Source organism: Cyrtonyx montezumae, unplaced genomic scaffold (genome assembly GCF_038088225.1).
Source record: "Cyrtonyx montezumae isolate F1298 unplaced genomic scaffold, pur_monq_1.0 scaffold_8, whole genome shotgun sequence".
Lineage (NCBI taxonomy): Eukaryota > Metazoa > Chordata > Aves > Galliformes > Odontophoridae > Cyrtonyx > Cyrtonyx montezumae.
In genome coordinates, this window is record NW_027072089.1 from 93,036,856 (window position 1) to 93,181,034 (window position 144,179).

The 144,179-nt window shown below is 41.3% G+C and overlaps 2 protein-coding genes across 4 annotated transcripts; one reads left to right on the forward strand and one right to left on the reverse strand.

Moving 5' to 3' along the window:
- Nucleotides 1-300: 300 nt before the first annotated feature.
- On the forward strand, nt 301-32,313 carry LANCL2 (LanC like glutathione S-transferase 2). The gene is made up of 9 exons (XM_065753044.1): nt 301-698; nt 10,589-10,706; nt 13,710-13,917; nt 16,715-16,862; nt 17,775-17,921; nt 21,377-21,559; nt 23,611-23,787; nt 30,201-30,273; nt 31,553-32,313. The coding sequence occupies exons 1-9, from the start codon at nt 513-515 to the stop codon at nt 31,666-31,668; spliced, it is 1,356 nt and encodes a 451-aa protein (XP_065609116.1). The 5' UTR covers nt 301-512; the 3' UTR covers nt 31,669-32,313.
- An 8,415-nt stretch (nt 32,314-40,728) lies between these two features.
- On the reverse strand, nt 40,729-99,750 carry VOPP1 (VOPP1 WW domain binding protein). 3 transcript variants are annotated; one of them, XM_065753067.1, is made up of 5 exons: nt 99,435-99,750; nt 61,367-61,425; nt 46,582-46,650; nt 44,272-44,408; nt 40,729-41,175 (listed from the first exon to the last, which is right to left on the reverse strand). In XM_065753067.1, the coding sequence occupies exons 1-5, from the start codon at nt 99,483-99,485 to the stop codon at nt 40,994-40,996; spliced, it is 498 nt and encodes a 165-aa protein (XP_065609139.1). In that variant the 5' UTR covers nt 99,486-99,750; the 3' UTR covers nt 40,729-40,993. The 3 variants fall into 3 exon arrangements, with proteins under 3 accessions (XP_065609139.1, XP_065609138.1, XP_065609140.1); XM_065753066.1 differs by having other exon boundaries at nt 46,573-46,650; nt 99,435-99,749; XM_065753068.1 differs by having other exon boundaries at nt 46,611-46,650; nt 99,435-99,461.
- Nucleotides 99,751-144,179: the final 44,429 nt, after the last annotated feature.

Consider the following 144,179-nt stretch of genomic DNA (forward strand, 5'->3'; position numbering starts at 1 on the left):
CTCTGACATGAGCCGGGCCGTGGCTCGGCCTCGCCGCGAGGGGACGGGCGGGAGGAGTCGGCGGGAGCCCCGCTTCGCCGGCGGCAGCAATCCGACGGCCTGACAGCCCGGCGGAGGAGGATGCGGAGCTCGGGCGGGCTCCGCAGCGGTGCCCTGCGGGCCGGCGGGATGCTTCTCCCCGCGGGGGGGCCCGGCCGCGACCCCGGCCGCGCTGTGCCCCTGTGGCTGTGATGTCGCTCCCTCACCCCGGCTGACGGGGAGGCGAGGCGGTGCCCGCGGTGTTTGCCGCGCGAAGCCGAGCCGCTGCTGCTCGGGGACGGCGGCGGCTTCTCCGCCCCGCGGTGGCCCCGATGTGTCAGCGGCCGCGCCTCGCTCCCCTGCCAATGCCTCGGAGCCGCCGCGGGGCCGCTGACTCCGCGTAGCGCTCGCGTTGCTGCAGTTCGCCGCTCCGCGAGGCGGAGCGTGTCCCCTCCGGCTCGCCGTGCAGGGAGGCGGGCTGGGGGCCGGCTGAGATGGGAGAGAGCATGTCCAAGAGGCTGAAGCTGCAGCTGGGCGGCGAGGCGGAGATGGAGGAGCGGGCTTTCGCCAACCCCTACCCCGACTACCAGCCCCAGGGAGCCAGCGCGGCGGAGGCCCAGCGGGATCGGGCTCTGCCGCCGGCGGAAGAAGACCCGCTCCCCTTCGGTGCGGACGGGAAGGTGAGTCCCGGCATGGGGCCTGCTGAGCGCCGCGGCCTGGATGTGGGGTGGGCTGGGCGCCGTGCTCGCCTCGCTGCCACGTGTGGGCGCGGGGCCCGCAGGCACCGCCCGCGGTCCGTACGAGTTTGGCTTGCTACGTACGCGGAGCTCTCCGTGCCAGCTCCCAGCGTCCCGGCAGTGCCCCAGTCGCTCCGTCCTGAGGAAGGACGGGCTTCCCACAGGTTGTCGGCACAGACGCTCGCGCTTTAGGTGTCGCTGGGACATTCCTTTCAGTGGTGACTCTGAGGCATGTGTTGACGTTCTCGAAAACGCTTTATTTTGGGTGGCCTGCAGGAGGTCTCTGTGGTAACTCTGAGGACAGTAATCCTGCTCTGCTTGCCTTTTGGACACTGCAGGCTGCTCTTCCACATGCGCTTCATGCACACAGTACAAAAGCTGCTCTCGCCTTTTTCACACAAGTTGGGGAAGGAAAGCCAGAATGCGGCTGTCCTGTCCGCATAGTCCCTGAGCAGCCTGTGCAGCATCATCATCTTTCCAGTGAAGATGCTGCATGGTGACACTGCTAGAAGTACAAATGCAAGAGGTGTGAAAGTAACTTTTCCTCACTCTGTGCTTGGGTGAAGAGCAGTGCTCTTGAACAGCACAAAACTTAGCAGGACGCATACTAGCTCTTGATCAGGGTGAGGCAGTTACAGTTTCTACTAGTTGTTGGGATGAGAGTGAATGAAGTTGTGTGTGTGCACGGAAAGGATCGCTTTTGGGGGTTGGTTTCTTACTGTTACAGCTCATCATAGTGGTCAAAAGCAGATCTTGGTGCTTGAAGAGGTTTAAAAAGCAAAGGTAGATTTGCTAGTAAAATTTACTTGTTTTTATAGAAATCCCAGATAGTATGCTCAGCGTTAATTAAAAACTAATTCCTTTTTCCTTTTTAATTTTTTCTCCAGGAAGCAACTGAGGTTTCTTTTCTGTCTGGCTTAGAATATTAAAAATAATCTATCCAAGTGTGGTGAGTCGGAGTTTAAAGACAGAGAGGGGGCTTTGCAATGTTCAAAAGCATGGAGCTCCTCTGGAAAAAAAAAAAAAAAAAGGAACTGTAGCTACAGCAACTTTCAGCAGGCCTATCTGGAGTTTTTTCAGCTCTGTGTTTTGCTGGAGAGGGCAGATTTGTGCCTACATTTTGTTTCTGCATCTGCAGTATCTTGAATAATGATTCTATGTATCTCTGGGTTAGAACACAGCTGGGAATATGTTTGTGTGTATTTATATGTTGGCAACATTTGCATGTTATCAATCCTTATGCTGTACCGCACTGACTTTCTTGAGACTTTCTGAAGAGTATTTAGAAGTGCTCGTTTTGTTTTGCTTTGATTTTGATGTGTTTTTTTTTTCCTGTTTATTTTTGTTTGTTTTCATGTTTGTTGCATTGAGCAGGCACTGGTTTCTGTCAGAGAAATATCAGCCTGCCCAAAGCCCCTGTGTGGGTGAAAGGAGGAGCCTACACAGGCTGGGGAGACTTACGGTTCTGCGAATTGATTTGTACACTAACATAAGTTTCTTAAAAATGAAATTGGTCTGTGCATTGTCTATTTTTTTTCTTGCCATCTGCTGCTGCTGTGTGCAATGGTGAGAATTGAGTGACTCACATAATATGTCAGCGAGAAGGTTCTGCCGTTGTCATGGAAGGCAATGCATTATTAATCCCTCCGTTGGATTTCATAAGCTGCTGTGGTTGCCATCTAAAACTCATCTATCTGATAACAGGGCCAGAAGCTCTTCAAGACATTGTCTAGAATGTGAGACAACTGGGGCAACGTGCTGCATGTGGAAGTGTGTGTCTGTGTGTAAATGCATAAGGTATGCATAAAGAAGTTAGGGAGTACGGGAGGAAGAGAAGAGCAAACAGGATTTTGGCCTGCTGATTTACTTTCTTAAAAATAGCAGCAGTAAAAAAAATTACTATTTTACTTAAATATGTATATATCCCATAGCCCCTTTCATTTTTGTGTGAACACCGTAGAGATGCTTTTGCCTGGAGATGTACCTATTGATGTCATCTTGGAGTGGCCCAAATGTTTTCTGACTGGAAATGTAAATAGCTAGGGGCAGGGAAATAAGTAGATAGCTACAAACTAAGAGCAAAGAATATAAACTAAGAGCAAAGAATATTTTGTATTTCATGGAGAAAAATGGTTTGTCTGTTTAGTTTAATTTAATGTATAATTTGTTTTAGTTGCTTTTTTGGGGAAAGTATTTGAAAATATTTGAAAAGCAGATGTTTTGGTATTTTCCTCTGCATCATAGAGAGTTCTAGCTATAAGCTCTGCTGGTCTTAACTGTGGCTTTAGTAGTGTATGGGCCCCTGCAGGTTGGGAACCAAAGTGTAACTCTTGAGCAGTACCATGCCTTGCTTTTCCTTTCCACCTGAAGCAGAGCAGAAGCATCCTTTAGCTGCAGTTGGTGTCAGGACTTGTTGACCTTATGTTACCCATTAGCTGCAGTTTGGGGGTGGAGAATGGGAAGATGTGTGCAGGGGTTGCCAGCAGTCCTGGCTTAGAAGCAGTTTACCAAAAGAGTCCCAGCAGAAGGCTTGAGAGCTTTTACAGGCTTGCTGAGGAGGGGCAGGGTGTGGGGAGCTGGCTGGTGTGGAATGCCAGAGACTTGTTGGAGGATGAGTCTGTCCTGAGTCCTTGAGTGAGCTACAAATATCAGCTTCAGGTTACTCTGAGCCGCCTTGGCTCTGAGGAGGATCCTTGGAGGAGCTAGGTATCCTTTGGGAGCCAGCTTCCCTCTGTCTGCAGGCTCTTATCTGATCCTTCAGGGAAGGTGGAAGCAAACCTGTATGTGGGCAACCTGGTGCAGATTTGGTGCAAGTAAATTAAAATCACCCCTGACATCAAGACTATCACATCTCTGTTCTCAGTTGAAAATTATCTGTGTTTGTTGTGCTGTCACAGGAGAGGCCTTTGACAGCAGTTGACATTTAATAAAATTTAGTGATAGATCACTAGGAAGCCCAAAGAGGAACTTCTTTTTTTAGGCCTTTTCTCTCTTGAAAAACCTGTTTTTTTGGTGACTTGTCAAAATGCTTAACATTAGTAAAAAGATTGTGTGTTTTGGCAGATGGGTACAATGCACTTAATTAGGCTTTGAGGTGAGCTCCTTGCAGGGAACCTGTTTTAAAACTCCCTGTGCTTTCTGGGAGTAGTTATCACTTCACAAGGATAAAGAATGTTGTATGTCGTTCTGGCAATTGTATGGCTTTTCAGTCTTTTTCCTCTAGTGCAATAAGCAGGGAGAAAAAAAGCCTAAAGTTCCTTGCCATTGACTCACTCTTGATCCCCCTCGCTGCGTTTCTTCCTGTGTTGGTTGGGTTTTCTCACTTGGAATTTTGTTGGTTGTACTGGGAGCAGCAAGGCCTTCCCTGTTGTGGGACCGACTCTGAAACTGCTTGCACTAATGGGGATCACACCTCTTGTGCAGTGAAGGCCAAATTGAACCTCTAGTGCCAATAAATGTTTCTTCCCACCTTTTAGCCTGAGTTGTGGGATTTGACCAAGTTGTGGCATCTGCATTTCTTCAGATGGCCACTTTTTTGGTCATTTTCTGGTGCTCCATGCCAGGTGTGTGATATCTTAATAGGTTTCTGACTACAAAAAATAATGTTCTTGTTGGAAGAAAAGTTTAATGTATAATTTTTGCAAGTCTTGGTCAAAAGTCAGCCTGAGAATTGTTTTTATTGTACTTTATGGTGCATTACTAGCTCAGGATAGTGTTCAGAATCTGAGAAGAGAAGCTACTGCTTCTTTCACATGAGGCACATCAAATACCATTTAACACTTTTCTGATGCTTTTTGAAGGCCTTTCCTGTTATTCAGGACAGGCTTTCATGTTTTAACTAGCTTTTTAAACCTGTTTGGCTTTACCCAACCAGTTCTGAATAAGTTGGTTTTTTTTTTGTTTTTTTTTTTTTTAAGATTAAAACTAAAGCTCTGATCAAATTTTCTGTTTCTGAAATATCTGTTCTGTCTTAGCCAGTTTCTAGTTTAATCTTGCAGGCCTATTTGTTAACGAGATATTTTCTGACTAATCATGTGAGCTAGTAAATAATAGGTAGTCACGTTTTTTGTGAAAATAAATGAAACTGTAATATATGCAGTAATTTAGTCTGACTACAGAGCATTTATGTACTGTCAAGTTCTCGATGTGGAAGTGCTTGCTCTCTGTGCAACAAAATAGTTTAGAAAGTGCCGGGAGAAAGTTTTAGCTTTTTTTTACAGATTGTGGACCACCTGAAAATGTTCCAGCTAAGGTAGAGGATTCTATGTAGTGAGTAAATTTAAATCCCACTCGCAGTTCTTTCTGATCTTCTTGCTTATGAAGAAGTAGCACATTGGTGTTAGGCTACCTGGACTAACAGTATTGTTAGTAGTACTCTTTTACTTTATCTCCCTCCATTTCTGAGAACATGGGACAGTGTTCCTCAGCATCTATCAGTCATGTTAAATCATGTTTATTTTTGCTCTCAATAAACAGAAGCTTTTTTATGATTTTTATGAAAAAAAACCTTTTTTTTCCCCCAGTCTGTCACCAGTGAGATAAGTAGCTTATTTTACATGCAGATGCATTAGATACCGTCTCATTTCTGTCATCCTTCATTTGTTGTGTAACATGAATGGACTGCTGGTTTTCACTCTCCTCTCTGAGGTAGGGTGATATGTGCTTTTAAAGCTTATTCCAGTGTTGGCATTTGTAGTATTTCACTTATGGCTAATAGCTCTTTCTTCCTACTAGCCCACCACCCTCTTTTTTGTTTTCCCCTCTTTTTATTATTGCTATCACTTTTATAGAACTAGAGAAGACACTGAAAAATAGGGCAACATGTTCCACAGACAGCAGTGCTTCAAATCATTTGGTTTTGCAGAAATGGAAGGGTATAAGTGAGCAGTAGCAGTCTGTTTAGCTGTTGATTGGGCTGAGTTATGAGAAGTCATTATCTGATATTTTCAGAAGTGAAAAAAGTTACTATTGGAGACAAGTGTTTTGATTTGGGTAAAAACAAAGTTTATGCCCCAAAAGGTTAGTTAGTTACCAGCTTAGCCCTCTAGATTCTGCACTTGGGCTATTACAGCCATTGTTTCTGCTCTGCTGTTGCAGGAGCTCTGTGGAGGTGAGCACAAGATCTCATCCCACTTCAGTAAACCTGTGTTGCAGTCATGGAATGTGAAACCTTGCTGCCTTACTGTCACTGGCAAAGTTCTCACTGATTTCACAAATGCCAGGATTTCACGTTTCAGTGTTGTACTGCCTTTTTCTTTTTTTCTTCTGCTTTCCCTTGCAGTGTCTGTCATGTCTCTTGATATGAAAATTAGAAAGTGGGAGATCAGTGAGTGGATGGTGAGGTGGATTGACAACTGGCTGACTGGCAAAGCTCAGAGGGTTGTCATCAGCGATGCAGTCTGGTTGGAGGCCTGTAACTAGCAGTGTTCCCCAGGCATCAGAGCTGGGCCTAGTCTGATTAAACATCTTAATCAATGACCTGGATGAAGGAATAGAGTCCACCCTCAGCAGGTTTGCTGATGATACAAAGCTAGGAGGAGTGGCTGATGTGCCAGAAGGCTGTGCTGCCATTCAGCAAGACCTGGACTGACTGGAGAGTTGGGCAGGGAGGAACCTGATGAGGTTTGACAAGAGCGAGTGTAGAGTCTTGCAAAAAAAAAAAATAAATAAAATAGGGAAAAATAACACATGCACTGGCACAGGTTAGAAGATGCTGGAGAAGAGTTATGTGGAGAAGGACCTGGGTGTTCTGGTGGACAACAGGTTGGCCATGAGCCAGCAGCATGCCCTTGTGGCCAGGAAGGCCAGTGGCATCCTAGGGTGCATTGAAAGGAGTGTGGCCGACAGGTCGAGGGAGATGATCCTCCTCCCTCTCTACTCTGCCCTGGTGAGGCCACATTTAGAATACTGTGTCCAGTTCTGGGCTCCCCAGTTCAGAAAAGTTTGAGATCTCCTCAGAGGAGTCCAGTGGAGAGCCACAAAGATGATTAAAGGCCTGGGGCATTTCACTTATGAGGAAAGGTTGAGTAACCTGGGTCTGTTCAGCTTGGGAAAAAGAAGAATGAAAGGGGATCTGATAAATGTTTTTAAGTATCTTAAGGGAGGTGGGAGGCAAGTGGATGAGGCCGGACTATTTTCAGTGGTGTGTAGTGATAGGACAAGGAATAATGGCATACAACTTGATCATAGGACTTTCCTTAATAACATGCAGAAGAACCCCTTTATGGTAAGGATGACAGAGCCCTGGAACAGATTGCCAGGAGAGGATGTGGAGTTTCCTTCTGTGGAAGGAGATATAATCTGGGCAGCTACCTGTGCAACTTATTGTAGGGTACTTGCTTTATCAGGGGGGTTGGGCTTGACGATCTCTTGAGGTCACTTCCAACCCCTGTGATTCTGTGCAAGTTGACTTTTGAATGAATCTCCTCTGTGGTGCCAGCATGAGCTTTATTTTCTTCTTCATGAAGTACTCTTTGCCTAAAAGAAAACCCAGCACCATATTGTCTCTTGTTCTACATGTCACCAACATTGAAGTCACTTCTTTCTGAAATGCCTCTTCTCCTTAATCCATTCTGAGCTGATATGAAATAGAGGAGTTTTGCATGTTTGGCAGGTACCATTCTGCATGTCACCACCTCTTTGCTGCTTCTGCATATTCAGTTGCTTCCTTTTTCAGCCCTGCTTTTCTCCAAAAGAACTGATAATGATAGAAAAGGATTAACAGAAAGACAGTTGTTTTGAAAACAGATGGTGGCAAGAAAGACTGAGATGCTGGCAGCTATTCAGGAAGCCTTGCTCAGTTCTCCATTGTCTCACCATCAGGCTACACAGGTTACTTACTGCTTAGATGCATCATGATGCAATTAGATGCTTTGAAAAGTACTCCATTATCTAAATGTCTTTGAAAAAATCCCATGAAATAACTCATCCTGTGGCTTTCAAATCAGAATGTTAATTCTATCCACAATAGGAGTGCCATGGGTTCTCACAGTTGCTTTGTCAGACTTACAAAAGCACTGTGGTATGCTTATGCAAATCATTTGAAACATAAGGAATGCAAATACACATACCTTATTTTAGTACTTGGAAGATTTCTAAGCTACATGCTTTACTTTTCTTCCTGGAATCATATACAAATCATATATATTGCAACTGCATGTTCCCTCATGAGTCATTGGTGCTTGTTTGTTGTAAAGCTACAGCTATGCAGCTGAATATGCTTGTATTGGAGAGGTCATTCAATAAGAATTGGTGTTACAGTAATGTCAGTTCAAGTGATAATTTTTTTAGGAGATTGTTATTTGTATCAAGATGTATTGGTGATGTTCTTCCTTCAGCAGCGGGGGAGTAACTCAGGAGTTGCATTCCTGGAGAGTAACATTTCTTCTTGAGAGATATTCTTCAGCTCCTGTTATCAATGAGTCTGTTGTGAACTAGGAGTAAATGTGATACTGGTTGACAAAGGGCAGGTATCCTCATTTTTGTTTTTCACAACAAGAATGAGAATAGTGAATCACAAAGGGCAGAACGGGAAGAATGCCAGCTGGAATCATCCTCACAAAATGAATATGATTCTGAAAGTCAGCCTATGCTTAATACAAGTTGAGGTGCTTTATGCGTAGTTGTAATGCTTCCATAAGATTCCTCGAAGGTTTATAAACCTTAACCTTTCAACATTATTTTTGTAATTAATTTATTCTGTTGTATGTAAGCATTTCTTATTAGCTCATAGTGGAATCCTATCAATTGAACAGTAGCAGTGCTCTGTTGTTAAAGCAAGAACAAAAAAGAAAGTGGTGGAGGAGTATGTAGCTGGGAAAAACTGCTGCCCTTAGCGTATTCACGCTGGCATAAGCTTGGGATTAGCTTTGTTTGAATTGATAAATCATTATAACCATAACGAGAAAAAAAAATCCTTATGGTTTTGCTTTTCCTAGCACTGGTAAATGAGTTACAGTTCACATTCTGGACAGAGAGAAATAGCAGCCTGAGGTAAATTACTTCTGTAGAACTGGGGGTTCAAAAGAGAACCCAGATGTCCTCATATCTTAATCCTTTCCTCCTGTTTCCAAGTAATTTGATCTGGTGTTTGATTAAAAAATAACTCATTTTGGTAACAGCAGGTGAATTGCCAGAACAAGAAGGTAACCAGCTTACTTGTGATGTGCAGGAGGTGAATAAACAGAGTGTAAAACCTTTGTTCACTCTTGTCAGATAAACGGAACTGTGCCTGGATGCATCAGCTCATGCTGCTATACCATATGCCTAAGTTTTGGCACAGCTGGGTTTGGAAGGAGAGAAGCCCTGCCCTTTGGAGAGGTTTGTGTTGTGTTAAGGCTTCACTGGACTGGCTGAAAGGGTTGAGGGGTGTTTTTTTGTATCCATAGTATGGTTTCCTAACAAAAAGATGCTTAATACCATATCAAGACCAAAAGGCAGATGCCAGCTGCTTACTGTATTTTGTTCTACTTTTTGAGTTACAGGAGAATATGCTAAAGAGCCATCTTGCTGTTCCTAGGATGGACTGGAGTGGTATTTGTGTAACATGTGGTGTAATGGCACAATTTCCCTATCCGTATCTCACTATTATAAAATGGGTTTGAACTGTTGACCCTAGACATTTCTGAGTGTGTCAGAGGAGTTGTGTGATTCTTGCTATCTTTCTACTTTCTTTATTGAATGGATGTCAAGAGGACAGGCAGAAAGAACAGGGGCTGTTCATCCTGGAGAGGAGAAAGCTTCAGGGAGACCTGATAGAGGCCTTTCAGTATCTAAAGGGGGGCCATAAGAAAGAAGGGGATGGACTCTTCTTGCTGTTCCCTCCTGGATAACTAAAACAGGGACGACAAGTGACACGTGCTTGGGTGTTTCTGTAGATGGTGGAAAATGATCATTCAGGAAATATTTGTTGGTGCTGTGAAATTAGCATGCATCATTATCTGACAGATAGCGATAGATATAGATAGACAGATAGAGTGATGTAGTTATCTGAGACTGACAAAGCTTTTCTTGTAGCCCAAGTAGGGAAGATGTTTTTTATTTCTCTTTTTCAGGTTCTCTATAAACCAATCCTATGATGGGAATTTGTGGATACACTTTTCCATGGATGTTAATAGGGCAACAAATTTTTAATGCATTGTCCCATGCATTATGTTTAATGAGAGAGAAATGGTGGCAAGGATAAAGCATTCTGTGTAGTATTTCATATATAGTATCTGTAAACTTTCCTTGCTTGAAAGTAAAAGCAAGCAATGGATAAAATCAAGGGTTTGTTTCTTCAGCTTTCTGCCAAAGGGTAAAGGTATGAGCTGAAGCTGCCAAGCTGCTTTTATCTTATCTTCTTTGTGCCTAGGTTATTTTTTCAGATAGCATAGTTTCCTGCATTTAACTACGTCGTCGCATGATAAAGCATGCCAATCCTAATGGTGTTTGGTGAGAGAGCAGGAAGTGAGAGGAAGGGCATTTTATGGTTCTTAGATGACTTGCCTTTTGTGCGGTGGTCACAGGCCAAGCAATCAAACAGACTGTTACATTTAAAAAGGAAATATGAATACATTATGAATTATGTGATTAATAATATCATTTAAGATGATGGTTTGATTTTGACTCAGTAGTCTCAAATATGAGCATATGCTTTCCTTTTGTTATTTCTTTGACACTGCTGATTACTGCATATAATATTTATTCTGAACTATTTTTTGTTTGTTTGGCAGGGGTTTTCTTTGTTTGTTTGTTTGTTTTGGTATGTGTTTGATTTACCAAACAAAAAAGTGGAGCGCCTGGCTTCTAGGATTCTTTCCTATTCTGGCTCACTCCCTTTCTCCTGCTCTCAGGTCAGTGCTCAGTTCACAAAACGGATCCAGACAAAAATCAAGGACCTTCTGCAGCAAATGGAGGAAGGGCTGAAGACAGCAGATCCCCACGACTGCTCTGCTTATACTGGCTGGACTGGTGAGAGAGCTAGACTGTGAATAATGCATGTTTGTTACATGGTGTGAGTTTTTTCACAGAAGGACCTCATAGAGATAGTAGAAGAACTCTGACACAGTCATTTGTATGAGTTGTTTTCTTTTAACTTGTCAGCAGTGACTTCCGTTGGCTTCAGTGGACCAACAGTCTCATTATAGAGAGTTAATAGGTTTTTGCATATTGAGATCTTTTTCTTGCAAAATGAGTGTGTTTTTAAGGTTACTTCTTTTTTTTAATTACCTGTCTTTTTTTTTTTTAAGATTTTATTAGAATTTATCATTTTCACCTTTTTACTTTTCTACTTAGAGGTTGTTAGCTGGTCTGATGGTAATAGCATCTTCTAGTCGTTGAGGTGGTGCTCTGAGTACAGAAGCCTTAGTATATATGGTTATGGGTAGTTTGGCTCTGCTGTTCTGTCTGTACAGAAATGTTAAAATGAGCATGTGGGGAGGGGTGGAATGGAGGCAAGGCTGCAAAAAAGTGATTTATATGAAGATAAATAAACGTGTACAAGTGCTGTTTATCCCTAGACACGATTCTTCTTTTACTTTGCTGAACTGATGCTGTCCAAATGAGAATGAGCCCTGCTGACCCTTCAGGCAGAGCCTTCAAACCTGACACAACCACTGCTCTTCAGGCTGCCAAAACACTTTTCTGTCTTGGCCTCTTAAGTGCCACTTTGCAATTACAATGGCATATTGTATTCCTTCTCTTTCTAGCTTACACTTCAGACATGCTTACACACAGACATTCTGTGCTTTTAGCAGAGCCATGTTTGAAATGTGCCATGAGGAGATCTGTTCTGTTATCTTTGTGTCAGGGAGGGGGAAGCAGCCTGGAAAAGCTGTCCAGGCTTTTAATTTTGACAGTGGAAATATAAAATTTCTTCACTTTCTTGATATTTCAGCACAGATGGTACTGTGGGTGGGAACGTTTTAGACAATTCATATGTAAATAATAGATGTGTTTCAAGGTCTAAGGAGGGGGCTGCTAAGTGAGTGCAGAAGATCTCAAGTAGCCAAGAAGGCCATTGCTATCCTGGAGTGCATGAAGAAGAGCATGGCCAGCAGGTCAGGGGAGGTTATCATCCCCCTGTACTCTGCCTTAGTGAAGCCTCATCTGGGATACTGGGTCCAGGTCTTAGCTCCTCTGTTCAAGCAAGGCAGTGAATCATGAGAACTACTGGAGACCATCAGAGGGCCATGGAGATGATTAGGGACCTGAAGCATCTCCCTTTTGAGGAAAGGCTGAGGGATCTGGAACTGTTCAGCCCAGAGGAGAGAAGACTGAGGAAGCATATTATGAATGCTTACAAATATCTAAAGGGGGAATCAAGTAGATGAAGCCAGACTCTTTCCAGTAGTGCCTAGCAACGGGACAAAGAGCAGCAGGCACAAACTGGAACATAGGAAGTTCCATCTGAATGTGAGGATTTTTTTTTTTTTTTTTGGTAATGTGAGGGTAACCGTGCATTAGAACTGCCCAGAGAAGTTGGGAGTTTCTTTGTCTGGAGATACTTAAAACCTGCTTGAATGCTTTCCTGTGCAGCCTACTGCAGGGAACCTGTTTTAGCAGGGGGTTGGATGAGATTATCTCCAGAGGTACCTTCGAGCATCAATGGTTCTGTGACTCTAACACCATGACTGACAGCAGACATGGCTCACTTTTAACCTGCTCAGTAATATGCTGAAACTAACACAGCCATCATTACCTGAACAAGTAACACAGAGAATGAGAATATTTTTTCTATTTTTTTTCTATTGAGAATTTTTTTTCAATCCCGTAAAAAGATTTCCAATTACATCTACTTCAAGCTATAAAATCCTTTCAGTGCTTCTGTAGAATTGCCTCAACAAAAAAACTAAAATGATCTGGATTTTGACAAACTTAATGAAAGTACTTTCTCCTCAAGCTTACTTCTTGCAGCATTTTGTTAGTGTGTGAAAATCAGAAGGTAAAAGTCAGTGCTGAAAAGAACTGCCCTGCTTGTTATGTACCAAGTCTAGACAAATCTTAGTGGAGGTGAGCTGTCCTGAGTGTTGGCTTGTACTTTGGAAGCATCTTCAAAATCTTGAAGTGCTTATTCTTGTCATATAACAATATTAAAACCCGTGCTAGAGTCCATACAAGTATTTTTGTACATGACGGATGTCTTGGAGGATTTTGCATAAGAAAGGGTTGGATAAACTGGACCTCATGACTAGTTTCCAATCACATCCTTGTTGAAATCCAATTTTCTGCACATTTGGTGCAATCTGTGAAAGAATTGCAGAAATCCTGGTCAGGCTAGCAGCTTCAGAGACAGTGTTTTCCTGCTGTTGCTTTGATGAAGGTGAAAGTAAATAGGCCACAATCTCCTGTGCCACTGAGTTGACCTAACCATGCTTTGCAGCAGCCTTCTTGGAGCCATCTGTAAATGCCTTTTCAAGGCTGACCCAGAGAAAATCTGAGCATGTACCACTGCTCTTATGGTACCATTCTTGTACTCCTCAAAATGCCTCTCTGTGGAGCTAAGTGGGCGTTGTTTGTTCTCCACTTCATTTGTGGTGCAGAAGAATCTCTTACATGCTCAGAAAGAGGAGTTTGAGTTGCAGCATGTTCAGAAGTTGTTTCTTGTATGTCACAGATAGGTATTGAGTGTGCTTGGTTGTAGGTATACCTAAGATTTTGCCCTAAGATTTTGAGTCTTAAGTGATTTCTTCTTCAAGTTTTAGTACTTGTGTCATGAATTTTCTTAATTCTGTGCAAATTGTGGATCTACTGTTGAGCTTCAATAATAAATTTAGATGTTTGTCGTAATCCAAAGGGAAATGTAATTAAGGCAGATTGATGTGTTCCTCTTGTATAAGCTAGGACCCTTAGCTGATATGTTTTGATTGACCAAATATCTCTTCGTGTTTGATTTAGTGGTTCAGTGGCACTGAAGATGGTAACGTGATGTACTCCAAAGGGAAAAATAATTTCTCTTTCATGTGTTTTTTCCAGGCATTGCCCTCTTGTATCTCCAACTGTACCGTGTCACAAAAAACCAAAGCCATTTGCAGCGATCTCTTGATTATGTGAAGAGAATCCTTCGCAATCTGAATGGCAGAAGAGTTACTTTTCTCTGTGGCGATGCTGGGCCACTGGCAGTGGGTGCAGTGGTTTATCACAAGCTGAAAAATGACAGTGAATCTAAAGAATGTGTTGCTAGGTAAGTGATTGATGGTGGGAAAAGCCATACCTTTCTTTTGTAGAGTTCAGTAAGATTAGCAAGTGCTGTTGTGGAGGACAGGATTTAAAATGTGGAAGTACTTTCTCTGCTGATTTATTTTCAGTAGAATTCAGGATAGACTTTCAGCATTATTAAATCTGGCTTATACATATTTAGTGGGTTGTTGGGTCTCCTGAGTTGCTGTAAGGACAGCATGTCTTGGACATATCTGTAGTGCATGCACATCTTCATTTTTGTTACAGTATGGGGACATTTAATAGCAGTTAGGCACCTTTCACTGGCAGAATGTAGTGCTTCTGCAGTATGTGATGCTTCCTGTAAAGCATGGGTCTTAATTATAGACATATGACAGAGCACGTGCACTTCAGAGAAGCACCCAGGCAGAAACGTGGTGTATTGGATTGATATGTAACAAATATTTAGTAAAGAGGAAGTAATTGCTGAACTGTCTGGGACAAGAGCTCTGGTTAGGTCAGAGGACATGAAGGGTAACATGAAAAAGTCCCCCTCTCCAAAGTAGTCTAAACATAACAAACATCTCTAGAAATCCCATTTCATTGCAGAGCTTCCTTAGAGACCTGGCTTTCCATTTGCTGGTATGAAGTTGACTTGTCATATCAAGGACTGGAAGCACTGAAGCCCTGGGGGATTTGTTTTCAGCACTAGCAATATATCTGTTAGCAGTTTTGCAGCGTGTCTTGCCCAGTCAGAATTTGCATAGTAGCTTCACGTCATTCATTTCTGACTGAACGTATAATCCATCTTCTTCTAATCTAGAATCCTAGTCTGAATAATATCAGTTGCTATTCTTGAATGAATATTTAAGTTTTTAAGTGAATGAAAGGTTTGTTCTTTGCTTTTAGAACTGGCAGTTAGCTTGGGCACGTAATTTTAGGTGCAGCCAGGAAAGCAGTGTTGCTGTTAGGCATGGAGTAAAGCAAAATGAGATTAGCAATAAATCTTTTAGTCTCACCTGTGTTTGGGGCCTAGATGGAGGTTAGTTTGATAATTTGCTCCTTTTTTTCCTTCCCCCCCCCCCTTTGTTTATTTTGTTTTCAAATGAAAGGGCTGCTCTTCCATTTTATTATGTTGACCCACAACATGAGAATCAGATGTTGATGGTATGGCAGCAGCAGATGTACCTTCCTGCCAATATTCTATTACATTTTGTTGCTGTGTGACAGATGCTCACACAGGATCATAAAGAACACTGTGCAAGTTTATTAAGATCCACTGAACAACAGTAGCTTGAAAGTGACAATTTATTGAATTGCATCATGGCCAGTGATAAGACATGGTGTCATCACTACAAGCTGGAATTGAAGTAGTAGCTCATGGAGTGATGACATAGGAATCCCCCATCAAATAAGTTGTTTAAGATGCAACTCTTTAGTGGCTAAAATGATGTGTTCTTTTTTTTGGGGATAGAAAAGGGGTGATCCTTATGGATTTCCAGGAGCCTGGGCAGGCCATCGACTCTTGACTGTTGTGTTGTAATGCTGACTAAGCTAAAGGCTGAACTTCTAGAGTCAGCCCAAGGAGGACAGCTTTTGCCTTGCAACATTATAATACCAGACTTCATACCAGTTTGAAGAGAAGGTGGTATGTTGCTGGTCTTGGCTGGGCTGTCCAACCCACTCACTGCATAGTCTGAATGTGGCGCCTTCTGATGTCCATTTGTTTGGGCTGATGAAAGAGGAGCCCTGTGGGCAGTGCTTTCCTAGAAACAATGTCATCAGAACAGTTGTGAAGCAGTTGGTTGTCTGCTGGTGAGGATTTTTACAAGCATGGCATGTAGGCCCTTGTTCGTCACTGGCAAAAATGCATAGCTTGTGGTGACAGTGTTGAAAAATAGTGTTTACTAGCTGAGAATTTGCTCTACCTATATGTTATTGTGCTCTTTGTGTGTGTTGTAGTTTCCATGGAAATCAGTATGAGGCGTTACTTTTGGAGTGACCTACATGTATTCAGGACATCAGCAGTGAGAGTTACATTATGGATGTCAAACTAAATATCTGATTGAACTTATAACTTTTTACCTTATAGCTGTCTAGTTATAGCATGACTTGAATAATAAAACCTAACAGTGGCCATTATAAAAGAAAGTAATTTAACTGTGAGTCCAAAGAGTGGTTCCAAGAAAGGAGTAATAATATAAAGCTCTTTTTTGTGAGTAGCTTTTCACAGATATTAAGAAGTGACAGTGTATACAAGCTATTGAGGTCAGTGTTTTCTCTCCAGCACGTTAACGCTAACATTTCTGCCAAGTAATAGCTGTTAAGGATATATGGGAATAGATTTTCCTCTTAATCCAGGTTGTTCTTCCTCCTCCCCAAATTTAAAACATGACTATATCCGTGCTTTCATCTAATCACTAGTTTTAATCAGAGAAAAATAGGAACAGACAGAGAAGGAATGGGCAGGTTAACAATTTCTCTGCTTCTCAGTTTGAAAGCAGACTGGTAGAGTGATAGCAGGAATGCTCTGTGGAGCATTTGAGAGTGGCAGTGGCCAGCCTAAGGTGTTTTTCCACTACTACAGGCAAGCAAAACACTTCTGCATAATAGCAACACCCTTCCTAAACTGAGATGAAAAATGTGTTTTTAGGGAAGGGAAATGCACACATGTATTGCTCATGTGCCAGCTGAGCTGGGGAAAACTAAAGGAGATTAAGTACTCTTAAATGCTTCTGGTTTGATGGCTTATGAAAGGCATAGCCCCATGTGGTGACTAGAGAAGATGCTTTCTCTCACTCTACCATTCTTGTCCAATGCAGGCTGTTACAGCTCCAAAGGACAGTCGTAAGCACAGATGCTGAACTTCCAGATGAGGTGCTGTATGGCAGAGCTGGTTACCTGTATGCTTTGCTGTACCTGAATACAGAAATTGGTCCAGACACAGTCTCACAGTCTGTTATCAAAGAGGTAGGATGTTTTATTTTTTCTCCCTCCAGTTCCACAGTATATGGTGAAAGAAGATGATGATAGTACCTTCAAATGGGATACAGGCACTACAGAGCAATAATAGGTAATAAAGAAGGAAAATTGGCTCATCCCTTCCAATAACCAGTGATGGCTCAAGAGGAGTGTGATCTGTATCTGGAGGGATACTATTCCTTCGCCTGTTAACCCTTAAATGAGAGTGAGGATCCTGGCTCCACTCCTTCTGGTCACTCAGACCTATTGTTTGCACCCGAGCTCCTTGGGTTAGCCATACCTTCTCAACTGGAGGTCAACCATTGGTTCAGGACATGACCTGGCAATTCCACTGCACACAGTATTTGTGCAATTGAACTGGAATCTCTCCTGTGTGTAATTCAAGGTACTAGGAGCAAGAGGCTGGAGCAGAGAGAAATGTACAACTAACAAACTCAGTCTGATCCTTCCTTCTGTTGTGTATTACCCCTTTCCATGCTGCCAAGCTGGGAATGAAGCAGTAGCTAATGTGGGTCTGCAGGTAGCCATGGAAATGGATCTACTGCAAAACTGGGCTTGGAGCACTTGAGGGTGAGAAATCATTATGGAAAACCTTAAGAAAGAAGTGTGAAAGTGTTACAAGTGAAAAGAAGGAGAATTCAGTGGGGAATGTGCATGTCTTCTTCATGTACCAGAACCAGAGAAAGCAGGCCTGTAAAAAACATTTGAAAAGTTTTAAAGATTCAGTTTCTCTTATAAATCCAAGTGATTCCGTCATTCAGGCAGGAACTTCCTTTTTACCTCAATCTAAAGAGATATCATGGTCATATTGTTTATTGTGGCTTATTTTCAGTGTGATTCTAGTCATGACAAAACTTTCTGGAAGCAAATGAGATGGAAGGGATTTGTTTTCTTTCTTAGGTAATAGATGCCATTATTGAATCAGGGAAAAACTTCTCGAAGGAGGAACGTAAAACAGAACGTTGTCCTCTGTTGTATCAGTGGCACAGGAAGCAGTATGTTGGAGCAGCTCATGGTGTGGCTGGGATCTATTACATGCTTATGCAGGTAAGAGTGTCTTCCGTGGGCTGGGATGAAATACCAGTGATGTCTTGTTTTGCATCAGAAGATCTCCATTTCAGGTTTCATGCATGCACAATACAATGTTGTGGTGGGTCAGGGACTCAGAATTAGGAGTCAGACCCTGCAGCAAAGAACAGTGCTAACAAAGGCCTCAGTAGCAGAGAAAAACTGCTGTCAGCATCAGGGCTTCTTTAACGCTCCTGTTGTACCTCCAGCTGAGAGGCTCGTTTTTTTTCCAGCTTACTCCAGGATGTCAGCATTGTGTTGTGCTTGCGTGGCCATGATGTACATGCTTGCCCCAGAGTTCACCGTGCATTTGTGAATATGTGTGGGTAGCAGTTCAGAGTATCAGTGTTATGAAGTTTCCTGTCCTCGAGAGTCAGGTGCTCACCCTCATGTTTATTCTTTCTGATGCTTGCAGTTAGACTAGCTAAATATTCACTTAACTCAGTATCCATCACTCTTCATTTTCCATTTTTACTATTTTTCAGTGAATGTATCACTGCCTCCTTCATGTCCTTTTTTTCTTGTGATTTACTCTTTTCCCCTACTGTCTTGAAGCTTTAGGAAAACTGTCCTTAATCATATATTCAGTATGGTATTATTAATTTATATTCTTCCTTTTCCATCTCTCTTTGCCCTCCAAAAAATCTGTTGTTTCTGACCCTTGCTCATCTTTGTGTTTTTCTGAGATTCCTCTTTTCTATATACTTGTATACCATACTTAAATACCTTCCTCCCCTTGCTCTTATATCCTCAAATAAGATAGTAATGTTTTTCAAAACAGATGTGTATATCTATTCTTGTTACACAATCTAGAAGTAGAGCCTTGTGTTTCATTAGATAAGGTGTCCATAAAGCTGCAAAATCTGTATTGTACCATTTTATGGTTTTGAAAGGTGCTGCCAGTCTGTGCATCATCATAAATGGTAAGTTTCTTATTGGCTTATGAGAAATAACTTTCCTTCAGGCAAATGGAAGGAATGTACATGCCCACCTCACGGCCTAAAGATCTGTACACCTGCTCTTGGCAAAAGTGACTGAGGTAGCATTAGCTGTTGCTACTGCACAGCCATTCTGCATTTGCAAAAGATGCTGTGACTTTTCCCCATCTGTTTCAGATTAGCTCTCACCATTTCTACCATTAGCTCATGCTGACTGACATGGAAGTGGCTGATGCTCTGCTACCTGGGGTATTAACCTCACTACAGCTGTTTTGTACAGAGAACATCTAACTGATGCCTTAGAATGCTCTAATTTACTGTGTCCTTGTCTTCACTTCCTGCTGTCCTTTACAAGGTGGTCCACCCTTTCCAGCTACCTCATTTTACCTGACTTCCATTTTTTTGATTTTCTGAGAAAATTCATTCCTTTAAAGAAGTCTCTTTCAAGATTCCATCCTTCATTTGCTATTCAAGTTTCATACCACAAATGCAGTGCATTTTTGTTTAAGCTCTACTCGTCTACATGGTAAATTCTCTTCCTTTACACATAATTGCTGCTTTTAAGAATTACCACGAAGCCATTGTTTATGCAGCATTAGATTACTGTCTTTTCACTGTACGTTAAACATTGTGTGTCATACAGAGTTGAGTCATCTGCTGCAGAAGGTGACATACCAAAGTCCATCTTTACCCCTAATCCCTCCTGCTCTGTATGAGGAAAATTTTCATGAATTTTTTGCTGAAAATACAGACAATGTTTTGTTGGGTGGTTGCCTTGTAACAGAGTCAGCATCCAATGTAGCACCTGAGATATGATTACTGCTTCTTTGTAACACATTCATGATGGAATGAGTATTGGATCTGCTTACAGACAACTAGTGGGAGAGTAAGGACTCAGCAGTGTTAAATAACTCATCCAGGAGACAGAGCGGGTTGTTCTGACATGCTAGCTAAAAAATCTCCAGCACTTCACTAATGCTGAGACAAAAAATGTCTGTTTGGGTATCTGTCCTCTTGGCTAGATAATGAAGACACATATCAGTAGGTGACTTTTTTTTTACTGTTGACAGTTAGGTGCTGGGAACCTCAGCAGTTCGGGAGAAGGAACTTGCTTGTGCTTAAATCTTCATAGAAGCATATGGTGAGAAGGAGCATATGTAAAGAGCTGTGTTCTTCTCAGATTTACCTCCAGTGGGCAGTCACAAGCTCACTTAAGCCCCAGACTGTGCTTGCCATGTACAGCTCAAAACTGAATAGTATTTATTGTTGGTCCTTGTCTTTACCTTCTGCTTCAGGATTTCAATATGAAATCAGAATCCTGAAACAGATTCCATGAGATTTTCTGTACTTTGAAGGTTCACATCTGGGCTTATTAACTCCAAGGTGTTCATGAGTATCCAGGTGTACTTGCACTCAGAGAAGTATAGAAGAGGAATTTGCACTAGTGATCTGGTGGGCAGAAGTCCATCATAGCTTTCTTAACTGAGGTGAAGTAGAGGTTATTATTTCAGGTTACGGAAAATATAGATACCCAAAATCATGTACCTGTAGGACAGTGAATGGTAGCAGCATTCCTACCCCTTGAATGTGAATGTGCTGGTAGGAAACAAACTGTAAGGCATAATCAGCGAAGATAAGTAATTTATAACCCCCCCCAAAAAAGCCAACTTACTAGCTTCTGTGGACTCTACAGTTGTTCCACTAGTTCTGGAATTCATTAAATCATGTAGGCTGTGTAGAAATCTATTTTTACAGCTTTGTTATGAAAATATTGTGAAGTAGGCTGGTAGAGAAAGAAATATCAACTAAGAACAACTACAGACCCAGCAGATACTCAGGAAGTGCACAGTTTGATGGATACATTTGCCTTTTATGAAGAATGTGAACTAAGTGGAAGAAATAAGAAAGAAAAATTCAGAAGAATAATCTAAGGATGACCGTGTAGAACAAAGATATTTAGTTGTTTTGAGAAGTAGCTGTTGCTTCTGACACGAGTATTGCAGTTTTATAATCCATAGCTTCATGAACCTTTGTCAGGTTTATTATGCTGCTACTTCTGCTCTTCTTCATTTATTGGGAAATAGGATAGGTTTGCCCACATCAGTTATTTTTAAAATGTGTTAACCAGTGTGTTTTAAGTAGGTATTATAAGCAATTAATCTATAAAACTTTCTCCTGTAAGCACTCTCTCTATATTAAGGTATAAACGAAGGCCTGTGCATCTTGGAGCTGCATTCTGTTCTCAATTCTTCTGTAGTCTTTCTGTGTCACCTTGAGTAAGACAGGTAACAACTTGGAGTCCCAGTTTCTTTATATTTGTGGTAACACACTCCTCATAAGGGTATTGTGGGCAGACACTAATTAAATGTGTGAAATGGCTGAAAGTATTTTGGATCAAGGGTGTATACGTAGAGTACTTGAAAATAGGGCACATAATTGTTAATAACCAATTTATTATTACTTTGATTTTGTTTTTTCTCTCTGTGTTGCCTTTAGCCAATTGCAAATGTCGATCAGGAGACCCTGACAGAGCTGGTGAAGCCAAGTATTGACTATGTGCGTCATAAAAAATTCAGGTCTGGAAATTATCCATCATCACTGAGCAATGAGACTGACAGATTGGTTCACTGGTGCCATGGTGCCCCTGGAGTCATCCACATGCTCATGCAAGCTTATAAGGTGAATCATTCTGTGTTAATATAAATCTATATTTTTACAGGAAGACCTGTACGTAGCGCTGTTAGATTCTAAATCTTATGTTTTAAGACTTTCTAGATCTAGGCTTTCAAACTAGAACTCTGGGCTAGGCTCCTAAATATCTCAAAATACTATGTAAGAATGTTTGTAAAGAAGTAATAAGTAAAATTGCTTCTCAAGGTATTAGTTGTTAATAGACTTAGGACATCGTAGTTAAGGAGTTTGATGTCTGAATCCTGATTTCTGTGCACACTGACCTAAATTATGTTAATCTTCATCCCAACCATTTTAAGAATTATGTTGGTTTTCAAAAATCTGCGTAGGTTCATGGGTCTTGCTAAAGAACGTCTTTCTAAATTACACCATTGTTTTGTTCCAGCACTTGAGAACTTAATGTCAGAATGAAGATCCCAGGCCCTTTCTAGGGCATAAATATATCATGAGCCTGCTACTTGCTCCTTTCCATCCTTAGCTAGATTGGCTATCTTACTGGTATTGTGCACTTCTGATTTGCATGACATTTGAAAGCATGCCATTTAATTAAATTTATGCAAACTGATTTCTGCACTTGACAGCCCTCCTTGGTTGGGCTCTGAGAGACCAGATAAAAAGCAGGTTTTGTTTATGGAATAATTACTTGTGTTGCACCTGTGAAATGTGAATTGTAAATCTCTTACAGCACTGCTAAATGCAGCAGCAGTCACATTTGCTTTTTCTGTGGATTGGACTGTGGTAGGAGACTGGCTTACCACTGCAGACTTCTTTATTTTTTTAAAACTTCTTTCCCAATTGATGCTTTCCCTAGCAAAAAAAATGTATTCCAAGAGATGAGAGGGATAGAAACAAATTCTCTGTTTAGCAGTCTCCTTCTGTCCTCCTTTTATGTGACAAAGTATATGATGCTTTTTTTTTCCCCTCTTTAATCTGCTTTTTGAAGAAGTGGTAAGAATTGGAGTATGTTGTGCTGGCTGTGCTTTCACATCAAGCACTGGGACTTCTGATAACAGGCAGCAACATTTGTCCTGGAAATCAAATGCTGTTGCCAGACCTTCATTTGAAATGTTACAACTGAGTAGCTGGCAGACCCTGATCAGAAAGGGAGACCTTCTTTATCAAGGTTATGGATTTAATAGAAATATTAACATTCAGGATTCTTACCTTATTAAATAGCGTCTTTGCAGAGGATACCATCTGCAAAAAAAAAATCTACAGTAATGCATAAATTATTGTTCTTTCTTTGTCTTGTTGATCTATTGTGTGACTCAGGCACAGGGGAACAGAGTGTTACTTAGGTGGGAGTCTGTGGTGCTATTCAGCTAGGCTAATTGCTATTTCTTTTTCTGCTCCCTTGATGCATTCAAAATGTGCTTCAGTTGTACCCAAAATGTGCTTCAGTATATTTGATAAATCTGATTCTTTGCCCAAACTGGCTATTGCCTCTGAGTATTTCCAGTGCAAATGCAAATAAAGGTAATGGAGAGTTCCTAGTTCTACCTGAGATAGAGAGCCTTGTTCTGTGCAAAGAGATGCTATTCTCTTGCATTTTTTGACATGGAATTGAAAGGAGGCAGTGAATAACCAGCAAGAATTACTCAGAAGGATGAGAACCTAAACCTTTAGGATGAAATCTGATGGCTAGTACTCTGTTGCTTTTTTTTTTGTTTGGGTTTTTTTTTCTTAGGCAAGAATTATGTTTCTCTATTTCAAATTAAATGATACAGTGATTTGGGAATGGAGGGGAGAAGCAAGAAAGGATCATGTCCCCTTCAAATTGATTATAGCGTGTGGATCCAAGGGACGTGAACTTGAGGGTTTTTTCTTTGGGATCTTCATTTCAGATACAAAGAGTTAAAAACTTTTATTTTTCCATACTGAGAAAGGAGAAGCAACTTACAAGAAGGGTGAGTCTGTGATGGATAGAGTCTTAAAACTCAAACTGTATATGGAAAAAGTCCACCCCTATAGCAAAGTCTCCAGGGCCAGCATTCTTTTGTTTTTGTTAATACTGCAATTTATGTGGTTTTGTTCCACAGACTTTTAAGGAGGATAAGTACTTGAAAGATGCTATGGAGTGTAGTGATGTCATCTGGCAAAGAGGTTTATTGAGAAAAGGCTATGGGATCTGCCATGGTACTGCTGGCAATGGCTATTCCTTCTTGTCTCTCTACAACCTAACTCAGGACAAAAAGTACCTCTACCGAGCTTGCAAGGTGAGTTCTTGCATCCCCAAAAAATTACTGTTCCTCTTCATTCATTTCATGGAGTTTTCCTTTCATGTGTATGTGGTAGAGTAAATAGAGTTGATCACTAAGCTGCTGAGTGCTACCTCTGAACCTAACTTGGTGGGATAAGAGCATACCGTCACATATTCCTCTTAATCAATGCCTTGACTAGACAACTTCAGCTCTGGTTGTGTGGACACTTACATCTTAATGTGTAGACTATTTGAAAAAAAAACCAAAAAAACAAAACCAGCACATATGTTCACTTTGCTGTGGTGTAAATGTCTGAAAATTAGCTTGCCTGAACAATAACAGATTAATGTTATATGGTGCTAATTATTCCATTGAGAGATCTACTGTCATCCTCAGCTCCTCAAGCAAAGCTGTTTGTAGTCTTTTGTAATTATTTGTTTTCAGACTAGTGTCTGGGGCTTCTAGAGCTCTGAACTGCAGTTATTAAACTGCTCATTTAGATTTTTTTCATTAATACAAATTGTAGAGGAAGACGTGCTCAGAATTTTTCTGCCAGTAGCATCTTGGTTCTGCTGTCATCTCTGAGTATGCTAGCAATTTTCGAAGGAGAAATCTTTCTTTGCCCCTACTTCTTGATCTCAAAAGAGCTTTTTGCTTTGTTTTCTACTTAATTCACTGATACTGAGTTTTATGTGGCATATATAACTATTTAATTGAGGTTTGTTTAAAGGTAGTACAATGGGAGATTTGATGAGTGCTTCTTTTAGATGAGCCGCATTGAAAGCTATTGCACTCATCTCTACTGTCAGCCTGTCCACCACTAGCAGAGCTTCAAAAAGTTGGTGTTTGTGTCACCTTATTTTTGTCTATGCATCCAGCTATGAAGTCACCTGTATGCATAAATGCATCCTAGAAAATGCAGTAAACCCCTAATGCTGCCATGGTAAATATGTGACATTCTTTGTAGGCTCATCCACTGCTGAAGTGTGAGCTACACTACTGAGCATGCATTGCTTTTAGCACAGCTCTCAGTCTCTACCTGTCATTGTGCACTTCTGTATGTTTTTAAGGGGCTCTGCACAGTGCTGGCAATTCCTGTTGCACTGCATTTCTTGACCAGGGGAGCCCTGTAGTTCTATAGAAAGAGGAAAGCAATACTCATTTCAGAGCCAAAGAAGGAGATTTGATTACATACTTGAAATTCCTTTGGGGAATGAAGACAGTGAGCCAAAGCCTGTTTGTTTGCTGTAGGTGCCTATCGTAGTCAAGTCTGGCAGTGTATTTGGAGACATTTGTTATAAATGCTGTAGTATTCAGTCGGGCCCTATAAGGCTCTTCGCCCTGCATGAGATGTTGTGAAATGGGCATAGGAGACTTGAATTTCTCAAAAAAAAAAAAAAAAAAAAAAGGCTTTGTCTTGAATGCTCCTGGAGTCTTTTATTTTTGAGATAGAGCATGCAGGGAAGCAAACATGCAGCTATTGTGATACCTAAAAGTAGCAACTGTGAGGACTAGATGACTCCCCTCCCAGGGGTGTTTGTTGACACAAAAACATGAGACCTAGGGGAAGGAAGTCCCTGTTTACCCCTCAGAAGTTGACAAACTGTTAAACAAATGAAGGGATTTAAAGGCAATTGCTCACAGAGATTTGAACCCCACTTCTGCACATCTTTTGTCCAGCATTATCAAAGGACTCCCAGGATGCTGTACTGCTTCTAGCTAGCCTGCCTATGAGAAGAAAGGGCATCCTGGGCTCCAGAGAGCATCCAAGTCCTGTGATGGTGATTAAACCACGGCATGCTGGGTTTTTGGATTTTGTTTGGGGTTGTGGTGGTTTGGAGCAAGAATATACTAGATAGCAAGCTGGCTGAGCTCATCACCACAGCATACTGTCATCACTGCTGTTCTGCTGAGTGACAGAGAGCCTGAGAACACTATCAGTTTGGGAAGCAGTGGGGGAAAATCTCACATTTGTCCCAGAGGCTTGTGGGAGGGTTTCTCTAGGAAGGTAGTGTGTCTCAAAGCCCAGACAAAATGCCTTTATACACGCATGCAGAATGGGAAATAAGCAGGAAGAGTTGGAAACTGTGATGCATATGAAGAACTAAAATCTTATTGCTATCACAGAAACATAGTGGGATGATTTCGCGTAACTGTAATACCATATTTGAGGGCTATATGCTTTTAGAAGGGATAGGCAAGGTAGGGGTGGGGGAGTTAATGTGTATATTAAGAAGTGGATAGACTATGAGGAGCTCCCTCTGCAAACAGGAACAGGTTGAGAGCCTGTGGGTTAAGACCTAGGGATGAGAGCAGTAAAGGACAGCTGACAGTTGGGATTTACTACAGGCCATCTGATCAAGGGAAGCTTGTTGACGGGGTCTCCTTGCTTCAGCTGCAAGAAGTGTTGCACTCACTTGCTCTATGGTGGGGTTTCAACCACCCAGATATCTGCAGGGAAAGCAGCACAACAAGCTGCAGGCAATCCAGTAGACTCCTTAAGTCCATCGACCATAACTTTGTGATTCAGGTATTGGACAGACCAACCAAAAGTGAGGTATTACTGGACCTGGTATGCACCAACACAGAAGAGATCATTAAAGAGGTTAAGATCGGAGACAGTTTGAGCTGCTGTGGCCGTGCCCTGATCGAGTTTGTGATCTTGAGGAATGTGAGTCTGGCAAAGAGTGGAGTCAGGACCCTGAACTTTGGGAGAGCAGACTATAGGCTGTTTAAGGAATTGTTGGACAAGATCTCCTAGGAAGCTGTCCTTAGAGACAAAGGAACAAGGAGACAAGTGGAACAAGGCTGGCCAATCTTTAAGGATGCCTTTCTCAGAGCGTAAGAGCTCTCTATCCCTTAGAATAAGAATGCAGGCAGAGGAGGCTGAAAACCAGATGGCTTGGCAAGGAACAGCTGGTCATATCTGTGAAGAATACAGGGATGCTGTCCAGACATGCAGAGATGAGACTAGGAAGGCCAAGGCACAGGTGGAAGTAAATTTGGTGAGGGATGTTAGAACAAGTAGGGTTTCTTTAGTTATGTTGATCAGAAGAGATAGGCCAACGAGAGTACCTCCTCTAATAAATGAGAAAGGAGAACTGGCTACAATAGACTTGGAGAAGTCTGAGGTATTCAATGAGTACTTCGCCTCAGTCTTCACTGGCAGCAGGATTCTCATATTTCTCACATCTCTGAAGCTTGCCTGAACTTTTTGTGTGGGAACTGGAAGAGCAAACTCCCCTGCCACTGTGAGGGCAATGCAAGTCCAAGACCATCTCATGAGACTGAATGTGTACAAATCTGTGGGGCTGTATGACATGCACCTCAGGGTCCTAAAGTAGGTGGCTGATGTGGTTGCCAAGCCTATCTTCATCGTATTTGGGAAGTCCTGGCTGCATCACTCCCATCTTTAAGAAAGGGTGGGAGAAACCGGGGAACTACAGGCTGATGAGCCTCACCTCTGCCTGAGAAGGTCATGGAACAGATCTTTCTAGAAGATGTGTTAAGGCACATGAAGGACGAGACAGCCAGCATGGCTTCACCAAGGGAAGGTTGTGCTTGACCAGTCTGGTGGCCTTCTGAGATACAGAATGGCCATCATCATCAATGGCCAAAGGGAAGGCAACTGATGTCAGAGGTCTTGCAGAAGTCCAGGTAGCTGACATCATCCCCCACCACATCCTTATCTCTAGATTGGAGAGATATGGATTTGAAGAGTGGACTATTTGGTGGGTAAAGAATTGGCTGAAAGGTTGCAGCCAGAGGGTTGTGGTCAGTGGCTGTATGTCCAGGTCGAGGCTGGTGATGAGCAAGTGTTCCTCAGGGGTCTGTTGTGAGATTGATGTTCTTTAACATCTTTAATGATGATATAGACGATGAGATCAAGTGCATCCTCAGCAAGTTTGCAAGTGATGCCAGGCTGAGTGGTGCAGTTGATGTGGCAGAGGGAAGGGATGCAATCCAAAGGATTCTGGATAAACTTGAAAGATGAGCTCACGTGAATCTAATGGGGTTCAACAAAGTAAAGTGCAAGGTTTTGCACTTAGGTCGGGGCAATCCTGGATATGTTTACAGGCTGGGAGAATAATTTCTTGAGAGTACCCTGTCAAGTGGAACTTAGGGGTCCTGGTAGATGAAAAACTTCACAGCAGTGTGCACTTGTGGCCTGTAAAGCCACCTGTATCGCGGTCTGCAGAGTGAAAGATTGTCCCTCTCTACTCTGCCCTCATGAGGGCCCATCTGAGTATTGCATCCAGGTCTAGAGTCTCTAGAACCGGAAAGATTTCGAGATTTTGGAAGAGGGTCTTGAGGAGGGCCATGAAGAAGATACGGGGATGGAGCACCTCTCATGAAGTCAGGCTGAAGAAGCTGGAATTGTTCAGCCTGAGAAAGAGAGGGCTGCAGGTGGACTTCATTACAGCCTTCTAATAAAGAGAGATTATAAACAGGAGGAAAATCAACTTTTTGTATCGGTAGATAATGATAGTGCAAAGGGGGATGATTTTAAACTAAAGGAAGATTTAGATTAGATGTCAGTGAATTTTTTCAGTGAGAGTGTGGTGAGATGCTGGAACACACCACCCAGAGACGCTGTGGTTGCCCTGTCTCAGGAGGAGTTCAAGGTCAGGTTGGATGGGGCCCTGGGCAACTTGATCTAGTACTTGATCTAGTGATTGGCAGCCTTACCTGTGGCAGAAAGGTTGGAACTTGATGATCCTTGAGGTATCTTCCAACTCAAGCCATTCTATGATTTTATGATTCTATGATGATTTCTTTTGTTGGGGTTCTGGGTGGGTTTTTTTTGTTGGTTTTTTTTTTTTCTTTTTGTTGTTTTATTTGGTGTTTGGATGGTTTTTTTTAGATTCAGGACAGAACTTCTGAATGGCTCTTTCTTGACAACAAGTTTTTTCAGCTTATATGTGAAATAATGGCAGATGTCTTCCTGCTAGAAGAGATTTCTTTTTCTCTGGTTTAACGAAGACATCAATATGGCTTAAAGGAACTGTGAGTTGTACTGAAGCTAGGAACTTCTAAACAGTGATTGTACTTAGGAGAGCATTTTCTTTATTTCTTTTGAAGTTCATAGACTGGAAATAATAATAAGGGCTTGTATGCCGTAAGATATGAACGTTGCAAGAATTGATCACAATTTAGAAACATGCCATGAACGTGTTCTGTCCTCACATAGAAGAGAAGATTACACAGTAATTGAACTGTAGTTTGGAGATCTATGCCTGTGACAGGCCCAAAACTCATTAATCATTTCTTAATAACAGCATGGACCACAGTGTTTGTCTTTGTGAGTTTATTGCTGGATTTCCTCAAGACATTCTCACGTGCACACACACACACTTGTACCAAGTGAAAGAATCCATCCTCCAGTAAGTACTTAATGAGAATAGTGTGGGTGGGAGGGTGGTGCTGGAACGGAGTGAAAAACCACACTTTAATTTTCCTCTTAAACAATCTGATGGGTCTGGGAGCCCATTCACATGCCACATAACTCCAACTCTAGTGCCTGGGCACCCTCTAGTGATTAGGACAAGCTGCTTGCTATAGCAGGTTGCAGAAATCACAGGGGAAGAAAGGAGAGCTCTCACTGCTTTGCAGAAATGTTGTACTCTTATGACTGTATTTTGGATAGGAAGTGGTTTGCATCCAAGTCCAGAAATGCCAGGGGAACATGTGGGCCCCATGCATGCTCTGAGTAGCCATAAGCATTTCAAAGGAGGAATGGAGTGTTGCTATTAAATTGATACAGATGTGGTTTTTAATGTGCGTCTAGTGTAGCTACTGCAGCAGAGTTAATCAAACACAAGAAAGACACTTGTTTCCAAAAGGTATTCCATTTTCTGCAACAGAACATTGTTGACCATGATTTTTAAACTGTATTTATAATGATTTTTTCCTAAGACTTGGGGAGAGAAAATAGATAAAGCTAAGGAGTGGCAGCTGGAGATTTAGTACTCTTAAGTCAGTGCATGGAAATGGCAGAAAAAATGCAGTTAAGAACTCTTCAAGTCCTTAGCAGCTGCTAAGTTATGCACTGAGACAGATAAGAACTGATGCTATATTAGAAGATTTCTGTCCTAGAGATTGTTCACATCAGATCATGCAGCATTTCTTCATTGATGCGTTGCACAGTTGATTTAAAAAACAACAGAGTTAAGTACAGCCCACCTAATTATGCTGTTGCAGAATTAAAACTCCCACTGTGGAGATACATGTCCTAAAGAATAATTGCAGCCTTGTCACAGTTGAAGTGGGATTAATTAGTCTTGGACAGTAATTCCTGTGTTGTGTTTCTGCTTACGCTATTTTACATTAGTACCTATTAAAATGTCTTCCCATGCGGATCTTCAAACTTGCATTTAGCAATCTTAAATCTAAATCGAATCAATAAATATATTTTATGTCTCCCACAGTTTGCTGAGTGGTGTTTGGAATATGGTGCACATGGATGCCGTATTCCTGACCGCCCTTACTCTCTTTTTGAAGGTAATGTGATTGTATTGCAAATAGTATTGTATTGTACAGGATAGAAAGGCTACCTTGCAGTTTTGGGACATGCTTGAGATTTCATAAATTCTTTCCTAGAGCTTTATATGTTTTCTTTATTTGTAGTTTGTTTTATACACCCTGTCTCATCATAAGTTGTAAAACACAGTAGCAAGGAATTGCAGATAAAGTAGGATATAAAACAGTGCTGCTGTTCTGAGAGCAACGAGCCTAATGTGCCACCTATCACAAGTAAGTGAAATTACAGCAGATGAAGCAAGGTGGTTTTTTTTTGTTGTTTGTTTGTTTGTTTTTTAAGTAAATCAGCCCAAGGCTTAAACCCAAGAAAGCAGTATCTGTATTCAACCTTTACAAATACAGTTATTGTGCTAATGTTTATGGGGAAAAAAGTACAGGCATTCTTATCCCTGGAAGATCCCCTGTAGGCATTTGAAGAAAGAAGAAGCAGACAGACAGTATGTAGTAGAAGAGCTTTGAAACTTGTTGATGTGGAGTAATGCCAACAATAGTCAGGGTAATTTCTGCTTCAGTGCTGACACACATTATATTTCATTTTTAACGTGATTTTTAAAAGATCTGTGTGTCAAATTCTTGAAGTTGTCCATTTCAGCATATATGTGCATATATGAACACTTCCATGGGGAGGTGCACATGGTTCTTATGGAATTGTTTTACTCAATTCTATCAAATGCCTGTATCTAAGAAAAAAATGCTGTGTTTCTATGTGCCCAGCTGCTGATACTGTAGGAATTTTGCCTGATCATAAAAGTGAGCTTTTATCTGTATGCAGTTCTTCTAATAGAGTGGCCCTGTGGTTGTCTCCCTGTGAGTTTTATGAGATGATGGTGATATTAGTGCTTCTTGATGCCCCCATTATGAGTAATGAATGATGGAGTATATCACAAGAGTAATAAAATTGCACCTTTGCGTTTTAACTAGTGAAGTGACCAATGAGAGCTGCTTAAGTTGTGAGAGATTGTCCAAATTGGGATTTACTTTTTCTTAATCAAAGTAGCATTGAGATTGTGCCCCTAAAAAGACAGCAGCAGAGAGCCCTTTTTTTTGCCTTCAATCTTTTCAAGTGGAACTTAGTTTCCTAGGCAAATACAGATAAACTTGCCTTTCTAGAAGCCGTATGTTTACCAGCTCAAACAGGGCTTTGCAAAGTGCTAGATTCAAACATATGCAATTGCCTTTGTTGTCAACGGTGGTATTTTAATGTCCAAGACACACAAAAATCTGTTTCCTTTCATTTTAGGCATGGCTGGAGCTATTCACTTCCTCTCAGATATCTCAGTGCCAGAGACTTCCCGGTTTCCAGCATTTGAACTTGGACCTCAGAGGAGGGAAGACAAAGTGGAACAGGACAGCTAAAGGGTTCTTCAGAAAGTAAACACATGCCAAAAGAGATGAGACTGTTTGGTGCCTCCGATACAGAACAAACGTAACCCTAAGCTGATGGATGGATAAACCGTTTTTCACTTCCCCTGCCCCAAGAGACATGAAGTCCTTAGAGCATGAATTGAGAGAAGCCACACTTAAGTTCTGTTAAAGTGACTCCTTCACATGCAGGACGAGAGAAGTCCTCTTGAACTTTCTCTCTTTCACTGTATTTGCCTTCTTCAGGTCTTTGACATGCTCTGCATGTTTATCGGTGTTGTCTGTTGAATCAAGTCTTCTGTTGTTAGCTAAGAGCTGTTCTCTGTGTGAAGCTCTGTCCTGTATCTTCATGCATGACCTGTAACAACAGTGTTGCTTTCTGCAGTGTGGTTAGCCTGAGAGCTCCACTTTATGCCAGAGAGTTCACTGTAAGACAGCACTCAGCTTCACTAGTGAGCTGACAATGTCAGAAGGAGATGGAAAACATGTTTTACGTTCATTGATTTCTACATCTTTCTCCACAGTCCCTAGAAGCTGAGGTGTTGGAGATCAGCCTTGTTTGATGAAGTGGTATGAGGCCGCCTCAGTTTTCAGGAATGTATCAGGTTGGATGTGGCCTGTCTTTTCTGCTGCTGCTGTTTTAGGGACGTTTGTTTGTTTGTTTGTTTGTTTGTTTGTTTGTTTGTTTTTTAAAGAGAGGCTGCCTGTGCCTGGTTTGTGTGCTATTAGGAGATCTCGCTCATCCCCACCTCTGCATGTTAGGAGCTTGTCAAATTGCAGGCACAGTCACCTGAACTAACCTTCCTCTGCTGCAACAAGAGAGAAGAGACAGTATAACTGTTTCTCCAGTCTTGTTCATGGATTTGTCATAAATATCTCTTCAGCAGCACATAGTGTACAGGTAAGGGTGAAATCAGAACTGTTTCTCGTGCTGGTAACTCAGTGTGACTGTTACTTCTGAACCAAGGAGGTGGATTGTTCCAGGCCCTTCTCTCCCCCTCCCAACCCCATTACATTTATCCCATGCTGTGTGACAGGAGTGATAAATACCAGCTGCTTGTGGAGGCTGCAGAAGATCAATGAGCAATATGTATGCCATTGCTAAAAGCTGTAATTGAAGTTCATTTTGTCTTGAAATCAAGACAGAAAAAGGCTTTTCCCCTTAGTTTTTGACTGGGCTGTTAGTGCTTTGCTTCCCCCACTGTCCAGTGGAGTTGTGATGTATTGAGTCTTCTCTCAGCTGGCAAAGTATTAGTGAGTTCTGTGTCCACGTGCTCATATAGGTCTTTTTGTTTGGGTGAAGTGGAACATACTGTTAAGTACGTACACTTAACAACACACTCATGTTTTCCAGATAAATAAGTATGTCTTCTGTTTGAGAAGGGTAAAAGTAGCATTCTTCTCACTTGCTCGAGTTCTGCTGTCATCCTCACCTTTCCTGCAGACCATGCTGTGTTCTGTCATCTCAGGTGCTTATTTTAATTTGGAACCTTACATCAGGTGAAAGTGTGACAGATGGCTGGCACTTTGACATTTCAGGTGCCTATTGGGATATCTGTGACCAGGGCAGCCACTGAGCCCTGGTGTTTGTGGTCAGGCTTGGAAATGCATGTCTGTACCTATATAAAACAGGTAGCTGGTGACTTCGCTGAACATCACAGTGTCTGTCGCCAAATCCTTCGGGGTGCTAATGCTTTCTGGATTCAGTTCTGCTAGGCAGTAGCAGCAGTGCTAGTGCTGAGAGAGCTTAATGTCTGCTGATTAGTCAAGTAAGACGCGGGTGCAGTGGGAGAGACCTTTACACACCCCCAGCAAAGACTAGAAGATCTGCTGGGGGCACAGGGCCCAGATGCATCTGTGCAGCCAGGCAAGAGGGAGGATTCTCTAAGGCTTCTAAGGCGGCAGGAAGGAGGGCACTGCATGGCAAACAGCTGTGGTAAAGTGACCCTGATCACAGAGGCAGAAAGCAGTGGGACCAGTGAGGAACGGGGAGCTGATCACAGGAGGCAAATGCACAGAATGTACCAGCTCAAGTGAAATGTTTTGCTGTAGCATACATGCTGAGGCCTAGCTCTGTCTTTCTTCCATCACTGTGTGGTTTACTGCCTGTAATCCAGGGAGGAAACAAGCTCAGAGTGAAGTCTGACAGAAAGCCTAACAAAAGAAGACCTGGAGGTAGAATGCCCTGATCCTCTGTTCCATGCCCAGTCCTCCTGTCCCTTCTTTCTCCTTTGCTTACTCTACAGCTGTAAAGTGCATGAGGTGGGTTAACTGGGCAGGTGCATTCCTCTGGCAGGTCTGCAGGAGCAGCTCCTGCAAATGCAGCACAGAAACCACCCACCTTCCCAGCAGATCCAGGCTCATCTTTCACTGACCGCCAAGCTGGGGGCGACATGGAATGGTTTCCATTCAGCTGTTGGGAGCCTTCTTGGCTGCTGTACTTGGGATGGCACCTGCCGAAGATGATGCTAGAGCCCAGGGAGAATTAAAATTACTGGTTAGTTTAGAAAATGCAGGTGCCTACACGTGTAGAACTGCTAACAGCGAGTAGAGATCAGAGGGTGCATGATTGCCACGGTCAGTAGTGAGCACACCCACTGTGTGCTCTTTCTGCCCTGCAGCTGGCCTCCCGTGGGGTGTCACACAGTGCCAGGTTCTCTGCAGAGTTATCTTGGAATTGAGCAGGACTGGAAATGTCATACATCACAGAAAGAGTACTGTGTTCCTCACATGGTTCTCATTGCAGCTCCTCCTTTCTGTTTGTTACACCTGATGATATCCAGGCAGTAGTTACAAAGGGTATTGTGGGAAGGGGTGGAAAAAATGCATTTTACCAAGACACCATTTTCAGAAATCTCATCAAACTAAAATGTGGAAAATGTCTCAGTATTCCCTGTTTTGCTTTGTCCATGTGTAGTAGTCCATCTGTTGCAAAAAGCCGTAGTGTTAATAATGGAGATGTTCTTTGGGCAGAAAAAGAGGAAAAAATGCTGATGTGTTGTTCTTTGGCTTTATTAGTAAAGATCAAGCTATGTGGTGGTGATCTGTGTGCAGTTCTTTCATGTGTTGTACGACTTCCTTCCCTCCCACAGTGGTCACTGGGAGTAGTTCTGCAGGATGAAATGGGCCAAAGTATGGGCAGATCTCTTCTTAACCTTCACTTTTTTTTTTCTTTACTCAGTGCCTGAGCTTAGAAGTTCGGTTTCCCCTTTGGTCAGGTCCTGTGGGGCAGTTTGCGGCTCAGACTGTACTTAGGACTGTGTGGTTTTTAAGAACAAATACATGAAACTTTTCTGTCGTGCTGACATCAGCTCTCCGGCTTTTAAGAAAGCTTGAGGTTTTCTCTTAGCAAGGACTTAACAGAATTAATCCAAGTATTCTGCAAGCAGGGGGCAGTAGTTCTATTTCACAAAGGCAATTCATGGCCCTCTGCTACTGACAGCAACTGCTGCTTCTTGGCCCCCATCCCCTTTTTTAATAGCCTCTAGGTACAGACCTGAAGACAATCTAAAAACATTTTCCTTCCTCTTACAGCAGCTGTTGCCAGGTAAATGTGGTGGGACTTCTCTAATTCATGGCCACCAAAGTGCTGTTGGCAGGCAGGAAGGATTGAGGTGAGGGCAGAGGCAGGAGGGCTGCCTGCTGCTGCAGAGGCAGAGCAGTGCTGCCTGAGCACTGTGCTGGTGAGGTGTTCAGCACAGCAGTCCGTTTCTCCTGGTGGCTTTGCTCACTTCTTTCCTATTTGTTTTGTGTTGATTTACAGGGGCAGGAGCTCCATCTGCATTCAGTAGAGCAGCTGCACTCCCTGTGTGGGGAGCATCAGTGACCTGTGGAGGAGCAGCACTGGCTGAGCACAAATGTAAACACAGTGGTGGCCATTAGGTGATCTAGGGCTGGACAGTGAGAGCTAAATGGAGAAACACACACCCATCTTTGTGCCTTCCCTCACCCTTTGAAGCCAAAATAATGTGCAGGTGCAGCCAAAGAGCTATCTTTGTTTCCTCTGCTTTCTCTGCAGAGCCATGTCTCTTACTGTGCACACCCCACAGCACTGTTTGGCACTTGCTACATAGAAATTGCTTGGTGCTGCATCACCCCCTGCACAAAGATCTTCCCCTAAGGCAGCTAACTGCCCAGTTAGAGGGCATCAGAGAGTGCAACTCCCACTGCCTCAGTGCTGTCAAACGGTCCTGGCCAGTTTTCTTACCCACTGAATCAGCAGTGATGTGTTAGAAACACAAAATGTCAGACAGATCCACTGTTGGATCAGGTGTCTGCCAGTAAGTGGCTGCTTGGGTATACATGTATAGAACTAAGCCATATGCTTGCTTGATTTTACTAAGGAAGAAACAGCAATACCTCTCGCTCCTCTGCACCACATCGAGTGCAGCTTGTTGTAAAAATGGAGCCCCAGCCCTTCACTTTCCTTCACTTTCACAGCAGTGTAAACAATCAGAAAGCTTAAGAGAAAAGAAGAGGACAATGCTCTCCAGCACAAAGAGGCCTGTCCCTGCATTATCTTTTCTGAAGTGCTAATGAAGCACAGGAGCAGCTGCAATGCAGGGGCTGGGGGAGCCCCCAACAGAAATGGAGGGTTGGTCCCATCCTCGTCAACCCAGCTCCCGTTTCCAGCAGCTTGCTATTTCTAGGACACAGGGGAGCAGTCACATTATGTCCAGTGTGGAATTTGTCCCTCTGTTAGCAGCGGTGGGCACAGAATTGGCAGTGCGGGGAGAGAGGAGAACCAAGAGTGCACATACAAAACACACAAAAACATTTTGTTATGTTTAACCACTTGCTCATCAGGAAAGTAACGTGATGGAAAGTGCTCAAAGGCTGACCCTCATGCACCTTTCCTAACAGCTGACAAGTAAAAAGCACGTAGCACTGCTCACCAGTTCTATGAAGCATATTCCCAAACTGAAATGTTACATCTGTGATGCTCCTTCCTCATGCTTTTATTATCATCTAATCATGTGAGAGACTTCTAGTGTCAGGAAAATGAACACCATGTGGAGATAACAATCCATGTTCTAACACTTTTTCTTCAACTTCCTATAATTCTCGTATTCTAAAGGGAAGTAAAAATGTCCCCTATCTTTTTTCAATGGTTCCACTTCACTGACTTAATATTTTAAAGGGAATATTTATATTTTCTTCATTTATCATCAGTGCTGTCAGAAAAATAAATTCAAAGCTGTTTGAAGAGGAAGAAATCAAAACTCCTACTTTATTTTTCATAGAATTACAGAATGGTTCATGTTGGAAGTGACCATATAGTTCTAACTCCCCTGTGCAAGACAGGTTAGCCAACTGCTGAATCAGGCACCAGATCAGCTGCCCAGGATCCCATCCAACCTGGCACTCAGCACCTCCAGGGATGGGGCATCCACAACTTCTCTGGGCAGGCTGTTCCTTTTAAGAATGTACTTCTTAAAAGACAATAGCAGGATTCTGAAAGAATGTCTTTCTCCATTATAAAGATGTGAGTTTCAGCAGGAAATTCAGCAGGATTCTGAATAACACTGACAAGCTGCTAACGTGGGATATGTGTTCAGACCTACCTGGGCATACTTTAAAGAAAAAGATGGGAATAAGGGAAAAATTCACATGGAATCTGTGGCATTTCAACCCTTCTACGCTTTCTTTCATTGAACTCACTGCAAAAAAGAAGTATTTAAACTCTTTATTAATGCCAGCTAATGGAAATGGCTCAACTAAAAACTAAAGCTATGTCAGAACTACAGGATTGGGCTTCCAAGGGTCTCTTCTTCCCTCAGAATGTTTGTGCTCTAGCACAGGATTTACTTAATGTAATTTACTCTGTTTTAGAACAGTGGTATAATGTAATCAGTGTATTTAAGTATGCTATAAACACATCGTACATACAACGTACTTTATCCTCTTGTTGCATTAACTCCTTGTAGAAAATTAGGTACAATCTGATTTCAGGCAATTCAGCATTTTGTGGGTTTTTTTTTCCAACTGGGCTCTTACAGGGTCCAGTTAACATCACCTGGATTAGAGATGGGTGCAGACAGAGCTCTGATGTGCTAAAGAATTTGCTGAAAACCCAGGTGTTAACGGTGGATGCCAGAATAAACAAGAGCCAGCATCATGCTCTCCTCATGAATAAGGCAGACTGTGTGCTTGGCTTCTTGGTGCTGGTGAGTCTGCCCCCGGCTTTCTGTGTCCCTGCTTGGGGCCTCCCATTTCAGAATGGCTGCTGAGAAACTGGTGTGGATTCAGCAGAGAGCTGCCAGGTTAACAGCACATAGGGAGAAGGAGGGAGCTGGGCTGGTTTCGCCCAGCAAAGAGAAGGATGAGGGGAAGCTTCATAGCATCCACAGCTGCTGGTGGGAAACTAATCAACAGCAATGCACAGTGGTGTAAAATGGGATAGCCCAAGCCTATACCAAGCAAACTTTTTATTTTATTTTTTAAACAAAAAGAGAGGGCAACAAAACCTTTAAACCAGTGGGATGTTTGACCTTGTTAAACTAACACATGGTGTTAGTACTGGTTCGATGGCAGTGGCTGCCGTTCTTAGTGAGTTCTCAAGATGTTCATTAGAGATTTTTGATGAAATTTTACTTTTCCTGTGCTTCATCCTTGAAAACATTTGCCAAGAAATGTACATACTGCTAAAAGCAATGACATGAAATAGAGCGTGACTGTGAAGCAAAGGGTATTTCTCTCTGGTCAGAGAGGGTTTATAAAGGTCTGCTAAAGAGATGCAGTCAGATAGTTGAGTTGAATATCTGATTGTATCCACACATTCCATTTGAAAATTTGCAGATATTGTATTTATGTCAACAGAAAGTGGAGTCACAACAGCAGCAAAATGGCATGGGGCAGGGGCTGACTGCAGGGCGAGCTAGGCCATGCCACAGGTGGGATGTGCCTCATTTAAGGTTTGCTCTGGCAAGGAACTCAGTTCTTGAGTGCAGAGGGGCCTTGTGTATGCCTGTCCAATGTCCTCTGTCATGAGGCACTTGGTACACTAAGCAACCCAAAACAGAACTCAAGCTATCTGTACATCTATCTTTGGCTAAAGATTGGACCAAGAAATGACCAGGAAGATACTCAAGAAATTAGCAAACCCCCATCCAGGGAGCAACACCCACATGCACGTGTCCACCACTCAGCCCATCTCTCTGGCCAGGCAGCTCTGATGAGGAATATGGGGTTTGTGGCATTGCTCCCGCCCTAGTCCAAGTAACACAGTTTCACAACTTATCACTGATGTGCTGTGGTTCTACGAGAAACACTTTTGCCATGTGATGTAGAGGCTTCCACCAGTTACTCTCATGAAAGTTAAAAAAACCCACCAAAGAACAGTGATTGTCCTGGTGATGCAGAGCACAACCCAGCACCTGGAACCTCAACTGAAGACAAAATAAGTGAGGCCAGGTCTGTGGCCATGTCTAAGAAACTGCATTTGATCATCCTTCAGGAAGAACCGTGATGACTGTGTACCCAGAGGCACAAGCTCATGCTGCCACTTATGCCCTGCTGCAGTCCCACAGGAGGAAGGCAAGCTGAGCCCAGCAGCCGTTTGCAGCCTTCATTACAGCAGCCCCAGGCTTCACCAACCAGCCTCAGGATAGGCACACTGCCTGCCAAGCCCTCAGCACACCCAGGGCTCTCCTCGCTCAAAGCGCTGCTCACATCAGCACAGGCTATGAGGAAAAGATGAGGGAGCTGGGTTTATTCAGTCTGGAGAAGGCTCTTGGGAGACCTGGTTGCAGCCTTACAGTAATGAAAGGGAGCTTATATACAGGAGGAATATGACTTTCCAAATGAGCCAAACAGTGAATGAACAAGAGGAAGTGGTTTTAAACTAAAAGAGGGGAGATTTAGATTAGATGTTAGGAGGAAGTTTTTTACTCAGAGGGTGGTGAGGCATTGGCACAGGTTGCCCAGAGATACACCATCTCTGGAAGTATTCAAGGCCAGGTTGGATGGGATCCTGAGCTACATGATTTAGTGGCTAGCAACCCTGTCCATGGCAGAGGGGGTTGGAAGTGGGTGGTCTTTAAGGTCCCTTCCAATTCAAACCATTCTGTGATTCTATAAAAAAAACTAAACAAAACAAAAACCTGCCCAAGTTTTACGAGCAATAAAAGCCTGAGACTGTAGAAAGACCAGTAAATCCCATCCTCCAGTCCACCAACCTAGCTTTGAAAAACATGAACACTTGAATTCCTTCATACTTGACTAAATTCAGAGGACACCTCCTTCCTTCCTCAGTATTTTATTTTATTCTTATTTTTTGCACATCAGGTTAAGGAACTGCTCTTAAGCACAAGTTCCGAAGAGTTACTCATTTGTGGTAGAGAGGAGAAGCATTTCACAAATGTATCACCCCCAACAGCTAAACTTTGTACTCTTTGTGGCAGCACAAAAAGGAGTGAACTTGGAAATGTGCTTCCATTCCCTCTTAGTGTAACTGTTCTCTAACTTATTGAAGAAAACTACGTGTTTCAGTATTTCTAACCATTTACTCTGGAGGCACAAGCACAAGTAGTTCTGAGGTTATAGCACTTCCCTCTCATCACCCATATTTAGGTCATCAGGCATTCCATTCAGTCTCACCTTTGGCAAAACAAGTGTAGCCAGGATGTAGCTCACAGAGGCAGAGTCCAGGTGCTGCCCAAGAAACATTCAGTTCCTGGTCCTTCACATTCAAACACACCATTTAAAGCACTGAATTCCTGTTCTTAGGGTCCTTGGCTTGCATGACCCAGCAAACATCAGTGCCCCAGACACTCAGCGACTTCTATCACAGAGCCTCTATGGTGTGCATCAGAACTGAGTTTTAGAAGAAAACCATAAGCAAAAAAGAGAGTGGTTACCATTTCTGGTAAAAGATTGCCCTACCTTTTCTACATTTACCCTCTTTCTCTGTAATTTTCCCTAAGTGAAGGCATTTTTTCCATTTTAGGAGAATGTAGATCAATCTGGGGTTACGCAAAGAACTGCTACCAGTTGTCTGCCACAACATAACTATAAACATGGGTAAAAAAAACAATAAATAAAGAGAAAGACATACAGGTTTTAAATATAGGTTTCCATTAAAAGCATTACAAAGACAACTTATTTCATTTTAAAGACAAAGAAAAAATCCACTTCTACTGCCAAAAAGAAAAAAAAATCACCCCTTTGCAAGTAAAATTACTGGGAAAAGGTACAGGGTAGGGAGGGTGAGAGGACATGGAAAGCTAGCAAGTGTTCGAAGGAGCAGATGCCCACCATCCTGGTTGTTTTGCAATGGCACCTTCTTCTCCCAGAGTCAGGTCAGAGAGCCACAGAGTCCTCATGTGGAGGATTTCACCACCTGCTCATACGGAGGAGGGGGTGTGTTGCAGTAGGAAGGTGGAGGAGGGTAAACTGGGTTTCCTTGTGGGGAATTGGGCTGGACATGGAAAGCCATCGCCATGGGATTCATCACAGGTCCACCTGGGTCTGTGTAGTATGGCACTCCAGGTTGTTGTGACCCTGAAACAACAGGAAAGAAAAGGCATCAACAATGGCAGCAGCGGGTAGAAATCACATTCTTCCAGGGCTGGAGAGACAGTGTGCCTGTGCTCTGCACATTCAGAGAAGTCTTCTCCAAGTGTTCACTAGGGTAAGGACAGGGAGCCACGTTCCTCCCATCCCAATGCAGGACTACCTTTACTTACTGAGATTTCCCCAAAATATTTCAGTTTTGTGTGCTGTGGAAATAACAGTGAAACAAAGGGCACCACTATCCCAACCAAACACCAGTTGAAAGGGAGGCCTGCTCTATTCTCTGTACAGAAGAGCAGAAAGGACAGGCTTGAAATCCCAGGTGGACAAAGGGGTTTCCACTGCAGCTTCTGACTCCGGTGGAAAGTCTTCTGAGACAAAGAGGGCTTCAGAGTGTTCTGTACCATACTATATTGTCCTGTGCATCAGAATACATCCCAAACAGAACACTTCCCTTTAAGGAGGAATTTGGCTACAGAGTAAACAAAGCAAACATCTAAGTTGAAGCCAATTATTGCTGGCTAACAAAATGGGGGGAGACTGTTCAGCACAGATTAAATGTATGAAACAATACTGGAGCCTGCAGGGACATGGAATGGAAACATACAATTGGACATAAATTTCCTTAATCGTGGCATGGGAGGAATAACAGACAGTGCTGCCATGAGGAGCAACAACAGTAATAATAATAAATAAGTCTGGACTGAAAAGAAATAAATATGACTGAGCAACAGGTTTTCTTCTTTTTGTGACAGTCTCTTTCCCACCATGAAACAGCCTCTAACTGATTTCCAAGTCAATCATTCATTTCCATCACTGACTCATTATTACCACAGAAGGAATTTAGGCATCTCAAAGCTTCTGGTGTCCTCTAGTACTTCAAGCACTCAAGAAGGATCTACATACTGCACCCAAAAGCACACCTGTACAAGATTCAGATCAGAGGGACTGAGCTGTAGCACAATGCATATGGATGCAAAATCATCACAGAGCTAGAGGTGTATGGCTCAGGAGTCGTGTTTGGACACACATGAGCAAAAAGGATGGAAAGCAGATCAGGATCGAGGCTATTTTTTTCTTAACAACAGCATTTTTTCGTTTTGGCTACGTGAGCACAGAGGACTGCTCAATGGCTGTTCCTCCTCAGAACACAGAAACTCAAAAGGGAAGCCATGAACTCTATAACCACTACTTCATAAACCCTTACAGTAGCAGCTCACAACTAAGAGATCGGAAAAGGCAGGACAGAAAACAAGAAACAGGAGGGAGACCAACTTTTTACAAGGGCAAATAGTATAGGACAAGGGGGAATGTTTTTAAACTAAAATAAGGGGAATTTAAGTTTGATCTTAGGAGGAAGTTTTTTACTTGGAGGGTGGTGAGGCACTGGAACATGTTGCCTGGAGAAGCTGTGGATGCCCCATCCGTGGAGGTGTTCAAGGCCAGGTTGGATGGGGTCCAGAGCAGACTGATCTAGAGGCTGGCAACCATACACAGCAGGGGGGTTGGAAGTGAGTGGTCTTTAAAGTCCCTTCCAATCTAAACCATTCTGTGATTCCATGATCATGGAAAACACCTGGGATTGCTGAGATACTGACAAAACGTTCAGCTAAACAAACAGAAGCATCACTGGTAGGCTCAGCTCGGAGGCCAAAGCTTTTAGAAATGGTAATAACAGTTTGGAAATAGGTGGAACACACAGCTTACCAAAGGACTTGTGCCTATTTTTATAATTGCCCACAAGTTTTGCTCCATGAGGTGTTATGAAAAACTAAAACCATGCTCTAAAATCTGATTCACCAATTTACCAACCTAGTCAATGTTCACACAATCTTGGAGCTATTTTTCAGGCTTAAAAATATCCTTTAGTTTAGTTTGGATGTACCCCATCCCTCCACCGTTGAAAAATACTCTCTGGAGAAATGTGTGGAAAGGAAAAACACAAAAGCTGAATGGATGCTGCAGGATCCTTGGGATTAAAAAAAAAACGTAGGATTTTTTTTTTTTAAAAGGGTAAGTAGAGTCATAGTTTGAGTCATTTTATTCACTTAGACCTGTGTCTATGAGCACACACTTAAGAATGTCCTCTTAAGAAAACAGCATTCCACAAACAGCATTCCAAAGTCTGTACACTGTACACAGGTGTCCAACTGCAGGCACGATGGAGGAGAGAGCCCTAATGCTCCATCTCTGCAGCATGCTTGTCATGGCTTGCTGGAATACTTTTTATGACAGTTTTCTGTTGAGGTTGTCTAGTATGGCATGGAGATGTAATGGTTAAGTCTGAGGCATTTTCAGGGAGATCTCTTCAATGTATTTATACTTACAAGGCAGTACAAAACTAAAACAAGTTACCAGTTCCTAAAAACTTGTCAGAAAAGGTAGTTACCCTCTGGCTTCAGCTCTCTCTAACCTGTCTTGTGACAAAATGACAGCCCAGGAGAAGAAATGTCACTGTATTGCCAGAGTAAGCCATCACTACGAGGATCCTCCAGATGCTCAGCCACAATGGACTAGCAATCAGGCTAACAAAGGGAGAAGGGCAACTTTTCCACAGAAAAACCAGCACAGAACATGAAAGACAAATAAAAAAATTTTGCAAAAAGTCTTGCAATTTTGCTTGTCCATGGAAGAACAATGTTTGGCTTTCCTTCATCTCTGTCAAATTTGATAATGATACTTAAAGCTCTTTTTTTTTTTTTTCAAATTCCTCATGTGGAGGAGATATCACTGTTGATTTTGGGTACCTGTCATTTCATCTACGCTGCAAAGTGAGCATTTGCTGTCCCTCTTCCGTTCACAGGTACGCTGCTGTAAAGATACTAGGAACCACAACAGAAGAGAACTTCTGCTATGCTGGGTCTCAAATATACTGTTAGGTACTGCAGCTAAACAGCATCATTAGGAAGGCAGAGCTTCATTCATCACAGGCGGTAACTGAGTGATTCAGCACAGGGCAATTCCTAGGCAAAATCCACCTGTTCTCAAAAAACAAATACTTTTCCCCCAAAAAAACCCACCTTTTTGCAATACCTCAGCAAACTTAAGAAATTAGTGATACTTGCTTAATGAACATTTTCCGACCTGATGCAGTGTTGACTGGTTGTCTGGTGTAAGACACATTAAAAGTAGGTTCTTCTACAAGTGGAGGAGGGTACATCCGTCTTCGGATAAAGAAACCAGCTCCACAACAGAACAAAACTCCCATCATCAAAAGGAACCTAGGCAAAGAGAAGAAGGAGGTCAAAACCCAGCTGCATTCAGGTGGCTCTCAGACTGAGACTGTTCAACAACAGATACCATCTGTCAGCCAACAACCAATGACTTTTATCAGGGTTTCTTAAATCAGAGAATCTTGGAATCATTTAGGTTGGGTAGGTTGCCTATGTCATTTGAGATAGCCATATCTTGAAGTACTTATGGACACATTGTGGACATTTCTTGTGATTTGTATTATTTCTGGTATATAAAACAAAAATCAGAAAATGAAGTGCCCTTGAACTTTTGGAAAGTTCAGATTCTTATCTGACCTTTGCCACTGGATTGTGAAACTGAAATGCCAGGCCCATACAATTTCAAGCTGCATATCCTAGACCCAAGTCTAGCTCTTAATGCATCTAGGCTAGTCAGTAGATTTTAGGGGTACTGGTTGTACAAAGAGGTAGGCTTATTCTGCTCATAGAAGTAGACTCTAGATGTGGGTGAGGCACTGGAACAGGCTGCCCAGAAATGTGGTGGAAGCCGTGTCCCTGTTCACTGCAGGGAAGCTGGATTAGATGACCTGAAATGGTCACTTCCAACTCTAGGGACTGTATGATTCTGTGTTCTTAAATGAGGAAAACTAATTTTGACTCCCATGGGAAATATGACAGCTGACATTTGAGCTCAAGCAGAAGCATTCAACAGTGAAAACGACAGAATCACAGAATTGTTACATTTGCTTTGGACTTCCTAGGCAAGATATATGTTTTTAAGGAAAAGGACATTATTTTGCTCCAATTCTTCTCAGCTTCTTTTCCAACCTGACTAAACCTTCCTCATCATTGCCCTGCTCAGGTGCCCTGGCACATGCAGCAAGAGCACATCAAGAGATCTTGTTTTCAAAAGTGCTTTTGAATGGTGACTTTCTCTGTATTTCTTTTCAGTACTCATCAGACACGGTAGTGACTGATGCAAGCTCCAGTAAACCTAAATGATTTTTATGACTAAAATTGCCATATAATTTCCTTTCTTCTCAAGACCATATTCTGGGAGGCTCTGATAACCGTGCACTTTTGGAAGGGTTGGAGGCAAGAAGAGGATTTTATTATTCTTTTTTTCTGCTTAAGTTGGCAAGAGCTCTCCCAGGTGCCTGAGAGGAACCATGGCACTGAACAACATTAAGACACATTTTATGCCCTGGATTTTGTTCTTCTTTGTACAGTGGACACGAGCAGAATGAGGTTCCGTTTCCCTGAACCAAATTTAATACATTCCTTTTTGGCAGTGTTCCAGGAAAGGATTTTTTCTGAACAGGAAAACAGATTTATGGTGGTACTCTACCGATACAGATGCAGAACTCCTCAGTTATATCCACAAAGATTGTACATTGGAATCCCACAGTCAGCTTTGGGAAATCTCTGTATCATATCAGGCTTCTGTTTTCCAGTGGTTACTCATTTCCATTTTTAAGGCTTCTTTTTTTTTTTTTTTCAAGCGGTCTTCAAATTCTACACAAAAATGCCTAAAATCAGGTTTTCTAGGAGAGCTTTTGCTTTCTCTCTACTGTAATGAGAAGGTTTTATTCAGGTGCTTTTTAAAATTCCTCTCTAAAAGAATTTACCTTATTTTTTCATTATGCATATAAAAGTGATTAGTTTAAGCTTTATCCAGATTACTGAGCTGCTGGTTTTACAAGCTCAAGTTTTTCTACCTTATTCTCCCTTGTTGTCATCACCAGTGAAATCCTCATTTTAACTGAAGCTTCAGTTCACAAAGCAAGACTGTCTTGAATCCTGTATAAATGTACAACCCTCCTTAAGCAATCTTCTTAAAATAAATAAAATAAATTTAGTGCCCAAAAAAATGGACGAACGCTGCCATCTGGTAGTAGCTGGGATGGACAGAAGGACAAATGTGAGACCACTGCCTGTGCAGGCCAGCAGGATGCAGAAATGGGAAAGGCCAACCTGAAATGAGTAACCTCTTTTTCCAGTGTTCTCTCACTACTTATCAGATAAATACTTATTTTTTACTGTTTAAGATGTTACAAAATCATGGGGATTTTATTACTGCATACTTGCGTACTTCAATCACTAGTCTGGTGATATCCTGATTCTAGTCCTACTAACAAGACACGAACAGGATGCTGGAAACATTGAAATCTGGAATTTATTTGCAGCCTACCAAAAATACCATAGTCGCTGGATAGAGAGGGCTCTTACACAGCATCTCGAACCACAGCAGTCCTCATAGGAGCGACATCTGCACGAGAATAGAGAGAGAAGGTGGTTGTTGTTCACAGTAGAATAATAGGGAAGGGAATATAAACTCAACATTTCCAACAAATTCAGCTGTTTAAAATTGACACTACAGAGTCCAAATGTGCACAGGAGTCTATGACACAGATGCTGCTAGCCCAGCACCAGAGGCTTTATTTACAACCCTGCCCTGAGCCAGGGAGGCAAAATCTGCAGATGCTGCCTGCTGGCACAGAGCACAGCTGTGCTCTTCCTAAGGACAGGCACCACTGCTTATTTAGGGCTGTGAAAGCATCTAACTCCAGCTTTATCTACTCTGACACACACAAACTGCACCCTGTCAATGTCCCTGCAGTTGCTCCTGGTCTCAGAACAAGAAAGAATCAGATTCAGCTATCACTCTTCACTTAAACCTGAACTATGGTCCTTGCCCCTCAATTTTCATACACTCACTTGCTGAGACTGTCACCCCATGTCAGATCCCACAGCTACCACCAGGAACAAAGTCAAACAGAACTGAGTAGAAGCAAATGGTGTTTGACCAACTGGATAAGGTTATGATTCATGCATACACAATCATGGCCATGGCTCAGAAGCTTTATACCTGTTATTGAAATTGCCTTTCCATATGCTTCTTTAAAGCCGACTCAAAATGATTAAATTTAGCATTTAATTACATGTAACAGGACAAACTACAAGGACAAGCGCTGCAGACATCAAACATGAACCATTTGGGGTTTTATTCACTGCCACAGACAAGAGTTGCAAGGTCAAAACTGCCAGATCCATTCTCCACAGAGTGGCAGCTTCCCAGCACAGAAAACAGCAAGTGCAGAAAAACTTAAGTGCACCATTATGGACAATTTTAAAGGCAATTTTTGCTTTCCAGAAGTAGCAGCAGACAGCATCTGCCAGCAACCCCCATTACTTCAGTAGGCTTTCCTGCAACACTGCATTGGGAAACAATATTTCATGCGGAATGGAACATCTTTAATAACATTGTAGCACCCATCTTATAGCAAGCACAAGGTACAGCTTAATTCTGACCAAAGCCAGCAGGTGGGTTAACTGCAACCTCTGAACAACTACAGAAAGTGCCGTTTCCACTCCAAGGAAACACACTACATGCGCAGCAGTACAAAGGACAGAGGTAACCCAGAAGCCATGGTATGTGACAAACTTTGGTGAAAATATTCAGGCCAGCAAATCATGCACAAAAAGGAAAGAGGTGGGTATCACAACTAGACCAATCTTTTCAACAGTGTTTACTTCTGTATGTTTTGTATGGTAATTAACCATCTGGCTTCAGATAAGTTTCTTAACCAGATAATTGTGCTCCCATGTTTGTAAGCAAAACTACAAAAAATAAAAAATAAAAATTCAATCAGCTAATTGTATGGATAATTACATGTTTACATGCTCAATTAATGTGCCTCCACTCACAATATCCATCAAGCCACACAGGCTTCAGCGTTCAGTGGGGGCAGGGGAAGGTACACTATGGACACATAATCACCATTTTGCAAGTGAAAGAAGCATGCACTCTTCCAATGACCAGCAGACAGGATTTATTGTAGTAAGCCCAAGGATCGGATACTCTGATCAGCATGGCAAGGTCTGCTTGTGTACTCAGACATACCACCTGGGATGTGAGCACAGCTAGCTGCCAAAGCCAGAAGAGAAAATAACGACTTTGCTGAACCTGAACACTCTGCAGTCTCCAACATCTCTTCTTTAAAGCTTGCCTGGATCCTAACAGCTTCTGATACTCAAAAATATCAGATATCACAGAACCACCAACAAGACTTAACGAGTCAGCAAAGTCAGTAACTTTGAGTCCTATCAGAACCAAGAAATCAAGCACTGCTCCACACTTCCCCCCAAGTGGATCAACTCAAGAGGAGCTTTCAAGACCAGTCTTAAATACGCTAACAGGACCAGGCTGCTTACCAAATTGCCACGCTGATGCAGCATGGGTCAGAAAAGCAAAAAGGAAATAAGAAGTTGTAAATCCAGCAGGAAGGAGCTGGAGGCCTATTCTGTGGGCTAAGCGTGCTAAGCGTGTAAATAAATGATGTATCTTCCCTGATACTTACCTAGCTTATTTTGCATCTTTTTTTTCTGGAGCAAGAAGGGATGGGAAGAGGCTATTTTAAAATCTGTAATTATGGTCATTCCAACAACCAAAATTAAAAAAAGCATATGTATGACTCAGTGTAGCACCTGACTTTTTTTTTTTTTTTTTTTAAACTCTACAGTATCTAGGTTGCAAGTCAGCACCATTTTTGAAGTCTTGGTGCCTCAGCTTATCTTCCTGCAACAGAAAAGTACCAGCTGTAAGACAGAAATGTTCAACAGCTGAACGTTTACAAATCTCTTGAGTCCATTGAATGGCCACCAAGAAGTTTTGTCTTCTACAAAGATGACTGCGCTTTCAAATGGCTGAAAATGAGATAGAAAAGACTGAAGAGTCTCTCCCTGCAGCTATGTTTAGAGGAACTCCATTTTACTATAGCCAATAGGCTTTGCTTGGTGACTCAGCCACGTCTGAGCATTGCACCTCCTGGGTTGATCTCTGAAGATCATCACAACTCAAGGGAAATCTCTTCGAAATCTGACATATAACACTTCTACTTTTTACCCATAAAACCAAACAAATGCTTGATTTTTTTATTTATTTGTTTTTTTTAAAGAAAACGTGTAGGAGTCTGGAATCAAGGGTGATAGCATGATCCCAGTGTGCTGGCTGTAGTATTTGCCACTACTTGAGAGCAGCTGCCCAAACAGACTGAAGAACAAATGGCCATTTGCTGATACTGCTGTTATGGTACTGCTTGAGAGCTCTGCTTGTCTTTTGTTCTAGATTCAATGTGCTATGAAAGGAACAACACAGATCCTGCCAAAACTGATCCTAAATTACAGCAAAGCTAATTTACTTATAAAAGACATTATTATTTGCAGACAAAAGAAGACAATAAAATCAATTTATTAATAGAGCAACATATATGCTTAAGCATTAATGATCTTCTGATGTTCTATCTCTTACTGCCCGACAGCAAATCCCAGCAAAATTAAGACCCCAGCTCAGAAAAAAAACAATGAAGCATGCACATCTATATTTATGGAATTGATACGCTTGCTCTTTACATGATTATCTTTGTGCCTTGGCTCTTCTTAACAGGGAAGAGCTGGTTGTGCGCAGTGCTGGTGTGTCTTCCACCCAGCAGTCCTGACAGTACCCTTACCCAGAGCCTTCAAACATCTGTCTGCCTCACGTTCAGGAATAATCTTGGGCAGTTTTGGGTTTTGTCTTGGATCAATCAACTTGGACTGGTCTGAGCTCATCTCCTACAGAAGACTACTCTAAAGCCAGTTCCCTTCTTTCACACATGAACAATGATCCCAAGATATGCCTTTTCCTAGGACAGTGCTTGTGTCAGGACCATGCTGACATGAACATCAGATTTAGACCTGAAGGAAGAGGAATGAGGATCAAAAGAAAATGTACAGAAAAACTGAAAGAGGGGAAACATTTTTTCTATCAAATTTATTTCACCATCAATAACTCATTTAAGGCTGGGGGGGTGGCTCTGCCATTTTGCTGGGGGCGAGGAGGGGATGTGTTGCTGAGTGTGTTGCTGATGTGTTGCTCATTGTCAGAGGAACGTGTTACAAGCCTCCTCAGAAGGAATAAGCTTTCTGCTGTAGTAGAAGGATCTGTGGGCACTTGAAGGGGAATGGGATAAGTAATATGTCTTGTAGGGCAGGTCAGAAAATGAGGTCTGAGCCCTGAGGTGGTTAGCGCAATAATGGGAGAGAATGCCATTCTGGATGTAATACAAAGCCTTACACCTGAATAATTTTTTTCTTTTTCCCCTGCTCTGTGTTCTCAGCAAGCATCATTGCATCTCATTGTAACAACAAAACAAGGGGCAACAGGCAGAAAGGGGAACGCACGGGAGTTCCATACAAACACTGTCAGAGTGACAGAGCACTGGAACAGGCTGCCTAGAGAAGAGGGGGAGGAGGTGGGAGTTTCCTTCTCTGAAGATAGTTAAGACCTATCTGGATTGCCTACCTGTGTGTCTTACTGCAGGGAACCTGCTTTGGGGGGTGGGGGTGGACTTGATGACCTCTTAGAGGTCCCTTCCAGCCCCTGCAATTCTGTAATTCTCCGCATGCAAGAGGTGAAAAAGCAGCTTTGAAAACAAAGCCACTGCCTGTACTTCCACACAAGAAAGACCTAGGTTAGTGACTGAAGATATGGGGAAGACCACCAGGCAAGGAGCTTAACATTACAAGTAGAGTGGAGAATCTCAAGGAATCCATTTTTTGCCCACTGAACATGAAAACTCTTGAGTATGCTCCTGGAAACACAGAGTCCAATTCAAGTGTCTCAGATATCCAATTCAGTTACTCTTTAGCATCTCTTAACAGAAAGATGTTTCAGCACAAACACCACATCCCACCATTGGTATTCATTTAAATGCTTAAAGATACAACACATGCAAAGTTTCCGGCTGATGGAGCAAAGTGATGGGCAACATCTGCAAGAACAGTCCCTTGTGTAAAATGTGGGTCTGATTTTGGCTTATAATTACATAAATATATAACGAATATAACTGCTTCATAGATTAATGCAGCTGTGACCATGGTAGAACACTGTACTTGAGAGTTAAAATGCTGCTCCTGGTAACCAGGAGAGCACTTGAGGCATAGTTAGCCAGATTCTTCATACATCATCCAGCTTTTAACTACTTCAGAAAATGTAGGGGAAGAAGAGAGCCAAAAGGAAGCAAGGGCCTTTCCTGTTTTGTTTTTTTTTTCCTCCTAAGAGTAGAAACAACAGAAACAGACTGGTTTTTTGCTCAAGACTTTATTTCTGTCTCCTTTGACAGAATTAGAATTTCCACAATGAGACAAGATACTTAACCCCTGGCTCTTATACAAATATGAAAAATAAGAGCAAGCAGCAGCTGAAGAATGGATTATTTCTCATTTACTCTTTAGGTGAAGGGTTTATGAGCACTGCATTAATTCTAGAATACAGTTAAACCTTGCCTGCTTCTGATTGGATGAGCTGCTCCTATCACACCAACCATCCCACAAACCTTATAACCTGTGGCTTACTGTATCCTCAGCTCACTCTTTTCAGACCCCAAGGGGAAAGCCTCTGCAAAGGAATTCTCTTTGCTGACTGCAAAGGTAGCAAGTCTCCTGTTTTTCCAGCCTGCAGTTGTATATCCGTTTGATATACAACACCTCAAACGGCCTTTTTTTCTTTTTATAACATAGGCTGCAGGCCTTTCTTCAGCAGAACAAAGCAGAGGAACACCTGATTTAAGGTTCTAAAAAAAGGAAGACATGGATATGTCAGTATCATGACAGTTCTTAATTTTCTGGAGAAGGAAGTATGATTTTTTCCTACCAGCAGGAATGAAGGCTTCTAATTATTCATCAAGCCCGCTGTTAAACACAGCATTAGTTCTTTGTATTGCAAAGTGCTCCCAATGGTCAAGCATCTCTAATTCATCTAATTCCTTATCTGCTCTGGAAGAATCAACAGCCTGCTGGTAGGGGGCAATGGGCGTCCAAGAATTTGCTATCTGCCTAAATTGAACAAACTTGTTGTGGTTTTGTGGTTTTGATGCCGGTAATCCACATCAGAACATCATGCAGCAGTTAAGGAGTTAATGCTGTGGGAGCAGCAGAGGGGCGGAGGTCCGCACCGGATGCCAGGCGGCGCTCTGCCTGGGCCCGTTCCTCTGGGCTGCCATGGAGGTTCATCATGTGTGCTTCCCCTGCAATTCCTCCTTAACGTAAGCTCACAGCTTTTGGTTTGGAAACTTCATTTCTCTCTCAATTGTTTAATTTTATTATATTTAGTAAAGTTACAGTTCCTTCTCAGATCGTGTCGTTTTTTCTTTGTAGACCCATCTATTCCCGCTGTTTCCTTCCCCCCCGCCCCGGAGCGCACGGCTCTGCTTGGGCCACTGACGGTGGCCACTGACAGTGCAGTTTATTTTTTTTTTCTTCTCCTTTCCCCTTCTCTCTCCCTTCTCAGTTTCCCTTGGGTCACTGTCATGGATAACACCGTGACACTTGTGTACAACACATCTTTTTCTCCATCAGACTTCCATAGGACCAAACACAGAAAAGGACATGGGTACTAATGACCAATAGTTAGGTACCGTCATGTCTTTCAAAATTTTCATTCCAGGTCTCCCATTGAAGAAAAGGATAGAAACATCAAGGTGACTGCAGGGTTGAGCGATCCTTGATGCAGTTCACTGGAGCTCAAGCCACCTACAAGCCTTCCCCTCCCACTTACAGGAAGACAGAAGAAATTACTTCTCAGCTTTGCACTAGGGTTCTTAACTGGGGCATGGAAGAGTTCACATTTTGATGAATATTTCAAGGCAAATGGCTCCATCTGGAAAAGCTGAGGCTCACTCATGATAAGCCGCAACTGTGGAAGTAGGAGTAGGACTGCATTTTGTGCTCCACCTTGAGCAGTGGAGAGCCTCATTTCAGTGTCCATATCTGCTAGAGAAGTACATCAAAAAGCGACTTCCCTTTCTGTCCTTCCTTCCTCTTTTTCAGACTAAACTGCCCAGCCCTCATCTCTGAGAGATCAGACTTCAGATCTTAAATAAGGTCAGTCACCTGCTTGACTGCCTGTTAAGGCTGAGCTATAAAACTCCTTTCCCTTCCTCAGGAGCCATTCTTACTGAGTTGGTTGTTGGTGTGCTAGTCAGAATCTCTCCAGGCTGTACACAGGACAAATGATCCATCAAAGAAAATTCATCTGTGTGGAAAGGCTTCCAGCAGCTGGGTGATTATGATGCTCATGACTGGAACATCAACATCCATCAACACTGAGAGAATCTAGCCCCTTATCTGAAGCAAGGAACACATGCCTTGAAGGGCATAGGTCTATTGAAGTGAGCTGTGATGTTCTGTGCCATTACTGTTTAAGATTACACAGAAATGAGTAAAGGTGGGGGGGGGTGTCTGTTGCCTTTATATACTGATGGTCTGATAATTACTGTCTTCTTCCTTTAATATCACACACTTTCATTCTGGAGCAGAAGTTACATAAGCAAACAGGCCCTTTCTCTAGCTGTTCACTTGAACATGATATCCCTGTCCCAAATCCAGGTCCCTGTTTCCATACTCTACCAGCCATTCAAGATGCCTGAAATCATAGAAAACTGCAATGGTGGTCCCATCTTCCTTCCCATGCTGGTTTTAAATCAAATAGAGTGATAAATCAACAGCTAGCTTACTGCCCTAAGCACACACCTGCTGACATTTCATGCAGCTTAACTGCAATTGGAAAGAAGAGTGTATCATCAGGAAAGCTAACTCAATTAAAAGCAGTAAACATAGAAGGATGCGGAGCACAGAAAGTAACTCCCACAGTGCAGCATGCCCCATATCTGAACTGTGGGTTTTTCCCTGTTCTCCTGTACACATTTTGACAGACGAGCTGCTTCTTAAGCACTTGGATCAACAGTGAGAGAGGAAATCTTTTCTACTGCTTTTATCTGGAACATTTTTCAGGTTCTTGGTAACATAAAAATATTGTTACAGACTTTTGCAACCAAACAAATAAGGACTTGCATTCTAAACCCAAATGAATATGACTGTGTGACAAACACGTCAAAATTTAATCAGCAAAGGAAGAGAAAACTGTGGAAATACACAACAGACTTATTTCAAAAGCCACACGAAAAAATCAGCATTCTTATCCATAATAAGAAAAAGATTTGATTGCTCCTAAACACTGCAGAACATGTGCTTGCTGATATTCTTCATGTTCAAAACATTTCTTTTTTTTTAGATTTATATTAAAGTTCTTTTACTAATTCCAAAAGGAAAATTAAACAGTATTTAACATAAATATGTACAGTTGCAGCTGTCTGTTGTATGCAGTAAGCTATTTTCTATGGCAGAAACATTTAAGCATAAAAATACTGCATTTATGTCTACCCACATTTTTAGCATTAATTCATGTCCTGCATCAGATAAGAAGCAGAAGAGATTACAAGATGACACTCCTCTATGCTGCTTCTGTCTTTCTCATCACTGGTAGCATTTTCTTCCAAAGGAAGGTTCCATGTGTTTTTTTTTGAAGATCTTTCATGTAGAAGCCCACCACTAATCCTCCAAAACATACTCACACAGGAAACTCATGACTAAGCCCTAGTGTAACGAGTCAGCGCTCTGGAGGTGGAACAAAAACTACAAAGAGAACAGGTAAGGAGGAGTTTAGAAAACATCAAATTCACAAATAGGAATGACGTTAGGAAAGCCAAAGCTCACTTACAACTGATACCTGCAAGGGACACTGAAGGGCAGCAAACAGAGCTTCCACCCCTACTCTAGCACTGGAAGAAGAGGCTGAAAGGAAACTGAGACCCTCTGCTGTGTAGGCTGAGTGATTTAGTGACAGCAGAAACATATAAGGCTTAAGTACTCAATGCACTCTTTAACTCACTGCTCATTAGCAACAACTCCCAAGCCTCTGCTTACAGATAGTGTTGTAGAAGGCAATTAATTACCAGAAGCTGACGATGATCATGTCACAGATTACTTCCATAGACATACCAGTCCATAGGACTAGAGGAGTTTCACCCAATGATACAGAGTGTTGGCCAACATCATTTGGCATCTCCAAAAAGTGACAGACGCTGGAAAAATGCAGATTTTTTCCCATTTTCAAACTAGGTCAAAAAGATAATCTGGAGATCAATACGCCAATCGTATTTGTGTCAGCTGCTAGCAAAAATTGAAAAAAATCAAAGACTGAGTTGTCCTGAGACATTTATGGGCATATGAAGGAGAAGAAAGGGAATGAGAACAGTTGGCATGAATTTACTAAAAGTAAATCACTCCTCTTCACATTGAGGGCCTCTGGACAAGCCAGAGAGCTGAACAGGTGAAAAACAATCCCTGCAACTTGTTTGGACAGCAGGACTCAAAGGACAGTGGTCTATAGGTCACACTCTCCCCAGAGAGTAGAAAAACCACTGGTAGTACTGCAGAGAGATCTGAACTTGCCCTGTTGACAAGCATGTCAGTGGAATTAAGGTACGGTCACCAAGTTCACAAATAATACCAAACTTGGGGAAGATCAGCTAGTGAGCTCAACAGCCTGAGAGGAACCTCATACAAATGATCAAAGAAATGCAAAAGCCTTGCCTGTGGGAAGGACAAACATCTTGCATGAAGCAGCTCTGTGGGAAAAGCCTTTGGGATCACATTAAATAGCAAGCTAAAGACAAGTCAGCAGTGTGCCACAGCAGCAATAATGGCCAACAGAAGCCTAGTGAGTTAATCAAGCATAGTAATTATCATCTTTCACCAAGCACTTGCAGGACTGTATCTAAAATTATTCAATTTTGTTGCCTCAGAAAAAAAGAATGACACTGATCAACTGCAGGAAGCTCAGCACAGGGCCACAAAGAGGCTCAGAGGCCTGCTCTGTGAGGAGGCTGAGGAACCAGAGCGTGTTCAATTTAGGAAGAAAAATGGCTCCAAAGGGACCAAAGAGCAGCCTGCCAGGACCCAGGAGGTTACTGAGAATATGGAGTCAGGCTCTTCCTGGTGGTGCAGCCTGTGACAACAGATAACAGATGTAAACTGAAACAAAGGAGATTCTGACTTGATATGCAGCAAAAATATGTATATTCCATAAGGTCAGTCAGGCAACAGAGCATACTATCCACCACAGAGGTTGTGCCATCTCTCCCCTTGGAGTTTTTCCAAGACCAACTGGATAAAGCCCTGAGCAAATCAGTCTGACCTATTCTGAGCAGAAGAATGGACTGAAGATCTCTAGTCCCTCTCTTTTCCTGACTACTTCTATTAGCATATCACATCATAAAGAACTTCAACACACCACTGATCAGCAGGATGATCTGAAACAATGTTAACAGTTAACTGGATAATACAAAAATTATTTTCTCCCTTTAAGTTACCCTAAGTTACTAATCCCCTTACTACACATGACTACCTCACCGACCTTAGTTACCCATGGTATTTCCATTTCCCTGGACACATGCTCGTACTCAGAAACATTTGTGCTGTTTTATTAAAATGACACTGAGTCTGGAAAGGAAAGATTTAAAAGAATGCAGGGCCTAGCATCTGGATCACTTTGTTAAATTCAGCATTCAGGAAGGTTATGAATCTCCAGAGAAGGGAACTCCACAACCTGTCTGGACAACCTGTTCTACTTCTCTGCCACACTCAGAGTTCTTTCTCATGCTCGTATAGAACTTCTGTGTGTTCTGGTTTGTGCTCCCCCTGAACTGTTGCTGTGCTCCACTGAAGAGTCTGGCCCCACCAGCACTTCAGATGTTTATAAACACTGATAAAATTCCTCCTCAGTCTTCTCTTCTTCAGGCTGAACAGTTCCAGGTCTCTCAGGCCCTCCTCATGAGGAAGAAAACTCCAGATCCCTAACTATCTTGTGGCCTTCCACTGGACTCTCTCTAGAAGTTCCCTGTCTTTCTTGAACTGGGGAGCCCAGAACTGAACACAGTATACTAGATGTGGCCTCACTGGGGCAAAGTAGAGGGGGAAAAGAACCACCCTCGACCTACTGGCCATGCTCTTTTCAATGCATCCCAGCACATCACTGGCCTTCTGGGCCACAAGGGCACACTGCTTGAATTAAACTGAAGCTTATCACTCACTTATGGAGGCTAAAAAAAATCACAGCCACTGGCAAAAATATATATTTTTCAAGTACTAATACCATTAACTACTTAGAGAGATGTATGACCACGTAAATAACAGAGACCTCCACCTCAGCTCTAGCTGTAGTACTAACGCATTTTAAGAAAGTTTTGAGCAACAGCTCTAACAGCCTTTTTTTGAAAACAATTACAGTAGAGAGCACACTGAATCAAAAAAAAAAAAAAGGAAAAAGCAGTTACAAAAAAATCCAGTGATATTACTGCAAATTTTGTCTCCAATCTGGCTGTATTTCTAGGACAGCTACTTTGTGATTTCTTATCCTACATTGCTTTTGCTTAGCAGACACAGCCTTATCTCTCCCTCTGCATGGCTGAAATAGAGGCCTTACAGGAAAGATCAACTCAGCTATTCTGCCACTTTTTTCTAAAGTTAACAACCATTTTATATGATAGGCCACCTTGGATTTATGTTACTTTAGGCAATTTTAAGAGATGAGGCACCTTCTAGGAAGAAAAGCCTACCCAGAACAGATATGGCATATGGGCACACCAGTCCCAGGAGGCCATGCTCTGAGTATACCACAATAAATCTGTGAATCGACACAGAACTTTATAATTCTGAGCTGACAAGCTAATCTATTCATTATAATACAACGTGTCTCAAGAGAGACGTGATATACTGTCAGCATGGGACTGAAATCACAGTGAAACCACTAGGGACTACGTTTCTGAGTTTCAAAAGTCTCTCAAGATAGTCTAAAGACCAAAGGACATATTAACATATGTTAACTGGGTGGAAAAACTTTCTGTTAGAAAGCCACTGATAAGAAGGAATGGTATCTATTATGAACTTGAGCAATTAAGTATATCTGCTCCTCACCATTTTCCTGAGCAGCAGTCTGGAAGATAAAATGAAACTTGTTTCATCACTGTACATTCTAGATCTAGATATGCACAGAGGAGACACTTTCAGGATGAAAATACTTATAGAATAATTTGGGTTGGAAGAGACCCAATCCCCTGCTATAGGCATGGACACCTCCCACTAGACCAGTTTGCTCAAAGAACCATCCAGCCTTGCTCTGAATGCCTCCAAAGATTATTTAACAGCTAATGAACATGCTAATAAAGGAGATCCTACCAATTCATGCCTTCTCTCTCACAATATGCATAATAGTAATTTTCTTCCATTTAACCAGCATTCACCAGAAACCATACCAAGCTGATTCAACACTGAGTTTAAGATGTGAAAATGAACAACCTTCTGTGGCATGAGTGAGCTGACTTAATTCAGTTAAGAGACAAACAAATGCCAAAGCAATGGGGCGTTGCCCTAGGACACTAAGGCTAGTGGTGTACATCTCCTTCAAGATACAGATGTGAAAAGACAGTGTGAGTAGGAAGCAGCAAGGGATCCTATCCAGCAATAAATTAAATTGTAGAAGTAACAGATCAGGAAACTGCAGGCATTGATTCCCCATAGTTTTGGTGCAAGCTCCCCCTTTAATCCTACAGGGTTCATACACACTCAAAGTCTCTCCCTGCTTCCTTCCAAATTTACCCTCATGTGTCCTCTGAGCTTTAACATCCCCAAATCCTTACCCCCTTTCTTTACTGTTTCCTCTTCCTCACTTAAACTCATAATCACAATAATAATAATGGCATTAATAAGATGCTTTTCACCGTCACAATAATCGCTGAGCGCACACATCGCACTGTTTTCCCCTTCCTTTTCCCATTTACTTACACTGCCCAGATGACTGCTATTGCCACACATATACACAGTATCTTGGACAACAGGCTGCTGCAGTGAGATAAAAGAGGCTTGCAAACAAGGTGTCCCTGCAGACAAGCTGCACAGAGGCTTGCAAATTCCTTTCTGCTTGATGCCTGTAAACTCTCACCAAATAAGTCTTCAGTTACAAAGCTTCAATTGACAACCTTGACCTTAGGAATTTTAAACTTACTGCACAGGTTTAATGGGCTAATTAACTTCTATGCCCTGGGTGGCATAAAGTTAGAGTTCATTGCACATGTGATGTATGATACACAGGGTAGTCACATACAAGGGGGAACATGTATTAGGTGGACCAGGAAGTCTGTAACCTCCAAGTACTTCAGCCAATGAAGAAAGGAGAAGGAACAATGTGGGTGGGAAGAGGAGATAAAAATGAGGCTGCAACCTCTGATGGGTTGAGAAACCCATCAGACTCTGCCTATGGAGAAATGCCCCCAGTAGAATCTCTTTATTCAAATAAAGAAAGCTAAATACCCTCCTCTGGCTCTTCTTGGGATTAAGATAATTGAGCTGAGCAATCCTTTTTAACAACAATATATAAGCCCTCTCCCAGTTCTCTGTATAATTCACAAATTTCTTCCTTTCAGTCTTCAAAGCTGTGTGCAATTTCGGTCAACCTCTTTGATGGACTAGAAAATAAACACGCTGCTTTTCAGCAAGGTAATCCATTTCATTGCACAAAAAAAACACAACTCAGTAAACTAGTAATCAAATGGAAAACAATTAAGAAGCAACCTTGTGTGCATCCGATCTATTGCAGAGACTGAGCCTCCCCTTTTATACGCCTTGCTTTCACAGGACTGTATCTTTTTACTTGTGTCATAAAGAGTTTGAGCTAACAACCAATATCCGAGCAGTTACTCCCTTTGTATTAACAAGGAAAACAAATACTGACTGCAAAAATACATGAGCAGCAATATAGGCAGGCAGAACACCAAGGTGAAGATGAGTAATGCACTCCTGAATGTCAAGTTACAGGGGGATATTCTTTCCCACGTCGTAACAAAAAAAAAAATGCAGGTGGAACCAAAGTCCTGCTGTTATTAGAATGCAAAGAAAATTATCTCATTTAAATCCACTCATATGTTCTAGCCAACCATTTATGCAGAAACATTTTATGTCTTGTATATACAGTTTGGGCCATTCTCAACCATTCTCAACATTTCAGTCACCTGAAAAACAGACAGAAAGTTGCAGGCAAAAACACTTATTCATCAGTTAATATTCAGGATCACAGATAATTAAACCACACAGTGGTTCATTCTTTCAGGGAGCTTTGTTTCTTGCCTGGCTTCCTGGCTGCTTTTTGGCTCTAGCACTTCTCTCCTGCTTCTGGCTGATGAAATGGAGGTGGAGAAGAAAAAGGAGGAAGGTTCCTGGGGAGCATCAGGATTACAGTAATTTCCTATATGTGACTGGGGAAGAGTTTGCCAAGGGAGCAATGACCTGTTGCTGCTACCTACTCCCCACCCCTTTTTTTTTTTTAACTTAGTTTTAAAAGATGTTTGCAATTATAAAGTTATATAACCTAAAGTCTAGTGCATTTATCTCCTTTCTGCCCCCAAATACACAGGAAAAATAACATCCCACTCATACATTTCCTCTGCCTTTTTATTGTCGCTGTGGGCAACTTAAAACAGAAAACTGCAATTTAGAAGGATCCTCGATCATGCTCCCAGAGTTCATTGGCATTTGGTTCACACCCAAACCTGATGTGAATGTTGATGCCACTCATCAAAAGGACAGTTATGTCATAGATAACAAATCATCTCAACTCCCTAAATTAAACATCAGCATTACCACAGAGACACAGCTACTCTTGGTATGCTGCCTGATTACCTTTCCTTGTTCAGAACAAAGAGAGGACTGTCCTCACACAGCTCTACTTACGTTTCCTTTCATCGTTCTGAAATGAGAGCTGTTTAAGATCCAACATTTTGTTTTCAAATGGAAAGATCATCTGAATGGGTGGGGAAATGAGTCTGCATACTTTTTTTTTTTTTTTTTAATAGAGGGAAGGGGAAATAGATTAGATGGGGAAAGTGGGGAAGAAGTTTTCTTGCATTTTCATTTTTAAATTAGATGGGGAAAAAGTCTTAGAGAAGTTATGGAAAAAGTATAATCCATGAAAGAATAACAGTTTTAAGAGCTGAAAGAATCTAGTTACCTCTTGCTTACTAAAAAACACAAAAAGGAAAGTGATGACTACTTACATATAATAGGTAGGATATAACCCTTCAAAGTACCAGCAATGCTTTTTGGCCTCTGTACACTACAAAGAAAGAAGAATACCTCATTAATATTTACACAGAACAAAGTGCAACTATAAACACAAGCACTGAGTGTTTAGAAATACTGTAATTTTGAGCAATAAGGAAATGTGTCTTTTCCCAAATACTTCACAATCTCAAAACACATAACTGGGAACTTAGTTAATGTGAACTGTGACATGACCTGTTCAGGTTCAAATCCTTCATAGTAGGCTTTGTCTATGGGGCCTCAAAGGTTAATATGATTCACAATTATAATTAATAGATTCTGTGCATTGCCTGCGTTGCCTGATGAAACTGGTGCCTTAAAAGAATATGGAGAACTTAGGAGCTTATTGTGGCAGTAGTAACTTAACAGACCTCCATCACATGCTGAGTTTGAAGATGCAAGGCATAAGATTGCACAGAGAATTGCAGGAAATTATCCATCTTCATGGAATTCCCTACATGCAGAGCCATGCTTGGAAAGGAATAGAACAGAGATCCCACTTCATCTCTGTACACCTTGGAAATTTTTCAAGTGTTCATTAAATAACCTGGGAAAGGAAGCTGCTTTCTGCAGTCCACGGGCATTGTTCTCTTTTGCAGATTGTCAGCATATCCTTGCTAAGGGATGGTGATAGGCATTTTCTCAGGGGGAAGGGGTTGGTGATGCAGGCGGTGTGGGAAATGCATATCCACACAGGCACTGCTGGAATACAGACAGCAGCTAAGAACAATAGTGGCACTTAAAAAAGAAAACCAGATGTCAAACCCAAACTGCATATACAAGGCACAAAATACTTCTGCGCTTCCTGCTGACAGTGCTAGCATAAAACGATGCCTCCTTGCACATACAGTTCCAGAAGCTCTATCACAAACTGCACTATCTGATTACATACAGACTGGGCATTCTGGGACACCTCCCAGAGCAGCAAGAAAAATCTTCTGGGACTTTAACAGTAATTCTCCATGCTGCTCACACCTGACACCCAAGGTCAGAGAGCACTTGCACATCAGCATTACTTGGATCATCCTTCATGTTCACTTGGCAGCTCACCTTTAGATAATAGTTCATGTAAGTTTATTAGCCTCCCTGAATCTCAGAATACTAAATGAATCCAGTTAAGACAAAGACAAAGTGTTTTTAGATCTGTGAATCTCACTCCTCATGAATAAGAAAGGCCTCAAGCTATTTAATGAGCATCTGATGAGCTAAATCACAGATGGATCAATTACAGCCCCTGAAGACAAACTGCTATGGATTAAATTGTTAGGACTAGTACAGAGGAGGGGAGTAGGAGAAGAGAATTCTGATGAATATGATCAAGTCTGACCACTAATCCTATGACAGGCTCCCACCAGCTCCAAGAACATCTTTTGGTTCTGATGGAATGACTAGAACTTTTTCCTTGGGGGACAGCCTTGTTTCCTTCTTGAATCTATGCAGCAATGAATGTGGGGGATTTGTAGGAGGACTCCATGGTTTCTGCTGGCGATGCTGTTGTTCAGAAAGCTATCTCCAAATTTCATAGAATGGTAGAATCACCAAGGTTGGAAAAGACCTCTAAGATCATCCGATCCAACCATTTACCTATCACCAATAATTCCCACTAAATAATGTCCTTCAGTACAACATCTAAACATTTCTTCAACATTTTCAGGGATGGTGACTCCACCACCTCCCTAGGCAGTCCAGTTCTACTGCCTTACCATGTTTTTCCTAGCATCCAACCTGAATCTCCCTGAGCAAAACTTAAGGCCATTCCCTCTAGACCTATGAGTAGTTTTATGAGAAGAGACCGATTCCCGCCTCACCACAACCTCCTTTCAGGTAGTTATAGAAAGAGATAAGATTTCCCCTAGTCTCTTCTTCTCCAGACTAAACAATCTCAGCTCCTTCAGCTGCTCCTTGTAAGACTTGTGCTCCAGACCTCTCATCAGCTTTGTTGAGCTTCTCTGAACACGCTCCAAGGCCTCAATGTCTTTCTTGCAGTGAGGGGTCCAAAACTGAACACAGTACTCACGTTGCAGCCTCACCAGTGGCTGCAGTTTCCCCGGATCCTCATGAACTTTCTTGTAGATGAGAGTGACATTGGCAAGCCTCCAGTCCTCTGGGACCTCTCTGGTTACCAGGAATGCTGATAGATGGTGGAAAACAGCTTGGCATTCATCTCCACCAGCTCCCTCAGCACCCTTGAGTGAATCCCATCTGGCCCCATAGACTTGTGGCAGTCCAGGTAAAGCAGTAGGTCTTTAACTGTTTCCACCTGAATAATGTAGGGTTTACTCTGCTCCTCATTCAAGACTTCCAGATCGGGGGTAGAGTACCCCAAGGACAACTGGTCCATCTTTTAAATACGGATGTAAAGAAGGCATTGAGAACCTCAGTCTTTTCCTTATCCTCAGTGGTCATGTTCCCCAACACATTCAGTAAAGGATGGAGACTCTTCTTAGCCTTCCTCTTACTGCTAATATATCTGTTAAAAAACTTCCTTGTTCCCTTTTAGCCCAGCAGCCAGGCTGAGCTGAAGCTGGGCTTTTGCCTTTCTGATTTTCTCCCTGCACATCATAACAACTTCTTTGTACTCTTCCCAGGTTGCCCTTCCCTTCTTCCACGGGAGGTAGATTTTCTCCTGGAGACTCAGGAATAGCTCTGTTCACCCATGCCAGTCTTTCCCCACTGGCTCATCTGTGGCACAGTGGGATAACCTGCTCTTGCACCTTTATGACTTCTCGAGAAGCAGCCAGCCTTCCTGGATGCTCTTAAACTTCAGGACTGAATCCCATGGGACCTCCTTACCAAAGTCCTGGACAATTCAGAATCCACCCTCTGGAAGCCCAAGGCAGCAGTTTTGCTGCCCCCCCCCCCTCTTGGATTCACAAAGAACTGAGAACTCTAGCATTTCATGGTCACTTTGTCCAAGACAGCTCCTTACCTCCACATCTCCCACCAGTCCTCTGTGAACAGCAGGTCAAGTGGGGCAGCTCTCCCTGTAGGCTCTCTTACCAGCTGTGTCACGAAATTATGTCCTATACACTCTAGAAACCTCCTAGACTGCTTCTTCTGTGCTGTATAGTACTTCCAGCAGAGATCAGGGAAGTTGAGTCACCCATAAGAACAAGAGTTAGTGATCACGCAACTTCTGCTATCTGCTCACAGAATGTCTCATCCCTTTATTCTGGTTAGGTGGTCTACAACAGACTCCACCAGGATGTCAGCCTTGTTGGCACTCCCCATAGGGATTCAACCTCATAATTCCCAGCATATGACCTGTATGCCTGCTCTGTCCACTGATCACCCCAATCCCCTGAAGTCCTTTTTGAGAACCCTCAGGCTTCTCTCAGTGACCTAATTGCTGCTGGATAATAATCAGAGGGGTGAATGAGACTAGGACATTTTCTAGAAATATCCCTGACCTGGGCCCCAGGGAAGCAGCACACTTCCCTATGGATAAGGTTGGGTTGACATATAGGGCCCTCTGTTCATCTCAGAAGGGAGCTGCCTATGACAACGATCCTTCCTTCCTTCTTGTCAGAAGCAGTCTTGAGGTGTGTAGTCTACTGCCCCATCCTAGACAACCTTGTGGGTGAAGCTCCCACGGCATCCTCTCTCTCGAGTTCTAGAGCCTCAAAACTATTACACAGAATTGGGGAACTGAGGTAGATCAGGACAGGGACTGCCTGTGATGCTGAGCTGGGATCTGCTTTCACTCCTCCTTTTCTCTTAAATTACCTCCTTCTGCTCAACGCTGGTAGAGCATGGGGCCCATCACAGGAAAATTTGTTATTATTATTCCCCTTTATTACCCCACCCTATCAAAGCTTTCAACTTCTGAAATCTTTCCTATGAATCTCTTTATCAGCATGCTGTTTCCTCTTACTCTGAATTTAGATGTACAAGTTTCTCTCAGTGTCACTCTGCAAACACACAGCCATTGCAAATTCAGACGGCCTGCTTCTGATACAGGGCAAAACACTTTGGCTCTTTTCCTTTGAACGTTGCAAAGCAGCAAGCCCTGGCTAAAATCCCAGTCATCCCCTTGGGAAGCCTTATTCCAGTCCAGTGCCCAGTCTGGAGCACACTTGCAAAATGTTTTCCTTCCTGCTAATGAACGAACATGATTCACTGTTTACCTCAACATCCTTAAAGCCTGTCAGTCTAAAGCATTTTAATTGATGTTCTCCCAGCAATGTTTCCGAGCACATGGAGCCTGCATACCCTGCACAAATGTAAGGAAGGCTTTTACATTCAGTACTCATTCTGCCACCCTCCTACCCACATTTCAAACCACATTACAATTTCTAAAACAAACTGGGAAGATGACTCCTTTACACATCTTCCAAGTTGTAAAAACTGTATTTCTGCCTCTTATTCTGACTTATCTGTTTCAGACAGCTAATATGCTTGCCGCTATCACAAAAAAAGGCTGCAGCTTGGAGAAGCTTTGCAAATATTTCCTTCCAGTTTACAGGGCTTAGACATACGCACTATAAAAATCTGGTGCACAGACCTCATTTCTATATGGGACCTAAAACAGTAGGTACCAATCCTGATTCTGACATTTTTAATACCACAACAATATGAATAACTCATGGAAGCTATTCAGCTCTCCTACACAAGAATCTGGAAAACAAACAAGCAGATCTCAAATGTAAGCAGCAGGGCAGAATCTGGTGCGTGTTACATTTATACACACGCACACAGGACCAAGTGCTGCAGCTCCCACAGTTAGAACTGTGATCTCCATGGCAACATTGATAAGCAAATCCCAACACAAAGCAGTAGGCTACTAACCACAGTATGTACTTCTAGTTAGCAGACCTCACAGGAATTTACTGATAATATGACAACAACACTGGTGGTGCCTCTAAGGATCTCAATCTCCTTAGATACCAGAGAGATGAAGAGCATAGTTTGGACATGGATTAGTTTTTCAAATCCTACTTACATCCTCTGAAGCAGACCGTGATCACCTGTCTCATGCTAAGTACAAATATTCTGGCAAGCTGTGCAAACTCATGGGATACATCAGCCCCCAGCACTAGGCTCTGATCCTCATCAGTCTTTGCAGTATTGCACCTATACAGTTGTCAGAGACAAGGCAGTTATGAAATCTCAGATGGCAGCAACCAGTTCCAATCCAAAACCACACCAAGGGAAGATCAGCCTTATTACTGCAATATTAAGGGATCTCAGACAGGAGGGTTGGTGCCCACTCTGCCACCTCCTTTATGAAGCAAGACTGTATCTCAAAGTTTTACAAGGTATGTATTGTCTGAAAAGCCTATTTACCCATTCACTAATAGCAGAAAAAAAGTGTGTATATGGTTTTTAAACTGGTCTTACAACTCTGTAGAAGCTATCCACTTTTACAGAAGAACTTAGCACACTTTGCTTATAAAATTCTTCCTTCTATGCCCTTTAGCAATTTGGCACTGCTATGTAATATAAATACAACAGTATGTCAATTTTTAAATGAATGAGGCAGATATAATTGGGTGTGCATATGTAATCTTTAGAGAATTAAAGGCATATGAATTAACCAGATGCTTGAATACCCGCCTTAAGATTGTGTATTTGAAGAGAAAAGAACATGAGACTTATTTATTCATTTATTTATTTTAATAAATTAGCATCCCTTGTGGCCTGTTTTCTCTGTCAGACTGTAGCAACAAGAGCTGCAAGCCATGCTTTTCTGTGGCTTCTAAATTCAGATTTTCTCTAAGAAAGGAAACATGCTTTCTGCCACAGGTTGAAATTGCAAATGCTGCTGCTGCTAGTAAGAACAATGAAAATGAGAAGTTACTAAAACACGAAGCAAAAATTGGCTTTGATCACATTATGAAATACAGTGTGTGAGCAAACTCGTATGCACAAGATGTGGAGGAAGACAAACCAGGTAGACTGCTCATTCAATGTCAGAACGTGCTCCAGAGATCATTAGTTATGCTTTGTAGGGCTTGCAGAAATACAATCTAGCAGAAATATCCTCTAAATTGCACATTATTATCTCCCCATTCGCTTAGAAAATATTGATTAATTAGTCTTTGCAATCAATGGAGCAGTGGACTTATGCACTAGAGATTTAAATAATAATAATGCCAGAACAACTACAGCCTTATTTGTAGATAGTAAATACTTTGCAATACAAGTAGAATCAATTTTTGTGACAGGTAGCAATGGAAAAAAAGCAGCTTGCTGTTCATAGACCTTTTTGTGGAGGACAGGGTGGAATGATGGCAATCTATATTCTAAAGGAATGCTCAGTCTGGGTGGGTGACATCTGCTCAAAGACAGATTCTGCAAAAGGAACAGGTCTGCTATCGATCTGAGTCGATGAAACTGTACCAGCTCTGAGTTGCTGAGGGCATCGTTCCCTCTTTTTAACCAGAGAAAGATGCTACGCATCATTTCCCTTAAAGTTTGAAAGAAACAAAATAGAGAAATTCGGAACAAAAGATTAGAAATTTAAGTGAGTGACTTGCCATCCTGATTGGACAGGAATGGCTCCCAATGGTCTAGCATGGCACATCAGTGAGCTGCTGCATCCAACTCAGCTGGGTACGTGCTGTGAACTAGCAGGGGCCAGGTGATCCAAACCTCATTCTCATGGCTACAGCCTCTGCAGTTTTGCTTGGATTAATTCATTCATACGTGAACAGGAAGAATGAAATAAAAACATAGAGTAAGACCTCATCGGTTCTAAGCATCACATGACACATTGTTAGAAAAGAATTTCCTATTCCAGCACATACTGAGAACTCTGTCTTCCATACAGCCAGACCAAAACCCATCACTGAGGAAGTGGGAAGGACAAGACATTTGTGAACACATGGCCCCACTTCGTCTGACACACAGGCAGCTTTGCCTGCTGTCTGTGTTGCCCAAGATCTGTCACAGGAGACACTTGTCCCATACTTTTGCAGGTTCACTGATCACATCACTTGGCAGCTGTTCAGTGGAGGCCAGACAAACGACAGGACAGTCTACAGTGTGGCTCCAGATTAAATAATTGGTTCTAGAAGGTCTATTATTGGCTAGGAATCACAACGCGTTATGAGATTTGACCTTTAGAATTTTATCAGATTTTAGAATACTATCCATTTCAGTGTCTAGACAAGAGCTGAAAGAAGAGATACAAGCTGCTCGTTAGATATGGTGCATTAAAATCAGAAGGCCTTCTCCATGTTGAGTTTGAAAGATTGGATTTACAGAGACAAGATGAACACACAGCTCTTCCACAGCCAATAAAGGAACAAAATATCATCCGCTAGAGTACATACTGAAAAGTGAAGCCTAAGGGTGAAAACAATTTACTTCAGAAAATACATTTTGGTTTTGCCTTGTCTGAATCCATCAAAATTCATCCCCTCTTCCCTGGTAACGCTAACAGATGAGAGTAAAAGTAGCCCACCTCCAATCTGCTCTAAGATACAGAGTTTGCAAGCTAGAACACTTGCGATTGTAAGAAATCCATTTGTGACTAAAGACAAAACAATTCTTTTCAAAAATCAGGATTACAGTAAGGTATATTTATCTCCTAAACTAATGAGAAAACAGCAGGAAAAGTTGTGTATAATAGGATGAGGATTGCTCCTTCACTTTCTACTCTATGTAGCACTGAACAGAACAGATATTACACCAGATATAAAGTTGTTTCATCAAAACCCAATGTCATGTAACTCATAGTATAAAGAATTAATTTCCCTGTTTTTCAGAAGGAGTTGTTTCTGTCCTCTGAGAAAGAAATGAATATTTCCCAAAAAGAATTCTTAATAGAAGAAACTTTGGCAGTTTGGATTAATCAGTCCGTGCTTTGCAACAGTAAAATTTCAGCACAAGAAGCTAATTTATATTAGTTCTTCTAGTGCTCAGAGCACATGCATTAATCATAGTATTTTTTACTTGAAATTCACGTGTGTTTAGCACTAGATATTCTCCCATCAAAAAGCTTCACTTTACATTTATATCTATTAACATTTCCCACAAAAGAAATATAAATATCCCTCACATTCAATTTCATTTCAGGAGTCTGACATTTTCAGTTGTTGTTCATTATGCAGTAAATTGAAAATGAAGTTCAGTCCTAGAATAATACAGTCTCACCTAAATATAATCATTTCGTAAGTGACCTAGGGATTAAAAATAGAAACGAGGAATAAAGGGAAAATGAAAAGTCTTCAGCACCGCGGACAGCGCCTAGCAAAATGCCTTCTGCACGCTCAAGCTCATGTGAGAAATAATAATTGAATAGAATAATCATGCTGAGTCTTTTTCAAACTGTCTGAGAAATCAGTTATGATGCTTATCATAGCAACATGAAATAGCTAACTTGGATGTCAGGATGTCAAGCCAAAAAGTGCCAAGAGATCCTCCACACCAGGATTTGCTTTGTGTTCCTATTCTACATCCACTGACTCTGTAGCACTTGCACACACATAAAAGCTCAGGGGGGCCAAACCCTCCTGGTAGAGCTGACCTTACAAAGGATGTTTTTTTCTAATGGCAGATCTTTAAAAAAGCATGAGATATGCCACATACTGAAAGCATTTTCACCTAAGGAAGACAAAAAATATTCAACATCACACTGGAATCTCACAATTTCAAGGGCAGGTAACAGTAACCTTTTCTGTTCCAACTGAAAGAAAACAGATATAATATCTATACTGCCTTAATGAGGTCCCCATCTGGAGTACTGCTTCCAAGTCTGGGGTCCCCAACACAGGAAAGATGTCAAGTTTTTGGAAGAGGGTCAAGTGGAGAATCACAAAGATGATCAGAGGGATGGAGCACTTCTCCTATGAAATCAAGCTGAAGAAGCTGGGCTTGTTCAGTCTAGAGAAGAGAGGGCAGGGAAACCTCATTACAGCCTTTCAATATTAAAAAAAAAGAATATAAACAGGAAGGAAATAAACTTTTTGCATGAGTAGATAATGATAGTAGAAAGGGGAATGATTTTAAACTAATGGAAGAAAGATTTAGATTAGATGTCAGAGTTTTTTTTGTTGTTTTTTTTTTTAACTGAGAGGGTGGTGAGATGCTGGAGCACACTGCCCAGAGAGGCTGTGGGTGCCCTGTTCCTGGAAGTGTTTGAGGCCAGGTTGGATGGGGCCCTGGACAACCTGAACTAGTACTTGATCTAGTGATTGGTAACTCTGCCTGAAGCAGGGGGGCTGGAACTTGATGATCCTTGAGGTTGTTTTCAACCCAAGCCATTCTATGATCCTATGATTTCCTCAACTCTACTAGAAGTGGCTAATCTGTTGCAAATGGTAGTGGGCCAGTTGCACAGCTCCAGAATTGAACTGAATTTCTGCACTTAGTATGCTTCCTTTTACACATGCATGAGAAGTAAAAGCAAGGTTATTATTTGCATTCTTTGGCTACATAAAAAGTCATAAGACACCTTATAAAACAACCCACAAAGGTGGATGTGTGTGTATGCATGTGTGGAGGTAGGGGTGGGGGGAGGAGGATCAATTTGTCAGAAACTGGAAGTAGGACCATGCCAAGAGTGAGGATATTTACAATATCCATCCTCAGTCTCTTGAAAACCAAAACAAAACAGATGTTATTTTATTTTATTACAGCCATATGTACTTCAGCATACAGTAATTTTATCTTTAAGACTAACAAATGTAGGTAATGCATTCAGTTTAACTTCCATATAACTTGTTTTCCTTCAATTTAGAATGGGATGCTTGCTTCATCTCCAGTCCTAACCCTAGGAACATACTTCTCTCAGGAACTTCTACTGCTTAGAATTTTGTTCAGAGAAAAGTTTAGATTTAGCTTCCACTCTATTTTATTTTTCAATCTAAATCCATACGACAATTCATGTCCCTTCAGTTCATGCTGAATTGGCATATTTTCCTGTTTCTTATGTACATTTTATTCTTACAATTTACCACCCCAAGAATGAAAACAACCTTTAAATTGCCTTGTACTGAAAACCTTAGGGAGCATCTTCAATCTCCTGTAATAATATACGTAAAGAAAAGAAAGATTGAGTAAAAGAAGATGGATTCAAAGCTCAATTTTCTAAGCCATTCACAGAGTGGAAAAGACTGAGGCAGTAACAGCAGTGTGCTACGGATGCTGGTTAGTTAAATGACGACAGGCCATCAGAGACTGCAGTAGAGTACATCTCTTCGATGGCTATGACAACCCAGGGAAGTTGCCTTGGGATTTGATAGGCTTTGTTCCGATTGTGTTATGCATCCCCTGTACGCTCGTTCATTCTGCAGCAAGAACTGACAGGACCTAGTTTCTCTTCCCACCACTCTTTCATTCTTGACATTTAATCCACTGATGCACACCTTCCTCAGTTCCTTCTCATGTGAAGTCATCGGAAAACCAAGTATTTTTTTATTCAACATGGACATTTCCTTTTAAGGCTTTGAGATATTTATTTAAAACTGCAAATACTGGATCAAAATCCTCTCTATTCTGAAGCCCAGAAAAACCTGATTCATTGAAAGTAACAACTTCTCAGCCTTAAGAAACAAGATACAGAGTTCATGGCCAACTGCACGCTCAGTGCAGGGAACAAAAGAAACTGGCAATAGTGATATACCACTTAAGTGCTATTTCCCTTTGAGGTTTGCAAAGCCAAAGCTTGGTAATACTGAAATATCAGATAAGTGCTGTTCACCTGTAAAGTATGCATGTCTAAGGCAAGTTCTCACTTTGAAGTGCTTATTCCAGAAACCCATGATGCTTAATGTTATATTATTGGTATGAGCATCTGTTCATTTTAAAGTAAATTACATACGTCATGCATGTATTAAGCGAGTGAGCACCTGAATACAGTGACGATTGAAGAGGTTACCCTGCAAATATTTTGATATTTGAAAACCAGTTGAAGAACCCTGAGTAGAGAAACCTACTTCAATATTCTGTTGGGGAGGTTTTGTTCTTGGTCAGCTCCCACCCCCCTAACAGTGAATTGTAAACCCGGCCATCAGATACTTAGTTATAGGTGCTTCATTAACAGCCATTGTTATTGTGGCATTCACATGCTCACAAGTTGCCTCAACCTCCCCAGGGAAAAGCATAGATGTCTGATTTGCGATGCAGGTTCGGTTCAATCTACCTTAATGACCAAAGTGAGATTGCAGAAACAGTTCTAAAGGAGACTTTAGTTTGTTTGGACCAACTACCAGCTATTTTTGAGTAAACACACACACAAACTGTCCAACAGTAACACAGCCTTGAATACTGGACCAACCTCACATTTGCTATCTCAGAAAATAGGGCTGCATTAGTTGAAGGCTAAAATACAGTTATGTTGAAATCCAGAAAACATTTTTGTTTTGGGACGCCATTCTTAGAACACTGGAGGGAATTCATGGATCTGGGTTCATCAGTGTTAATGATCAAGTCTTTCTTCTTGCATACAATCTATTAAAGTTTCTACTAATTGCCAGCAAACATCTCTTTCTCAGGGCAAAACTTTTCTCAAACAAAACCAGAAGAAGAGTTTGACCTAGTATAATTTGTACCAGTTCAACAAGTCAATTCAAGTTTTCAGGGAGATACTTTATTGTGCCTTTTGCATAGAAGCTTACTAGGTAGACTGAAAAGTGAATGCCTTTTAAATTAAACTAAGACCCTAAATTGACTCCTGCTTAAACTGTCACTGCCATAGTGACAGTGTATGATTATCAAATTCCAGTACAAACACAGTCCAACAGCTGTACCTCACTTCTTATTTGAACAAAAGAAATACTATGCATCTGCTCTTGGAGTAATTCCTGCAAAAAGACTGCTCAACTCTTTCTGACAGGTAACAGCGCCTACCTACTAATGGCAAGGCAATTTTCAAAATGAACTAACTTCCTACATAAGACCATAATATTTGTTTTTCTTTTATTAGCAGACGGAATGTACTTAAACAATTTCTAGTGTCCTAATTTTCCAAATTTCAACATAATCCACTAAAAGTATTGACAAATCTCCTCAATTAAACTGAAAGCACAATAGCATTCTGCACTTTTTAACAGCATTACTTCCTCAGTGTGAGTGATTATCTGAGTTTTTCCACATTTAAAATGTCACCCTGGAAGAAAACAGGGAGGAGAGAGGGAGTGACAATGGAGGGAAACAAAGAAGCAGAAAATAAAACACCTTATCTCTGGAACCTGCCGTACATTCTCTATCTTATTGCAGATACTGGATACCCAACACAAGCCAAATTTAAAAAAAATCTCTTGGTATAGCAATCACGTCTTGGCTCATCCTGATTTAAGTCTCTCCACACACTTCACAGCTTGATGGAGGCTATGCTGAATTCTGAGAACTTTTTACATGATTTCTCATCTGTTCAACTAGTGCATGCTCCTTGCCCTCAAATCTCTCCTCCATACTGAGGGTTTTCTTGGACCAAATCAAACTTTGGGCTTTCTCTTGTAACGATGCAAATTTTCTAGCTATCACCACTGGAGCTCTGGTAACCAATATGGTGGTCAGTGGTTCGCTCGATGTTATGCTCTTCAGCTTGCATTTAATGAAACACATCCATGTAGGGGGAAAGGTTATTTGAAGAGCATCAAATGAAGTGAGGATGCTGCAGTGAACTTCCCTCTCTTTCATATACACCACACAGATATCACAAATCTCTTCACTAAGTTTATTTTCCTCACAAAGAGTATCTGAATACTCCTTAGAGACACTCTGCAACTGATAACTGCAAGAGTGAGATGAGGTATAAATGAAACATCAGCCCTCTATTAACATGTCATCTACATTCCAAGAAAGTTCGAGATTCCAGCCTGGAGGTACTGCTATGGATGGATGAGATATGGTCATACATGTTTAATTCATAAACAAAGTAGCTAAAAATTATTCAACTGAACTGAAAGAGAACTTGAATAGCACTCAGAACAAAGTACAGATACACTTGCAAAGTTTACTGTAAATCAAACTTCTAGAGAAAATTAAATCCCTGTGAAAACAGTAGGAAGCTCCCAAGGCATCAAGGGCAGTGCTTCTATTTCCACAGGTTGGAATTCGGTTTCTCTGCACCTCTTCAGTTGACACAGAGTACTTCACTCCTTCATGCACTACAGGGTGCATTTCAGACAGAAAAAGCACCTCAAAATGTGGGTACTAAAGCAGCATCACGATAAACAGTATTGTGCAAGAGAATAACTATTCACTCTGTAGCCAAAAATGTAAAGTCATAGATGGGAGAAAGAAGTAAAATGGGATAAGAGAACAGAGAAGCAAACAAGGGAATATTTGCTTATTCACAAGAAGCAAAAGCAGATGGGAAGGAAAGGGAAAGGGCAATCAGGGACTGGAATGTCATTTGAGAAAGGAGTAGGCTTTTATTTCTGATACGCATTATCTACTATGGCAGTCTCTCACTGCATCTTTTACTTCTTCCCTCATTTAAGTGAGGGAATAGGACAAGAAGAACCTATACAATTTGAGGTTTATTCTTCTTTCACAAGCAAAGAATCAAATCAGAATCATGCTTAACAATCTCCAGTGACCCCACAAGTGACATTTTCAGGATATGGATTGCACAGAACAATTTCAGATATCAGCCAGTCTACTTCCCCTCCTCCTTTCTGCTCCTCAGAAACAAAACCGACAGGCAGTGGAAAAAGAGGCTAATTGGAACAAATGGCATAAGTTCCAAACTGCAGTCAAGGCTTCTTCCCTTCACTTTTCTGACCAGGCTGCTCACATCAGAGGTCAGAAACCATCAGGATGGCAGGCAAAGAAATCACAAAGGCAGACTCTGAATGACATGTAGTAGTAGGACCAATATGTTGGATTGAGAGCATTTTGTGAAGGGTATTGAGAAGCAGCAGATTCCAGTGTCACAGTCATTTTTATACCGTAACAGATGCCTGGTGCTGCCAACTAGCTGCATTTCTTCTCTGTGAGGTAGCAGTTCCCATTTTCAGCTTAAAAGGTTTCAAACTAGGAGCCCTCCTGACAAAGAAAAGCATGACACTATAAATTAGCTGTGGGTCCTCACTTCAGCCATCTGAATGAATCTGGAAATCCTGGTGTCATCCTCATGCATCACATGGCAAAAAACAAAACAAAAAAAACAAAAAAAAACCACCACAACACAACAACAATAACAACAACAAGCACACCTTCATTTTTGAGTGCGCTTTGTCTTTAATTTGTAAGAAACCTGCCACTTCACCATGGACAGGCTGCTAAGCCCTGGCTCATGCTTATCATGACATTGTTCCTTTTCAATTAAAATATGAACACTTCTAGAATCACAAAATGACTTGAGTTAAAAGGGATATTAAAGATCCTCTAGTCCCAACCTCTTGCCATAGGCAGAGACACCTTCCACTATACCAGGTTCCTCCAAGCCCCATCCAACCTAGCCTTGAACAGCTTCAGGAGTGGGGCATGCAGCTTCTCTGGGCAGCCCGTGCCAGTGCCTCACCACCCTTTGAGGAAATAACTTTTTCCTTATACTTAACCTAATTTTCCCCTCTTTTAGTTCAAAGCCATTATTCCTTGACCATAATAGGACACACACGCCTTGACAAAGAGTCCCTCTCCATCTTTCCTGTATGTTCCTTTAAATACTGGAAAGATGCAATGAGGTCTCCTTAGAGTCTTCTCCTCTCCCAACTGAACAAACCTATCTCCTTCAGCCTTTATTCATAGGAAAGTGCTCCAGCGCTCTTTCTGACCTTTTCTAGACCCACTCCAACAGCTTCACATCTTTTTTGGAGCTTCAGGCCTGGACACAGTATTGTAGGTGAGGCCTCATAAGTGCAGAGTAGAGAGGGATAATCCTCTCCCTCACCATGCTGGCCACTGCTTGTTTGATGCTGTACACAATACAGTTGACTGCTGGTACACACTAACTGGTCATGCTGAGTTTTTTGTCCATCCAAAGTCCAAAGTCCTTCTCTTCAGGGCTGCTCCCAACTCATTCTCCACCCAGCCTCTATTAGTTCTTGAGACTGACACAACCCAATTACACATCCTTGCCTTGATATAGCACTTTGGCCCTGTTGAACTCCAAGAGATTCACACAGTCCTACTCTCTGTCCTATCCAGGTCCTTCAGAATGTCATCCAGTCCCTCCTGTGTGTTGATTGAATCATACAGTTTGACATCTTGATGATTTAAATGTTGTTCTGTTAACTCACGTCAATAAAACTATGTCTCAGAGAACTCTACCTCAATTTATTGACTCATAAGAAAGTCATAAGATACCAAATAATGCTTCAACTTATAAAGACAGCTTATAAAGGGAAGGAGAGTGACTTCTTACACTGCTCTGTGGGCTGTCTGATACTAGAGCAAGGAGCAGATAAGGAACCTGAACTGCTTTAGGACCAGAACAAGCAGCTAACTCACATATTCACGCTGACCTTTCCTTTGGAAGCATTGGCTCTGCCTCATCATTCCTGATGCATAAGCACACAACTTCTGGTAAAAAATATGAGTATCAGGACTATTCAAGGATATTTGAGAAATCCTGTTTTGCCATCATTGTGATAAGCCTTCATAGCTTGATTTTAGGGCCTCATCCAAAGACTGTTGAAGGGAGCAGCTGCCATGGGTTTTGACTTCCACCTACAATTAGGACTATAAAACATAAAACAAAATTCCTTTGCTGATGTTAATCTCTATGAAGACTAACACAGATGACCTTTCTGTTGGGCTTTTAGAGGAGCCATCTGCTTGAAGAAGTTGCCAGTTACCAAACCATGTACTCAGGTGACTCCACAAAGTCATTAATACCAAAACCAGTCTAAGAGGCTCACATAATGTTGGATAAACTTTTGTGCTGCCCTCTGTGCTATTTGTTTAATGGATGCTTTTGTTAGGCACGATCATTTTAATTTTAACTAAAAACAAAAAGTCAGTCTCTTGGGGGTTCTATTTTTCTTTCCACTTTAACTTCAGTGCAAACATACCAGAAAAATTACAGCCACAGTCAAATAAAAATAGCTGAAGAACTTGCAGCTGTTGTTAATTTCCCAAGTATTCAACATTGTTCATTTAATGATGGAACAATATGCTCCAGTTTCAGTCCTTGCACTATGCTACATGAACAGGATATTTTAGTTGGTATGAAAGCCAAAGGCAAGTAAGCTGTTATAGCAACCAGAGAAGGGGCAAGAGAACAACACAATGGAGACCACTGGATACCCACATGAAACATTTCTTCCTGCCTTTTCTTTCTCATTTAGAACTATTAGTCAGCTCACAGACTTAACTAATATGTACATCTGGAAAAAAAAATGTTCTCAATAAAAATTCACGATTTGGAAAACAATAACTATCTGTAGTTGCTAAGTATTTTCTCAAACTTACTTGCTTACAAACGAGACCAAGCAAATTGGCAGATAGAAAATGCTTACAAATTCACACAGAACACCCAAGAGTACCCATGCAATACAAAAGAAAAACCAAGACAAAATAAAATTAAAAGGCTCGGAAACAACAAGGAAATCAGGAAACTTCATTATAATTGGAAGTATGGACCTTTTCTGTTAGGCTTCATTTGCCTTGTTCATATGCATAAGAGCAGTTAGAGGTCAAAGTCAGATCATTCAGCAGGTAATATTTAAGGGGAAAAAAAACACCAACCTGTTCTCTTGTTAAGAGCCCTTTGCAACAGCAAAATCTAAAGCATGACACTTAAGGAACAGTTTTAAAGAGAGAGGAGAAAAATTAAAAGTCAAAGTTGACTGCAGTTTCCCTCCAGAAAAGGAAGCAAAACCACCAAACTGATTTCACTCAGCTTTTGTATTGCATATTGGAGATACTAACATGTGTAACTGCCCACCTGTGTCACAAAGCACCTGCAGAAAATGGTAAAACAAAAACAAAGGAAAATAGAAAATATCCTCACAAACGGACAAATCCAAATCACAGTAGCACTCCTACATGTCCTGCAACAAGTATTTAGTAGATAAAGCCTTATCCAGTAACAAACTGAGCCTCCTCCCGGGCATGGATTTAAAGCTCTTGGCTACCTCCAAAGAGAGTTCAAATTTTGAATAGCAGGTGCAGGTTCCTCAAGGGTAAATACTGAATAATTATGTCTATTTTTGAAATCAACCTTTGCCCAGTAGCAGCTCTTGCTTTCCCTCAGGCATTCCTGCAAAGCCTTTAGTCTCTTCACTTGAGAGGTAAAATTCAGGATACTCACCCCAGGAAAGTACAGGGAATGTCTGAGTGCATTTTTCTCTCTTGCAGAGAAACAGTGCATGCCTACTAATTTCCTCTCAGTCCTTCTGTCTGAATTTAAGGCTTCTGGCCTTTTCTAGATACATTTCCAATCTGTCTGTTTTGGAAGTAAATGCTTGCCTGGTGTCTACACTAGCTTCCTCCCATCAGGACATAAGTGTCATAGACCTCAGATACTCAAAGAAAAGGCAAAAAATGGAGAAGGGATGGGGGGGTGATCACACTAGTCTGGCAGTTGCATTCTCAATCCAGCAAACATCAACGATGACAACCAAGAAAACAAAGAAGAAGATGACAACTCCCTGAGTTTGCAGGTGCACTGTCCCAAGGTCATAAACAAGCAAATTTGTGAAAAATAAGTTTCTATAAAAACTTTCTCGTGGGAAATGTATGCCAGGTTGTCAGCAAAGCAGGACTATCCCGTGAGAGAACAGGATCCAATACCTCCCTAATAACCTCCTCTGACTGGTTGTCATGGTGATGGCCTGGTTCTGCTAATGTTTGAGACATACCAAGCACATGCCAGGAAGTTAGAAAGTATTCTTTACTGGACCTTCACAGGCACTAAGGGTTTAGTGGGCATGGTGATGATGGGTTGACATTTGGACTGGACTGATCTTAATAATCTTTTCCAACCTTAATGATTCTATGATTATATGAAGGTAATGCATAGAAGGGATCAAACAAGACCCTGAACATCACTGAGCTCTAATAGCCCATTAAGTACAGAGATTTTGGGATGAGACCTTACCCAGTATTACACAGACGTGAACAGATGCTGAACATGCACAGGCAGCAGCTTCTGCATTCATATGAACTAGCCCATATGCCAGCAGATGTACCAACAGCACACTTTGGAAATCTTTTTGCTAGATTAAGCTCTTCACACTTAAATTCTAGTCCATCCAGTAGCATTCAGTGAAGCTTCAAGGCTTGCAACTATGGTATCATCCAGCTAAGCAAGGGGCCTACTATGTTGTCAATCCACTAGGAGGAAAGAAAAAGCCTGCTTTATCATGGCAGAATTCACTTCCGCATGTTCATTCAAATTAAAAGGAAGAAAAGGAAGCATCATCAGGAAAATCTCAGATCAAAACTGAAATACTCAAGTTTGTGAGGCCAATGTGAGACTGTCAGCTAAATGGCAAACAATTCTACAATGCGCCTAGAGTCTAAGGATGAGCATCTGGAAATTCTTGTCCTATTTCAGAACAGCTCTACAAAAAAAAATCCTGTCTCTTCAAAAAAAGTAAAGTAAAATAAAATAAAAATCAAATTAGCATTGTAATGGAATTCTTAATCAGCTAGAAACATCTCCTTTACACTATAGAACACATCAGGAGATAGGAAACAAAAGGATGAGCATTCTTCAAAACACTACAACCACAAAGGTAAGTAAAAGTAGTAAGTAAAAAGAAGCAAAGAGAAAAAGCACACGGAACCAGGATGCCACATAATGAACTCTGAGATTGTTGCTAAAGAAGAGACACAGCTGAACACAAATGACACACAGAATAATATAAATTAAATGATATAAGCAACTAGATGACTGGCAGATATTGTATAGGGAGAGCAAAAAACAACAAACATATGAGACCTGAATGAGAGGGAAAAGTGACAGTGCTGTGCTGTTCACTCAGCTCTAAGAGTGAGGAGACAAAAGGGAAGAGTACACCAATGCACTGAGTGCTTTTCCAGGTTAAAAGGGAACAGGTAGAAGAGATTCCATTCTTTGTGCCTAATACACAACCAACTAAATGAGAACATAGTGAATGATTAAGAAAAACACAAATTAAAACAACAACAACAAAAACCTGTCTCGATTTGTTTTGGAATGGTTTAATCCTGTACTACCTCCTCACCCTCTCTGAGATCATCTTCATCTCTCCTCCTGTCTCATGCTAGCTGATACTGCACTTCTGAATTGCTCCAGCTGATGAGTTGTTTTTGGGAATGCTTCTACTCAGTGAACATCTTCAGACAGTTTGAAATACTGAAAGCTTTTCCTGGAAAGAACAATAATGACATCTTTTAACTTTGCTTGCTAAATTTAAATGTTCAGCACTGAAGAAGGAGAATGAAGGAAAGAGGAGATCAAACCTCTTAAAACCATATCCTGCCCTTGCAGAAGATGTAGGCAAAGCCTAACAACAAGCTGTGTAAAAAGAGTTTCAGCAAAGCTAAGGCCTCTAGACCTCCCAGACAAGAGTCTGTTCTTGCCCTGGACTGAGGGCTTCATGTGTTGGGTGCCATGAAACAGGCACATTTCTTTTCCCATTTTGACATCATCAGCAAGGTAATTGGAAGTCTGCTGGGGATATGCATAACCTTCAAAGACAAGACACTTAACCTGGCATGTGGGTATAGCTCTGCACAGGGGCAGAGTAAAAGCAGAGGTTGCTTTCTCAAAAGCAGTTGCTCTCATGAATAAAATGTAAAATCTGTCAGGTCTCTGTGCATACAAGTTAACTGGAAAAGCTCCACACGTTTCTGGGAAGTTGCCAGCCTTGCTGGAAACTTTGCAAAGGATATTCACAGATGACAAAGAAAAAAAAAACACAACAGAATATAAAGTGAATTATTAGAAGGCACTGACTTCTCAGCCTCAAACAAAGAGCTCGCAGCAGCCAGCACACATAAGAGCAGGTCTCTGGACTCACTGGCACTAGGTCAACTTATTCTTGGAGCCAATTCTCGTTTTCGTCACCTCTGTTTTTCTTTCTGTAGAGCCAGTAATGTTGCTTTGCTAATGGCTTATGCAGGAGTACTGGAGCCAGCATCACACACACTGGTTGCTTTTATTGGTGTATTAAAATGAAATGAAGCTGGTGCTAAAGTTTTTATAAGCATTTAGGATATACCATTATTTGCTCAGGGCACAAACACAAGCAACAGCCTGTTATACAACTGTGCAGGCATTGAGCATCTGCCCCTAGGTCTAAGGAGAAATCCGTATGGACTGAAGGGAAAAAGAACAGTGGGAAAGTCAGTTCTCCTGAGTTTCTGCTGCAAGAAGCAGCTGTTTTATGTGCTTACACTGCAAAAAGAAATAAAGCAGAAATAAATTCACCAGAAGTACAGTTTGGCAGAAAGTATGGCAGGATAATTGTTACTTAATACTTACTGTGTAATCTACAAGCTCTAATCAGGAACCAGGATGCTGATGCACAACCACTACACAAAATGGGCCCAGAAAGTATCAAAATATAAAACAAAATAACAAAAAACAAAACAAAACAAAACAAAAAGATCAAAAAGTAAGATGCAGACAGAGGGTAAAAACAACCATGGAAGCAAGACAGCAAGACCTAGTGAGAAAGGAAAAAGGCAACTTGAATGTGGCTTACTGAGTTCCATCAGTGTTGCCTTAAAGGTTTTTTTGAAGATTAGACTGGACTTGGAAAGAAAGAACAAGGACCAGAACAACAGGACAAGTCCTACCCAAATAGATTTATTCTGACTACCCTGTTGTCACATGCAGCAGTAGAACAGGAACATCTACATGAGCAACCTCAAGGAACCATTAGTAGATCAAGGAATGACCCACCATGTTTCTTTCTGTTCACATCCCAAGTCTTCCTCAAAGCACAGCAACACTAAATACCAAGCACCCACGGGGATTACATAAACCTAGCAAGCCTACAAATATTTTTATTTTGGATTTAGATTTCAACATGCTACCACCACTAATGTTATACAGAAACAGCAATTTTGCAATTCCATCCACGCTGACAAGATTACTACCTAATTTTCTGGCCCAACAAAATCAGACAAGACTTTTTTGGTGTTAGGTTGTCAATTTCTTTTCTCACTCTTTTTTTTAAACCCTCTTACCAAGTGTCATTTTTTATTTACTGAGCAATTTATAAAAGAACTTGGAACTAAGGAGCAAATCACTAGTAGAGTACTATTCCCAATTGACTGTATCTGTGTCCCAAACTCTCAGAAGAATTTAGAATATTTAAACCTCTATGCCTAAATTCCACACATCTTCCATTCAGGTATCTAAGGTCTGAAGCACAACAATAAACCACTTTCACATGACATAGAAATCAAAAGGTATCTGACTCTATGTATCAGAACAGTCCTCCTTTAAAAAAAAACACCTAGAATTCATCAACAAAAAGTAGGCAAAGTCTATAGAAGCCTAAGTGAAACAGACTGCATGTGTACGGTATTGTAAGAATGGGCAAATAGGATAAACATCTCTCTGAGCAAGCAGTACCCAACTTCAAGAGTTTTTCTATGATTCACATTAAATCATGGGCATGTTTACAAAAAATCTCTACACTGATGTATGAACTTACTACAGGTCCACACCTATGTAATCTGACCATTTGATAAAATACAGGTGAAAAATATATTCTGGTTATTTCATCGTTATTTCTTCAGCAATTTGCACCCAGCTTACAAAATTAAGATTCAAATGCATTCATTTTCATTATTTGAAGCAATGTTGAAACAGTTAAAAGAGACATGAATGTACATATTGACAAAATATAGATGACTTTTCAGCTCCAATTCTGTTTTATCACTATGATCCCAGCAGTACCTGTGCTGACAGGAGTAGCACAGGAAGACTCAAAACATCAGATTCTGTAGTATAGCTCTAACAAGCTGTATAGCTCCACAATGACGAGCAGTCTTCTCTCCAGTGTTCACAATAGAATAGAACTGAGAGCTTGCTGGAGAAGCAGTATGTATATTCCAAATGTTCATTCTCAGCAGAACTAATCCACAGTCCTTCAGGCTAAAATGCATACATCTGAGGCAGATCTCTGAGCACTGAATTTGAAAATGATGCTAGACTAGTTCCTCTGTTTTTCAGTACCTGCACAGGATACAAACGCATATTGCTTTTCCTCCTGCCCAGATCTGTCAAAAGCAACAAAGTTTCATGAGGCACAAGTCAATACATGCATTTCAAGGTAGTTTTCATGATCTTGAGCTCTGTGCCAGAGTTCTTTACTCTGCTAATAACCACCTGCAGAGGAAGTTAAAATCAAAAGTCAGTAACCCTACTGGAATACAGATCAGTTCCTTGCAAGGAACTGTGACAAAATAATGGTTACAGTTCCTTAAAATCTGTTAAAGTTAGCTTTATTGTAATGATTATCTTATTTATCTGTGGAGCAATACCAACTTTTCAGCAGACACTAGTGACATATTTCTCCCCAGTAGCTCTTCCTGAAGCTCCAACAACTTAGGAATGCAAAGTGCACCTTCAGGTCCCTATTTCTGCTTTCCACTAAGAGCTTGTACATAGGAATTTAGAGTACAGAGAAGTGCAGCTGTAATGAATAGTGAGAGTTTAAAGGAAAAGCCCAAAACATTTGAGAGCCTTCAATTTAGAGATGCCTGGGTGATGGGCAAGAGCAAGACTGGATGAACAGTAGAATGAAACTGTATGCAGAAATTATTACTTTCCAAAACTCCTAACATCAGTTTCCCGTTGTCCCAACAGGAAATTAGCTGCAAAAGTACTTATTTACACAGTAGCTTGATAAAATCTAGACAAAGTCTTTTAAAATGAAATTAGTATGGCCATAACATTGTATTTCCTATTTCAAACAAAATAAATGAAATAGTCATTGTTCAGCATAATCACCACTTTAAGTTTTAATAACTACTATATATATCAGGGAAAATCATAGAATATTACTTACCTAAAACCCACATATATAAAATATTTCAGATACATGATCTCCAGCCCTATGGGGAGCTTGAGAAATAAGCCAAGTAACCTATCAAAAGACCTTCTCCAAGTTCATATATGGCTCTGCTTAATATTCAGGTTTTCTCTATATAACTGCATGAAAGAATATATAACCCACAATCCTGCAGATTTAAAATCCATAAACAGACAGAGATGAGCTTGTGCTTGCAAGACACAGGCCATACACTTTAACACAAAGCTCTTCTAACAGAAAGAATAGCTCCTGTGCAAGCCCTCTTGTGCAAGTACTGAGGTTTAACTCGACAGGTGGCTCAGTGCCACAGTCATCTGCTCATCCCCTCTCCCTAAGTGGGATGCAGTAGTTATGAATAAATAGGGAACAAATGATGCCCAAGTAATTGCTCACCACCCTCCAGCTGACTAGCTGGAGGCCAGCTAGACCCCCAGCAGTAGAAGAGCTAGAGATGAACTCCCACCCCCCTTCACTCCTTCCACATGACATCATGTGGTATGGAATATCCTTTTGGATAGTCAGCCGTCCTAATTCTGTTCCATCTTAGCAGCAACTATAAACATTGCTGTATTATCAATGTTTTTCTCCTAGAAACAAAAACATAGCATCACTCCAGACACTAAGACAACGAGAGTTGCACTGAACTTAGTGGAACATGGACCAGACACTTAGAAATCTACGGTTTTGGCCAGCACCTTCCAAATAGCAACAAATACCAAGGACCATATGAATGAGTCTGTAGAGTAGCTTACTGAGGATGATTTTCATGAAAGCATCATGACAGAATCACAACAGGGATTTTACACTTTCAGACAAAGAAAAATCTCTGGGAGGCTTTTTTTATGTAAGATATTTTCTGATAAGCTTGGGAAGCATCTGGAAAAAACATGAAGAACTTTGAATTTGGAGATAATTAAGTAAAACATCAGTTCTAACATGCAATCGATCTCTAAGAAAGCAGTATCTATTTCTGAAGTGCAATATTTCATACCAAGCTCTTCTGCAAGGTACAAAAGAGGTCATCATCAGCACTGACATTTCATATTGATTCTGTTGCCAGCCTGGACTGGGGCACTGTGGAGCTGGAAGCCTAGGATGTGCTTCCACCATGGATTCAGCCACACCAGAACAGTTTGGAGACAAATGTGTAGGGCCCACATCAGAAGCTTGCTCCAGTGCCATGATGGATCCACTTCATGAGAAGTATTTGGGGATGTCGTATAACCTAGCATAATTTATGTCTGAGCTGAAATGCACTGTGCAAAAAAACTTGAGTGCCAATCCCATATGCTGCTGTCACTGGATTACATCTAATCATTTCAGGGGAAAAACAAAAACAATAACAAAAAAAACAATAATTACAACAACATACATAAAAACATACACAGGAATGTATAAGCTCACCACATAACTCCATTTATTAAGACATCCAGTTCCTGGGTTCACATTTCACTATATAAAAAACTATAGTTCATATAAAAATAAAAAGGTTTCCATAAGATTTTTATTAAGTGAGGACAGTCTTGAAACCACTCTCAGTGTGAGCCCCTGACCTTATGAGAGAAGTGAGGAAGGCATTGAGAAAAGCAAGGTTAGTAGCACCACAGCCAACACGCCTTGTTTGAATGTGCAGCAGCATTTATAATGCTGATATGAGACACTCTTTATTGAAAAGGAGTAGACAGATTTTTGAGCTCCTTATAAATATAAATATTTCATATCAGCATATGAATTATAAATTGATTATGTAGTGACAGATAAACTCCAGATAGTGCCAGCTTGAAACCTTAGGATAAATCTACTTGCTTATAGACTTAGGCACATAACTGTGTTTTTTGGATCTGGAATTATTTGTTTCTTGCACTCCTAAAATAACTTCACAAAACCTCTGTTTTCTTAGCATCTGTTAATTATCCCAAAAGACACATCTGCAGCACCTGGAGGTAAGAGAAAAGAGGAGGTGGCAACATCCCATTTCAGTCAAGACCCATCTAAGCTGGTGAACAGGTTCTGGGTTCTGTTGAGATGTGTCAAATTGTGGTCAAGTCTCCTGCATCTCAGGGAACCTGAGCCTCCTTCCCTATCACAGACAGGCAGAATCCCCCATATAAGTGCTTCCCATGTCAAGGTCATGCTGTTAAATAGCAGCCAAAAGACCTAACCATCATATATATTCTCTTCAACTTCTACATTCTTCCACTTCTGAAGCAAGCACTACAAACACAGGCAGCCCCCCATTCAAGAGACCATCTAAACCACTGAGCTTTCCATCTAGCTTAAGGTGAATTTCCTTTGCATTTCATACCACGCGGTGAGGGATAACAACAATTATTACAGATTAACTCTAGTATACTCTATTTCCTTTAGGCTAGTAACTCTTCCTGGAGATCCATGACAAACATTCACAAAATCCCAAGGACATATAGGAAATAAAACTGGCCTCCTAACCTCTGGGTGAGCGGCAAGATTTTCTTGAAAATACCCTCCACTCTTCTCTGGCCACATTCTGTAAACCTGTACTTTCAATTCTTTAGCTTTTAGACATGTATAATCAAATTCATCCTTTTTCAGTGCTGAAACAGTTTCAACATGCTTTCATTTCCATTTTGATTAAAATTGCTGCGTTGATACAAATTTGCAAAACTTTTATTTCTGAAAAAATGCAGTCCTTGGACAGTTTAATTAAAAACAAATACCTGAACAAACAACAATAAGAACAGAAATCCTCAATTTAGTCAGTGATCTTAAAAGACTTTTGCCAGTTTTACCCCAAATAAATACTGTCATTACTAATAGTTTGACACCAGACAGATCAACAGAAAGTCATGAAATCAAGCACAAGTATGACCACAATACAAATTCGGTGTTAACTGTCTAATATGTAATCAAAAGACTGGGTTAAAAATGCAAAGGAAAATGCAAAGAATCTGGATGCATTTATTGATGTTAGATTCAGTACCAGCAAGATCCACTGGACAAGCATTAAGGTGACAGTTCAGTAATCACATGAGCAGAAGTGGTCAATTGCAAGAAATTTTCAAGCAGAATGATTCATCCCATCCACAAGATGCCTAGCCTGGGATATCAAAAAATGTCCATGTTTTGATGCCCTTGAAAAGGAAGCACTCAGTTGTTATTTTGCATTGCAAAGCATGTGATTACCTCACCCAAATCAAGCATTTACCCCGAGGTTGCACCACAATTGGCCTGGTTGTGACAGGAACAAGATACAGCATATTTCTGTATTATGAAATCCCTTCTGAGAGGTGTCTGAGAAGTATGCTTAAAGTCACTACAAATGGTTGCAAAATTCTGGTTTCCCATGCAAACTTAAGCGCTAACAGTCAGGGACACCTGAAGCACTGGCAGCCCAAATTGTTCTTTATTTTATTACTGCTATTTAAATACAGCATGAAGGAATATCCTGAACATACAAATAGGTTTAATTTTATTTGGAAGATGGGTATTTGGAGAAAGAGTTATCAAGATCCATGTGCTTGCAATGCTTACAGTAACATCTGAGGAGTTGTCCGGGGAATCATTACCGGTGCTAGAATAACACTTGCACATCTGACAATGGAATTACAAGTGTCCTTCCTACTGCTGTGAACAAGGATGCAGAGCTTTCCCTAAGCAGTGTCAGAAAGCCTGATATTAATTGTCTCTTCATAACCTTGCTTCCTCACACAAGTATTCCTGCTTGAAAGAAAGCCTTTTTATGACAGATCCCTGTTTCCAAGCTTCTCTAGATTTATTTAAAGGCTTGCTACAGGAACATTTCAAAAGGAAGCTTTTACAAGTTATTTATTTAGTTCCATAAGGCATTTCCAGACAGCAGAGTACTTGTAGGTACCACTAACTTTCATCTTCAGAGGACCTGCTTTTGGAAATCTATTTAACTGGACTTTAACTGAATCTATTTAACTGAACTTTCTTAAGAAGTCTTTACAGCCTACTTTTCTGGAAGCTAGCACCTTACCAATTAGGGTCAGAGCTAAAACTCCAAAACATGTAACCAACTTTCCTGCCCCCTCCACAGAGTGCTGTCACCAAATTCAATGTGACGGGCACATTCCAGCTCCATTCCAGGCCTCCTGTTGGGGACCAGCAACATGCACTATCAAAGCTATCCCAGACTGTAAAAGAACACAACACTTCTTCTGTTACTAATCACATTATACACACTCTATCAGACATTGCCAATGTAGACAGTTTGCCAAGAAAAGACTGAACACGGCCTTTGCTACAGATGAAAAAATTGCACTGGGACCTGTTTGCATCACATTTCTATACTTAAATCTTTGCATCCATCTTGTAACTAGAACATCATGCTTTTCTTTGATTCTAGGCAGGAGTTTACAGACATACCTCACAAATGCTGTGTAATTTACATCAAGCTCAGCTTCACAGAACAGGTCAAAACAGTGGGTGAATTCAGTCATCCCCCTCTTTTCACTACTTGTCATTTGCCTATCAGTCCCATCGGGATTATTCTTACTGTCTCAGCACAGTTGCATATTAAACAGCTTTCATGTTACACTATCTCCTACAACAGCTCTCCCACACCATTATATGCTCTTGCACTAAAACCTACAACTGAACTGACATCTTTTCCCAGATGAGATGGTTGAGGTTGAGAAGATAAATCCATAAAAATTCTGTGAATTGATCTACTACAGTAATTTTATATCATCCATGACTCATGCCCAGCCCATAGCAAAGCTCCTGCAGGTCTGTCGTGTTCTTTGCAGCGGTTCACAGGAAGCTTAATAGCTGTACACACAGTCTCCTCTTCCCAGCTCCCATCTACATTATGCTTATTATTCCCCTAATACTCTTCTGCCTAGACAGCAGAAGTTGTATACTTCAGCGCTGGTATCCTTCTAAAAAGAGGAGGAACAAATATGAAGGAAAATGGATCTGTACACAGGTCAGCCCTCTGTACTGAGGGGTCACGTGTGCTATTAAGAAAACTCTACGGATAAACATCAAATGGAACCCTCAAATCACTACTCTAACAAAGAAAAAAAGGCTGGGGAGAAATAAATATTTGGGTAAAATGCATAGGATGGAAATATATATTTCTTCCAATTAAAAAGGAGTGGTTATTTTTTCTATATGTATCAAAAGATAATTGCAATACACTACAAATGTATTTACATATTTACAGATATATTAAAAATGGATTTACAACACACTTCTAAGTGCAGATGGTACAGCCTCAAGGATAGACTTCTGCACACAAAGGGAAGAAATAATGGAAAAAGCAAATTCCAAGCAGGATGTGGATATGCCAAGGCTGAATCGCAGGTGGGATAAAAGAAATCCTAGACAAGAGAGAGAGGAGAAAAACAGATAAAATGTTAAAGGGAAGAATTTTGAAAGGACAATGAGGGTTCAGCAGCCAAGAAAGTAGAAATTTCTGCAAACAGCATTGGTGGCTGTCATTAAATCAATAATGCACGAAGGGAGAAGGAAGCCACCCAAAGCCAAGGGGAGCAGAACAAATATCCAGAACAACCCTGGGAGAAGGAGGAGGGGGAAGTGGAGTAGGAGCTGCAGGTATATATAGGCTTACATGCCAACTTGAAGATAAACATCTTGAGCTTGAGACAACAAGAGATTCAGCACCTATAACATAACTGAAAGTCAAGAGGACTGTGACTGGAGCAATGAGAAAGGGCGACAAGGACAGTGTATTGGAAGCAAAAGGAAAAAAATAAATGAAAAACAACACAATCAGAGGAGCAGGGGAAGCCAGAAATAAAACAGGCAGCTGCCTAGACTCCAGCAGTTAAGCTTGGATATGTGGCAGCATTTCAGGAGCTGGGATTCATGCTCCAAGATGAATCACTGATGCTAAGAAAACTTGTTTCCTTGTTTCCTCTCCCTGCCAGCCTCTCGCCTCCTCCTGAGCTATCCTTGGCTTATCCCCGCACAGCTATCTCAGGGCTGAGAGAATTTAAGAACATCACGTAGTTCCTCCCCAGGAATTTTTTTTTTTTCCTGAAGATCTCAGTTACGTTATGTGAGCTCTCCTCAGCCTTGGCCACATCTGATTTTGGTGAGTCACATCCCACTCTGCCAGGACAATGGACAGGGACAAATCTGGCAGTGAGAGGCAGACAGCAGCTGGGCTGGAGCATGCACTGGTTCCTCCGCTCTCAGAGCAGCCTGGGAGGCTTCTTGCTGCTGACAGCACCATGAGCACAGTCCAGTGCACTCAATATCTCATATGGGGTATGTGAGACACCTGGGAAGCAAGAAAGAGTAAAAAGGGCCCCAATTCACTGAGAAACAACACGTGTTCCCTGTACCATCAGCTGCTCTGCCCATATACTGTGTGTCATCTTAACTGTGCATCTGACAGCTAGCAGCACCGTATGGGTTTACCTTAAGAGCTAAAAGCAACTTGCTGTTCAAACAGTTTTGAAACTTCACTGTACCTCAAGAGCAGGAGGCACAGTCATATCGTGCTAAGGGGAGAAAAGTTGCAGAGGTGCCTTGATGGAGCAGTATGCATGTTGCTAAGCCTGGAGCACCGTCCAGCACCCAGCTTAGTGCATTTCATTGCTGCAGCCAGCCAGTATCAAGGAGATACACACATTCTGAAGCTCACTAGAGAAGGGATTACTGAATTAGTGGGTTACATAATCTTTTATATAATCACTATGAGGCACTTCACTTATGCAACACAAGTCAGCCAAAATAACCCCTTTCCCAAATGACAGTGGCACCAGCAGCACATCAGGCTTATGGCTGCCAAGGGCGAATGAGGGGCAAAGGCAACAGCCAACTCGAGGCAACCAGACTTTCTGGAGACAGCGCTGTTCAGACACATGCCTTCAGCCTAGGGAAGACAGAAGCATCCAGAAAGCAGAGGGAGCAGGGACCATCTGCATCTCAACATCTTGAGGTGCCAGTGTCAGCAGGATTTTACAAGGTGTGGAGCAGCCTTCAAGCAGCTGGACCAGCATTCAGATCAAGTGGGACCCACTGACTTTTAATGGGCTTTAGATTGGGCCTAGGATTAGGGATTCAATAAAAACAGGAGGTCAAGATTACTGCAGAATTAAAATAAACTTAATCCAAATGCCCTTGGATTTATACCACAGCTATGCCCACAGCTTCTGTGTGCAGCAAAAAACCAGGCAAAGCCGCAACAGGGACTGGCTCTTGCTTATTCCTGAAGAGCTCCCAATGTGAATTAGTGCAGGCACTCAGGAAAACCTCACCTCTACAAAGCTCTGGGGTACACTCCAGTGAATCCATCAATCTGTTTTCAAGATCTCAGTCGATGCATTCTAGTTAACAGAGGATGTCCACATAGTCCATTGTCATGTACAGGATATAAGACCTAATCTTACAATTTTTGCACAGTGTTTTAAACCATCATGAAGTACTGTCCTGAGTAAAGGAGAAGGACAGTGTAAGTTATGGATGCTGAAAGTGTGGGATATTTCTTAACATGCAAGATTTGAGATTCTCAGATTGCACTGCAAGTCCCAGGATATCTACCATTGCCATAATTGGTGCTGGGCATTAAAGTGAAGTTCCATTATAGCTGTGGATTGCTGCAATTGAGGAAAAAAGAATAGAACTGCAAAGCCCCTAGACAATAAGGTGCCTACACCACTAAAATCAGAGTACTATTTCTCTAAATACCAAAAGAAAAGAAAACAGAATGCAGAAAGGGATAATGCCTTTGATCACAGCTTACCTCCTTCGAATGACACTCAGATCTAAATATCCCTATGGCACTTTCTCAGGCTCCACAGCTAGCAGCATTTGGCCATTATTTGGCTCCTCACTGCTACTTCACCTTGCTGGTTTCCCTAGTGGAAATGCAGATCATTCCCAGCAACACAAAGCAAAGCCCCAAGTCTCAGCACAGCAGGAAGCACCTCCAGTTCCTGCAGGGACACAGGCACCAGATTGGACTTGGAGAGAGCCATTATTCCAGCCATGCCAACAAATGAAGCAGCTTATTCTCATCTTACACTACCTTAACAAGGGATGACCCAGTTTTGAAGAGGTTTAACCCAATCCTATATGCTGTTATTTCTTCTGCACTACAGATGAGAGAAATGAGTTGCCTTACTCAATTAGCAGATCAGAGGTCACACACACTGGACGATGCTGATATACATTTGTGTCTGACATGACAGCACTGCTGAGAGTACAGCATAGGTAGGCCAGCACCACCACATCTCAAACCACTGAAAATCCCTGTTCTTGCAAGGAATATTTATTTGGGATCAAGACAGCGCTTAGGACAGGAACAGCTCATGCCAGCCTGAAAAAAAAAAAGCTAAACATGTGAAAGTAGATGTAAGGCTTTGCACATTTCACTCTCCCTGGAAGCAGGATTCTCAGAGCAGAAAGTATTCTTTGCTGTTCTGAACTGAAATTTTGACAAGCTTAATGACAATGAACAGATGCGGGAAGAATTTTTAAAGCCTCCCTGTACTGGTTTGAACTTCAGGCTCCAAATGTAGCGGGGAAGTGCAGCTCTGAGCTGGGAACTCAAATTGTAAGAGAGCCAACAGTGAATTTCTGGATCTCACTTACACCTATTGAGATAATTATCTGCAGCGATGAGCAATACATCTTTCCCCCAAGGAGTGCAAATGAAAGAAAACACTTGCTTGATTCATCCTTACCCGGTTCCTCTATCAACAGATAAAAGCATTCTTTGAGCTATCCATTGCAGCAAGAGGAGCCTGTGGCAACTTTCCACATGCACAGAAATATCACAGGGAAGGCCAGCAGGAATTTGCAGGCCGCATTAATATTTTTTCTATCCACTAATAAATTTAATAACATTTTCAAAAGCAAAACAGTGAGTTACACCTGGACAATTCCTCTGTGGAGATGATTATGCTGCTTGCTTTATTTGCTGTCATTCTCTAATAGTAGTCACTGTGCAGTACAAGCACTAAATGGATTGTACTAAAACATCTGTGGCATAAACTAAACATTTCTGCTTAGGTAAGGAGGCTCTCCTATCACGAAAGGAGAAACAGACGCAGGTCAGCATACACAGGAGAAATTTTTTGGCCTACCTACACTCATCAGATAAGTAAAATGACAACTATGACAGCAAAACACAAGTTACTTCTATTATTTTTTGCTAGTAAACATTTCCTGACAAAGCTCCTGTATCATGGGTACCCTGAGAGCTCTCAGCTGTATGGTAGCAAAAGTCTATCACTCCATCTACACTGCTGGCAACCCCAAGCTCAGAAGAGCAGGCCTGCAAAAGCAGCAGCCATGACTGGGTCACGCTGCAGTGGAATCCTATGAAGAAAGTGAGCACACGCTTCTTGAATTTCTCCATGTGGAAAAAATGGCACCCACTGATATTCATGGATCGCTCCTGGATGTTTATGGAGAGAAAACAGTGGATGTGAGCACAACAAGGTGGCAGGCAGCCCATTTCAGTGGTAGATGATCATAGAATCACAGATAACAGTGGGACAACTCAGCTGGTGCAGTTTTTTATGAGCACAGCATGCAGGCTCTTATTTATTGCTGGTGAAAATGCATAGCTAATGGTGGGGACTACCATTAGGTCAAAAAAAAACAAAACAGTGTTTTGTAGTTGTGTTTTATTGAGGTTTTTGTATCTGCTGTAGTTTACATGGAAATAAATACAAGGCATTACTTCTGGAGCAACCTACATATTTCACTTACATCCTGATGTAAGTGAAATACAGCCTTTGGTAGGGCAGTGTTGAAACACATGAAAGACCATGACCTTTGGTCTGCTCTCAGAGACCCCTGCTGCCCTTCCACAGAGTAATTTCATTCCAGGGTTCTCTGGTTCTTCCTTCTCCGAACAGTGATGCAAACAGATAGGAATACACTTCAGTAGAGAGACACAAAGGTGTGATAAATGTGCTTGCTTTAACCTAGTGTGCTTGAACACAAGACTTGTGCAGATACAGCCTGTAAGCTTGGTGTGCATTACAGTAATCTCTAACTCCACTAGTGCAAGATCTGAGAAGGAAGGAGTCACCCTAAGAACAACTGCCACCTAAGATGGAGGAGTAACACCAACAGGCCAGCTGGTCTCAAGATGTACAGTTGTGCTGATGGACCCTCTTGGTAAACACTCTCCAGCCACAACCCCTCACCTGCTCCACAGAAAAGTCAGGAAGATCATCAGCTCTAGACTGAGAGTTTCTGCTCCAAAAGACACTTGGCAAAATAATGTGGGAAAATGACAGAAAACAGCTTCTGGAAAAATTTGTCTCAACTAATAGCATCTTTCAATGGAAAATAAAAACCAGACTCTGCTAGTTCTCCCTTTTAGCTGTGCATGGAGAAGATCTGCACTGCTGCTTTCTGCATTTCTGCTCCTTTCAGATCATTACGAATGCAAGTAACTGGCAAAAGGTTATATCTAGCATAAAGAAATAAGTATACTACCAAAATGGGCAGCCCTGCTCCCAGCCATGTATTCCCTTTCCCTTCCTGCAGCAAGTTTGGTGACGCTGCTGCTGCACCAAACTCTCCAGATGCAGAGGAAAATCATTCCTTCACTTTTTTTCATCAGCTTCTTCTTGGTGTCTGTTTCCCACTGTTGATGTGGGGCCAGTCCAGTTCCTCTGCAGCCCTATGATTACGATACCTGAAGGAACAGGCAGCTAGCATTGGGGTTAGAAGCACTCAGCATTAGACCACAATCAGAAAAAACACTTTTTCCTCATTTCTATTCTTCTTATCAGAATCTGCCAGACTGACAGCTGAGTCACAGGGAAAGAGGAAAAGATTTCTCATCAAGTTATTTAAAACGTGGGTTTAGTTAACACTCATTTCATACAAAGCTGAAGACACACTTGAGAAAGAAATACATTTTTAACTACTGAGTGCAAACTTTTACACTTAACATGCAAGAAAGCTGTCAAGACACATCATTCTCATAAAAAATAAAAACATTGGTATTTCTTTTGTAGCACTTTACAAATGTCAGGAAAGTGACAATATCTACTGTTTGAGACCTTATCTTGCCCTAGCTTCAACAGGGCCCTTTTAACATCCCCAAATTCTGGGTTATGTCCCCAAGCCTTTTGATAAAGCTAGTATTTGTTCAAGCAAAGAAAAAAAGATCATTTTAGAAATGTTTTGCCTCTTCCTGCTTGGAATAAAGTTTTTATTTACCGCAATAAACTCTAAAGGGATTACAACAACAAAGACTTCAGCAAAACACAAAAACTGCGGAAAGAGGTACACTTAAGGATTCAAAACAGTGACATGTTTTCAAAACTGAGGCTGGCAATTGCATAGAGGTTTTCTGTACATTTTATTTAAATGGATTTTACTTTAAAACTCAACAGATTAGAAGTGTACCTTGTCTTAGCAAGAAATCAGATTTTTTTTTAATGCAGTAGTATAAGCTCATTATTCTGTTCCTCTTCATAGACTCAGCCTACACAATTGAGCAGGGCAAACTTGTACATGGGCAATTTTTTTCCAGTTTTTCCTAAGCCTTTTCCTACTGAAGTAAACCAAAATAATTTCACGTTAAACCAAAGCAAGAGTTCCTTGGGGCCTTCCCCACCCCCACCCCCCACTGATGTTAGCTAAATCCCAAAAGAGCAGCTTAAGTCTAAAAGCATACTTTGATCATATTGAATGCATCCTTACAGACACCTGCACTAGCTGAGTGGGAGTACTGAGATCAGAAGGGTCAGAGGGTTCTCCTTTTATAGAAAGAGCATGACAGAAGGTACTGAATATTCTTGACACTTGTTAAAAAAAAAAAAGTCAAGTTTTATAGATGCTTATTCTGACTGGGGAGTGGGAGGTGGGATGGGGGGGGGGGAGGTGGAAAACACCAAAGAACGTACTGCACAATTATTCATGTCTTCCCCTGTAGAATGCAAACAGCACTCAACCACCTTTCCCTTCCTGCAGTGAACATGAGTCCTCATCAGCAGGACCAAAGTGAGAAAATCATGCAAGCTCAGTCCTCCTGCCTGGCAATCACAGCCCAGCTCACTGCTAACAAGAGACAGGGAAGGCTTGCCAGCTCCAGCTGGATCAGGGAATGACAAATCCTATATAAATTCTTTCCTGCCTCCACTCGGAAAGCAATAGCTCCTTTCCAACGGACAGTGAGACTGTCAGAAAAATCAAAAGTTTCCTAAGCTGATAAACTCCTCTGCAACTAAAACTAATAAGAAGCAGAAAGTAGGTGGACACATTTTCCTTTGTAGAAATTCTGGTACAGCCTTTTGACATTACAGGCAAAGGATGGGATTTTTTCTTCCCACCACTCATTGACACAAAGCCCACAACAGTTAAAACTTCAGCACTCCATCAACAGAACAATGTCAGGGAGCTTTCATGGAGAGGAACATCACACAGATAACCCTGGTGTGCACACACATTCCTGTAATGTGTACGTAAAGGAAATGCCAACAGTCAACTGATAAAATAATCTCAGAACCTGGAAGTGCTGTTGTGAAAGGATGCTCACAACTTCCTGAGTTCTAGCTATGCCTGCTACCATCAGAAGTCAGTAGGTTTTACTCTTTTTCTTTAAGATTTGCATTCTTAGCCATTTACTGTGCTTGCTCCCACACTGGTGGGCAGAGATTTTAGCTTAACTTTATGTGCTAGAATCTGCCCCGTTGTACTAGATTTATAAAAATAATAAAAAGCTTCACACAGCAGTTACCCAGTTGGGAAGAAACTAGCCAACTTTGCTTTTATTTGAATAAATCTTGCATTGTCTGTCTTGACTGTCAGAAGTGTTACAACAATTCAAACATTTTGCTGTTCACATGACACATCCATTCTTTTTTCCAGCCATCCAATTATCAGGACTTATAACAGCATATGCATTGTAATCCTAGTAAGGAGAAACTGAGTGTGCCAAAATCCCACTGCCAGTATTTCCAGAAGCGGTCATCTAAATGTTGCACGGCCATATTTCCAGCAGACATCTCATACCAACTACAACAGATTCTGCAGGTATATCTTAAAGTAGAGCACTAAAAAGCTTGACTTAAAATAAAAACTGATTTAATACAAAAACATCCACACTTTTACCAGTTCCTAGGCTGCTTTGGACACACCATACAGGCCAACCAGAAGCTTAGGAACCCAAAGTTATGTGACAGCTTTGTGAAGCAAGGTTACACAGCAAGCCACCAGCAGAACTGTCCTTCACATGACTACCTCCCTCTCCTTACTTATCACTGTGCTATGGGCAGTGTCCCGATGAAGGCTGTGACTTGAGCAGTTCAATTCTGCACTTCTGTCCGTGAGTTCAGTATCAGTCACCAACTCGCAGCCCAGCACACCTGCAGCTGCAGGAAAGAAAAAGGCACCATCCAGAGGAGCAAACTCGCAGGAGATGCTGTGGTGCATACATGCAGGCTGATAACATGCTCATTGAATTTCCTATCCCAAAGGCAATGCCACCTATTAAAGCCAAATGAGAACAGGCCTTAGGATGTCTGAAGAAATAAAAGCAGAAAATTTTGTTACACAGCCCAGATTGCCAAACTGACTAACTTTAAGGCACTCCTCAAAGCATTCCAAAGAACAGAGAGCCCTGGACTCATACAGAACTGAGATAAACGCAGTCCCACCAGGGCAACCACGAGTTCCAGTGAGCAGGACTGCCAGCTGAACACATATCCCGGTGAATACTGAATGCACGACATGTCTATCAGAACTCCAGGCTCCTGCTGCAAACGGGTGTTCCAGGCAACTCCAGCTAATAACATACTGCTATCTCCACGTAGCTGAAACAGTTTGAAAAAGATAGATGCATGAATATTTAACAGAATTCATTTTCTCCGGCAAGAACCAAAATTATCTATCAAGTTGTCCATCTTAAAAGTTCCTCAATTCAGCTCACATGTTCAGTAAGTCAGCAGCGACTAAGATGTAAGCAAAGCTTATGGCAACTACAGCTTCTTTCTCCCAACAGCAAGGTCTTCTCATCTTCCCAGCATCAACACCTGGGTAAGAAATTTAAGGGTGTTCTTTCATTGATGGGTTGGGAAGAAAAAAATGCTGTAAAAGACAAAGTAGAAAATTCTTGTCAAAACTCTGAATTAATCCCTCTTTACCACCAATACAGCATCCAAGTGGCTCTGTAATTATATTCCAAGCTTTTCTCAATAAAGGATCAGGAGCCAGGAATTCCTTATGTGTACATCCTGCTCTAATAACAATTGTCTCCGTGCAATTACCCACTGGATGATGCAAGCTCCTGAACCCATCTTTCCCATTTTTTCTCCTTACATTCACAGCAAACAAGACACAACTCCCCCAGAGCAGTGCAGCACAGCTACTTAATGACTGAGTTCAGCCTGGAAGTCATAGGGAAGCACTTCACTTATCTGAGCCCGCACGTGTCTTCATTAGTGAGCATACACCAAACTGAAGGAGAGTTCACGCTCTTCACTGGTAATAAGGAGAACTCCCAGTTCAACAAACACATGGACAGAAAGAGTATCTACACCTTACAACAAGCATTTTGAGTCCTTTAATTAATGAGAACTTCAACTACCAGTAAACTACTGCAAGATGATCTGAATGGCCACGTGTACATCATTTGCACAACAGTCAAAGCCTCTTGGAAAATACTCAGTTAAAAGCATACTCCTCAGCTCATGCTGTGTTAAATATTAACTAAGACCATGTGGAAGCTGCAAACGGATTTAAAAAAAAAAATGACAATGCAATTTCAGTTAATAGGCAGCACGCAAGAGAGCTCAGAACACAGCAGAAGCCCCAAACGCCAGACACTCTTGTAAACAGCCAGATGTTTCTTTCTGTGAAACGGAATTTTCCATTTATTTCCATGAAACGGTGACTTTGAGCCTAGCGCGATGGTTACGGATGACACAACGGGCAGCGTTATCAGAAATCCTTCGTCTGTGTCAGGGAATAAACACGCATTAAAACGCGGTTTTCACGAATGATATCCGTCAATGGAAGCAGCAGCGGTGCAGCTCCGGCCTGCCCAGCACCGGACACTTGGCGGCACAGGGAGCACCTCGGCTCCCCACAAACCGTCTCCCCCGCTCTGTCCGCAGCCTCGCGCCCCGGGCGGGCGCACGATCCGTCCCTCTCGCCCGCCCCACCACGCCCGTGCGGGGTCTCGGAGCCTCACCTCCCACAGCAGTGACAGCAGCAGCGCGGCCCCGGGCTGCAGCCGCCTCATGTCGCCTCGTCCTCGCTGCCCCCGCCGCCCCCGCCGCCTCACACGCGTACGGGCGCCGTCAGCAGCGCCATGCCCGGCGCCCGGAGAGGTCTCGGGCGGCACAGCCGGCGGCTCGGCAACGCGAACGCGCGCGGAGGGACGAACGAGCCGGGCGGGCTGCCGGTCAGCCCAGGGGAAGCCCCTCGGCAGAACGGGCGGGAGAGTGACCCGCCTCTCCACTCAGCGCTGCGGCGACGCGACGGGTGCCCGGCCAGCGGTACAAAGAGCCCCGGCGCCGCCGCGGCGGATGAGGGCGGGGAGAGGCGGTGCCCGGCCCGGCGCCGCCCCGCTGTCCGGCGGCGGGTGGGTCGCGCGTTGACGGGCTTGGGGTCCGCGAAGCAGTTCAACCCGACCCACTTGTCAGAGGAGGGCAGCTCCCGCGGAGGTGGAGGAGCTGTCCTGAGTGTTAGCGAGCACGGGTGGGGGCTGCGGTCGCTGTCGAAGGTGTGACGGGTGCGGCTGGGACCGGCCGGGCCGGGGAAGGGCAGCTCCTGGAATTCGTGTCGTGGGAGGACGGGAGGGCACAGCAGCACAGGGACGCCCTGAGGAAGAGGAGGAGGAGGAAGAGGGCTGCGCCGCCTTGCGGGTAGGGAACGGGAGCTTCGTCTTGTCAAGGTGCTTGGATGCTCCTTTCCCAAGCCCGTTCCTACCTTTACGACAGCTAGTCCTGGCGCTGCTTCAGGGTTGAACAGCTGTTCTTCACATTCGAGTCCGGAGTTTGCCTGGTGTCTTACTGTTGCAAAGGAGCTAGCTTAGCCCTTAGGAGGATATGAAAGGGTACGATAGGGGACCTGCTGTTGCCATCTGAATAATGGACCTTTACCAACAGCGTTTCTGAAGGAGTTATATGAAAGGACCGTGGTCCTTTTGTGGGCTAGCTATTCAAAGATGTTTAGCTTGTCTTTGCAAGGCACAGCTCCTTCATTCAGCACTTCTTTGTCACAGGCTTAATGGAAGGAATTTGCCACCTCCTGATGCCAGGTGGCTCAGCAAAATATTGTCAGGCGAGTATTTTTTTCTGTTTGGTCAACTTTCGGGCAATTTGCAGAGGCTTCCAGCTGGCACACTTTAATCATACATAGGTCACTCTGAAAGTAATTCCTCCTATTTATTTGCATGGAAGCTACAACAGATACAGAGTACAATGCCATTATTTGACAGAGCAAATTCTCATCTCTAAAACATCGTTTTCCAACAGTCGCCACCATTAGCTGTGGATTTTCAGCAGTGATGGAAAAAAGCCTGCATGTTGTGCTCACAAAAACCTGCATGGCCACATGGAATCTGGCTTATCTTCCATGTTGCTGTTGCTAATACTGAAATGCACCACCCACCACCTTGCTGTGCTCAAACCCACTGTTAGGTCTCCATTAATTTTCGCTAAGTGTTGATGAATGTCAGTGAGTGTCATTTTTCCCACATGAAGGAATTCAATTCCACACATTTGCTTCATACAAGTAGGGAGGTGATCATCCCCCTGTACTCAGCTCTGGTGCAGCCGCACCTCAAGTACTGTGTTCAGTTTTGGGCCCCTCACTACAAGAAAGACATTGAGGCCCTGGAGCGTGTTCAGAGAAGGGCAACAAAACTGGTGAGGGGTCTGGAGCACAAGTCTTATGAGGAGCGGCTGAGGGAGCTGGGATTGTTTAGTCTGGAGAAGAGGAGGCTCAGAGGAGACCTTATTGCACTCTACCACTTCCTGAAGGGAGGTTGTGGTGAGGAGGGGGTGGGCCTCTTCTCCCTGATAAATAATGACAGGACGAGAGGGAATGGCCACAAGTTGCGCCAGGGAAGATTTAGATTAGATTTGAGGAAACATTTTTTCTCTGAAAGAGTGGTCAGGAACTGGAATGGCCTGCCTAGGGAGGTGGTTGAGGCACCATCCCTAGCGCTGTTCAAGAAGCGTTTAGATGAGGTGCTAAGAGATTTGATTTAGTAGTTTAGTGGGTAGGGATGGTGATAGGAGGATGGTTGGACTAGATGATCTTGTAGGTCCTTTCCAACCTAATGAACCTATGAACCTATACTGCACTTCCATGTCAGACACCTTATAGTCAGTCTTCTTCTCTGCTGCCATCTGTCGCATGGCAACAAAATTCAAGAGTATTGGTGGAAAGGTTCAACCTCTACTGCCATGCCATCAACATCTGCCTCTGATGCCATGGGCCGCCATAATAAAATAGTGCACATAATTTTTCAAGTAGCCATCATATATCCTCTATAAACTCTATATAACAAGTGTCCATAGACAAAGGGCCTCCCATGCACTGCATGACATTGTGCACTCAAAGGCAGCCTGTGCACTTTTTACCTAAATGACCACTGGTTCTTATGTTTCCACTGAGACCTTTGTTTACCACTATTTGATGCCATCCAGTCCAAAGCTGTGAGGTGTATTTTTCAAATGAATACACACATCTCAAACTAAATTTGCTAGAAGATGTCTAAGGAGATGTGACAGCCATCACTTTGCCCAACAGCAAAGTCTTGATGAGATAACTTCTGAGTGATACACACAAATCTCTATAAGGTCTTCTGAATTGGAAAGTCCCACTTTATTTAACCTGGGCTATAGAGAGAGGCACATTGTGTATCTAAGTCATCTCACATTGTCATGACAAACAAATACAAAGTTGGGAATCACTTCAAAAACGTTGCAGTGCATGGACGTTTGAAAAGGACATACAAATCACTTGTGTTGAGGTCTTTACCCCAACATACAGCTTTAACACTGAACTCCCTTCACATTCCTGTTTTCTGTGTTGCATGACCTATGTAGCAGTCTTCTGGGGTCACACATGATGATACCTCATGAAGAAACCAGCCTGATCCATCTAGAAGCACCAAATGAATCTGAACATCTGTGCTGACTGCCCTGTGCTGCTACTGCTGGCACAAATTCTTGTAGGATCCTGGAAACATGAAAGCATGAAGTAAAGGTAGGAGAGGAATTTGGAATCTTCTCAACACAGATGCTGAGGTCCTTAGAGGCCAGCTCTGCCTGGACTTGCAGCTGATGGCCACAAGCATGTCTAGGCAAGAGTTAGCTATCAGATACACATCAGTCAATTATGAATATGTATAACTCTCCCGTGTTAATCCTGAGACCCAAGAAAGCATTGATTTTTTATTTGTTTGGGTTTTTTTTCCAGGAGAAGGAAGGTTTCAGCTGGGGCAATAAATGAATAAAAAGTACTGTGTTTTGTTTTGTTTTGTTTTTCCAATTAGAAGATAAGTTAGAGTGAGATAGAGGTAAGAAGATGGAGGAAGAGAAAGCCACACAGTCTGGAAATGTGTCTCCCTGTGGATATGTTATCCAGCCTAAATAAGGGTATGGATATCCTAACTATGGAATTCTTTCTAGGCCAAGAGATAAACTGAAAAAAGAAAAGCATCCCTGACCCAGGCATAAATGGTTTCAGATTTCATTTTGGTCATATCTCTGCTCCCTTAAGTGATGTCTTCTTTCATTTCTGCCCAAGTTCGAGAAACTATCTTCATCCCTGGGGAAAGCCCATTAGCTTTAATGGAGTTAGAGTACAAATGAACTTAGCACAGCATATGGCATTTTCTCAGTGAAATTGCAAGTTGCAGCAGGGACCCCTAGAGCTTGTCTAGGCTCTAATGAACACTTTCCATCCTCCACGTACAGCTTGTCAGCAAAGCAGGCAGGGTGCACACTGTGTTGATTTGACAGAGCAGGAAAATGAGATAAGCTTTTTGCTGGAGGCACGGACTCTGGGTGAAAATAAAGCCCCTCGTTCCCCAGTTTGATTTCAGTCTTTCTTCTGGTACAGTGTTCAAACAGAAATATCTCTAAGTGCCCAGAAGCTATGCATGGAAACAAATGTTAAAAATAATAATAATCTAGTTCCATGAGCAGCAGCAGTAATGAAGCTTTGTTTTAACTCCTCTCCTTTGTAGATTCTTATGCATCCTTAAACATATTGCCATCCTTTGTTCAGTGGAGGTACCAATATTAACAAATTTTTTTTACTCAGCCATCTCTATTTACTGAAACTTAACAGAATATGCCATCTTTGAGACTACTGCTTCTCTACCATTTTTTTTCCAAATTGATTAACAGGTATTACAATTACTAGGATGAATTTACAATACATATGTATGAGGGTATTTTCTAGGTCTTATTTGTTCTGAAACCAGACAGGTGAATATTTTTGCAGTATACAGTGTTTATGAACTGCTTTTTATTGTCTTGTTCGTGTTGGGACAGTTGTTCCTAATACTATTGAGAAGCATGTGATCCCACAAGGGCTGTATGTGAAGCAGGTAACCACCGTATATAAACAAATACAATATTCTCATTTACTTATTTGCATAAATTGTAAACAACTACACGTTTGAATTTATTACCATTACTTCTATTGCTTCCATCTCATGTGCTATTAGAATTTGTCAAATTCTTGTTTGCTCTCCAAACTGTGATTTAAATGTAGAGCAATCTCAAATATACATTGAGATTCTCCTTTGTAATTATTTAAATTGAATTAGCCTTTGTCAATACCACTTTTCAGTAAAAGGAAGCACTTTTAAATTGCACAAAATATGCAAAAATATTGCCTTCCTAAATTTTCACTTTTGAGAAACCACATTAGCATTATTCATTTGAAAACAGAAAGAAAAATATTGTATTCACAAATACAATAACCCACCAATGCAAAAATGTCATGTTTTTGCAGCTTTTGTATCTCATTCAAAGTGCCTTATTTTTTTTTATGCTATGCATCTTACAAAATGTGAGCCATTTTCTGAAAAAAATGTGTGCCTTTTATATTCTTACTGTGGGCAGAGGGAGAAGTTTATATAAAGATGTAGTCTCTTAGTAGAATAATAGTTAAATTTAAATTAGTATCCAACTTCCTAGAATAAAGACTTTTTTTCTGTCATTACTTTCCCTATTAACTACCTATCAAAAATGACTTCAAATAGAACTCTAAAGGAAGTCTGACTGAAAGACTTGTTTAAGCTTTAGCAGTCTGCTCCAAACTCATTAACATATTAACCCAGTGCCCCCATCTTCAATGTTTAGATCTTTAGGGGAGGTCCATGGAATTTCAGTGAGATGGTACAGATATACTTGCCACTCTTGAAATGGCGAATGCAGATTTTCATTTGTATATCCAACAACTTCATTTTAATATGGAAAGATATTATTGATCTGATCAGCATGAGTAAAAAAAAAATTACCTGATTAGTATTGCAATACATCCATATGCCATTTTTTAACGCAATGCCAGCAACATAATTAACATCTGCAAATCTCATGGAAAGGTTAGAATTCCCGATGCTTTGCATAACTACTGGAATTCAAGAAAAATCATTAAACTGGAAGAAAATTACTTCTGACTAGACTGTATTTTGAGATTTTCAAATGAGAATGTCTTAGTTACTAAATAATACTGCAGAGGGCACTTCTTGCACCATTTCCAATAAAGTGTAATGCATACCTGATTTGCTAAGAAATGAAGGGTGGAAGGATTGTATACAAACTGCAGCACCTAGGCTCCAGAAAATTACTGCTCACCTTCTGTGACTTCGAGACTCTTTGTGGAGTCAGGTATTTGTCTATCATATTAAAAAGTTAGTTCTATAACAAACAGTATATTGAGGAGCACCAAGTATGAGATAGGTATTAGTATTCATGAGGATTAAGTTTACTGATTGGACATACTATAAAATGCAACCAGAATAGCTGTATCAATCAAATCAAATGGATTTTGTTCTGTTTTCTTGATCAAGAATGAAGTTAATCCTCTCAGCAAATATAATAATGCTTTGTGTTAGAGAACTCAGGATCTAAAAGTGGTTATTCTTTTTCCTGAAAGACAGATCATTCGTAAATTCAAACTCTTTGTTTACAGTCTATGGTGAAAGGTCAAATATTTGCTTGGTGGAAGGGTTAAAAAAGGATATGTTCATTCATGGTACTGTTATAGGAAAAAAGTTCTGAGTCAGTGAAACATTTAGTCTCCAAAGTATTACTGTTGAGTTCAGTGGATAGTTAGAGGTCTAAACAAATGCTGTTGGAGCCAGATGTACTCTGCACTACCTCAGATCCGAGCAAGGTAACTGTGAAACACTGTCAAGTTGAAGTGTTCCATGCTGCTTCCCTCAGGGGAGTAGTCCCAAGCAGAAGGTGATTTAATGGAAATGCAAAGGTATGCCCTCTCATTTCCCCTGTCATGAAAACAAGCCCCCTGGAATGAAACAGTCTGGAGCGCTTCATTTTTGCCTTATCTTGTCTTCCTGTCTGTGCCATGAAAAGTCTTCTAAACCTTTACATTATCCTCATAGCCAAATAATAAAAACCTCTAGTAAGGTATTGGTTACAGAAGGGAAAAATGAGCCCCTGGTGATCCTATTCTTTTCAGGCCAGTGCAAATTAGGATTAATTCCACTGAAGTAAATGGGAAAAACTAAAACCAGTACAAGTGAAGAATCAAGTTTTAGATTTCAGATCTAAGTTAAATAAAAAGATCAAGTTGCCTAATAGGGGTTTTCCTTATCCATTTAAAGTAGTAATCATTTCCTGATTTTTTTTTTGTTTTGTTTTGTATTTTTCCCCTTACTGTGAATCTATCTGACTCACAGAATACTGTGAATACACTTAGCATACTGAGAATTTATCTACCATGATAGCTTTGTTATTTCAGTATGAGAAATAACATCTCATTAAATACAGATGGAAAAAATGCATCAGTTTTCTGGAAACTATAGGCAATGTGTTCATTAGTTAATGTCCCCACACCAGTCTCAATTTTCTCATATTGTTTTGAGATAGAGAATTAAGCCATTGATGGATTGAAAAAATTAAAAATAAATAAATAAAAGTCAGCACTAGATGTATTCTAGAAATCACAAGAGATAAAATGTAGCTGCTGTCAGAATAACTAGAAATCTTAACAGAGCTAATGAGGCATTTGGTCTGTAAAACAAAACATTTTTAATAAAGGAAAATATGTAGGACTACAGAAAGAACTGTGCAATGATGTTATTCACTTGCTCTGTTGTAGCAGCCTTCAAGAGGCTAATGGGATCCATTGTGAAAAAGGAAGATTGTTTAACCTTTAATCAACCTTCTTTGAGATGTGGTGTCTCTGCTTACATTTACATACATGCAGCACTGTTAGGCAGGGAATCATTTCCTCAATGGTAACCCCAGTGGCATCTCCATTTACCTGTTCTCCTAAGTTTTCCTGCTACAACTCTTACAACTTCTCTTCACTAAAAATATTAGGCAGTGGGTTTATTACTCCTAAAAACTTGCATTTCCAACCATCAGGTATACCTTCCTCAGGAGAACAGAACCAGAGCAAAGAATTTCTCCCTGGTACTAGATCAGAAATGAGCATGAATGTATGCACTGAAGCATGTAAGGCCCTGCATGAGGAAACCACCTCGATTTTCTTGGAGCATTTATGCTGCTTATCATGAAAATCAATCTTAAGTCCTCAGCCAAGCACTATCAGTTTTCCATACTAATTAAAAATGCATTCTATCAGCCTAGTTTATTGTGTAAATCTCAACGTAGGGCCTTGGTAAACAGTAAAGTCAGTTGAAGCCTGTGATTTATTATTTACTTGGACTTAAGAAGCTGATAATGCTATTCCACATGGCCAACATCTCACACCTACCAATACTGTGCTACAGGTTTGTTTTTTTTTAATCTAAGATGCTTATCACCAGCATTCCTAACCTGTTGCAATGTGCTGTGCACTGCTAAAATGACTTCTAAGCAGCACTGCTTCAACCATATTAGATTTTATCACCACAACATGTCTTAGTTAAGCACATATTTGCCTGGCTGTCAGTCAGTTTCAAGTCATATCATTAAAATCTAAATTTGCACTCCCATGTTCATTTCTTTGCTGGCCTGGCCTTGAGAAACCTGACTATGAACACATTCCAGGATCTCCTTACTTTTTGGGAAAGAAGGTATGGATTTTCTAGGCTTGCTGATGCAGAAGAGATTATATGTGCCCAACTGTAGACATGAAGCTGTCTTTGGGCAGGGGAAACAGGATGTAGCAGAGGATGAAAATTTTTGGGATGGCAAACATTGAAAAATGAATCCAAAAGAGAGTCAGTTTGGGCTGTTTGAAGAGAAAGTGTTGTGCTCTGATGCACAGTTGTGGAGAATTGCTTCCACGATATGGGAGCAATACACAACAGCAAGTGGCAATGCCAACATCAATTATTCACCAATTATTATCTATTTATTACCACTAATGAAACTCCCTTTGATTCTGCCTGAGAAGAATGATGCGTTTCCCAAAGTAAGGTGCTTCTGGACTCCATTTAGGATGAATACTCATTTTCCTCTTCTCCCTTTTTAGTGGTAAGAAGTGGTATTTACATGAAAAATAGGACTGATAGGAGAATAACCTTCATAAGCAAGATAGCAGCCTGGCTTTTTACTGTAAAAAAAAATATAATAATAAATAAAAAATAAATGCCTGATCCAGACATTGTTGTTGCAGCTCAGCCTCTAAGTATTTACACTGTAACTACAAATTATTTCTAGCTCGGTGGGCCCATGAGATCTCGGGCCATCAAGGAAGAGATGCAACATATAAGTGGGCTAGAGACCGAGGGGTGGACTTAACTATGGATGCTATTGCACAGGTTATCCATGACTGTGACACATGCGCCACAATTAAACAGGCCAAGAGGATGAAACCTCTTTGGGAGGAAGGGCGATGGCAAAAGTATAAATATGGGGAGGCGTGGCAGGTTGATTATATCACCTTACCACGATCTCGCAGTGGTAAGCGTTATGTGCTCACCATGGTAGAGGTAACTACTGGGTGGCTTGAAACATATGCAGTACCCCATGCTACCGCCCGGAACACCATCTTAGGGCTCGAGAAACAAGTCCTATGGCGACATGGCACTCCAGAGAGAATTGAGTCTGATAATGGAACTCATTTCAAAAATTCTCTTGTAAATACTTGGGCCAAAGATCATGGCATCGAGTGGATTTATAATATCCCCTATCATGCACCAGCTTCTGGTAAAATTGAAAGGTACAATGGGTTGTTAAAAACAATGTTGAAAGCAATGGGTGGTGGAACATTTAAAGTAAAGCTTCATAAGTAAAACTTCAGATACATATTAGATGAAGCTGGTAACAGGCATAATCACTTTTATGTCTGCTCATGAATGTCAAAGCTCCAAACAGTGGAATATGATATTCTTTTTATCTCAGACTTGAGAGTTTACAATGTAGATAGTCTTAAGAATGTAGAGAGATCCTTGCTGTCATTAAATTGCATTCCTTTATTACCAACTAGGTTCACACACATTTAAATGGAAGGTGAAATGTTATAGTAAAGCAGTGAAATATTATGTTTCCAAATGAAATAACTGATCACTACGTCTTCCTGTGTCCTGATAGAATATTATCAGACCCCTAACTGTAACAGTGTACTCCAAGTAGTTCTAATAGCTGCACTTTCATCCAGCCACTCTTGCTCATAGAAATAAAGACAAACACAGCGTGTTACAATTCTTTTTCAGATCACTAGGCCAACCTAATCTAATTTATGCTGGCAGCCTTTAATTTTAACTAGGTCAATTTACTCTATGAAACCACAGAGAAAACTATCCTGACAATGTGAAATTACTAAGTATTGGGAACAATACAAGGCTGAAAATGCATGTACCAGAACAGCAGTGTACAAAGTGGAAAATATTGTGTGAAGTTGTTGCAGGAAAAAGAAATGTACTTTAGAAAAATGTCATTTACTCATGCTGGGTGAGATCCAGCAAGCTATTGAAGTCACCAGGGGATCTCTTTCTTGATTTCAGTGGGCTTTGGCTCACAGCCATTGTTTCTCATAGTTCAGAGAATCAATTTGCTTCTTTCACTGTTGAGGCTGAATTGAACAAATAATACTTATTTTGATAATGTGGAGACCAGCTTGACTAATTCAAGTATGTTTTGAATGGCTTGTGTGCACACAAGCAATATTGCCAGTGTTGCCGTGAGATACTGAGCCAGCACCCCAGGAACACCTCATGCCCCTGTGTTGCCTTCAGCTGTCTGAGCAGCTGGGTATACTGAGGAGTAGGATACCTGAAATGCTGCTTATGGAGATATTCAGGAGTTTATATGCATTTTAATATTCCTAACTTAGAGATTTTCATTAAATCAAATGTCAGTGGAATCATATTATTTTCTACTGGTTGGATTTTAATGAAGTTTTAAACTGATCCTTCACTGTAATGAAATAATTATATAATGCAGAGATGTGTTCTATTGGTCTGAATTAATAACATGATTGCTTTGTATGCATTTATTTCCAAGGAAGAACAATATAATAAATGCTAAGTCTGCAGCTAAATGAAGCAGAATTCTTCTGTTTACAAGATATGAACTCTCCCGTGTAGACCATTTCTTACTTAAATTTCCTCCTTCACCTTCTCCTGTTCCCAAAACTCATGGAGTCCATTTTGCCTCTAGCTCAAGAAGCCAAGTTAGCATTTTGAGGCCTGATAACCTTTGCCTGGCTGCTTGAAGCAATGCAAGCAGAGTACACAGAGCTTACTCAGTTACAATAAACGAAGCATTAAAGCCTTCTGTTACAGGCAGGGAACAAAAATAAGTCCAAGCAGCTTTGAGAATTAGGAGGGTGGGTTAGGATAAAAAGCTATTTAAAGGAAGTGGGTAGTTAATTCCAAGTTGAAAGGACAGGTCAATAGGAAAAAAAAGAGAAGATGATGGCAATGTTTGACCTGGTGCCTCTGTATCCTTATATGCCTCCTTTCATCCTTCTATAATTATTCCATAAGCAATGAAGTAGTTGAAAAGATGTTTGGTACTCTTGAGAACCTTTGAAATTCTTTCATTTTTTGGCAATAGTCCCATCCTTGCGAGGGACACAAATTCTTCAGGGAAAAATTGTAGAAACCCCATCAGTGCACCCTGGGGAAAGTTCCTCTTTGTCTCAGCATCCACATGCAGTATTCACTGCACTTTTTAAATTTTCACCTCTAACAAATAAACTCTTCAGAAAAAGACAGATTTATTATCTAGATATATAGGAAAAAACACTGATGCCTCTTTTCACCTGAACATGGTTAGTTTGAAAGATCTCACAGGGATCTTCCCTGAATGTTAAAATGTCTATGCAAAACAAAGCAGATGGATTCTCCCTATAGTCTTGTCTCATTAAACTGCTTTACACAAAAACTTTCCTGAGCATAAGAGGAAATTGCTGCTGTCAGAATGCTCTGAATCACAACTTACTAGCACTCCAGCAGTACCGCATCCAAGACACTTCTCACACCTTCACAAAGCCTTCCTCATATTTCGTGCTCCAACATGCTCATACTCAGTCAGTTTTAGATTACTCTACTTTTGGAAAAAAATTACAGAATCACAGAATTGTTGGAAGGGACCTCTAGAGATCACCGAGTCCAACCCCCGGCCAAAGCAGCTCCATAGTCCACGTTGCACAGATAGGCGTCCAGGCGGGTCTTGAACGTCTCCCGAGAAGGAGACCTCACCACCTGCTCAGCCTGTGTCTGTGCTCCGTCATTGCACTGTGAAGAAGTTCCCATGCACATCGTGTGGAACTTCCTGTGCGTCAGTTTGTGTCCATTTTCCCTCATCCTATTGCTACACACTGCTGAGAAGAGTCCAGCCTCGTCCCTTTGCCTCCCGCACTTTATGTATTTATATATATGTATCAGATCCCCTCTTAGTCTTCTTTTTTCAAGGCTGAACAGACCCAGGTCTCTCAGCCTTTCCTCATATGGAAAGTGTTCCACAACAAATTTTTGTTTTCCCAGCCTCTTGTGCTTTACTGCATTAAATGCCTTTAACTGTACTTTTGTTTTACCTGAAGGAGAAGAATTACCAAGGGCTATGACTATCTCTGGACCTAAATTTCACAATAAGTCTATCAAAAAAAAAAAAGTGATCTTTCCACTAATCCATTTATGTTGAAAACCGAAGAAAAAGTAGCAATTAAACTCCGCAAACTCATTACTCCATATTTGCACGTTTGGAAAGTAATCCAAGAATAGAACTATAGAACATTCCAAGTTGAAAAGGACCCACTAGGATCATCAAGTCCAACTCTTGGCTCCACATCACCTAAAAATCAAACCCTATGTCTGAGAGAGTTGTCCAAATGCTTCCTGAATTCCTTGGTGCCACGACCACTGTCCTGGGGAGAACAAACTCAAATCTAAATTAACTTTGAAATTAAATATCCTTTTAACTTCTTCACAGTTTGTCTGCTTATCTTTCAGCCAAGGTGCAGACTATCTGGCCATAGTTCACAGACTAGCATGCTCCACTACTAGCATTACCTGCTGTCCTGCAGTATCATTGCAGCTGCATTTAACCTTGCTCTCATAGCTGGAAGGGGACACTTTTCTAGTGTTCTTCACACCTGTTCAGTATTTTTTTGAGTGGAGAAATTTGTTATTATTATCCTTTTGATCTGATCTGCCATCACTGCATTATCAATTATAGTAGCAGAATATGGAAATAGAAATGTTTTTCCTTCCCAAATACTATTTGTGTCAAGACTCTGCTGGTTTTTTGTTTGTTTTTTTGTTTGTTTAGTTTTTTTAACCTCTCACGGGAGTTGAAATGTGAGTAGGTTGAAATAAGAACAGATTCAAGAGGTTTTTTTTGCAGTCTGGTAAATTCTGTGTCCGTCGTTCCCCCCCCCCCCCCCCCCCCCTTTTTTTTTTTCCGTCACAGTGTTTCTGCCATATTAGTAAAGCTCCCATTCAGATCAGAGGCCTGTGTATATCTATCTGCTGTGAGTATTTGGATATTTTGCAGAGTTTGGACAGTTATGTATTTGTTTCTGATGGTGGAAATTCTCTTCTTACTTACTGTGTGATAAGTAACTTCTACTGTAACAACTCTCGTTTCTCTGATTTCTTTTTTCAGAAGAGCCCCTTTACTTTTTTTTTTCCCACAATTTGTAAACATTTCCATTTCTATTCCCAGCTTTAGCATATACTAGGATAGGTATAAAGATCTTCAGTGCTGCTGTGGAGCTGTTGTTATGTCCCCTTAGGGACCAAGCTTGGTCTGCTTGGATGCTGGAAGTGAGAACCGTGGGAAGTGCCAAAGAACTAGGAAATGGCAGAGAGAACCAGGAGCACTTACAGAAGCTTTCTCTTGGAGGACAGAGAAAGATGGAGGAGTAATAAAGCAGGAGGAGGCTGTTATCCAGGAAACCAAGAGTATCCCTTGCAAGTGCATTTTAAATGTGTGTACGATCCCAGATACAATCATCATGAATTTATATCCTTCAGACCTCTATGGTAGAGAAGAGTGCTAAGAGTTCTCATTGGTTTTTTTTTTAGTTTCCTGTTTGACAGTCATTTACTGTCTGCTTCTCAATTGTCATTCATTTATTCTCCTTCCCACAATTGTCCAGCAATGCTGCAAAAGGAGAAGCGCAGCTAGAATAAGACAATTTTAAAGCTGACTTTCCCAGTCATTTCATGTTAGCTAGCAAACATGAAATAGGCATATGTGTACGACATCACCTGGTAAGAACTCAAGCTGAGCTCCATGACAGATGGTGAAAAGTTCAGAAGCTTAATAAAGTATTTGCATTTCTGTACCTTTCAAAAGTGTCAAAGAAGCCTCTAAATTAAACTCATTCTTTCTCTTTCAGGTCCTGGTAACCAGAAATTATTACTTTCTACACAGATGATCCAAGCATCTGTCTGCCACTCATCTGAATGAGCAGCATTTTTATTACTTCAGCAATTTTGTCTGTCAGCTAAAGGGAGAGAAGAAAGATGGAATTTAAGGGTTCAGCAAATCCAGAATCCTTCACATCAACCATAATGTCATATACTTGTACGCTCTATATTTAGGACTTAGAAGAACAATGCTACTGTGGCCATTTCTAAACAGTTTTCAGTTCAGTTCTGCTTATTTCTGTTGACGTTTAAATGACATAATTGGTATGACACATTTCTGTCCTTAGAAGAGCATTATGAAGTTTAATTCTTTTTAGCTTCTAGAGTTAGCCTAAACTGCTTCTTGACAGAGTTTCCCCATCTCAGAGTCTACTGTGTTGTTCTTACTGCCCTTTTTCTTTATGGTATGAGGAAAGGAATTTGATATGTGGACAACTGGATGCTGTTTCCCATGCGGCCTAAGAAGTAGTGGTTTCAAATTGCTGGAAAGTTTGATCCCTGCCCTGATTAGCTATTTGAATCATAGCACAAGTTAAACTCTATGCAGTTAATGCTGTCCACCAACATCTGGTGATAGTCCATAGCCATGAGAGATACACCAAAGCCAAACAAGGCAGAGAAGCAAGGAAGAAAGAAGCAGGGTCATCTGTCCACGTAGACAGCATCACACATTCCTATCTGTTTAGCATACCATAACAACTTTCTTTTCATTTTTAAATTCAAGGCAAATTATAAGTAATCTGAGTTATTTTTAAGATGTTTTTGTCTCTGACCATTGTCAGTTATGTAGAAATGAATAAGGCATTTGTTTCTACATTTGTGTAAGTAGGGAAGGAGCTATCATATCTTAACACAAATTGTGCATCTCTCAAACACATACCTATGTCAGACATTCTTCATCATTATAATGAAATCCAGATGAACTACTTGGCTGTCATATCTTCTTGCTTACATGACTAAAGTTCTAGTAGAATTCCCTTCTTTAAAAATGGAAGGAATCCCCATCCACTTTTTCCCATTCAAGATTATTTGATAGTTAATTTCTGTGTCTCTTAGTATTGTCAGATTTGTCTATGCATGAGAGCCAGAAAGTCCTCCACACTCACAGCTCCAAAGACTCATTTATGAGCCAGGTTGCTATCAAGTTTGCTTAGCTGCCTCAGTCTAAGCAAAACTCTATTTTCTATCTTTTTGTCTTGTTTTCTACGTTATTTGAAGGATTTTTCATTAAATGCTTGTGATGCTTATCCCTGGACTGTTCCATACTTCAAATGATTCTCCTGACTGTGACTAATTTTGTTACAGTATTTACCTCAGTAAATACTGTAACAAAATTAAAGTAACAAAAAGTTAATACTGTAACAAAATTAAAGTAACAAAAGTACATTTTGTTACAGTATTTACCTCAGTTGCTTCTCTACTTTTTAAGGCCAGCTTCCTGATTTATATAAAATGTAACATTTTTTCCAACCACTTCAAGGACAGATGAGAATCCTTACTTTCCATTCAACTTGGCAGTTTAATGCTTCCAGCATTCCCTGTGGTGGGGTCCCACACTTCTTGCTTTTGCAGGAGTATCTTCTATTCCTCTCAGTGCAAGAGCTGCAATGAGTGTCACAGGTTACCTGTCAATAGTCCACACTGAGAGCCTGTCTCAAACTATGTTGACTGGTTAAACTGCACTGCAATGACTCAGTGACTCCTCGGTCCAATGCACATGAGATCAGGCTGGCCTGATCAAAAGAAATACAAAAGTAATAGACAAACACCCAAGCATGTCTCATAAGAGGGTGAATTTGTGTCCCTCACTTCAAGAAAAACATTGAGGCCCTGGAGCTTGTTCAGAGAAGCGGAACTAAGCTGATGAAGGGTCTAGAGCACAGGGCTTATGAGGAACACGTGAGGCAGCTGGGATTGTTCAGAAGAGGAGGCTCAGAGGAGACCTTATTGCTCTCTATAACTACCCGAAGGGAGTTTCTAGTAGCTGGAGGTCAGCCTCTTCTCTCATTCTCTATTATATATAGGTGGATGGTTGGACTGGATGATATTGAAGATCTTTTCCAACTTTGGTGATTCTATGACTCTATGACTTTCTGATCTGGATCCCTCTGACTACAGGCTCGGAAATATCAGGCATATGCACTACTGCCCAAACAAGTCCCACAGTAAAGTACTCCCTAAACCTGAGCTGGCTTGAAGTGTGAAGACACTTCAAGAAAAAATGCATTGCTAATGCTTAAATTCTTATATAGATAGGCATATGATGAGCTCCAGGCTGCCCAGGTCCCTGAGTCCCTTCTCTCCCAGCAAATAGCTGAAGTTGATCAGGATAACAAGGATGTTACTAATCTATCTTATCCATCTTCAACATTCAGCCTGAGATGATGCAAATAAACAAACATTTTCAAAGAATGGAAAGAAAGCAGCATTGATTTTCTAATCAAGTATTGATTGCCCAGTGTCACTAGCATTGAATATAAGGTGATTTTTCAACTTCAATGTTCTTTCTCTTTTGAGCAGACAATTCTAGTCAACGGATGAAAAACAAGGCAGAGCAAGTTTATACCAGGAGAAATATCTGGTAGGAAAAAGAGAAAAAAAAAAAGAAAAACTATGCATCTTCCACATTCTACGAGTTTTTTTTGTTTTGTTTTGTTTTATTGTGAATTTCACTTGACAAAGGATTTTAGATTTTGTCCCTGTTGAGTTAGGATTTATTTTCTTATCCTAGGCATCCTTTCCACATGGGGTTAAACAACTAACAATACAATTCATCTTCTCTTTGATCAGTTTAATCAAACAGTAACCATGGAGATGCAAAGATGCAAATGCAGAAAAATCAAACACCATGTATAATACCTCTTAATAGAAGTTCAGCAACCATGAAAATTATTAGACTATCACTGTTTCTATGTTCCTTGATCCGGACAGATGAATACATGAGATTTTATCTTCATTGCTAAAGTCACAGGACTAGACAAATAGCTGGGCATGTGATGTTCTATTGAGACGATTACCTTTGACTAATTGCAATGTTTCCCGGAAGGAAGGAAAGACATCATTTAAATCCATCTTTAACTCCATCTCCCAGGTCCATCAAAAATAAATGTAATTTTGCAATAAGGACAGAGGTTTGAATTACAAGCTCATATTTACTCAAACTTGGGAGCTTTGAGGGCCAAATAATGCAGACTTTATTCAAAGAGAATACTTTCTTACTACTTTTAGATTTGAGACAAATAATCTGCTTTCATAACACAAATGCATGTAGAAATACAGAAACATGCAAGTTTAATTCTAAAAAGATAACCACAGACTCAGCAAACAAACAGCACATAATTATTTTCTCAGTTATTCCTGGAGCATGACATTCATTTCTTCAAGAATTGGGAGGTGAGGCACGATGCTAAGTGAAGAATTTTCTGATATTTTTTATGTAATTGTTTAAGTTGGGAGGGACCCTTAAATGTCATCTAATCCAACTTCCCTGCAGTGAACAGGGACATCTATGGATAGATCAGGTTCATCCTAGACTTGTCCAGCCTGATCTTGAATGTCTCCAGGGATGGGGAATCCATCACATCTCCATGCTACCTGTTCCAGTGCTTCACCAACCTTACTATGTTTTTTCTTATGCCTAATCTAAACCTCCCCTGCTTTAGTTTGAAACCATTTCTCCTTGTCCTATCAAAACAGGCCCTGCTAAAAAGTTTGTCCCCTTCTTTAATATAGCCCCTCTTTAGATACTGAAAGGCTGCTATGAGGTCTTTCCAAAGCCTTCTATTTTCCAGCCTGTCCTCACAGGGTAGGTGTTCCATCCCTTGGATCATTTTTGTGTCCTTCTAGACACAGTCCAAGAGGTCCGTGTCTCTCCTGTGGACTCCTGTACTGAGGACTTTTTCTGTTGGTTTATAGTATTGTCAAATCTTGGTGGATTCACCATGGGGACAGCAAATGTTATGTTCTCACTTCAAACTATTAGAAATATTTTAGAACTTAACCATGGACAAAATAATACACATTCTTTAAGTAATGCCACAAAAGAAGCCTTCAAACCAGAATGCTTGGAAATTATCTAAAACTATTAGTTTGAGCTGGTGTGGAAAATTAGAGCCCAAATGTTTAGGAATTTTTACAAGAAGCTGAAAACAGCTTCTCACAAAGGAAAGTGTTGGACAACCTTACTGATAGCAGTTCAGAAAGTTCTGTGTGAAACAATAATAAGATGAGAGCTGGGACTGTTCCACCTGTTCTGTTCTGCTTGAGCAGGGGTTGGACCAGATGGATACAGAGGATCCTGCCAGCCTCAGACATTCTGAAATTCTGTGATAAAAAGTACAGAAAGTAAATAATACTCTTACTTCCATTGTTCCAACATCCAGCTGAGCTGGTCAGTGATAACTGCATAACCACTTGCTATAGCCGCTAAGAGTAACAAATCAGAGTTAATGGCTTTCTCTTACAGAAGGTTGTGGGATTTTTATGTGACCCACCATCTATAATTCCACTCTTCTATATACAGCAGAGAGTAAACTAGACATGTTACTGTGTAGCTTAGTCTAATTAGCAGAGCCATTGCCTGACAGCAGTTTAGATACTTACTTTCAAAGAGGGCAGAAGATAATAGAGCCAGGCAAGTTGGTTTAATTGCACCAGGCATGGGGTTGAGCTGCCAAAACTGGAGCAAGTGTACCCTTCTGCCCCTACACTCTTCTTCCTCTGCCAGCACAGAAGCATGCTGCTGATCTCTTCAGATCTGGTGGCAAGGACTACTACATACTGCACTCAGTCAGCTCTTCTCCCTTTATTCTGCTATTTATTAACTGATGCCTAAAGATAATTCTAATGTACTCTGGCCTCATTATGAAAAGGCAAGCACTCAGTTCAGTAATCTCCCAAGATAAAAAAAGACAACAAGAAAAGAAGAGGATAGAGTATTTTATGTACTTCAGGCCCTACTTTGAAAACCACCCCAGATTTGAACACCCTGGCTGAATGGCCAGCCTTAGTCACGCTGTACCTCTGCATGTCTTAGGTACTGCCCAAGTGGCAATATGCACATTGTTTTCTCTTCTCTGCAGAGATGGACACTTATACCCAACCTAAGGATCCTAAAAATAGAGTAGGGATACTCTTCCTGGAAATGCAGCAACCTTTAACAGTCAAATCCAGATCGATGACTTCCAATGCATGCAAAACCAAAGCCCTGAGCAGTGACACCTGCCATGTTTCCAGTAGCAGAGCTCACAGCAGGGACTACAACCCAGTCCCACAGCCCCGGCTTGAGGTAGGTGAGACCATACACTGCCCAGCATATTAAGTCCTCCCACTGGTCCCTCACTGACTATAAGGCTGTCCTGCTAAGCATGAATAATGAAATGATCTGGGTTAAAAAGAAGTATCTTTTTCCTATCAGCTATTTTTTTAACCCAGATCATCCTTACAAATCCAGACTCTGCAAATCATTCATCTGGCAGAAAGACTGCTACCCAAGCGCAAAGACAGAATGGGTAATCCTGGACTTAACACATTTGCTGATGGTCCTCTCTCAAAACAAACCTTTCCTGTGCGCAAAACAACACAGCCTTGCCTTAAAGAACTGCGTGGTACCTGGTCAGAGGATAATTTGTTCTCCCTCACTTGCTGCTGCTTCTTTATTGAGGTTGATGCTCCAAGAAATCATTACCTTCATCCAATTCTGCCTGAAGTAAATGATTGCTTTCACATTTTACTTTTCAGTATCACCTACTGATTCCCTCTTGCAGCTTATGAAACTTTGTAACCATTTTTCATTAATGTCAGAGTGTGTATTCTGTGACTAATATTTGCATGCAGTTATTATATTTTCTTTCTTATCTCTCCTTTCTTCCACTACTAAAGATGCCACCCATTTCAGTATGTGCACTGCCATTACTGCTTACTGCCTCTCTTATCCTTTTCTGTCATGTATTTTCACAATCTACTCTGCATAGAAAAACTAAAGGAGTTCCATACTATGGGAATCTTTTTTTCTTATATTTACCATTTTCACCATGAGTATTTTGCTGAGTCTACCTGCAGTAAATCTAATCTTCCAGCACCATACGTGCAACCCTTTTATGAAGTAGTCTGGAACTGACGGATTCCCTATCACTTTTTCACAATACCTATCCCAGAGCCTGTACAAAGTGTTTTGTCATTTTATGTGAGGCTAGTTCTGTCATACAACTGTCTGACACACTTCAAAGCAGCACAGCAGAGCTTCATCTAAAACCAGCTGCTCCAGCAAATCTTAAATAATACTAATTTAGCTAATGAATTAAGATTGGTTTGCAATACACATCCAATCTGGACAGAAATAATTCCCCATTACCACCACTAGTACAATTACCTTCTCTTCCCTGAAATAGCAGCTTGCTTCGGAAATCCCATTTTCCTTTTCTGCTCACACTGTTTTTCTGAGGTGGGAGAACACAGACCTCCTTCTCAGTTTCATAAACATTCCGCTATAATTTCTTTTCTTTTCAATCTTTACTCCTGTGGCATTGAACGCCAGGCAGCAAATTTCATTTCTGGAAGTTATCAACCCATTCTTCTTAGACATACAGCAAACACACTTGCTGTGCTTTACCATAATTTCTCAATGCTTCTTGTACATTCATTCTTAGAAATATATTCACCTCCAGCTCCAATACTCACCACCAAGACATAGGATGTCAACATGAATTTTTAAACTCTCCACGGACCACAAATTTCACAAAGCTCAAGAGCTATGCTACATCCACTTTCTGTAACATGTGAGGAATCCTCACACTAATGACACGTAGGCCTATCATCTCTCTTTGATAAAGAAACAGTCTTGGGGAACAAGAAAATATTCTTTTTAGCTGAGAAATACTTTTCTGCCCAGCTTTCCTTTTCCACGAACATCTCTATTTTTCCTTCTCAGCTCAGGTCTATCAGGGAACACCATTGGTCCTTGGAGGGTATAGTGATGATATCTGCTGTTGCGTCCTTGTCCGCAGAGGAATTGCCACCAAAGGGTAGTGAGAGCAAGACCAGGGAGCTGGAGGAAGAGTCAGGGGATGACAGTGACAACAAGGAGCTGGATGAGATGCTGGCAGAGCAGCTGTGGGAGTTGACCAAGATGTTTCTAAAAAGTGTTCACTCAGCAGTTGGCACCACCTTTGACCTAGAGGGAGCAGACAGGGCTTAGGGAGCCGCTGCTACAACCTGACAATCTGCCTGTATTTGGTTCAAGCTATTGATAATGGCCCGCCAGGTTGGGCCTAGTGATACTAATTGTTTTACCTCCTTTTTATCTTCTATAACTGCGTTCCACATATAATTTCCAATCTCACGCCACTCAGAGACAATGAATATCAGTGCAACCCTGATAAATGTCCATTTTTTCGGGCCCATTTTATCAGCTCCGAAATGCCTTTTGGAGATGCCTGCTCGCCTCCCTTAGAGAGAATCCATAAAGCAGTTTCTCCGCAGCTTCCCACTCCATGGTTGGCACAGAGGGCAGGTCGCGACCTCACTTCCGGCTACCGTAACATCGTTTAGAATGTTGCAGTCCCAACCGTCTGTGAAGCACCGGTCACCTTCCTTACGTCCCAAGCTAGACAGTGGCTTCAGGGTCCCTGTTTGCGTGCCAGATGTTGCGGTGACCACAGGAGGATGAACCACGGCCGCGTCAGAACGATCTTCTTAAGATGCCGATGCAAGGACTCAGAGAGACATCAATATGATTATGCAGCTGAGCCAACTTTATTGAGCAGGTTACATACTTTTATACACCTTGAACATGCTATTTTTAGAATAATTGTTAAGCAGTGGTTCTTACACTATTCTTGCGAGATAAGTAGTGTCCAATTAGTTCTTTTCCCACACATACCGGTTCCAATGCAAACTTACTCCCTCATCGTTGCCCGGTCAACAGTGCACTACTTCTCCAAATCCAGTGATTGAACGTGCTGTTTTGTTCGCACTGCTACAAAGATAAGCACACACAACCTATTTCCCTAAGCCAGTTCTCCACAGGAATGACTGCCAAGATGATGAAGAGTGGGGCCAGCTGTGTTCATATTTTCTAGCCACTGCTTTAAGCCATCCAAGTGAGGTAGGAAAGGTTGAGTTCTGATCAAGGAGTTGATGAGGCCAGGAATAAAGTCATGGTTAGAGGGAGCCACACAGATAGATTTCCAGGGTGGAAGGCACTCAGCTGCTTCAGAAGCTTTGTTGTATTCCGTAAGTTGGTGAAACACATGATGAGCAGTTTAAACGATATTAAGGGATGTAAGATGATGGCTGCTATTCCATTCCATCAGTATGAACAGAGTTGACTGTGCCTGCTCTCAACTCATTGCTAAAGCTGTTCTGACTTGCCTAATTTCTAACCTTTTTCAGCTAGCACATGCAAAAGCTCTTGCAGACTGAAGTGGGATGCCTGATGTTAATGCTTACTTAACTGAACGAATAATTCCCTGCAGACACTGTGGAACAATTAAATAAGTGAAGAGCATCACGTACATTGTTTTGCTGTGTGCACTGAATGTTCGTATTAGGACTTACAGGCCCAGTATAAACATGCAGAATATGTGCATAGATAAATATGTTGCATCTTCTTTTAGCTTAGTTGCTTAGGTTATCTGCAGGCTGACATATGACAGAGTTGTTCTAAATACCTGTTTATATCTTCTGTTTAAAAGACTTTGAAAGCAAACCCATTAAGGTCAATAGAATGAACTTACAGTGCCCATGGTTAAAACGAAGTAAATTGTTCTCCTATCACCTCTAGGTCTTCAGCTGGAGGCCTGCAAATGGATCATTCTATTATCTTTAATGAGCTTGTTTTTGTAGTAGTATCCACATCAAATTTAATATAGCAGCCTCAGTTTTATTGTCTGTGATATTCTGTAGAGTCTCAGAAATTGCAACAACATTATATACATGGCGTTATCCTAAAAAGATAAAAAGCGCTGAAAATTTTTAAAAAAGTACTTCATTAAGCTGCTTCATGCACAAGAAAAAAAAATAAGAATATAAGAAAAAAGTACACTATATATATAAATGTACATTATATGTATAAATGTAGAAAGTAATTTCAGGAAAGTGCATTCAGAATTGAATATACTCACCGAATTAGGGTTTTCTGTCTGTTTTTACCTAGTTCATGAGTGAACAGGTAGTTATTTAGTTTAGGCTTAAGATCAGTGCCTAAACACTGATTATCACTCTATGAGATTGTTGCTGTAGCTGATTTTTTTCATCTTTTCACAACTTAGAAAATCCTTAGAAAATCTGTCTCTTGTATTTTAAGAAAGACTCTTATGTTCAGCTGTGCTGCCTGGGAATGTGATGAAACGGAGAGAATTCCTTCTCTTGCAGTGTTTCTGCATTTCCTTCCTCCTTTTTTAGAAACTGTGCTAGATATTTCACAATGCCTGGAATGTTTGCTTAGTGCCATTTAGTTATTCATTATTTGCTGAGGCTCACCATATGACTTTTGTTTCTCCCTCCCCAATACTGCAAAGACATACCTAGATTTCCACTGTGAAAATATTCCATCTATTGGGACAATGCTAAGAGCTTTCTCACTGTGATATCCAAGTATCAATGAGGAAAATACAAATTGAGGTTCAATAGTTATCAGTCCGGTCATGGTGTGTAATTACTCAAGATCCCTGAAACAACATTATTATTATTTGCAGTCCAAGACCATGGCTAGCAGGTCAAGGGATTGTCCCTCTCTACTCTGCCTTCATGAAGCCTCAGTTGGAGTATTGTTTCCAGGTCTGGGGACCCCAGCACAGTAAAGATATGGAGCTGCTGGAGAGGGTCCAGAGAAGGGCCATGAGGATGGTCAGAGGGCTGGACCACTATTTCTATGAATACAGGCTGAGGGAGCTTGGCAGTGTGGAGAAGAGAAGGCTCTGAAGAGACCTCATTATGCACTGTCCCTCTTGGTGACACCATGCAACAGGGACAAGTTGGTCCACCAGTCATAACCACCAGCTCGCCCAGAGTAGTCCATGAAGAAAAATGCAATGGCTAATACATGTATTGAGAAAAACCAAGAGCATACTAACCGTTATTCTGCATTGCAGTAAATGTTATTTGTCCTATATTGAAGTACTATTATACCATGAGCGTGCAGCACACTGAAATCTAAGGATGACAAGATGATGATCTAAGATGACAAACAGCATCCATATATAAATAAATGGCTTTCCAAAATGGAACAATACTTTTCCTATGCCTATATAACACAAAATAGATTTTGTCTGAAAGCCTGGGTTTCCATCATGCTCAGCAACCTTCAGTTCTTTTGGAGTAACTTTCCCCTCCTTTCTGTGGTATGACATTTCTTACTTCAGGGCATATAAACAAGCTCCATACAGATTCAGCATGTAAATTCATTGTAAATAGTATGTCAACCAAAGCTCATACTTGGATGTTGCTCTTGATTACATCTGGCTTTCCTCTCTTCCATGCTAGGAAAGGTGACAAAGGCACATGTGCTTCATGCAAGCCAAGGAGCACAGTGTAGGACAGGCTGTCAATTCACTTCGGAGCACAAGTACAAACTTCCAATGACCTCTAACAACAACAACAAAGAAAATATTAAACTCAGAGCACTCCCTAGTTACTTTTTTTGTCATATTTGTATAAGTAACTGATGCCTTTAATATCATTTGTATGAGAACTGTTGAATCACGGCCTGAACTCACTGATTGAGTACTGAATCAGCTGCAGGAGCACGGGTGAAGGCAATTGACCCGGATGACCAGAAGGGGGTGGAGTCTGGTTCCACCTCTCCCAGACCCAATTCAAAGGCTGACGACACCTGGGAAACGTTCTCTTGTTGGAGATTCGTCCCCCATGGAATTCCAGGTAAGCCTTTCCTAATTTACTGGTCGACTTTATACTATCTGGATAAGCAATACAAAATATACTGTCCACCTTGATTCTTTTGTGTGGGTACTATTCTTTTGGGGGGTGTTCATCCTACATCATTTAACAAATGTCAGTTTATCTTTCTATAGACACAACCCTAAGAATGAACGCAGAGAAAATCAATGGGAATCTTGTAAGAGCCTTCTTAGTTTTTTCCATCAAATTGAAACAAAAATGAACAAAAATAGAACTGAGAATTAAAAGTGAAATCAATCTTTAATCAATCAACAGTAAAATCAATCTTCAATATTTTTGGCACGTGGCACTGTGGAAAATGACTAAGAAGAGAACACTGACTCCTTTTCCTAGCTCTGTGTATATAGACAGAGGCAAAATCTTGACTGTAGAACAGAACAGCTGAATTTTCATAGTACTTATCATTTATTTTCTAGGGTTTGTTTTTGAGGACTGCTGATTGGGCTTTGCTATGCACCTGTGTAGAATTACTGAAATGAGCAAGTCTTCAAAATCCCACCAATTAAAAAACATCTTGGCTCTAAGGGTAATCAGTACACGTCAGGGAGAGTCTTGTGAAGCTTGCTTCCAGCATATGGGTTATGTTGGGTGCTTCCCCAAAACTGTGAAGGAGGAGTAGGAGGACACAAAAAGAGGAGGGGGTTTTTAAGGATCTAGAAATGGATTTAACATAAAATCAGGCTAACAAATATAGAACAATAGAATTGTAGAATGGCCTGGGTTGAAAAATCCCTCAAAGATCATCTAGTTTCAACCCCCCTGCTGTGTGCAGCATCACCAGTCACTAGACAAAGCTGCCCAGAGGCACATCCAGCCTTGCCTTGCAAGCCCCCAGGGATGGGGCATCCACAACCTCTCTGGACAACCTGTTTCTGTGTGACACCACCTCCTGAGAGAAAAACTTCCTCCTAACATCCAAGTTAAATTAGTTTAAAAACATTCCCCCTTTGTCCTGTCAGTATCAACCCATGTAAACAGTTTTCCCCCTTGCTGTTTATATGCCCCCTTCAAGTACTCAAATGCTACAATGAGATCTGGAGCCTTCTCTTCTCCAAACCAAACAAGCCCAGTTCCCTTCAACCTTTCTTCATAGAACAGGTGCTTCAGCCCTCTGCGTCTTTTCTTTTGCTGGGAGCCCCAGGCCTGGACTGAGGATGTACTGCAGATGGGGCCTCACATGAGCTGAGTAGAGAGGAACAATCAACTTCCTCTTCCTGCTGGCCACCCCTTTTTTAGCGCAGCCTAGAATATAGTTGGCCTTCTGGGCTGCAAACGTGCACTGCTGACTCATGTCCGGCTTCTTGACCACCAGGTCCTCCGAGTCTTTCTTCTCAGGGCTGCTCTCAAGGAGTTCTTTTCCCCCAGTCTGCATAAATACCTGGGATTGCCCCAGACCAAGTAAAACACCTTACACTTGGCCTTGTTGAACCTCATTAGGTTCACATGGGTCAACTTCTCAAGCAGTTCAGGTCCCAGTATATCAACTGCAACACTCAGCTTGGTTTCATCTGTAGACTTGCTGAAGATGAACTCAATTCTGTCATCTATGTCATTGTTAAAGATACTGAAAATCACCAGTCCCAAGACTGACCCTTGGGGGGACAACATTTGTGACTGGCCTCCACCCAGATGACACAAAGTAAGTCTTTTGTTCAAGCTTTGCACACACATGTAGACCTGTTCCTCTTTGTTGCATAGTTTCAGAGCAGCAGCCTAGATGTTAGGAAATACGTAGGATACGTAGTCCACAGTCATCTCATAAGGTGGCAAGCAGAGTAGGACTGATCTCAGAGGCCTTCTTTCTGTGTTTTTCTATCAGTCAATCAAAGACCAAAACTTAATCTCTCAGTTTAGTAAGGCATTATTTTCAGTTTTGTACTCTCATTTCTTATTCACAGTTACGCAGAGCTCTGCTTTTGACTGGTGTAACTCAGAGAAGGGAAAGATGTAGATGGAAAAGCATGAGTGATGCAAGCCAAAAGAACAACTCTGGCATGATCATCTTTGAAAAATAAGTAAAGAGATTTATGCTGAAGGGAGGGAGAGTTAAGAGAACAGTGGCCTTGTTGAGGCCTGGCTCTGCAGCAAGCACTGTCCCTCTTGGTGACACCATGCTCCAGGGACAAGTTGGTCCACCAGTCCGAACCACCAGCTCGCCCAGAGTAGTCCATGAAGAAAAATGCAATGGCTAATACATGTATTGAGAAAAACCAAGAGCATACTAACCGTTATTCTGCATTGCAGTAAATGTTATTTGTCCTATATTGAAGTACTATTATACCATGAGCGTGCAGCACACTGAAATCTAAGGATGACAAGATGATGATCTAAGATGACAAACAGCATCCATATATATATAAATGGCTTTCCAAAATGGAACAATACTTTTCCTATGCCTATATAACACAAAATAGATTTTGTCTGAAAGCCTGGGTTTCCATCATGCTCAGCAACCTTCAGTTCTTTTGGAGTAACTTTCCCCTCCTTTCTGTGGTATGACATTTCTTACTTCAGGGCATATAAACAAGCTCCATACAGATTCAGCATGTAAATTCATTGTAAATAGTATGTCAACCAAAGCTCATACTTGGATGTTGCTCTTGATTACATCTGGCTTTCCTCTCTTCCATGCTAGGAAAGGTGACAAAGGCACATGTGCTTCATGCAAGCCAAGGAGCACAGTGTAGGACAGGCTGTCAATTCACTTCGGAGCACAAGTACAAACTTCCAATGACCTCTAACAACAACAACAAAGAAAATATTAAACTCAGAGCACTCCCTAGTTACTTTTTTTGTCATATTTGTATAAGTAACTGATGCCTTTAATATCATTTGTATGAGAACTGTTGAATCACGGCCTGAACTCACTGATTGAGTACTGAATCAGCTGCAGGAGCACGGGTGAAGGCAATTGACCCGGATGACCAGAAGGGGGTGGAGTCTGGTTCCACCTCTCCCAGACCCAATTCAAAGGCTGACGACACCTGGGAAACGTTCTCTTGTTGGAGATTCGTCCCCCATGGAATTCCAGGTAAGCCTTTCCTAATTTACTGGTCGACTTTATACTATCTGGATAAGCAATACAAAATATACTGTCCACCTTGATTCTTTTGTGTGGGTACTATTCTTTTGGGGGGTGTTCATCCTACATCATTTAACAAATGTCAGTTTATCTTTCTATAGACACAACCCTAAGAATGAACGCAGAGAAAATCAATGGGAATCTTGTAAGAGCCTTCTTAGTTTTTTCCATCAGATTGAAACAAAAATGAACAAAAATAGAACTGAGAATTAAAAGTGGGAAACCTATGTGAATTAGAACTTACTCTATGGTGTAATCAGTGAGTATTCTTGACAGTGGGAAAGAAAAAAAGAGGAGAGAAGAATGCTAACTCATCAGGTCAGTATTAACCATAGAAATAATGCTGCTTTTCTCTTTCAGCTGCTTTGGAAGACAGTTATCTTCCTCATTTTTACAATTGCTTTTCCTACCGAAGCTCTCTTTTCCCTCTTTTATATAACAGCAGAATAAAAATCCAGCGCACTAAATTGTTGTAGCGCTTGACTGTATGTGTAGAGCTGAAATTCACTTGTCCTTTAATAAGTCCAATTGACTTACTGATTCCCTGAGGAGTCTAACATCTGCTATCCTTATATCCAGAAGTGAAGATTGGTGGCAGTTTTCAATAAGCAAAGATTTTAAATTCGACACATGGTTGCTATGGCCAAAATAGTCACTAAGTGCCATTTCACCAACAAAGCTTTCTCTGTTCATAAGTAATAGATTTAGGAGGTATATTTCCTCATCAGAATCTCCTAGACCTCTCTTTGTATGAACTTTTTGAAGTTTCCACTTAATGTCCGGTTGACAGTTCTGGTTGCCATGTAACATCTGACTCCAGTAAGTGCAGCTGATCAAGCTCTTATTTCCTTAAAGAGTAGTTCGTCAATGTCATCGGTGTCAATAGCCACAAAAACATCGTGGCATCAATGGACTAAGGAAGGGCAAATTTTGCCGTCTATCTGGACTTGTTCAAGGCCTCTGTCATAGTCTCTAGAAAAGGACTGTTTATAAAACGTCCTCTCGAAGACTGGGAGAGCTCTTTCAGAGCAGTTGTGCAGAGAAGGACTTCAAGGTTCTGATGGGATGAAGGCTGGACATGAGCGAACAGTGTGCACTTGCAGCCCAGGAGGCCAACGCTATCATAGGCTGCATCAAAAGAGTCAAGGCTAGAAGGGCGTGGAAGGTAATTGTCCCTCCTACTCTTCTAAGGCCTCATGTGGAGTAGTGAATCCAGGCTTGAATCCCCCAGCATAGGAAGGATGTTGCTGTTGGAGCTGTTGGATTGGGACCAGAGAGAGGAGGCCCACAGAGTTGATCTACAGGCTGGAGCACATCTCCTATGAAGAAAGATTAAAGGAGTTGGGCTTGTTCAGCTTGGAGAAGAGAAGCTTCTGGGGAAACTACACTGTGGCTTTCCAGTATTTGAAAGGAGCTTAGAAGCATGAGGGGGAAAAATTTCTTACGAAGTTTAGTAGTGACAAGACAAAGGGGAAAGGCTTTTAACTAAAAGAGGTGAAATTTAGGCTAGATGATAGGATGAAATTCTTTATTCGAGGGTGTTGAGGTAGTGGAACAGGTTGCACAGAGAAGCTGTGGTTAGCCCCATCCCTGCGGTTGTTAAAGGCCAGGTTGGATTGGGCCCTGGGCAACATGATCCGGTAGCTATCCGGTCTGCCCATGGTTAGGGATTGGGAACTAGCTGATCTTTAAGGTCTCTTCATTTATTTCATTCTATGTTTCTATGACCCTGATACATGTTGTTTTATTCTATCCTGCTACTCTATACTTAGTCACAGCACTAAGGAGTAATGTGAACGTTACTTGCCAGCAATGTGAGTACTTCGCTATTAAATCAATGAATATTAACTTATCTCTGTGCAGTTTCTTGGGGATCAGTAAATCATACACAGAATAACTGGCACTTCTGCGTAACAAAAAGAATGTTCTTGTAGAGCCAAAAGTAGACATAGACATCTATGATCTAGGATCTATTGATCCGGCTACCGGATCAATGGTATCTTAGATTGTACTGTACCTTTCACCTGGAGATGTTAAAGTGCTGCGCATGCAATTAATAAACTTTGCCGTAGGTGAACTTTAGAATGGTATTTATTTTTACTGGTGAGGGCAAAACACTCAACCAGCCTTGCTGGATTGATAGAGGCGTTGCAAAACTTTGCTCTGATCAGTAGTGGTCAACTCTATTTTATATTCAGTTCTAAACTCTCAGTGATTTTGTCACCTCTGTCTGCTCAGTAGTAAGCAGACCAACGGTAACAACGGAATCAACGGATTCAACGGAAGAGTGAAATAATTTCAGAATGATTCCTGGTTTCCTTTTCCATGATTTAGTGGTATAAACCGGAGTTTTAATTTCTCTACAGTTGTCTTTTTGTACTGGGACTACAGTGTAACAGATCTCAGTTCTAACAAGTTAAGATGTAAGTGCTTTTTTCTCCTCTGCTCCTGGGAGGTGCTTGCAATGTTTTGCTTCTACTTGCCTGTATTATAAATGAGATTTTTTTAAAAACCCTGGAATGGGATGTTGATTAATGTCTTGTGCTTCCACCTTACTGGAAAGGTGAAAAGCATCAGTGTGGATTATTTGGGGCTTGCTAGAAAGTCTTCAGTTCCCAGCTGAAGGGAAAAAAACCGCATGTATACATTCATTCATACACGTATATGTGTACCTATATATACACACACAACTGATAAGTGCTGTCAAATCAGTAAACGGTAGTGAGAAGTACACATATCCACACGCTACCTGACACTTGACTTCGAAAAAACATCCTCACTGTGTCCATCTGATGTAGTTTGGGCTTCAAAAACCTCCTAAAACCAGATCTTGATTCAGATCTCAGCTGTGCTGTAGAACAGCAACAGGTAGAAAAATAAGATGCAGTGGGTAAAATTCTGTATTCATTTGGTTAATATCAATACCTTTTTCTCATCTGTCTGCTCTCAAAGAGCTGGCCAGCTTGTGATTCTTCAGTGTCGCTTTGTTCAGGGTCTACCTTGGGAACCGATGTCAGTGAAGTTCCATGTGGCAAAAAGTTCAAAATAACCTTTCGCTCAATTGTTTGCAATATTATGCCCTGAAAAACAGGTGTTAGCATAATCTTGTCAGATACCGAATGTTATGAGTAGATTCCAGGAGAAATCTATTGAAGAATGGTTTCATTTCTGTTTGCTTGTAAAGGCACGGTGTCAAGGTATTTCTAAAGTTAAGGCATATTTTTGCCTTGGTTTCAACAATGTTGAATTGTTCAACAATGTTGAACCTGTTACATTTGACAGTCTGTATTAAGTTGAAGTATCCTTCACTTAGTTTTATGAGACATGTCTAAATAGAGGGTTTCACTACTGAAGTTGGAACCATCCATTTATTACGATTTTTGAATGAAAGCGTCAATGACATCTGACAGATTTCTCCAAATTCAAGTTAATGCTAGAAATCTGCTCTGTCAAAAAGAAAGAAAAAGAAAAGATACTGTCCTTTGTCTCTCTTAAGTCTTGCTCTGTGGTTTATGATGTATCATCATTAAGATTCTGTGTTATAAGCCACAGATTTTCAAAATTCAGGCCTTTACATTTCGAACTTCCCTGTTACGTCAGATGAATCAAAAAGTTTAGGTTTTGTAAATTCAGGCTTGTAGCCCTTAAAGTTTGTATTCCTCAATAACTTTCCTGTCAAGAGCCTAAGAGAACTAGAGGCTGGGCTCTGGGCTGCTTGAGCTGGCTGTCCTGCCAATTGCAGTGGATTTGTAACTAGCTGATCTTTAAGGTCTCCTCCGAACTGGCCATGCTATGATTGATGCTTTGGTTCTATTTTTTTGTAGTATTCTGATACTGCAATGGTCTCGAGTGTTTTTTGGGCAGTTTTGAGTGTATTATGTAAGATGGAAATCTGTAGGGCACAATAGCGGTCTAGGAAATACATCTGAATAAGTGATGGTTGTAAATTTTAGAGAAAGGAGCAGTTAAGTGTTAGTGTTAAAACTGTTCAAATATCTAGCAGGCTGCTGGAAATGCAAGAAGCCTAGTTTGCTTCCCTTTTTCTGCAGTGAACAGAACAAGGAGAAGTGGATTTAAACTCCCTCAAGTGAGATCTACATTAACTATTAGGAAAACAAATAATGATGGTTAAACAGTATAATATGCTGTCAAACAAGAGTAGAGCTCCTCAATCACCAAGTGTTTTAAAGAACAAGTACTTTCTATGAAAATCTTTACGCACGACTGACTATTTTACATGATTTTATCCTTCCGACATGCACACACGTCATGCATCCTATGCATACTCATGTTTGGACAGGAAACTAACTTGATCAAATTTGATCAAAATAATTTGATCACTTTAGAGTTATTTTCTCTTCTTGTGCCACTTATAACTTTCCAAATTTCTTGAAGATTGTATTATTTTTTTTTTCCCTTAGAATCATAGAATAACTGAATCTTAGGGTTGGAAACGACCTACTAGTTCATCCAGTCCAACTGTCTTCCTATCACCATTGCTGTCACAAGTACAAAACCATACCTTGTAGCTCCTCATCCAGGCTCCTCTGGAACACTGCTAGGGATGGCGACTCAACCACCAGGGAGGCCATGCCATGGTCTGACCAGTCAATGAGAGAAGTTTTTCCTTATAACCAACCTAAACCTGCTCTGGTGCAACTTGTGGCCATTTCCTCGGGTCCTAGTTGTTGTCTGAGAGAAGACTCCAAACCCTTCCTCATCACAAACTCCCTTCAGGAAGTTGTAGACTGTGATGAGGTCTCCCCTGAGCTTCCTCTTCTCCTGACTAAACAACCCCATCTCCCTCAGTCGCTCCTCGTATGACCAGATAGGCCCCTCACCATTTTCGTTGCCTTCTTTGGACACATTCCAGGGCTTGATAGTCATGATAGTTCGTCAGTGTCATCGGTGTCAATATCCACAAAAACACCTGGAATATATATATTTAATTGAAAATAAACAAATGGACCTAGGATTATGATAAATTTGCAACCTGTCAAAATGAATTCATTCTTATTAGATGCATTAGGCTTTTCAGCAAAATTACTAGTTTGTAAATTGTAACAGACTGTAACAGACTAGAGTCACTACACACAACTGACTGTCAAAGCTGATTTCACATAAAAATCTGCCAATTATGGGTATTTTTTTATTTATTTTCATGTGTGCTTTACTATATTCATTAAACCGCTTTTACATTTACCTGTGAGCTTTCTCAATTTACTTCTGTCTTGCTGAGTTGAGGGAGTGAAAGAACAAATCAGTGGACACTTGCCAGCCAGCCGATGTTAACCTACTAAAGTTCTTTTCGACACATAGGCTCTTGACCACGAGGGCACGGTGCTGGCTTATGACCAACCTGTAGTTCACACCAAGGACTCTATCTGCAGAGCTCCTCTCCAGTACGTCAGCCCCTCACCTGTACTGAGGGCATGTACACAAGGGCATGCTACAACTATGACATATTAATGAGATGCTTCATAGAGTTTACACTTTTGATTTTTGGTAAAGCAGTACAAGGAATTAATAACTAATTGTTTCTATTTATTTGTACTGCAGCTTTGGCTAGAGATTATGACATGAATTGTTAGGTGTCATACCACCATAGTGTGAGAAAGAACACCTCATTGCATTTCATCAAAAAATGTATGATCAAGGAGCAAGGCTTTCATAGAGAAAGGCTGAAGCTTAGGGAACTTCAAAGAGATGTTTACAAACACAGTACAACATTGAAACACGAATACTCTAGCTTGAATGAAATCCCTTCTCAGTTATGGGTTAAGCAGCCTCAGGTTCCATATAAATAGCAATGCTTTCCTTGATGCTTAACTAGCTTGGGAAAATTTCCAAAGCATTGCAAGATCTGTGGTAGTTAAATCTACTTACAAAATGTAGGGAAGGTATTTTGTGTGTGGGATTTGAGCCCAGTTCTCAGACCATTCATATCCACTCTAAAACCAATTAGCTGGTCTACAACTTATTAAACATGGAGGAGCTCAAGATCTTCTAAATAACAAGAGACATGAAAAGGTTAATAATGACTATAACTATAAATCTGAGGGACAAACTATTACTTCCGATCACGTTTGAAATATACTCTGAGGGCCACTATGAGTCCTGGAGATTTTAAAGTATCTTATATACTTGCCACACTTTCGTATGCTCAGATTGTTGGAGAATAACTAAAATGAGTCTGCGTCACAAAAGGTGGACTGAACTCCTTGCTCGTTAGGAAATTCTCTGCTTCAATTGAGTTTACTGACAAGCAAGAACCACTTGGCTACAGATGCCCTTAGCTTTTTAAAATATCTCAGCAGACTGGGAGGAATGTACATAGTAAGGAGAAGATGGAATAGACCTTGAACAGGAGCGTACGATGGCAGTTGATGATGAATCATTCTGGCGTTCACAAGTCTTGCTGATGAAAGAAACAACAGAATCACATGACGTCCATCCCAACTGTCCACCTATCACCAATATTTCCCATTAAACAGGATCTCTCAGTACATCTAAACATTTCTTGAATACCTGAAGGAGCGGTGACTCCACCACCTCCCTGGGCAGTCCATCCCAGTGGCTGATCATTTTTCTCACAGAAGTTTTTTCTAGGTCCAACCTGATTCTCCTTTGGTGCAACTTCAGACCATTTCCTTTAGTCCTATTGCTAGTTACATGGGAGAAGAAACTGACTTTCACCTCATCATAACCTCCCTTCAGGTAATTATAGAGAGTGATGGTCATCCCTGAGCCTTGACTTCTCCAGAGTAAACAATCCCAGATCCTCAGCTGTTCCTCATAACGCCTGTGCTCCAGACCCCTCACCAGCTTTGTTGCCCTCCTCTGGACATGCTCCAGGGTCTCGATGTCGATGCCTCATCCACCAGTTAGGTCACTTGTTTGAAGATGGAGATCAGATTGGTCAAGAAGGACATACCATTTGTGAAGCCATGCTGGCCAGGCCTGATCCCCTGGTTGATCCGCACATGCCATTTGTTGTTTCTTTTCGTTGTGAGGGATGTTAGAGAGTGTTCCTCCCAGAGAAGGAGTTACAGTTAAAACCGAGTTTGATTTAAAGGATTGGCGTTCTCCTGGTTTGGCATTCTCTCATTCCTGGGCTGGCATTCTCCTTCTAATATCAGTACAGAGCAAGGAACACTACAGAATTAATGTTCTGCTGCTTGCCTAATAGTGGAAGTATCACTTTACTTTTGAAGACTGAATCTGCTTCTATCTTAACATAAAATTCCTTTTTTATTTTTTCTTATCCGTTTTTCTGAAGCATCAGCTGGCATAATCTACTTTACATTGTTAGAATTCTGGAAAATGAATAAGTGTTGAGAAAGTCAAACTCTGTACAGTTTCTAAAACATGTATATTACAGATGAATAAGACTTACTGCATGCTTAATTGCATTCTGTTCCTTCCTGTGGCAAAGTAACAATGTTCTCCACAGTATATTCTAAACTACTTTATGTGATTTGATTTTAATAGTTTTAAAACAATAGTATGGAGCTTTACTTGGAAATTACTCTCAAAATCAGGGAGTTTCAACTGAAATTTTTCTTCAAGATTTGATTTCAATAAATGAATGGTTTGATTTCAATAAGTGATTTTTTTTTTTTGGTCAGCAGATCAAGAATGACAGACGAAAGAATTCAACAGAGTTTAATGTTTTTCCTTTTGACAACTCTTGAAAGTTTGAGATTCAGAACACTATTTCAAGATAATGTTTTTTTTTACCCAAAACAGCTCAATATGTAACGCGAAAGATCTTTTTTAAGCTAACAATGTCGTTCTCCTAGCCAGAAGGAGTATTGTCCCAGGAACATCTTTGCAAGATATCAGGTGTTTCTACAGCCGGCGTGTTATGGACGGCGTGATCGTGGCAAGGTGATAAAATCAACCTGCCACGCCTCCCCATATTTATACTTTTGCCACCGCCCTTCCCCCCAAAGAGGTTTCATCCTCTTGGCTTGTTTAATTACGGCGCATGTATCACAGTCATGGATAACTTGTGCAACGACTTCCATAGTTAAGTCCACCCCTCGGTCTCTAGCCCACTTTTATGTTGCATCTCTTCCTTGATGGCCAGAGGTCTCATGGGCCCAAGTCCAAGTCTACTTGAGCCACCTTAACTTTGGCAGCTCCCATAAAGCCATCCATCCATGAGTCAGTGTAAAGATAAAGCACCGGCCACGTCTCTCGTTCAGCAATATCTAGGGCCAGCTGGACAGCCTTTACTTCTGCAAATTGACTTGATTCTCCTTTTCGTTCAGTGGTCTCTGCAACTCGTCATGTGGGGCTCCACACAGCAGATTTCCATAGGCGGTGCTTACCCGCGATGCGACACGATCCATCTGTGAACAGGGCTTATCTCTTTTCATTGTCTGGTAGTTCATTGAATGGTGGGACCTCTTTGGTAAGTGATACCTCCTCTGCTGGTGTTGTTCCAAACTTTTTACCTTCAGGCCAGTCCATGGTCACTTCTAGGCTTCTCTGGATGACTGAGGTTCCGCATCCGAGCTCGCTGTGTAATCAGCGCAACCCACTTACTCCAAGTGGCATTAGTAGCATGATGGGTGGAGGGAACCTTCCCTCTGAACATCCAGTTCTGCACTGGTAGTCGAGGTGCCAGAAGGAGCTGCGTTTCAGTACCGATTACTTCGGAGGCAGCTCGAACCCCCTCGTACGCGGCTAAGATCTCTTTTTCAGTTGGAGTGTAGCTCTCCTCACATCCCCTGAACACCTGATTCCAGAATCCGAGGGGTCAGCCTCGGGTCTCTCCAGAAGCTCTTTGCCACAGACTCCAAGTGGGACCTTTCTCTCCAGCAGCAGTGTAGAGGATGTTCTTTACATCCTATCCCGTCCGCACTGGCCCCAGGGCCACGGCACGGGCTATCTCCAGCTTAATTTGCTCAAAAGCCTACTGCTGCTAAGGGCCCCCTACAAAATCATTCTTCCACGTCACCCGATAGAGAGGGCTCACAATGAGACTGTAGTTTGCAACATGCATTCTCCAAAAGCCCACTACACCAAAAAGAACTTGGGTCTCTGTCTTACTTGTGGGTGGAGACATGGCAGTGGTTTTGTTAATCACACCTGTAGGGATGGACATCTTGACAGTTTATACCTAGGAACTGAATTTCCTGTGCAGGCCCTTTCACTTTGCTTCGCTTGGTAGAAAAGCCAGCTTGCAGAAGGATCCGGATTATTCTCTCTCTCAAAAACTTCCCCTGCTGTATTGCCCCACACAATGATATCATCAGTGCTGATACTCCGAAGTCTCTAGACTGTGTGTTTCCTCAAAGACCACAGTTATTCTTAAATTGAAAGAAATAAGTATTTTAAAAGCTGTGTTGCTAGCACGAGACTCTGTCTATATTTGAATACCATTCAGTTATATGTTAAAGTTACAAAGAATATTTTTCTTGTACAGCTTGCATATGTCATCAAGCTTCACTTTTACTGTAATTCCCTGTTGTACCTGCATTTCAACTCACTTATCCCATCTCTGCTTATCTCAGCGTGTTGCACTATGGTGACTTTTCTGCTAAGCACAGCATAGGCCTCTATGGCAACATCCTTAGAAACAAACAAACAAACGAAAAAGAAAATTAATGACAGTTTTAATCAAGAGTCCTGATTGAATGCAATGAACTGTAGAAACACCTGATATCTTGCAAAGATGTTCCTGGGACAATACTCCTTCTGGCTAGGAGAACGACATTGTTAGCTTAAAAAAGATCTTTCGCGTTACATATTGAGCTGTTTTGGGTAAAAAAAAACATTATCTTGAAATAGTGTTCTGAATCTCAAACTTTCAAGAGTTGTCAAAAGGAAAAACATTAAACTCTGTTGAATTCTTTCGTCTGTCATTCTTGATCTGCTGACCAAAAAAAAAAAATCACTTATTGAAATCAAACCATTCATTTATTGAAATCAAATCTTGAAGAAAAATTTCAGTTGAAACTCCCTGATTTTGAGAGTAATTTCCAAGTAAAGCTCCATACTATTGTTTTAAAACTATTAAAATCAAATCACATAAAGTAGTTTAGAATATACTGTGGAGAACATTGTTACTTTGCCACAGGAAGGAACAGAATGCAATTAAGCATGCAGTAAGTCTTATTCATCTGTAATATACATGTTTTAGAAACTGTACAGAGTTTGACTTTCTCAACACTTATTCATTTTCCAGAATTCTAACAATGTAAAGTAGATTATGCCAGCTGATGCTTCAGAAAAACGGATTAGAAAAAATAAAAAAGGAATTTTATGTTAAGATAGAAGCAGATTCAGTCTTCAAAAGTAAAGTGATACTTCCACTATTAGGCAAGCAGCAGAACATTAATTCTGTAGTGTTCCTTGCTCTGTACTGATATTAGAAGGAGAATGCCAGTCCAGGAATGAGAGAATGCCAAACCAGGAGAACGCCAATCCTTTAAATCAAACTCGGTTTTAACTGTAACTCCTTCTCTGGGAGGAACACTCTCTAACATCCCTCACAACGAAAAGAAACAACAAATGGCATGTGCGGATCAACCAGGGGATCAGGCCTGGCCAGCATGGCTTCACAAATGGTATGTCCTTCTTGACCAATCTGATCTCCATCTTCAAACAAGTGACCTAACTGGTGGATGAGGCATCGACATCGAGACCCTGGAGCATGTCCAGAGGAGGGCAACAAAGCTGGTGAGGGGTCTGGAGCACAGGCGTTATGAGGAACAGCTGAGGATCTGGGATTGTTTACTCTGGAGAAGTCAAGGCTCAGGGATGACCATCACTCTCTATAATTACCTGAAGGGAGGTTATGATGAGGTGAAAGTCAGTTTCTTCTCCCATGTAACTAGCAATAGGACTAAAGGAAATGGTCTGAAGTTGCACCAAAGGAGAATCAGGTTGGACCTAGAAAAAACTTCTGTGAGAAAAATGATCAGCCACTGGGATGGACTGCCCAGGGAGGTGGTGGAGTCACCGCTCCTTCAGGTATTCAAGAAATGTTTAGATGTACTGAGAGATCCTGTTTAATGGGAAATATTGGTGATAGGTGGACAGTTGGGATGGACGTCATGTGATTCTGTTGTTTCTTTCATCAGCAAGACTTGTGAACGCCAGAATGATTCATCATCAACTGCCATCGTACGCTCCTGTTCAAGGTCTATTCCATCTTCTCCTTACTATGTACATTCCTCCCAGTCTGCTGAGATATTTTAAAAAGCTAAGGGCATCTGTAGCCAAGTGGTTCTTGCTTGTCAGTAAACTCAATTGAAGCAGAGAATTTCCTAACGAGCAAGGAGTTCAGTCCACCTTTTGTGACGCAGACTCATTTTAGTTATTCTCCAACAATCTGAGCATACGAAAGTGTGGCAAGTATATAAGATACTTTAAAATCTCCAGGACTCATAGTGGCCCTCAGAGTATATTTCAAACGTGATCGGAAGTAATAGTTTGTCCCTCAGATTTATAGTTATAGTCATTATTAACCTTTTCATGTCTCTTGTTATTTAGAAGATCTTGAGCTCCTCCATGTTTAATAAGTTGTAGACCAGCTAATTGGTTTTAGAGTGGATATGAATGGTCTGAGAACTGGGCTCAAATCCCACACACAAAATACCTTCCCTACATTTTGTAAGTAGATTTAACTACCACAGATCTTGCAATGCTTTGGAAATTTTCCCAAGCTAGTTAAGCATCAAGGAAAGCATTGCTATTTATATGGAACCTGAGGCTGCTTAACCCATAACTGAGAAGGGATTTCATTCAAGCTAGAGTATTCGTGTTTCAATGTTGTACTGTGTTTGTAAACATCTCTTTGAAGTTCCCTAAGCTTCAGCCTTTCTCTATGAAAGCCTTGCTCCTTGATCATACATTTTTTGATGAAATGCAATGAGGTGTTCTTTCTCACACTATGGTGGTATGACACCTAACAATTCATGTCATAATCTCTAGCCAAAGCTGCAGTACAAATAAATAGAAACAATTAGTTATTAATTCCTTGTACTGCTTTACCAAAAATCAAAAGTGTAAACTCTATGAAGCATCTCATTAATATGTCATAGTTGTAGCATGCCCTTGTGTACATGCCCTCAGTACAGGTGAGGGGCTGACGTACTGGAGAGGAGCTCTGCAGATAGAGTCCTTGGTGTGAACTACAGGTTGGTCATAAGCCAGCACCGTGCCCTCGTGGTCAAGAGCCTATGTGTCGAAAAGAACTTTAGTAGGTTAACATCGGCTGGCTGGCAAGTGTCCACTGATTTGTTCTTTCACTCCCTCAACTCAGCAAGACAGAAGTAAATTGAGAAAGCTCACAGGTAAATGTAAAAGCGGTTTAATGAATATAGTAAAGCACACATGAAAATAAATAAAAAAATACCCATAATTGGCAGATTTTTATGTGAAATCAGCTTTGACAGTCAGTTGTGTGTAGTGACTCTAGTCTGTTACAGTCTGTTACAATTTACAAACTAGTAATTTTGCTGAAAAGCCTAATGCATCTAATAAGAATGAATTCATTTTGACAGGTTGCAAATTTATCATAATCCTAGGTCCATTTGTTTATTTTCAATTAAATATATATATTCCAGGTGTTTTTGTGGATATTGACACCGATGACACTGACGAACTATCATGACTATCAAGCCCTGGAATGTGTCCAAAGAAGGCAACGAAAATGGTGAGGGGCCTATCTGGTCATACGAGGAGCGACTGAGGGAGATGGGGTTGTTTAGTCAGGAGAAGAGGAAGCTCAGGGGAGACCTCATCACAGTCTACAACTTCCTGAAGGGAGTTTGTGATGAGGAAGGGTTTGGAGTCTTCTCTCAGACAACAACTAGGACCCGAGGAAATGGCCACAAGTTGCACCAGAGCAGGTTTAGGTTGGTTATAAGGAAAAACTTCTCTCATTGACTGGTCAGACCATGGCATGGCCTCCCTGGTGGTTGAGTCGCCATCCCTAGCAGTGTTCCAGAGGAGCCTGGATGAGGAGCTACAAGGTATGGTTTTGTACTTGTGACAGCAATGGTGATAGGAAGACAGTTGGACTGGATGAACTAGTAGGTCGTTTCCAACCCTAAGATTCAGTTATTCTATGATTCTAAGGGAAAAAAAAAATAATACAATCTTCAAGAAATTTGGAAAGTTATAAGTGGCACAAGAAGAGAAAATAACTCTAAAGTGATCAAATTATTTTGATCAAATTTGATCAAGTTAGTTTCCTGTCCAAACATGAGTATGCATAGGATGCATGACGTGTGTGCATGTCGGAAGGATAAAATCATGTAAAATAGTCAGTCGTGCGTAAAGATTTTCATAGAAAGTACTTGTTCTTTAAAACACTTGGTGATTGAGGAGCTCTACTCTTGTTTGACAGCATATTATACTGTTTAACCATCATTATTTGTTTTCCTAATAGTTAATGTAGATCTCACTTGAGGGAGTTTAAATCCACTTCTCCTTGTTCTGTTCACTGCAGAAAAAGGGAAGCAAACTAGGCTTCTTGCATTTCCAGCAGCCTGCTAGATATTTGAACAGTTTTAACACTAACACTTAACTGCTCCTTTCTCTAAAATTTACAACCATCACTTATTCAGATGTATTTCCTAGACCGCTATTGTGCCCTACAGATTTCCATCTTACATAATACACTCAAAACTGCCCAAAAAACACTCGAGACCATTGCAGTATCAGAATACTACAAAAAAATAGAACCAAAGCATCAATCATAGCATGGCCAGTTCGGAGGAGACCTTAAAGATCAGCTAGTTACAAATCCACTGCAATTGGCAGGACAGCCAGCTCAAGCAGCCCAGAGCCCAGCCTCTAGTTCTCTTAGGCTCTTGACAGGAAAGTTATTGAGGAATACAAACTTTAAGGGCTACAAGCCTGAATTTACAAAACCTAAACTTTTTGATTCATCTGACGTAACAGGGAAGTTCGAAATGTAAAGGCCTGAATTTTGAAAATCTGTGGCTTATAACACAGAATCTTAATGATGATACATCATAAACCACAGAGCAAGACTTAAGAGAGACAAAGGACAGTATCTTTTCTTTTTCTTTCTTTTTGACAGAGCAGATTTCTAGCATTAACTTGAATTTGGAGAAATCTGTCAGATGTCATTGACGCTTTCATTCAAAAATCGTAATAAATGGATGGTTCCAACTTCAGTAGTGAAACCCTCTATTTAGACATGTCTCATAAAACTAAGTGAAGGATACTTCAACTTAATACAGACTGTCAAATGTAACAGGTTCAACATTGTTGAACAATTCAACATTGTTGAAACCAAGGCAAAAATATGCCTTAACTTTAGAAATACCTTGACACCGTGCCTTTACAAGCAAACAGAAATGAAACCATTCTTCAATAGATTTCTCCTGGAATCTACTCATAACATTCGGTATCTGACAAGATTATGCTAACACCTGTTTTTCAGGGCATAATATTGCAAACAATTGAGCGAAAGGTTATTTTGAACTTTTTGCCACATGGAACTTCACTGACATCGGTTCCCAAGGTAGACCCTGAACAAAGCGACACTGAAGAATCACAAGCTGGCCAGCTCTTTGAGAGCAGACAGATGAGAAAAAGGTATTGATATTAACCAAATGAATACAGAATTTTACCCACTGCATCTTATTTTTCTACCTGTTGCTGTTCTACAGCACAGCTGAGATCTGAATCAAGATCTGGTTTTAGGAGGTTTTTGAAGCCCAAACTACATCAGATGGACACAGTGAGGATGTTTTTTCGAAGTCAAGTGTCAGGTAGCGTGTGGATATGTGTACTTCTCACTACCGTTTACTGATTTGACAGCACTTATCAGTTGTGTGTGTATATATAGGTACACATATACGTGTATGAATGAATGTATACATGCGGTTTTTTTCCCTTCAGCTGGGAACTGAAGACTTTCTAGCAAGCCCCAAATAATCCACACTGATGCTTTTCACCTTTCCAGTAAGGTGGAAGCACAAGACATTAATCAACATCCCATTCCAGGGTTTTTAAAAAAATCTCATTTATAATACAGGCAAGTAGAAGCAAAACATTGCAAGCACCTCCCAGGAGCAGAGGAGAAAAAAGCACTTACATCTTAACTTGTTAGAACTGAGATCTGTTACACTGTAGTCCCAGTACAAAAAGACAACTGTAGAGAAATTAAAACTCCGGTTTATACCACTAAATCATGGAAAAGGAAACCAGGAATCATTCTGAAATTATTTCACTCTTCCGTTGAATCCGTTGATTCCGTTGTTACCGTTGGTCTGCTTACTACTGAGCAGACAGAGGTGACAAAATCACTGAGAGTTTAGAACTGAATATAAAATAGAGTTGACCACTACTGATCAGAGCAAAGTTTTGCAACGCCTCTATCAATCCAGCAAGGCTGGTTGAGTGTTTTGCCCTCACCAGTAAAAATAAATACCATTCTAAAGTTCACCTACGGCAAAGTTTATTAATTGCATGCGCAGCACTTTAACATCTCCAGGTGAAAGGTACAGTACAATCTAAGATACCATTGATCCGGTAGCCGGATCAATAGATCCTAGATCATAGATGTCTATGTCTACTTTTGGCTCTACAAGAACATTCTTTTTGTTACGCAGAAGTGCCAGTTATTCTGTGTATGATTTACTGATCCCCAAGAAACTGCACAGAGATAAGTTAATATTCATTGATTTAATAGCGAAGTACTCACATTGCTGGCAAGTAACGTTCACATTACTCCTTAGTGCTGTGACTAAGTATAGAGTAGCAGGATAGAATAAAACAACATGTATCAGGGTCATAGAAACATAGAATGAAATAAATGAAGAGACCTTAAAGATCAGCTAGTTCCCAATCCCTAACCATGGGCAGACCGGATAGCTACCGGATCATGTTGCCCAGGGCCCAATCCAACCTGGCCTTTAACAACCGCAGGGATGGGGCTAACCACAGCTTCTCTGTGCAACCTGTTCCACTACCTCAACACCCTCGAATAAAGAATTTCATCCTATCATCTAGCCTAAATTTCACCTCTTTTAGTTAAAAGCCTTTCCCCTTTGTCTTGTCACTACTAAACTTCGTAAGAAATTTTTCCCCCTCATGCTTCTAAGCTCCTTTCAAATACTGGAAAGCCACAGTGTAGTTTCCCCAGAAGCTTCTCTTCTCCAAGCTGAACAAGCCCAACTCCTTTAATCTTTCTTCATAGGAGATGTGCTCCAGCCTGTAGATCAACTCTGTGGGCCTCCTCTCTCTGGTCCCAATCCAACAGCTCCAACAGCAACATCCTTCCTATGCTGGGGGATTCAAGCCTGGATTCACTACTCCACATGAGGCCTTAGAAGAGTAGGAGGGACAATTACCTTCCACGCCCTTCTAGCCTTGACTCTTTTGATGCAGCCTATGATAGCGTTGGCCTCCTGGGCTGCAAGTGCACACTGTTCGCTCATGTCCAGCCTTCATCCCATCAGAACCTTGAAGTCCTTCTCTGCACAACTGCTCTGAAAGAGCTCTCCCAGTCTTCGAGAGGACGTTTTATAAACAGTCCTTTTCTAGAGACTATGACAGAGGCCTTGAACAAGTCCAGATAGACGGCAAAATTTGCCCTTCCTTAGTCCATTGATGCCACGATGTTTTTGTGGCTATTGACACCGATGACATTGACGAACTACTCTTTAAGGAAATAAGAGCTTGATCAGCTGCACTTACTGGAGTCAGATGTTACATGGCAACCAGAACTGTCAACCGGACATTAAGTGGAAACTTCAAAAAGTTCATACAAAGAGAGGTCTAGGAGATTCTGATGAGGAAATATACCTCCTAAATCTATTACTTATGAACAGAGAAAGCTTTGTTGGTGAAATGGCACTTAGTGACTATTTTGGCCATAGCAACCATGTGTCGAATTTAAAATCTTTGCTTATTGAAAACTGCCACCAATCTTCACTTCTGGATATAAGGAT

Coding starts and splice junctions, on each gene's coding strand:
- LANCL2 (XM_065753044.1), top strand. CDS start 513: ATGGGAGAGAGCATGTCCAAGAGGCTGAAGCTGCAGCTGGGCGGCGAG. Junction 10,707..13,709: donor TGCTTATACTGGCTGGACTG/GTGAGAGAGCTA, acceptor TGTTTTTTCCAG/GCATTGCCCTCTTGTATCTC. Junction 21,560..23,610: donor TGCTCATGCAAGCTTATAAG/GTGAATCATTCT, acceptor TTTGTTCCACAG/ACTTTTAAGGAGGATAAGTA.
- VOPP1 (XM_065753066.1), bottom strand. CDS start 99,485: ATGAGGCGGCTGCAGCCCGGGGCCGCGCTGCTGCTGTCACTGCTGTGG. Junction 61,426..99,434: donor TGCTGTCACTGCTGTGGGAG/GTGAGGCTCCGA, acceptor CTTTCTTTGTAG/TGTACAGAGGCCAAAAAGCA. Junction 41,176..44,271: donor ACCAGTCAACACTGCATCAG/GTCGGAAAATGT, acceptor CTGTTGTTTCAG/GGTCACAACAACCTGGAGTG.